This window comes from Anopheles bellator, chromosome 2, assembly GCF_943735745.2.
Source record: "Anopheles bellator chromosome 2, idAnoBellAS_SP24_06.2, whole genome shotgun sequence".
In the NCBI taxonomy this organism is placed as follows: Eukaryota; Metazoa; Arthropoda; class Insecta; order Diptera; family Culicidae; genus Anopheles; species Anopheles bellator.
The window spans coordinates 29,481,885-29,612,159 of record NC_071286.1 but is presented as its reverse complement, the minus strand read 5'-3'; the positions used below and the strand labels follow the sequence as shown (position 1 = coordinate 29,612,159).

General features: G+C 49.1%; 28 protein-coding genes across 32 annotated transcripts; 11 read left to right on the top strand and 17 right to left on the bottom strand.

Annotated features, from left to right (window-relative positions):
- Positions 1-123: 123 nt before the first annotated feature.
- On the bottom strand, positions 124-3,422 carry LOC131209267 (uncharacterized). The gene is made up of 8 exons (XM_058202292.1): positions 3,365-3,422; positions 3,141-3,273; positions 2,961-3,059; positions 2,653-2,889; positions 2,484-2,578; positions 840-2,415; positions 534-763; positions 124-463 (listed from the first exon to the last, which is right to left on the bottom strand). Exons 1-8 carry the CDS (start codon positions 3,370-3,372, stop codon positions 295-297), a joined length of 2,547 nt encoding a protein of 848 aa, XP_058058275.1. The 5' UTR covers positions 3,373-3,422; the 3' UTR covers positions 124-294.
- A 399-nt stretch (positions 3,423-3,821) lies between these two features.
- LOC131208760 (centromere/kinetochore protein zw10) lies at positions 3,822-6,129 on the top strand. Its single transcript, XM_058201641.1, has 3 exons — positions 3,822-5,403; positions 5,465-5,730; positions 5,819-6,129. The coding sequence occupies exons 1-3, from the start codon at positions 3,822-3,824 to the stop codon at positions 6,032-6,034; spliced, it is 2,064 nt and encodes a 687-aa protein (XP_058057624.1). The 3' UTR covers positions 6,035-6,129.
- LOC131208761 (phosducin-like protein) lies at positions 5,857-7,359 on the bottom strand. The gene is made up of 2 exons (XM_058201642.1): positions 7,154-7,359; positions 5,857-7,069 (listed from the first exon to the last, which is right to left on the bottom strand). The coding sequence occupies exon 2, from the start codon at positions 7,041-7,043 to the stop codon at positions 6,171-6,173; it is 873 nt and encodes a 290-aa protein (XP_058057625.1). The 5' UTR covers positions 7,044-7,069; positions 7,154-7,359; the 3' UTR covers positions 5,857-6,170.
- A 1,009-nt stretch (positions 7,360-8,368) lies between these two features.
- Positions 8,369-10,557, bottom strand: LOC131208783 (cytoplasmic phosphatidylinositol transfer protein 1). The gene is made up of 7 exons (XM_058201671.1): positions 10,308-10,557; positions 10,086-10,234; positions 9,925-10,013; positions 9,837-9,844; positions 9,680-9,751; positions 9,357-9,611; positions 8,369-9,264 (listed from the first exon to the last, which is right to left on the bottom strand). The coding sequence occupies exons 1-7, from the start codon at positions 10,356-10,358 to the stop codon at positions 9,103-9,105; spliced, it is 786 nt and encodes a 261-aa protein (XP_058057654.1). The 5' UTR covers positions 10,359-10,557; the 3' UTR covers positions 8,369-9,102.
- Positions 10,558-10,847: 290 nt separating this feature from the next.
- Positions 10,848-12,802, top strand: LOC131209032 (CAAX prenyl protease 1 homolog). Of its 2 annotated transcripts, none has more exons than XM_058202001.1 (3): positions 10,848-10,940; positions 11,006-11,125; positions 11,204-12,802. In XM_058202001.1, exons 2-3 carry the CDS (start codon positions 11,030-11,032, stop codon positions 12,461-12,463), a joined length of 1,356 nt encoding a protein of 451 aa, XP_058057984.1. In that variant the 5' UTR covers positions 10,848-10,940; positions 11,006-11,029; the 3' UTR covers positions 12,464-12,802. The 2 variants fall into 2 exon arrangements, with proteins under 2 accessions (XP_058057984.1, XP_058057985.1); XM_058202002.1 differs by having other exon boundaries at positions 10,881-10,940; positions 11,009-11,125.
- Positions 12,803-12,922: 120 nt separating this feature from the next.
- LOC131209898 (protein C1orf43 homolog) lies at positions 12,923-14,558 on the bottom strand. 2 transcript variants are annotated; one of them, XM_058203052.1, is made up of 5 exons: positions 14,248-14,558; positions 13,886-14,184; positions 13,728-13,814; positions 13,380-13,663; positions 12,923-13,060 (listed from the first exon to the last, which is right to left on the bottom strand). In XM_058203052.1, exons 1-5 carry the CDS (start codon positions 14,401-14,403, stop codon positions 13,026-13,028), a joined length of 861 nt encoding a protein of 286 aa, XP_058059035.1. In that variant the 5' UTR covers positions 14,404-14,558; the 3' UTR covers positions 12,923-13,025. The 2 variants fall into 2 exon arrangements, with proteins under 2 accessions (XP_058059035.1, XP_058059036.1); XM_058203053.1 differs by having other exon boundaries at positions 12,934-13,041.
- Positions 14,559-14,837: 279 nt separating this feature from the next.
- On the top strand, positions 14,838-21,291 carry LOC131207336 (uncharacterized). The gene is made up of 10 exons (XM_058199947.1): positions 14,838-15,085; positions 15,150-15,273; positions 15,343-16,036; positions 16,100-16,162; positions 16,248-16,513; positions 16,820-17,330; positions 17,597-17,613; positions 17,695-17,835; positions 18,775-18,813; positions 18,899-21,291. Exons 1-10 carry the CDS (start codon positions 14,838-14,840, stop codon positions 21,239-21,241), a joined length of 4,446 nt encoding a protein of 1,481 aa, XP_058055930.1. The 3' UTR covers positions 21,242-21,291.
- A 206-nt stretch (positions 21,292-21,497) lies between these two features.
- On the bottom strand, positions 21,498-22,417 carry LOC131207335 (uncharacterized). The gene is made up of 2 exons (XM_058199946.1): positions 22,019-22,417; positions 21,498-21,950 (listed from the first exon to the last, which is right to left on the bottom strand). Exons 1-2 carry the CDS (start codon positions 22,415-22,417, stop codon positions 21,498-21,500), a joined length of 852 nt encoding a protein of 283 aa, XP_058055929.1.
- Positions 22,418-22,500: 83 nt separating this feature from the next.
- On the bottom strand, positions 22,501-24,086 carry LOC131210823 (sodium channel protein Nach). Its single transcript, XM_058204116.1, has 4 exons — positions 23,027-24,086; positions 22,859-22,950; positions 22,694-22,799; positions 22,501-22,622 (listed from the first exon to the last, which is right to left on the bottom strand). The coding sequence occupies exons 1-4, from the start codon at positions 24,084-24,086 to the stop codon at positions 22,513-22,515; spliced, it is 1,368 nt and encodes a 455-aa protein (XP_058060099.1). The 3' UTR covers positions 22,501-22,512.
- Positions 24,087-27,741: 3,655 nt separating this feature from the next.
- LOC131207334 (uncharacterized) lies at positions 27,742-29,573 on the top strand. Its single transcript, XM_058199945.1, has 2 exons — positions 27,742-28,062; positions 28,125-29,573. The coding sequence occupies exons 1-2, from the start codon at positions 27,742-27,744 to the stop codon at positions 29,571-29,573; spliced, it is 1,770 nt and encodes a 589-aa protein (XP_058055928.1).
- Positions 29,574-38,256: 8,683 nt separating this feature from the next.
- Positions 38,257-54,415, top strand: LOC131209410 (synaptic vesicular amine transporter). Its single transcript, XM_058202476.1, has 9 exons — positions 38,257-38,382; positions 41,475-41,718; positions 51,666-51,809; positions 51,893-52,031; positions 52,116-52,174; positions 52,389-52,984; positions 53,050-53,246; positions 53,373-53,493; positions 54,347-54,415. The coding sequence occupies exons 2-9, from the start codon at positions 41,499-41,501 to the stop codon at positions 54,413-54,415; spliced, it is 1,545 nt and encodes a 514-aa protein (XP_058058459.1). The 5' UTR covers positions 38,257-38,382; positions 41,475-41,498.
- A 4,195-nt stretch (positions 54,416-58,610) lies between these two features.
- On the bottom strand, positions 58,611-61,427 carry LOC131209967 (polyphosphoinositide phosphatase). Its single transcript, XM_058203144.1, has 4 exons — positions 61,356-61,427; positions 59,691-61,287; positions 59,026-59,620; positions 58,611-58,960 (listed from the first exon to the last, which is right to left on the bottom strand). The coding sequence occupies exons 1-4, from the start codon at positions 61,425-61,427 to the stop codon at positions 58,651-58,653; spliced, it is 2,574 nt and encodes an 857-aa protein (XP_058059127.1). The 3' UTR covers positions 58,611-58,650.
- A 219-nt stretch (positions 61,428-61,646) lies between these two features.
- On the bottom strand, positions 61,647-62,548 carry LOC131210620 (ATP synthase subunit s, mitochondrial). Its single transcript, XM_058203895.1, has 2 exons — positions 62,504-62,548; positions 61,647-62,439 (listed from the first exon to the last, which is right to left on the bottom strand). The coding sequence occupies exon 2, from the start codon at positions 62,434-62,436 to the stop codon at positions 61,828-61,830; it is 609 nt and encodes a 202-aa protein (XP_058059878.1). The 5' UTR covers positions 62,437-62,439; positions 62,504-62,548; the 3' UTR covers positions 61,647-61,827.
- Positions 62,549-62,724: 176 nt separating this feature from the next.
- On the bottom strand, positions 62,725-66,102 carry LOC131208784 (KAT8 regulatory NSL complex subunit 3). The gene is made up of 3 exons (XM_058201672.1): positions 65,505-66,102; positions 64,618-65,445; positions 62,725-64,545 (listed from the first exon to the last, which is right to left on the bottom strand). The coding sequence occupies exons 1-3, from the start codon at positions 65,774-65,776 to the stop codon at positions 62,760-62,762; spliced, it is 2,886 nt and encodes a 961-aa protein (XP_058057655.1). The 5' UTR covers positions 65,777-66,102; the 3' UTR covers positions 62,725-62,759.
- A 373-nt stretch (positions 66,103-66,475) lies between these two features.
- LOC131209176 (DNA-directed RNA polymerase III subunit RPC4) lies at positions 66,476-68,372 on the top strand. Its single transcript, XM_058202175.1, has 4 exons — positions 66,476-66,764; positions 66,829-66,983; positions 67,060-67,248; positions 67,323-68,372. Exons 1-4 carry the CDS (start codon positions 66,529-66,531, stop codon positions 67,820-67,822), a joined length of 1,080 nt encoding a protein of 359 aa, XP_058058158.1. The 5' UTR covers positions 66,476-66,528; the 3' UTR covers positions 67,823-68,372.
- On the bottom strand, positions 67,751-68,554 carry LOC131209177 (small ribosomal subunit protein mS26). Its single transcript, XM_058202176.1, has one exon. The coding sequence runs from the start codon at positions 68,494-68,496 to the stop codon at positions 67,852-67,854; it is 645 nt and encodes a 214-aa protein (XP_058058159.1). The 5' UTR covers positions 68,497-68,554; the 3' UTR covers positions 67,751-67,851.
- A 329-nt stretch (positions 68,555-68,883) lies between these two features.
- On the top strand, positions 68,884-73,772 carry LOC131209914 (V-type proton ATPase catalytic subunit A). 2 transcript variants are annotated; one of them, XM_058203071.1, is made up of 6 exons: positions 68,884-68,922; positions 69,436-69,577; positions 70,145-70,339; positions 70,416-71,499; positions 71,563-71,959; positions 72,025-73,772. In XM_058203071.1, the coding sequence occupies exons 2-6, from the start codon at positions 69,502-69,504 to the stop codon at positions 72,115-72,117; spliced, it is 1,845 nt and encodes a 614-aa protein (XP_058059054.1). In that variant the 5' UTR covers positions 68,884-68,922; positions 69,436-69,501; the 3' UTR covers positions 72,118-73,772. The 2 variants fall into 2 exon arrangements, with proteins under 2 accessions (XP_058059054.1, XP_058059056.1); XM_058203073.1 differs by having other exon boundaries at positions 68,916-69,058.
- Positions 73,773-74,203: 431 nt separating this feature from the next.
- On the bottom strand, positions 74,204-75,257 carry LOC131210029 (complex I intermediate-associated protein 30, mitochondrial). Its single transcript, XM_058203216.1, has one exon. It carries the CDS (start codon positions 75,248-75,250, stop codon positions 74,276-74,278), a length of 975 nt encoding a protein of 324 aa, XP_058059199.1. The 5' UTR covers positions 75,251-75,257; the 3' UTR covers positions 74,204-74,275.
- Positions 75,258-75,484: 227 nt separating this feature from the next.
- LOC131209396 (ankyrin repeat domain-containing protein 27-like) lies at positions 75,485-78,535 on the bottom strand. Its single transcript, XM_058202456.1, has one exon. The coding sequence runs from the start codon at positions 78,253-78,255 to the stop codon at positions 75,550-75,552; it is 2,706 nt and encodes a 901-aa protein (XP_058058439.1). The 5' UTR covers positions 78,256-78,535; the 3' UTR covers positions 75,485-75,549.
- Positions 78,536-80,389: 1,854 nt separating this feature from the next.
- Positions 80,390-82,067, top strand: LOC131207333 (uncharacterized). The gene is made up of 3 exons (XM_058199944.1): positions 80,390-80,455; positions 80,705-80,849; positions 80,960-82,067. The coding sequence occupies exons 1-3, from the start codon at positions 80,390-80,392 to the stop codon at positions 82,054-82,056; spliced, it is 1,308 nt and encodes a 435-aa protein (XP_058055927.1). The 3' UTR covers positions 82,057-82,067.
- An 863-nt stretch (positions 82,068-82,930) lies between these two features.
- Positions 82,931-83,875, bottom strand: LOC131209116 (apolipophorin-3-like). The gene is made up of 2 exons (XM_058202105.1): positions 83,716-83,875; positions 82,931-83,633 (listed from the first exon to the last, which is right to left on the bottom strand). The coding sequence occupies exons 1-2, from the start codon at positions 83,758-83,760 to the stop codon at positions 83,097-83,099; spliced, it is 582 nt and encodes a 193-aa protein (XP_058058088.1). The 5' UTR covers positions 83,761-83,875; the 3' UTR covers positions 82,931-83,096.
- Positions 83,876-86,236: 2,361 nt separating this feature from the next.
- On the bottom strand, positions 86,237-87,243 carry LOC131211271 (uncharacterized). Its single transcript, XM_058204679.1, has 2 exons — positions 87,137-87,243; positions 86,237-86,640 (listed from the first exon to the last, which is right to left on the bottom strand). Exons 1-2 carry the CDS (start codon positions 87,200-87,202, stop codon positions 86,296-86,298), a joined length of 411 nt encoding a protein of 136 aa, XP_058060662.1. The 5' UTR covers positions 87,203-87,243; the 3' UTR covers positions 86,237-86,295.
- Positions 87,244-88,039: 796 nt separating this feature from the next.
- Positions 88,040-89,075, top strand: LOC131207332 (uncharacterized). The gene is made up of 2 exons (XM_058199943.1): positions 88,040-88,058; positions 88,144-89,075. Exons 1-2 carry the CDS (start codon positions 88,040-88,042, stop codon positions 89,073-89,075), a joined length of 951 nt encoding a protein of 316 aa, XP_058055926.1.
- A 625-nt stretch (positions 89,076-89,700) lies between these two features.
- LOC131207331 (uncharacterized) lies at positions 89,701-91,136 on the bottom strand. The gene is made up of 4 exons (XM_058199942.1): positions 91,115-91,136; positions 90,823-91,069; positions 90,600-90,748; positions 89,701-90,534 (listed from the first exon to the last, which is right to left on the bottom strand). Exons 1-4 carry the CDS (start codon positions 91,134-91,136, stop codon positions 89,726-89,728), a joined length of 1,227 nt encoding a protein of 408 aa, XP_058055925.1. The 3' UTR covers positions 89,701-89,725.
- Positions 91,137-92,076: 940 nt separating this feature from the next.
- On the bottom strand, positions 92,077-93,245 carry LOC131209558 (uncharacterized). The gene is made up of 2 exons (XM_058202650.1): positions 92,780-93,245; positions 92,077-92,705 (listed from the first exon to the last, which is right to left on the bottom strand). Exons 1-2 carry the CDS (start codon positions 93,094-93,096, stop codon positions 92,114-92,116), a joined length of 909 nt encoding a protein of 302 aa, XP_058058633.1. The 5' UTR covers positions 93,097-93,245; the 3' UTR covers positions 92,077-92,113.
- Positions 93,246-93,721: 476 nt separating this feature from the next.
- Positions 93,722-95,169, bottom strand: LOC131209557 (lanC-like protein 3 homolog). Its single transcript, XM_058202649.1, has 2 exons — positions 94,968-95,169; positions 93,722-94,894 (listed from the first exon to the last, which is right to left on the bottom strand). The coding sequence occupies exons 1-2, from the start codon at positions 95,140-95,142 to the stop codon at positions 93,813-93,815; spliced, it is 1,257 nt and encodes a 418-aa protein (XP_058058632.1). The 5' UTR covers positions 95,143-95,169; the 3' UTR covers positions 93,722-93,812.
- A 409-nt stretch (positions 95,170-95,578) lies between these two features.
- On the top strand, positions 95,579-97,616 carry LOC131212382 (golgin-84). The gene is made up of 4 exons (XM_058206225.1): positions 95,579-96,836; positions 96,899-97,073; positions 97,137-97,212; positions 97,270-97,616. The coding sequence occupies exons 1-4, from the start codon at positions 95,665-95,667 to the stop codon at positions 97,482-97,484; spliced, it is 1,638 nt and encodes a 545-aa protein (XP_058062208.1). The 5' UTR covers positions 95,579-95,664; the 3' UTR covers positions 97,485-97,616.
- A 149-nt stretch (positions 97,617-97,765) lies between these two features.
- On the top strand, positions 97,766-100,603 carry LOC131212381 (ralA-binding protein 1). 2 transcript variants are annotated; one of them, XM_058206224.1, is made up of 5 exons: positions 97,766-97,897; positions 97,975-98,107; positions 98,229-99,065; positions 99,358-99,541; positions 99,624-100,603. In XM_058206224.1, the coding sequence occupies exons 1-5, from the start codon at positions 97,804-97,806 to the stop codon at positions 100,362-100,364; spliced, it is 1,989 nt and encodes a 662-aa protein (XP_058062207.1). In that variant the 5' UTR covers positions 97,766-97,803; the 3' UTR covers positions 100,365-100,603. The 2 variants fall into 2 exon arrangements, with proteins under 2 accessions (XP_058062207.1, XP_058062206.1); XM_058206223.1 differs by having other exon boundaries at positions 98,226-99,065.
- The last annotated feature ends 29,672 nt before the right edge of the window (positions 100,604-130,275 follow it).

The window sequence follows — 130,275 nt, the reverse complement described above, 5'->3', positions numbered from 1 at the left end:
TTTTCAAAGCAACCGTCAAATTTCGGATGAATTGAACGAACCACCACCACCAAACTGCCTATTGCCAGAATCATATTTATTTCTGCTTCGCAAACGAGTAACACAGAAGAAATGGAACCCCACGGAGGTTGCGCCGTCTTTTGGGAATTCGGTGAGTAATGGATACGGTGTTTACGGTTTAGACGATTATTAAAATTTGGCCCCGTACGGAGAAGAACGCGTAGTGTCGACCGGTGATAAAGTAGTGGCATGTCTGCGGTCTGTGTCGGGTTGTTGGCACGCTAATGTAAGTTTCTACAGCAGCAACGCAAAATGGTCCCGCTCGATGCGTCGTTTGGCACATAGCGGAACCGATCCCATCACGTCCTGTGGTGGCGGCGGACCGCTCTGGGCATTCGCCGGCTGGGTATAAAAGAGCTCCCGCATTCCACACTGGTACCCGTATAGCACGGAGTCTTGCGATCTGCCAAAGGAAAGAAACGGTTATGTACCGTGCGCTATGCCGCAAGTGGAAGCCAAGAGCTTCGCATTACTTCAGTGTAACTTCCGTCACCAGATTGCTTTTGCGGAAGTAGCTGTGTAGCGATTCCGTTGTTTGCAGCTCCAGCGTACTCCATGGGCCACTCTTTTTCGCCACATCCCAGTCGGAATCGAGAGCGATCAAGCTGTAGCCCTCTGCCTTGTCGTACCCATCGACGTTAATATTCATCGCGAGCTGAATGTCGTTCTCAATCCTGAGGAACTTCGAAACACACGACTCGAACTGAAAAAAAAGAAGCAACCATTGAGGCACCGCAGTGTGCGAATGAAGCACACGCTCCAATCCGCTGGCCACTTACCAGAGTTTGCACTAAGCGCTGATTTTTGCAGTTCTTTTCCTGCATGACTAGAACCAGCGTCATGTTCTGTTGCACGCAAACGAACAGCTCCACCTTGACCAGGGCCTTTTCGTCATCATCTCGGGGGCCGGCGGTCACTTGTGATATGTCTTGTGATTTCCGGCGCTGCGGAATGTACTCCTGGGGCGAAATGGCCATATTGTAGCTGCAGCCCGGTGTCGTGTCCCAGCTCGATACGCCGCTAGACTCGGGATCATTCGCGGCCAGCACGGTGAGCTTGTTCATGAGGGGCGTAAGCTCGAGTGTGCTTTTGCGGCGGGTAAACAGTTCCTGTCCGCTACCGCTCCCGTTGGTAATGCGCTGCTGCGTGTGCGAATCATCGTTGAGGTTGAACGATTTGATCGGCAAACTGAGCGCTCGTCTATCCTTCGGAGTGGTTGCACGAAGCGGTGGGTTATCGGTCGCTTTCAACACGATGGGTTCGTTCACAGGGGAGCCTTTCCTTGGCTCGGGCTCTGTCCCCTTGTCTTCCCTGTCCTTTGATGCTTGCTCCTCTTCCTGTTCGATCAACTCGGCCAGACGTTCGTTGCGAAGTCTTTCGAAATTTTGAAACAAACTAAAAGACATTGCTCGTTTCCGTTGATCCAAAATGGGATACAGCGGGTCGGCCACCGTTTGCATAGCGTTATAGTCTTTACTAATCAACTGCCGTAGCAGCCCTTTGTTGCGCAGTTTCCGTTCCTCCACATCGTCATTCTCGGACACAGTGCTCTCATCTTGTTCCTCCGCGTCCTCACGCTCGTTCAAAGTCGCCAAAGACAGCGCGCGGATCTTGCGCGAAGTTAGCAGAGGGTTGCTGAAGGTGGCATACTTCATCGGTGCTCCGATGTTGGTTTGTTTGAAATATTTGCTCGCATTTTCACTTTCCTTCGGCTTTGCACCGTCGCCCGTAGGCGGCTCCTCCTCCAGTGCCGATGGCTTGTCTTGAGTTACGCAAATCGACATCATGTTGCGGTTTGGCACGATCTTGTTCTCAGTCAGGGGCGTCGAGCAGACGCTCGTTTTCCCGATAAAGTTCGGGAAGCTGTCGGATTCGTCAAAATTGATTGAGTTCACTCCCGAATCGATAATGTCACGCGAGGTTAGATTCTTAAACTTCAACGGCAAAAAGGTGGGCCGCGAAAGGGTGAATGACTTCTTTGGTGTCGGCTCCTGCTGCCCCTCGGCGGGTACACACTCTTCCTCCGGAATGTGGGAAAAAATTATCGACTTATCCGACTTCAGACCACCCAGTGCGCCACCGAGATCCTTTGAGGGTATGATCTTTTTCTTAACGGCAAACGGTACCGGCCCGGTGCAGGGCGCACCGATGGCGGAATTGTTGAAATAAATCGGAATGTTTCTAGTAGCCTCCACGAGCTGCACATAGTCGCGCTTGCTAATGTACGCACTGATAAGACTAACGCCGTTCGGAACGTGGAATGTTACGCTTATGGAATCGGCTATTTTAATACGATAGGGATCGGAGTAGACAAGTAGTTTCGTTAGATTGATCGGCAGCTGTGTTGCCAGTACTCTGCAATTATAAAAAAGAAGGCATATCAATGGGTGCTCTCTGTCTTGGCTTTACGCTTCACGACTCACTTGTTATGGTAAAATATAGAGCCCCCAAGAACTCCCTTGTTTTGAAGAAAACTCTGAAGAACTTGATTCGACTCCAAATACACGTTGCTTGCACACTGTCCCCGGGGGTGGAAAGCATATTTCATTACGTTTCAATAAAAGCCAAAAAGTTACAGTTAGATTTACTTACCTTTGGCAATCGGAGCGAGGGCATGTTTTGAAAAATGTTGCCATTGAACTGCAACAGCGGCAGACATGACTCCATCACGCAGAACACTTTCTCATTGAAGCCATTCTTTTGCTCCTTTTCGGCAAACACGTTGCATAGCGTGTTAAAATTGCCGTGGAACAGTTCAATCAGGCTGGACAACAAATTTGCTCGGTACTCTAGAATAGAGTTCGGGATGTTGCGGTCCGAGCCGACGGCCTGAAAGTAGCAACGTAGCAACAAAAGCAGTTAACGAGCATTTCATGGAAGAGTAATCCTTCGACACGAACCAGCATGAACCGTCCATGGGGCCGTAGAGCGAATTTGCCATTTTGCAGCGAAATGAAGCGCACGTTCGATAGAGTTTCTCCCAAAAAATGAGTGGATCCCTGTGGGGGTGAAAAGCAAGAAATGCATTAGTCTATTGCTATGTCGATGAATAGTGCCATGGTGGAAAACCAAAGCCGTACCATAAGCTGACCACACAGAGACTTTTTCTGAAGTTCCGAAACCCACATCGGATGAAAGTAAATAATCGAACCCGTCGGATCATCGTTTTCCACCTTTTTTGTGAGGTCGTACACAAAGATAATCATCGTTTCCCTGCAGTTGGTTGAACGAGGAATTCAGTTGGCGTTTTTGGCTGGTGTTTCTTAAACGATTGCGGTGAGTTTGATTCAGAAATTATACTTACTTCGACATCGTGAACAATCTTTCCTATCGCAATTCATTTGCGACCGTTCAATGCAAAAAATAACACACCCGATTTGTCTTGGAACGACTGAAAACTTGATTTGTTTTTTTCCTCGCTGGCTGTCATCTGCAAGGTCGCTCGATGGAAGATGTGAAACCATTTCTTTTTTTTTATTTCAGCTTGTCGTAAAGTATTATAATTCATTATAAGTTCGAGTGATTTTTCTACAAAAATTTTACTTGCACTTTGTTACGACTACAGCACTCAAGAAATTCACTAGATGCACCCTGTCTGCAATTAAAACATTGTGGTGCCCACCTTGATACTGTAGCAACCTTGTAGCGCCGGTTACTTTGAAGTTTGTTCGTTGTGTCCTTCGTTGACAAGATTTACGTTGGACTCAAAATTTGCCGTGCTGTGTTTCCTGCCAGAGCGTCGTTTTTAAAAGATCCCACAAATGGATAAAATTGCCCAAAAACCGTTCGAAAATGTGTCCTTCAGCGTGCCCGAGGTGCTGTCGCGCATTCGCAAAAACCAAGACGAAGTGCGCGATATTGTGAGCGCCCAGTACGCGGAATTCATGTCGAACGCCAACGACTACCGGATGCTGCTGGAGAGCGCCAAACTGCTGGAGGCGGAAATCAAAGAGCTGATCTCAACGACCAGCCAGCTAAGCGTCGAAAAGTCGAGCGCGGCCTGGAGCGACCTGTGCCAGTATCAGCGTGATCTGGAGGAAGGCGTTCGCGGGTATAAGATTGCCAAGAAGCTGCTCTCGATTCACGATCTGTTCGATGGACTGAGTCTCACGGGGAATGCGTACGAAAAGCGTGCCCACATGCTGGGCAAGATCAAGACGCTGCTGGATGAGATCGAAGATCCGGTCCTGCCGGATCTGCACTGCTACCAGAACTTGAAAGTGCGGCACGAAAGCGAGTACGCTACGCTCGTTGATGATCTGAACGGCAACTTTGACAGCCTGGTGACGATGCAGAAGCGCACATTCCAAAACACCAAATCGGTAACGATCCGCATCTGCAAGGACGAGACCGAACTGTACCAGGTGGTGGTGGCGCTGCTCAAAACTCAGCACAATTTCCGATCCGTGTGTCGGTTCCTGCTGGAGGAGGTCTTTGCACCCGTCATCGTAAAACCCGTGTCGTTGATTTGTGACGAAAAGACGGACGAACAACACGTTCTCATCCAGCTCTCGTATCAGCTGACGGTGGCGGAAGAGTTGCGCCCCGGCTACAAGACGGTGGTGTCGAATCTAACGCAAATTTTCTATAACCTCAGCAACATGAACATCGTAGTCTCGGACGACGAGTGTCTGTTCAAGGTGTTTGCCCGGCAAATGAAGAAGGAACTGTGCGATTTGCTGATCGAGCAGTGTCTGGAACGCGACATACCGGGTACGATCGAGGGAATGAAAGAATCGCCGATGATCCGTGACGTGTGCGAGTTTAATGAGTTTCTGAAAACGATCAACTTTACCGACGAGGAAAACGACAGCCGGCTGGACGAGTATGCCAATTCGATAGAATCGATCCACCACAAAAAGCTGTGCCAAAACGTGCTTGACTCGGCAGTGGAGATAATGAAGCGCGAGAGCCACGAAATGGTCCTCATTGAGGAGCATGAGTATCGGTTCGCCGGCACAACCGCCCACTTCTCAAGCTGCATGGTAACACGGACGGTGGTGGATTTGAAAAAGTTCCTGGACAAGGTGCTCACCGAGGCGGATGCGCAGGGTGAAATATCGGATCGATTGATTCAAACTATCGCCACCATCCTCGAGAGATACACGGTGGATTTGCCGATGGCAAACGAGAAATTGCTCTTTAAAATCCCACAACAGTCGGCTCTGTTCCGCAACGATTGCACCTATCTGAACTATTGGTTGCAGAAAAACGACAGCAAGCTAAAGGAGCATTGCCCGTTCGCGAGCATTTTGGAGGCACTGAAAGCGTGTGGCGAGGACATCTTCCAGCATCAGCTCAACAACCAGCGCACACAAACCATGCAGGCTTTGAATGGATTTGGTAAGACCATTTCTGTTCCACCATTACTATCATGTTCTACATTGTGCACTTTTCCCGGCAGAACTGTCCAACAATCTGGTGGAACTGGGAACGGAACATCAGCGAGCCGTTCGGCAGTGTATCCGCCAGTTTGAGCTGCTGAAAAACGTGTGGCAGACGGTTCTTCCCGATCCGGTGTACAAGCAGAGCATTTCCGGCCTGCTCGATCTGTTTCTCCGTGAGGTTATCAAAAGAATTCAGAACCTCGAAGACATAACTACCGCCATCGGCAACGGACTGGTGCTGCTCATTGACACTATGAAGGAAACATTACCGAAACTATTCAAGGTACATTTTCGGATCGCGAGAAAAGAGAGCCGTGCGTTGAAGTAGTCAGGTTTATTGTATCGATTCTATTTTATTTTTTTTGCTTCAGGAAACCAGCGATGTGCATCAGTTAGTGAAGCAGTGGCCAAAATTGCTCCAGTTGCGACAAATTCTGTGCGGCTCGCTGGTGGAAATCACTGAGCTGTGGGCCGAAGGAAAGGGCCCCCTGACCATGTGCTTCAGTGCCGAGGAAGTTAAACATTTGATCCGTGCCTTATTCCAGAACACCAAACAACGGCAGGCATGCATTGCCTCTATCGTGTGAAAAACGTAGTTTGCGTATTAACTTAGTAATAATGATGATTGGGTTGGGAAGAAAAAAAATACACAGACCCTTTGTCTTAACTTTGAATAAACATTCCGTGGTCAGTATTTAAGTAAAATGAGATCCTCCTCCGTCTTCACTGCTGCTCGACGATGGTCGGTTTGCAAGACTTGTCGTTAATGATGCCGGTTTCCACGAGGAAGCTTTCGACGTCGCTGTAGTCGAACTCGTCGCTCAGATCGTCCACTAGCTTCACAAAATTTCCAATCATCTGACCGTCCTTGTAGATGAGGAGAGCCGGCACACCGGAAGCTTTGAACAGGTTGCTCAACCCGGCATCGGTGCAGACAAACTTGCAAAACTTCACATTCCAATACTCTTTCGCAAGCTTCTGAAGAGCTTCGTTCATCTTCACGCACGGACCGTACTTTTCACGGTAGATGTGTACCACTACGGTCGTATTTTTGTTCTCCTTGTCCACGGCCTGCAGGAAATCGTCGCCCGTCTTCAAATCGATCAGCTCCCCGTACCGACCTTTCCGGTCCATCATGGCAAGCATCTCGGCCATACGCTTCCGCTGGTACTCTAGCAGGAAGTCCTCGTCCATCAGTTCACGGAACTCGGCGTCCAGCTCGCCCATCGCTTCCGCCTCCCGGTCCTCTTCCTTCGTGCGCGTCGTAATGCTAAGCTTCTTCAGTAGGCGCAACTTTTCTGCCGCATCCTGTTCGCGCCGTTCCGCCTCCAGCTGCTTAAATCGCTGCCAGTCCTGTATCACTCCCTTCGGTCCCGTATTACCGGCCGTCCCGGTCCAGTGTGTTTGATGTTGAACCGTTGGTTCGGTTGCGGGCTTGCTTTTGCTCACACGCAGCCCGGACGGTTTGGTCGCACCCGATTTTCCGGATCCGGACGCTTCGCTCGAATCGCACTCATCGTCGCCTGCCTCGTCTTCGCTGCTGCTACAGTAGTTGTGTACCTTTTCTCCCAGCAACTTATCGTCCAGCGTCGCCATTGCGCCTTAGCCGTGGGTGTGGTACGCTGTTTTAAAAGAACGTCGGTTAAACCCAATTATTCGAGGCCAATTACCAATTAACGCGCGTTCACCCGCGGGACGCGTCTTACTTGAAGGTTCAAATTGAGCAAACACTTGGCGAGCAGCGCACGAAAACACGGTGCCGTGGGTATGGTTTTAATTTCTAGCCAACCGCTACAAACGCAACTACTTAGAATACTGGAAGTTCGTGACTTTCATTCAGCTTTATCGCCAAAATGCATTGTGGACGATCAATTAACACACACGCAAACTTTGCACAGCGGCGCCTATCGTTGGCACTCGAGTCGCGAAGCAATTAAACAAACAAACAAGCAAAGCTTTCGCTCGCCACACGCCTCGGTTAAGGTTTATACACATGCGGTGAGCAACCTGTTCATGTTCGGTCCGTAGCTTGAATATTTTAGCATGCGATATCAACAAGTTAAAAGTGATGCATTAAGAGAATTATTATTGTACAAAACTGCAGCCCGCAATACTAAAGAAAATTGCCAAACAGAGAAAAATTTAATAACATTCAAACGAGTTAAACTGGTCCCATGATCTGCGAGGGTAATATTTATGACAATTTTTTGCACGGCATATACATTTCATAGGATGATTGTTTTTCTGCAGTACGAAGATGTACTTTCAGTACCTTCACTATTTTTGATTTCCGTCAATTTTAAAACGTAACCACTTTACCCGCAATCCGCGAACGTAAACGAAAATGAACGCGAGCTTTTAAGTCGGGAGCTTAAGCCTGTCGGTTCTATTTTTATGACCGAGGCCGAGGTTACGAATAACGTCGCAGTTTTCTATCGAATGTGGTGTAGCCAAGAATGCGGATAAAAAGTTTCACACCGTCTAGGAGTCAAACCATGAAGCAGCGAATTCCAAGCATAGCAACAAATACCACAATTCAAGGGGTAAGTTTTAGTTATACACAAACAGAAGCAGAAGCAAACAGATTATCGGTCTGATCGTAGCTAATCCGTTCTCTTTGCTGGCGTAGTGAATGTTCTGAAGCCGATATGGATCCTAGCAACCCCTTGCTGATTCCGTTCAGAATCGGCGCACGGAACCGGTTTTGGAAGGAACCGACCACACGGGCACAATGCTAAGGAAGCTAGCAAACATTAAAATTGTGTTTTGATGCTTGTATTCCAGGTGATTTTGAAATCTTACTCTATCTTGCCATATACACAAATATCTTTTACAATTTTACTAATGATCTTTAAACACTAAATTTAATCGTACATTGGTGAGGTTCTGTGAAACGTCGCCGAAAATGGTGAACACAATATTTGAAGCAATCAAATTTTCCAAACAGTCATTATTTGTTATTATTTTCTGTAACGACCACCTACGAACGTTACCGCAGGAGTTGCAAAATCAGGTTGAGTTCCTTCGCTCTACCCATCCGTCCGGTTTACTGACGCTTGATTCTTCACACGAGGACCACATGGAGACGAAGCTTACCTTTCCAGAGGTTGACTGCAAGAGTCCAGAACAGGTACGGGCAGCGAAACGCAACGGAGAACGTCACAGTGGCCATATTCTCACGATTTGCCTTTTTTATTGTTTTAGATGATGATTGACGAATCGCAGTCCGTGTTTAAAGTATTCGACTATTGAGAAACATACTTTCTTGGTAGAGACCGCTCGTGTCTAGTGCTTAAACAAAGGTGTTGGAAATAAAAACTAGTGTAGCTATTCGAGTGGTGACTTAGTTTGTCCATTTTCTAATCCCTGTCTCTAGTTGGATAATCTACATTAGGAAACGATTCCCGACACCACTCTGTGCCGTCGCCAGTTGGTCTGTTATCGCATGAACGAATTTAAGTACAATTCATCGATAAGCCAAACTGCAGTGGATGATATGACATCAAAAACACTAAATGGGTGTTCTCTGACGTAGCAAGCATTTCCTTTTTTTGTACGACACCCGACACCTCCTCTACTAGAACAGGGCCTGTTCTAGACTTCTAGACTACGGTACCTTTACAAAACATCATCTGGACGCCTTGAACGGCTCTTATCAGTTTTCTGTCGATGGCGGCAATGTTTGGCGTAGCTTATCGTTGGCCTCCATCTGTTTATCTTTTTCGTACATGCGTACATCGTCAATGCTCATGCCGTGCCATTCATCGATCCAAGCGAACGCCTGCCTGTGGCCAAGCAATAAAATGTCCCGGATGCACTAGAGGGGACAGAAAGTAGAGTGTAGAAGCATTAGATAGAAGTGCCTAATGGTGTTTTGGGGTCCGATTCATCAACGATTGATAATGATACCTTTTGTATGAAGTCTTCCACTCTGGTCTGCAGTCCCCACACTTCAAACGAAGCCTCCACCACCTTGTAGGAACACATCATGGGGCTGTCCGTTTCGCGCCAGCCTTCCACCAATGGACCGCGACTGGTCACTTTTGATTTGAAAAACTTTGGATCTTCCTCACGTTTGTAATGTTTTTCGGGCGGCTCCTCAAACGCAATGTCCACCGAATCCACGATCCGAGTCACAAGGGTTTCTTCCGGAAGATTCAGGCACTGTTAATTCGAAAGAATGTTAGAAAGCTTTTTCGAAGATATCGAACTTCTAATTTACTATCTCGTACATTCTCCGACGTTCCAGCGTTATCTTCAAATCTCGTCAAGATTCGTATGTGTAGTTTAGGAATAAAGGAACACTGTCGTGAAGATAGAGAGAAGCAGAGACAAAACAATCACACGTTTTATATTGGACTACTCCTTACTTTCTTCCATATAACTCACCGTGTACTCTGTGCCAGGGTTTCAATAAGAGACAAAAAAAATATGGTTAAATTGGGTACTGCCTGAGGCGCCGAAACATTGTTCTCACCTGTAACGGTGTAAGGATAGTAGTTCCAACCCTTTTCAATAATATAGAACACCTTCGGGCAGATCGCTTGGAGCCAGTAAGGAAGCCGGCTAAAGAACGAAATGTGCGGCCAGTGTGTGTGAATCACCCATTCTAAAGACTGCACTAATTGCCATCAGTACCTTGATAGATGTATCCGCTTCTCGGTGTACTGTCCTTTGCCATGGTCCGGATCGTCGCATTCTTTGTTTTCGATCACCTCAACCCCTTCTCCGTCGTCGGACTGTTCGAGGCTGTGGCGGGCGATCATATATAGTTGGCCTACTTTGTACTAAGTTATACATAAACAGGAAAAGTGGTCATTGTAAAGAATGATTCTAGAGTTCGTAAGAAACCATACTCACCTCCTCTACAGTCAGCGGCATGCATATTCGATATTCCTTGATTAGAACCATGTTTTTTGGTTGTGTTTGTTCGAGAATCGGTTACTTAATCGTACTTTAAAGCCAGTGCTTTTCACTGATTGTTTATGTTATTTGTACTTGAGTTTCAGTCATCAGGCGGCTTTAAAACTTGCAACAGAAGTAACAAGGCGCAAGAATGTTAGCGCAACACCACCAAATAGACTGCTATTAGCTCCACACTCTGTCAGCACAGAAATGTTTTCGATCGATTTTGCCTGGGATTTAATGAGTGAGGCTTTTCCCTAGCCAAGGTTTGTATAGGTGCTGCAAAGAAAAGCCGTAAGCAGGAGCTTGCCTTACTTTAATACTTTATAATTAACGTTTTCTTCTGCTCTATACGGTTATCTAAGTTTTATGCAAGAATGGATAGATATATCAATATTATTTCATTCGAATAAAATAGTTTAGAAGTTGTTAACTGTAGGTTTGGCAGCAGGTCTCGCCGGGTAATGTTTTAATGACATTTACGCTGACAGTCCAGCAAACAGGACTCGGAAAACTTCATTTGCCGGATTTGGTTACATTTGCCGCATTCGACGCTCGTCACGTTATTTCCAGCAATTGATAGAAACCGTGCGTTATGCATTATTTAAGGTGCACCATTCGTTTAGTAATAGTGTTTTCTCTTTATTTTACAGTAGTTTACGAAAACACACTTCACAATGGGGGAACTACAGACGCACGAGCTGACGCTGTATTCCATTATCCTGTTCTTGCTGTTTGAATCACTGATTGAAATTTATCTAATGCTACGACAGGTGACGCATAATGTTTTCTAACGAATCATGCCGTGTTACCGGTGTTTAGCAATATCCCGTTATTAATCCATTCCCCAGCTCCGTGTGTATCGCGAAAGCAAAACCGTCCCAAAGGAGCTGCAGCACGTGATGGACGCGGAAACATTCGAAAAGTCCCGAGTGTACGGTTTGGATAAGGCAAATTACGGAATTTTCAAAACCATCGTCTGTGATGTGGTGATTGCAATGCTGGAACTTTACTTCGGGTTCATGGCAGCGGTGTGGCTCCGGGCGGCGCAAGTGGCAGGCCGTGTCGGATTGGATCGGTCCAGCGAGATTCAGGTTGGGTGCGTCTTCATTGTGATGCTTCAAGTGATCGGTGTGCTGAAGGAGATGCCCTTCCGGATTTATAGCACATTCGTGCTCGAGGAGCGCCATGGGTTCAACAAGCAAACGGCCGGGTTTTTCGTCAAAGATCAAATTAAGGCGTTCGTCGTTTCACAGGTGCTCACTGTGCCCGTAGCCACCGCTCTCATCTATATTGTGCAGATCGGCGGAGATTACTTCTTCGTGTGGCTGTGGGCTTTCATCGGTTGCGTATCGCTCGTGCTCATCACCATCTATCCGGTTTACATTGCTCCACTGTTCGATAAGTTCCGCCCGCTGGAGGATGGTGAACTGAAAACTGGTATCCACGAGCTCGCCAGTAGTGTCAAGTTTCCGCTGGGTCAACTGTTCGTCGTGGAAGGATCAAAGCGTTCGGCTCACAGCAATGCTTATTTTACCGGCCTGTTCGGTGTAAAGCGCATCGTGCTGTTCGATACCCTTTTGCTTAACAAGGGTCTCTCTGCAGACGATGCGTCGTTAACGGAGAGCGATAAAAGCAAGGGCTGCAAAAACGAGGAGGTGCTTGCCGTCTTAGCTCATGAGCTTGGCCACTGGAAGTTGGGTCATGTTGCGAAAAACATAACCATCATGCAGGTTCAGTTGTTTTTGATTTTCCTAGTTTTCTCTCAACTGTTCACTTACGCACCACTGTACGAAGCGATTGGCCTACCGGTGGGAGAGAAACCGATCCTGATCGGATTGATGGTAATTATGATGTACGTGCTGGCGCCTTACAACACACTGATATCGTTTGCCATGACCATCGTGTCCCGCCGGTTCGAATATCAGGCCGATGCATTCGCTCAGGAGCTAGGTTATTCGAAAGATTTGGCTCAAGCACTCATCAAGCTGCAGGTGGACAATCTTGGGTTTCCGATCTACGACTGGATGTACTCCACTTGGAATCATTCCCATCCGACGCTGTTGCAGCGACTCGATCGATTGCAAACCGATGGCAAGAAGAAACGCTAAAGTAATCCAGCACGAAGAGCAGTACATTACCAATTCCTGTGCATCGTAAAGCCCCAAGCACAAAACATACTTTTCGGTTAATCCATCAGTGTTGCAGAAACCAAAGTAAGGGTGTATACGTACAAAACATCTGACCAAACAATCCTACAATAGCGCAAACATAAGATCGACCACAAATTGTTTGGAATGTTTTTGCCTATTTATCTTGCACTAGATAGGTTAGTCTAGGAGTGTTACATACCATACTGACCTGACAAGGCTCGATCGTGCAGTCCCGCGAAATGACTGCTCTCATTTTACTACAAAAATGCAAATAAATATCACTCTCGTAAACTGCTTTCGCTGTACTTAGAATCACAATTCTAAACACCATTTTCGATTGGTTTTCTTGATTGCCGCATTACGACGAAAGAAATCAAACTGATTGGTGATCTTAAGTATTAATCGTATTGTATATATTTCTCCTGTGATTCGCATTATTTGTTCATTGTTCGGAGTACCACGACGTACGTGTTCATGTTACGCTTCGATGATTGTAGAGAGCGTGACGATTTAAACCATTTCAATTTTTGAAAGACCTGCGTATGGTAAAGGTTTCTTTAGAACCAACGACCAGTGTGGTTTGTGCAAAATCAAACGCGTGAAAGAAGAGATAGTATGCAGTACCGCCAGAGGGAGAAGAAGAAAAGCAGAAAGTTAGAGATAAGTGTATTTATAGTGATAGTAGAGCGATAGTTAGCGGAAGATAAACAAAAGTTCGCACACTGCGTAATGCGCCCAACTAATACTTCAAAAACAGTAAAAGCAACCATTTAGAGACACTAAGATAGGAAAAGAAACTAATGAATGATGCGCAATGCGAGGATAATCAACATAACAAACAAGTTTAACGCGTTTGAGTAGCAGCAGTTCTAACCTGTCTCTCCGTGGTATTGAGAGATGCTGAGTATTTCGTTTTCCTCCAATTCAGGCGGTTGAAATTGCTGCTGCTGTTGTTGCTGCTGTAATTGCACGGCCAGCGACAAATTCATGCGAGTATTGCCCGTCATACTGTCCGTACCATCGCTAGCCGTGAGCCCTACTGGTGGAGGCCGCAGTCTAGACGGGTCAAGTAGTGATTGCATTTTGGACTGCTTTTTCACCGGAGTACGATTGGGAGACGATTTGCGGCTGCTCGTATAAGATTTTAAAGCTTTTGCCCTGAAGAGATAGTAACAAGATAAAATTGACGCGCAAATTCGATCGTGCGACTGCCTTCACTTACGCTTCGTTCAACTTTTTCAGCAGCCTGCGATAGGCCTGGTACTCTTCCTCACCAAACTCGTTCGGATCGTGCCGTGCATGTTCATACCTGGTTCGAATAACAGTATGCGTTAGTCAATCCATATGAAAAAAAGACCGCCGCCACTTAGATGACCTTACATATCACAGAATTGATGTACTAGTCTTTGACCAGAACCATTCAAAGGTGCGGCCAAGGTCGTGAGCAGAAAGGCTCTCAAACTGTCCCTCGGATGTCTGCTGGAGCCGTCCTGTTTCGCCACTTCACGTTCGAGCTCCTTCACATCATCGACCGCCTTCATTCGCCAGTAATATGGTGGAAGATTGGAATCTGGCTGAAGGATGTACTTTTCGTCATCCTTGTCATTCCAGATCAGCTTTGGTTCGTAGTAAATTTTCTGAATAGAGTCAAGTCTTCGCTCTATTTCTTTCTTTATCGACTGCAATGGAGGAATCTATGAACCCTAAACGCACGAAAAACCTATTCCTCGGGTCGAGTGTACCTTCTTTGCGTCGTGGCCAACAGACACATGTGGTCCTCGGCGTTGCCTAAGTGTGAACCGGACTATTTGCCGTTTCGCAAAAATGAAACACATTGTGACACCTAAAACGCCTCCGCCTATTATCAACACTATCATTACACCCGACAGCTCCTCCATGTTAGTATATTTATTGCTGACACGAGAGTAAACTAAAATAATTGCTTAGTTTAGACTGAGATGTACTTCACACATTCACCAATGGTTTTATCTTGAATCCAGAAAAATCGATGGGTTTTGCGTAAAATGGCGCACCCAAACAAAGTACATTTTGCTTTTCCTGGCAAACCAGCTCAAAAATCAATAACCATCTTTTGACAGCTGCAGATGTAAACAACAAGGTGTGCTATAACCTTTATAGCAGCTCAAACTGCTAACATTGCGGTGCTCGAAAATTGCATTTTATCCCGGGAGCAGCTGTCAGGGGAAGTAAACAACATCAGTTTACAAAACATATCGAAGGGTGAAGGTGCTCATATGTGATTTTGTGTATAAATATGAATATGAGAAAGTGACTTCGCTAAAGATTAAATGCCGGCGAAGGTGCAATCAAAATGACACCAATCAAAGCCCAGCGTCCTGTGACGAGACATAGCGCAAAAAAGGAAACCGCAGTTAATGGTGCAACGTCCGTTTCCGAAGCAAAATCAGATAGTTCAACGGAGGAACTGGTCATTGATGTTAACACTAGCAATGATTCAACGAACCAAAATAACGCACGAGCAGAAACATCCAGTGGTAGTATAGCAAAAGAAACTACATCCACAAAAAAGTCACCCGCGAAACGTCCGATACGAAAACGGTAAAGATACATGGTAAGCGTGGATTTAAAACTTGAAACCACATCCGTTTGGTACTATTTGCAGTAGGCGAATATCGCTGCCATTTGATCAAGATGATCAAGGATTCACTCAAACGTTTGAAGACTCCATTCGCAGTTCTGCGGCAAAAAACAATTTATCTCCGATGTGTGTTAAAAAGCTGCTTAAGGTAAGCTAACCACCATGGTTCAAATCAGTGCGAAGATATTGATATAACGGATACCAACAACTGTTGTAGAAATTGGTGATGAACGATCATGTTTTTGCGATAGTAAGACTGAAGGAAGAAGAAGAGCAAAGCCGGAAGGCCGCCCCGGAGGTTCAGAAAAACGACGATAACACTGAAAGTGTTGAAAAAGCGGAGCTCACTGAAAAGTCGGAGTGTGAGGACGACGACGACGACGACGAAGAAAAGGAACAGCTGCAACCAAAGCTAACGCGTCTCAAGGCAAGGCAGCTAAATAAAAAGCTACTTCCAGTGGCGCCCCTAAATGCACCGCCCCCTGATGTGGCCGCACTGATTCGGGAAGATCTTAATTCGGACGACGACGACGATGAGTACAGACCGGGGGAAGACGATGTCGTATCGGACGATGATACCAACACAACCTTTTCGGATGCGGAATCACAGCCACGAACTCCCGCTTCGATTGTCGTCGGGGCGGCCAACGACCCGGAAATGGAGCAGCCGTGCACCATGGATGGGCCATTTAAAGTACCGAAGCCACGATGCGACAGCCAGTCACAGTCCGAACAGGAACAGGAAAACATTGCCTTGCGTACTCGCTCCAAGTTCTGTCTGACCACGACAGCGATTGAGACGTTGGAGTCCACGTTCATGCCACCGGATATAACGACCGATATGTATGACCATGACTGTGATATGGACCAAGAGTGGAGAGTATTCTTGGAAGAATTTACCAAACCGTTACGTACGTGTCAAATAGTTCACATTATCGAATGATATCTTAATTTATTACTCCTCTTTTGAGCAGCCAACGATTTAGATGACGACGACGACAACGATCCGGAGTACGTGGCAGCTGACAAAATACCTTGTAAGTGATGATTCACGTTTGTGTTATGGTTTATTTTCCGACGTAGTGATAATTAATTGAAGCTTTTTCGATGGTTCGTTCACAGTGGATGCTGAAGAAATGCGTCAAGTAAAGGTCTCGAAAAAGGAACTAAATGAACTGGTGAATGAGTTGGTGCAAATGACTTCACTAGATGACGAATCGTTCTTAGATCTAGCTTTAAATGATACCATCAATGAATCGTTGACTTGTCCGCGAATAGATCGATCGGAACTATTGACCACACCCTTGCCGCCGTCGATAATAGAACAGGAAAATACTTCGACACCTTTACCATCAACTCAAGATAGTCTTCTGCCAGCGCAATCGCTGGTGTGTGCAGCTGAGCAGGAACCTTTGAAAGACTGTAACAGCCCGGCAAGGGAGCAAAACATAACAATGTTTACCCCAATCGTTGTGTCGACCCCCAATGAACCGACGACGTTCGCTGCATCTGTGTACCAACAATCACAAAGCCACGAGCAACCGTTGTGGTGCGGCGGAACAAACGTTAAGGAGACGGAAAACGGGGCAGAGTTGTGCTCGGCTCCGAATGTCAAAACTAAAGATAAGTTTTTCCTCAAATATGTAATGCCGCAAGAATCTCTACTTGGATTCGATCCCTTCAAATGGAAACAGGTGGATTATGTTGATAGAACCGTTGAAAAACGTTACTTTTTCCGGGAAGAAACTGTACCAATCGACATTCAGTTCACCGAAGACCAGATAGGCTTAACGGACTTTCAGTTCCAGCTTTTGCATCAGCAGCTTCGTGTACACGTACAGCTAACGGCGACACACTTTCTACAAACCTATGGACACCCGCAAATGTGGAAGCTGGCCAAAACCTTCAAGGGCATTCTGAATGAGCTGCACGACATTGGTAAACAGAAACCGAACATGATGCCCTCGAATCTTCCTTTGGCTGTCGAGTGCTGCCAAAGCTGGGAAGATGAGCTGGCGATCGACAATTCTAGCAACAAAGAATTGATCGACTTCTGGCATAACGAGATACGACGTAATCGTAATCCACACAAAACAGGTGACTTCCATTGGCGCGTGATGGAAAAGATAGTGAACTGTGAAGCATTCTTGTATGCGGCATATTTACCTTATAAACCGTTTCGTCCAAAGTTAAAGCCGTTCAACTGTATGACAAGAATGGAAGAATGGTGAGCAAACTAGATGGTGGTGTAAAAAGAGAAATTTGAGAAAAAATTAACTCCTGTTCTGTCTCCCACAGTTTACTAGCCTTCGGCTTGGAGTGGTTTACGAAATATGCCAAAGAAGAAGAAAAAATGTCTGGAAAGCAGATTCATTTTCAAACAATTTGTCACAGAGTGGCCACGAATATGTTTCCGGATCACCGTCCTTCGAAACTGCATAAATTTGTTATGAAAAGAAAACATGGTCCAGACAACAGTCCCGTAACGGTAAGTCAATGTTTGGAGCGTACAGTTCCATTTATTCTCTTTACCATTTCTTTTATCTTTGTTCATATGTTTCTTCTACAGTTTTTTCTTCAAAATGGTTATGCTCCTCCCTTCAAGCATGTGCTAGAAGTATTCGACTTAAACAACATCATTCCCATTGCGTTGTATCAAAAGGGAATCATCCATTACAACTGGGATCGCTATTTGTATTCGGATGAAAGGGTAAGTGTTCCATTGTCTCAACATTATATAAACTCTGGTATTAGTTTTTTATTTTTAATCTTAAGAGATCGGACAGGGTCGTATTTATCGCTGTTATTAGTTATTATTAGCACATGTTAAACGCAATTGGTCGGTAAACGGGTCACTAAAGGTAGTATTGTGATTTATTTAAATATCGTGTATGTGAACGATTTTCTTTCGCTTTTTCCCTTCTGCTCAAAGCTAACTTATGAAAACGCATTTGAAGTTACGCATCAAAGTGAATGTAAACTTGTATGATATACTTAACACAGAAAAAAACTCCACGAACGGTTTTGCTCAACGGCAATTTTTATGCTTTTTTATACAAACTTTGGTTTCCGTTTGAAGGTGGAGGGAAACACAATCTATGTTTGCTAAAACCGGGATTAGATTTGGGATGAAATGGTAGGAAATATTGTCACTTCCTTAATGTTTGTTGCAATTGATTGTATTGATTCAAAAGCGTATGCCATTGATTCTTAAATCATTAGTGTTGTCATAAGTAATTTGTCATTTCTTGTGTTTAGGTAAATTGTGCTTTAAGTCTCCATTTATTTAACCTTTATTAAAATAATACGGATTTAGCATCTAGTATGATTTGCGATTAGTTGTTCTTAGTTTTTCGCAAAACTTTTCTATTCAGCGTACAGTTCAGCGACGGGACCGCCGGGTACCGTAGAATGGCTGGCATAAGACCAAGAGGTGCCTTTGCAGTATGAATTAAATTAATTTTACGCTACTTTGAAATAAATTTCTAACATTAAACTGCTCCTGGTTCGTTAAGTTTTGCACCCCTTTTGTCTGCATTGCAACGCTCGAATCCGCAAAGCTTCGGTGGCTGCGTACCTTCTCGTGTTTTGTTTGCGTCGTGATCGAAGTTCGTAAACGTCACAACAAAACGGAAAACTGGCCGCAAAGAAAATATTTGGCTTCACTTTGTCGGGTGTTAGTAAATTGGTACTGATTTTATCACAAAACACAGTTACTGTACGCGGTTGGTAAAAGTCTAAAATTGAACATATTCTCATGGTTTATTCGACAGGCAAAATATCTGTTGCTCAAAGGAAGGAAGACGCCCAAGAGCGTTGCTCAACCAGTGCCCGCACACCAGGTGCCAGTGAACAGCGAGCCTGCGGCTGCTGAACAGTTTAAAATCAGTGTCCTTCTTCCAAACGATGTGGCAACCGCGTTAAATGTTGACGAAGTGTCCTATACAATCCCGGTGCTCGAAGAAAGTGCTGAAATTTGTGAAGAGACCCCCGAGATTGTGCTGAATACTGGTACAGAGAATGTGATGCGTAATGAAGCAGCGACGGTGACGGTTTCCACCCAACCAGAACCGTGTGAGCCAACAAATTTGGCCTATTTAACTGAATACAACGATACGGACTGCAGTGATTACTCAGAGTTCGTAACCGACGTGCCGGTGGGTTCATCAGACGAAAGTTTGGAAACTGTGCGTACATCAACAACAATCCGGCCACAGCATCGGCCGGTCAAACCAGTGCTCAACAACATTCAAAGCAACGTGTCTCGGTCGCGCACTGTCGCGAATGCGATACTTTACAGTGTTCTGAATCGAAACGTGCAGCAATTGAAGAGTGAATGCACTGCAAGGTCCCTGTCGAACGCATCCGGACCGATTCGACAGGTACACACGCATTTCTGGCTGTTGGAAGTCTACAGCAGGTTCTTAGATGATTTACGAAAAATGAGTGACAGCCTGACCGCATATCGGCACCGGTACAGAGCGCTGCAGCAGTTTCGTACCACCCAGCAGGATGGTTTGTGGCAATTCTCGTACAACCCCATCGCTGGCAGTCTGGTAGTGAGTGCTCGGCGTGTGACACGTCCCGTCCCGGGCTACTGTAGTATGGATGAAAAGGATGCCACTTTCGCGTTCAACTACTTCGAAAAGGTCGAAGAAACGTTACTAGCGGCCGGCCGGTTAGATTTGTTCGAACGGTTTGAAGAACTGATTAAAAATTTCAATGAAAACGAGCACAGACCGACGTTGCTGTATCGGCAGATCGAGGACCTGCTCAGCGTCAGCCACCCCGAGCTGGTTGATATGTTTCTAACCTTTCTTCTCCCGGCCCAAGCTGTGGAGGTGGGAAGATTCATGGAGCACTTTATCCTCACGAACATGAGCGATTTCCTGGAGAAACTGAACCTCTTCTTTGCCAAACAACCGTCGCAGGTTAAAAAAATATACGCCTGTCTGAACGAGCTTTCCAATGAGCCGAACGTCACGATGGAGCAGGTAAAACTACGGATCTTACCCCTGCTGAAAGGCAGCACGCTGCTGAGTGAGTGGTTTTTGCAGCTCTTCCCAACGGAACCACCGCCGGAAGTTCCTCTGTGTGACTACGAAACTATTACGATGAAAAAGAATCCCTTGATGGAAAACTGTGATGATGGCCTGGTGTACGAGCAGGTACCGTATGTGGAAACGGGTCCAGAGGGGCACGAACAGTCTGGGGGACCGAACAGTATACGGTACATTCAAGGAAGAATCATTCAGGGAGCCCTTCCAGTTCGGCTGTCGTTTCTGGCGAGTAACTGTGTGGTGAAAGTAGGGCCAAAAGACGGGGAAGGCAGCACGGAGCTCAAGCTGTGCGATGACGCAACGTTACGGGCCCATGCCATACGCTTGAATCCGTTATTGCACTCGACGAAGGTTACTTCTCTCGGTTCAGGTGTGGTTCACGCACCAGTGGAGGACAGCACGGATGCGAACGGAACCTGGCCCCAACACCGTGATGTACCCAGCTATAGTTTCGAGGACGTCCCGCGAGGCGATACTTCTCCGCAAAAAGCATCACCAAAGCAGCTACCAATAAAGAAGCGGTTTGTTTCTTCGAACCCGCGTCAAAGTGGCGGCAGCGAGAAGACGCCACCTTCAACAGCACAATCAAAGAAACTAGTTAACAGTACCGTAGCACCCGATTCTAGGGCACTGGCAACGGGGAAGAAATTAAAAACGCTCATCGGTGCCCCACAGCCTTTGGCAGAGAAGGTTCATATCGGGGAAGATGCGGTAAAGATCAAGGTGCGCCCATTCGATGGCCAACCATTGGGAAGTAGTACTGCAAATCCACCGGTTGGCCGAGAGCTAGCAACGGTCAGTGTGAACGGAAACGATCGGTTTCACCAACAACCGAACATTGCCGACTCCCACGTACCGAGCAAACCAGTACCTGACGTCACAAGATGGACACGGGAGGAAGATAAAATTATACTAGAAGAAATGAAGAATGGATACTCATCAGTTGCACCGTTGGTTCAACGAATCAAGCAAAAGTTGGTAGAGCGGACGAATGAGCAGATTAGAAATCGGTTCGAATTTTTACTGGAAGTGTTACGAAAGGTCAATCAAAGGTGAGCCACGTTGTGGTTCGAGTTCGTGGCCTGGTTCGAGTTGTTCGTTCGGACAAGAGTAATGTTATGACAAATAAAGTATTGAAGAAACAATGTCTGGTAGTATTGAAGAAGCAAACAAGTGTAAATAAAAGAAAAAAAATAAAAAAGGTAAATTCACATAATTTGATTTTGTGTCTTTCGTAGTACGGAAGTAACGGGAAATCTCATGAAACCGTTACTGTTGTTCCGTGCCACGTTTCTTTGCTTGAGACAGATAATTAGCTAGTGCGAGATAATCGGACAGAATTTCGAAAACCATCCTGAGGATCAATTTGGGTCGTTTCAGAGCTTTCGGCTGGAGTCCATCGCGTCAGCACTTTCTGTAGCTTCTCGATTTCGCGCTCCTGATGTTCGTAGATGTCTCGCAGTTCGTTCCACTGTTTTTCTGTTGCCCGTGCCTTTTGGAACCGTGAATCTTGGACCTCTTTTTCGCTATCGAACCGATTCATCCATCCTTCGATTTGTAGCTCAATATCGGCCAGCTTCCAGTTGTAGTACTCTTCGATTGTCGTCGTTGCGCGCAAGGCTTGTGTTTTGTCTCGCCGTTTCAAAGTTAGTTCGCTCCCAACTTGCTCAGCCTGTAGATCGATCGTGTGCCGCAGTTGTTCTTTGCGCGATGCTTCCCAGTATTGCACAAAACGATGTTTCAACATTGCATTTTGAGACTCCAGCTGTTCGATTGGATAACCCTAGGTCATTGCAACGTTACAATATTGAAATTTCAGTAACTGCATCTTACATGTAACTTTTGATTTTGCTCGTGGCATTTAAATTTGACGATCCTTAAGCCGTTTCGCAAGCGCGCCAACTCTTTAGAACGGTTCACGTATTCGAACCGATCATAATAAAGTCTCTCTTCACCGGAGCAACTGCTATCGAATTTTATTTCATCGTCGTCTAAAGATGATACCCCATCAAGGGAGCCTGAGAAGTTGTCGTTCGAGTGGGAGCGTATTTCGTTCAAAATGGTATGTAAACCGTTGCTTCTGTTCTCCAGCAACCGAGCGATGGAATATGCTCCGCTAGTGTCGTACAATTGTTCGTTTTTCGTGCACCAGCCGAGTACTTGCAACTTTCGTAAACATTCTTTAATAATCAGTTCAACAACCGTTCGGGATCTTTCGTCAAGGTCCGCCATTTTCCGATTGGCCTCGATGCTGCTTGAAGAAAACTGCTTACTTTGATGGTTTGGAACGTTACAGTTTTTGGTACTAAAACGACAGCTGACAGGTTCTATATATCTGCATACATTTTGCCTAAACGCCAGGTTAGAAAGAACACGAACTCTGCAAACGTAAGCAAACTGCATCCCAAAAAGAATCCACCCAAGCCTCCAATATAGACTGAAGAAAGACAAAGAAACCATAAGCTGAGGTGAGCTGGCGATTGCTGGCGGTGCCCGTGCGGTGCTTACCAAACACATCCGAAAGACCGAAAATAATGTCTCGTTTCAGTTGCATCTTTGGATAATCCGTCAAGCCCCACTGTAGATTCGATCCCAGAAACCATGTTCTGGAACGCTGTAAAATTAGAGTTTTGGGCTCGTTTCATCGTTCATTCCGGACTCATTTCTACGTACGTGGGCTTTCACGAAGAAATGGGAATCATCACAGTTGGGTAGACAATCGCACTCGAAATCCTTTGCCGCTGTGCGCAGTGTTATCAGTTCGTCTGCAAGGGCAGGTAAGGAACACATTTTCTTACGGTCTGTGCGGTTTGTCCCATTCCCATCCCCAGGACCCGTCACCTGATTGCTCTCCCAAGCAGCGGAGTCCCTCAAAGTCGCAAATGCGGTATCGGAAGTTCCTCTTGCCCACGGCACGGTAGAAATGGGGCACACAGCCACAGAGCTTGTTGGCCAGCTTCATACGACACTCGATACGGCAAAGGCCGTAGCTGTATACTGGACTGAACGTGAGTGGGTCACTCTCGTGACTGAAACGACACTGCCGCTGGGAAATGGACAATTCGCGAGCGTTGCGTGAGGTGAGAATTTCCTGGGCGCTCAGCTCGACCGTCGTGTAGTACAGGTCCTGGAAGCTGTAACGACGGGCCGATATGTCCGCTACTTCCATCGGCCCGTGAAAAAACACTTCGTACGCACTCTTCAGGCTGATCAGCTGCCCGTAGACTTCGCCGTCGAGCGGATGCACCGTCAGCACCTCGGTTACGTCCGAGAGATCCCAGCGGCGGGCGTGCCAATACTGGTACGAGCTGTACTCGGCAATCCGTGAGTTGACCGCCAGGCACAGGCCAAACTCGGTCACGATGGGCCGCACGGTCAGCGTACCGGCGGTACCGATGACCAGCTCCGGTTGAACGTTCCACGACAGATTGTGCAGCAGCTCCAAGTAGTCGTACCCGGGAATGGAAAACGTTTTGTACATCGGCAGCTCCAGAAACGAACTGTAAGTCACGTTGGCCAGCAGGATGACGAACTCGCGGAATTGCTCCGCGTCGTCCTCGTCGAAGCCACGCATCCGGATGTACTGAGCCAGCTTCTCGTCGTCGATGCGCCGTTGCGAGCACACGGTCAGGCTCGGAAAGCTGGTATTCCACAGGAACATGTTCCGGTCCATTGAGATGACGGTTGGCGAGTTCTGGAAGCGGTTCCAGATACGCTGCGCAAGCGCCGCCATACCGTACAGGGCGATCGAGATACAGGTGATCCAGACCACCCGCTCGAAGATGTGCAATCCACCGTGCACCAAGTACCGTGCCCCGTGGGCACCGGAGGTGTTGAGAAAGCTCAGCAGAAACCGTTTCGTGCGCTTCAGGACTCGTCGCAGAAGCCTGTACCGTGCCATGGCTGGTTCCCGAATATTGGGGACCACAAGCCAAGGGACCGTTTTTATGCCCATATCGCTTACACCACTATTGGTACTGATTAGCGGAGCTATCTGATGGGAGATTGAACCGATTCGGCCACATATCGGCCAGAGCTACTAGTCAGCCGATATGTTGCTTTTCACTCTCGTCTAATTGAATCAACGCATTACACAGCCGGCATTCGATTGTGTCGCAACCGAACCGTGCACCGGCAGTACACATTCGCTCCTGATTAATCATCGTTCCATGATGGTAAGAATTAATGAGCCTTCTCGAAGTGGCCGTTCTCGACGCGCGGAACGTATCGCGTTTATCGCTTATCGGAACCGTACACCGGCGGCTGTTAAATAATTCATCTCAGCCACTGGGCGAGCTGCTCGGCTTATCGATTCCTGGGTGCCTGGGGCTTTCAGATTTTATCCTTTCGCTGAGTTGAGCATTTTCCTTAGGGGCCTTGTTAGCGAGCTTTATCGAGTTTTTCAAAATAAATAAAAACGAGTTGTGAGATTTGTGGGATATGACTGTGCAGATATTGGAGGTCGTGTGTGAGATCTTCATAACTTTTAATACGTGCTTGTTCGCTGTACAGCACCATCAAACTGTGGTAATATCCACGGCCGATCGTGTCATCCGTGTTTCGTCAACCAGAAAGTATGAGCTAGCACATTTCGGGCTAGCCGACGTGTTGGCTTGTCGACAGGACTTTTATTATTTTCTCACTCAGTCAGCCCGGAGTTCGTACACTGGAAAGCGGAAAACTTAGGACTAGTGCGGTTTCTCTCTGCCAGTATGTTAACGATCCGGAACATCCTAACAACGGGCGTGAGGTTGTGATTGCGATTAAAACTAGTCACGGTGGTGATGTCACTGAGCGATATCGCAGACCGCGTGAAGTAGTGGAGTGGAGTTTGTATTTCTTAGTGGAGTTTGTTTTTCTGATTTCCTTTCCTTTTTTCGAAGCGAAAACTGAATCATTTCGAGGGCAATCGAAAAATAGTGTTTGCACTGGAAACGATCGACCAGCCACCGTCAGAAACCGAATCCTATGCAAACAGTCGGTACCGAAGGGAAAGCCTTTTCTTTTCGGCAAGTTGGGCTGTTTGGGCATGCATTTGTTATAAAAAGAAAAACAGGGAAGACTGACACACACGGGTCGATCCTGCCCCTAGCAAGTAAATTTAGTTGATGTTGAACATTTTAATGCATTCAGCTAAGCTTCTCCTCATTATCTAGGAAAAAAATACCTATTTTGGAAGGCACCTTGAAACGAATTTTGTAGGCATGTTCAAGATGTCAGGGATTTGAATTTTCAGCTTCTTTCTATGTGTGGCATCGCAAATTTTTGCCAATCTGGTGATCCAAATGTTATTGGTAGTCTTATACGACGCAACAGTTTGGCATTAATCTGAAATGCTAAAAATGTTACGTTACGCATCGTCTATCCCCGCAGTATCACCTTAGAAGCAAACGAAACTAAGACGTAGGAGAAGTTCTGGAAAATTTGAGCCCATTTGTAAATTAAGTGAATTGGCGCAAAATTGAATTTCAAAATGTTCGTTGTTTGGCTTGTTTGATTCCTAATTTATAAAACTCGACTGTTTGCGTTTGACAATATAGGCTGTTCTCACAAGTTCTATATTGTCACAAAAAATAATATGAATAATGTTTGGATCCGACACCACCGCAATGCTTATTTCCAATTCCAAAGCATCGCTCGTCGAGGACCGATTCTTGATCGTTGCAGTTAACAACGCGTCCCAGCGTCCCAGGATGGTTGGATTTTCGGTGTTAATCGATTTACGATCGATTCTGTCGCCATCCTGTACCGCGCGGTTCTTCTTTTCGCAAATCGCATGTATTTTTAAACCCACGCACTTAGGCGGCCAACGGTCTCTTTCGTTCGCACTCATCCATTATGGTCTCGCCCGGCCACCCAATCCTCCCCGGCCGCAGAATGCGCAAAACCCTACGCCACCCTGGCACCACGGACTGCGAAAAGGGCGTCATTATTTTATTATTGAATTCCTTCGACGATTATTAGAGGAATTCCAGCGGCAAAGGGAGAAGTTCGTGAGAAAATTAAATATCTTAACTTCATCAGCCAGCCATACGTCAGAGCGACCACACCGACCGGGAGCTGCCTCTTCAGTGTGCGTTCCAGGGAGCAGGGATGCCCCCTGGTTCCGCCCCGGGAAGCCAGTCGTCGAAGAACATTTTCTTATCTGCCTCCCCAGTGTGGCCTCGGACGCGAGTCCTCGGATCAGGACCGAGAACCCGACGACCGAGTGGCGTTGGCGCACACAATCGGATGGCAAATAGAATTTTCCCCTTTGCATTGTCCCGTGTCCTGGCTGTGCCAGGGACTCTGGCAGGGAAATGGATGGTATTTTCCCGTGCCCCGGTATCGATTGCTGTGCTCTCTGTGAACTGTGAAGAATCCGTCCGCCGGGGTGATCTCGACTAGCTGGTCCGCACCCGAAAGGGGCGACGAGTGGTCGACTAAAAATAGGTCTCCGTTTTTCGTGTGGGAAAAAAGCAGGAAAATTGTCAACCGGTATTGGCATTTTATTTTCATCATTTTGAAACGCTCTTTTCCTTTTTAACTGATGGCGATCATCTGCAGGGTCTGTCTTCAATTTTCCATGCAACACACGTGGGTGTTCCATCTCTTTAGAGCCTTTCCCTTTACTTTTTACATTTCACCAGTCCGTTTTACATTGTGCGGTAATATGGAACCCCATAGTCCCACGTGGACGTGTCAACCAACGTCCACGCGGGTCTATGGAGTTCCGAACAGGAACACTCTGTCATCGTCTGTCGTCTGGAGCGTGGCCGAAGCCTGGTGTATATTAATCTTGTCCAGTAGCTGCATAATGTATGAGCCCAACGAGAAGTGAGAACAGTGCTTTCCGGTGGCCACCGTATTATCAATTCATGGAAGAAACACGGCTCTGGATGACTCCAAAAACAAAACATAGGAACATAAAGAGACGCGAAAACCCGAGCAAACCGATTGTCCCGTGTTGCGGTTGCGTATTCCCCAACCGTAGGACTATTTGTTTTGCACCTAATGAGAAACAATCACTCCATACTCCGCGGTGGCCACGGCGGTTGTCCCGATTAGTTGCGTTCCGATCGTCAGCAGGACTCAACGGCGCCGCCCGGGCCACTCGTACGTCAATCAAAGGCGTGTTTCAGTTCGTTTGATGTGCCATTGCTGGCCGGAGGTTCGCTTCTGGTTCGGCTGTCACCTCTAGTTCCGCTGGTAAGGTTTGTGCCTCGCGATCGGAATGTACATTAAAGCCCTCGCAATCACCACGGTGCTTGTGCAAATACTCCCGGTTCCCGGTGGGAACATCGAGAACAGCTCTTACGATAATGAGCCGTCGGCATCATACCTATTTGACGACACCTTGTACGGACTGATTTCGAACTACTTCAGAGGGGCCCGAACGATACTGCTCGGCACCTACGGCGACTCGGTGGCCCTTTCGTTTCCGGCACAGGATAGTAAGCAATAGTCCTGCCGGCCGCCAATTTGTTGATCCGAGTCCTAATGACGCGCTAATAGTTTTCAGGTCGCTACAACTACCGGTGGTAACCTTTTCCCACAACGTGTCCGAGTATCAGCCGATGGAAAGCGAGCTCCTGAGGGAAACCGACAACGGCAGCATCGAAGCGGTGGAGTTCGAATCCCACTTCCTGGTGCCACCGGAGCATAGCGATATCGGAGTGGTGCTGCTGTTTGGCACGACCGGACAGTTTGTGAGCTACTGCGAGGATCTGCATCCGGTGCACGCCCAACAGCGGCACGTGCATGGCAACTACCTCGTCCATCTGGAGCAGCAGAGCTTCAGCGCGGAGAAGCTGTGCACCACTATCACGGCGCTGTGGAACTACAGTTCGATCCTGAACCTAATGCTCTCGGTCCGAACCGAATGGAGTGATCAGATGGTAGGAAGATCTGTCCGAGAATTTAGTCACCTTTTTTGACCGCCGCAAATTGAACTTTTCAGAAAATCTACTTCTACAACCCGTTCGAAGCCGTGATGGGCAAGCGGCTGGTCGAGTACAGGGCACCGGACGAAGCACCGGCACCGTTCGCTGACAGAAGGCTAAACATTTTCAACGGGATCCCGATCCGGTGTACGGTCTTTGCCCGTAATCCCTCGATGCTGACACTGGAGAGCCTCCCGGAGTCGTTTCGTAGCCTGCGGTACGTACGGGCAGTGATCAAGGCTTCGAATGGCCGAGCCGGTCTGGATGGGATGTTGATGGGTAACCTGGCCATGGCGCTCAACTTTAGTGCACGCACGATGGACGACACCGACGGGATGGAGTATGGGTATCGGCAGCCGAACGGGACGCTCGTCGGTTCGCTCGGTGATCTGGTGTACCACCGGTCGGACGTGTCGTTCAACATTCGCTTCATGAAGGACTACGACACGCACGAGATCGAGTTCCTGCACCCGATCTACACCGACCAGCTGTGCATCCTGGCGCCCAAATCGCTCGAGATCCCGCAGTGGGTGGCCATCTTCCTGTGCTTTCACCCGCTCGTGTGGGGCACGTTCGTGGTGGTCGGGTTCGCCGGTGGGTATCTCTGGTACGGACTGCGCCGCTGGGCCCTCCGGAAGGTGCGCCGCTACCGGGTGCGCGAAATGCGCGGGGACCCCGTGCCGTACTCGACGCTGGCGATCGAACTGTGGCTGGTGCTGCTCGGGGCCAGCTCCGTCCACCTGCCGGTGCGTGTCATCGAGCGTGTCCTGCTGGCAGCCTTCCTCGTGGCCAACGTCATCATCTCCGGCACGTTTCAGGGCACGCTGACGACGGCGTTCAGTACGGTCACTTTTTACCAGGACATCGACACACTGGAAGCGCTCGATCGGTCGGGGCTCCCGATCGGTACCTCGTCCCGTTCGTTGCGCGATATCTTCGGTAACGACTCGGCCAGTCCACTGTATCGATCGCTTACGGGCAAGCTGCAGATACTGAATATGTCGGCCCGCAACCGGGCGGCCTTCCAGCGTGATATCTGCTCGATCGAGCGCCGGTCGGACGTGAGCCTGATCATCAACACCGAGTACATCCGGCCGAACGGCCAGCCGATGCTGCACGTGGTCCAGGAGTGCCCGCGGGTCTATTCGCTGGCGTACATCGTGCGCCGCGGTTGGTCACTGGCTCCGCTCTTCAACGACGCCATCTACCGGTTCGTCGAGGCGGGTCTTTGCCGGAAGTGGTACGACGACACGGAGTATGCCCTGACGGTGCACCAGCGCATCCAGAGCGCCATCGAGCGCCCGGACGAGGACCCGCTGCGTAAGCTAACGATGGTCGACATGCAGACGTCGTTCTACATCGCCACGTTCGGGGTGCTCGTCAGCGTGGCCATCTTTGCGATTGAGCTGTTCCTGGGCAAAGGACCTCGCCGCCAACGAGTGCCAACTGCCAATACGCCGGGGTGAAAAGCCGGGGGCCCTTTTTCCCCATTTCCTTTGCGATCGATTTCACGCGCTCGAGTGTTTGATGTTCGAGGACGCGCCATCGCACTCGGCGCCAGTGATGCTGATGACAGCTGAATAGCGTGCTAATTTGCCTGCATAATATGCGACCCGGAACACGCAGCAACGGCATCTCTGACACATGAAGACTTGAAATTGGTCTACATCCGGTCTCCGGCTTCCCGACGTCAATTTGGAGTCTGCCGCGTCCGGCGACACTAAACGACGTTAAGGACGAAGCGCCCCGGTTCGATAGGTAAGCAGCATTCAAAACACCGGAAATCGACCCTACGAAATCCGACGAATGGAGACGAATGGAAAAAAACAACATTTTAACACCCGGAAGCATTCAATAAAGTGGAAGGTTTCGTTGAGAGATTGAATTACGCATCCCACTATCGAGATGGCCTGACGGTTCAATAATGTCACCGGCGTGAAGGAACGAAAGAAACCGAACGGAAAATCACCAAGCCCTAGCCAGCATTGAAGCGCACTGTGGGGCACGTGGCCCGCCCGGTGGGCGACCGCCAGCCATAATGTACCTAACGAGAGGGGCGACAAAAAAAACCGGAAACGCCAAGGTCGCGCCTTGTGCGCCGCGAGTGTCGTGCCGAGTGAAAGCATAATGTTCGGTGGAGGGGGCTGGGGCACCGGGCATTTATTGAATGTTCTGCCACGGATGCCCTTTCGCCGCGTGCAAAAGATGCCGATGCCGCCGTTTCCGGGAAGGGACCCTCTCCTTTCTGTTTTCGGGTCGGGTGTGCTTGATTTTCGATCCTGCCATCGACCGGAGCGTCCGGATCGTGGCGTGTATCTTGGCTTGCGGTGGCAAAAGGAAATAAGGTGCGCGTGGACACCGTCACCGTCGGACGATTGCCCTGATTGATGGCAGATCACGTGGTGTAAGCGTGCGATAGTTAGGTGTGAACCCGGCGCTTCGAGGACACGTCGCGAGACGGAGAAAAGGCGATGCGAAGCGGTTACCTGCGGGGACTGACAGTAAAAAAAAACACGGGGGGTAAAAAGGAAAAAGTTGCGAGTACCTTTTCCCCAACTTTGTGAGCGTAAAACCGGCGAGTAAGTCTGAGGTGTCCTTATTTTTATCGCCATCCCAACGCACGGACTCAATAATGAAAGTGAGCATTTTCTTTCAGACTTTCACGAACGCAACAAAAAGTCACATTTTTTCACCGTCCGTTCCGTCCGGGCTTCGAACTCCCCATTAACCTGAATCATCGACCGAAAAAGTCCAGCCCCGTAGAGGGCAGGGACAGGATTTATCTTAGTTTCGTAAGGGGAAAATACTCAAGCTGCTTTATAATCAGTCGAATTTAAACCACGTCATTAACGAAGCTGCGCACTTTATTTGATTATCTTTTCGTAATTTAATTACTACTTCTTGTGACTCGTTGACGCGGAATATTCACTCCTAGACATGAGTTTTACCTTAATGGATAAATCTATCATTCTGCTAATCAATCGGTTCGGTGTTTTCCGGTGGCCAATGAATTCGACATCGGGTTACACCACCTCGGTGGCCAAGCATACGAGAGCGTGGATCCTGGCATCGCCGACGGTGTAGCACCAGACTGCATCGCCCCGGTTCGGGTTTCGGTGGTCTCGGATATTTCAATCGTAATCGAGTACGTAAAGAGTCAATTAAATCGGTATTGATTGAATCCCGGGTCCTACCGCCACGAATCCTAGACCGCGCCGGCATTCCGTGCGTCTGACAGCTCCAAGTGGCACTTGTTGGAGGCGCCGAGATCTGGACACAAGTATGCGCCTGCCCACGCCCCGGCGGCCAGCCTGCCCGTGGCCCGCCATCGACGGAATGCTTGAGCCTCGATCGATCGCCTGCGCGTCCTGGGCTGACGGAATTGTTTCATGGGCTGGAAGATAAAAAAAATGTTTGCCCAACCCGTCCCAACATTTGTTTGTTTGAATCCTTCCATACCGGTTTTGCGTTACTTAAAGGATAATAAAAGGTTTTCATAAATGAAACAGCAATCATTCTTTGATGAATTTTTTATGGAAAAGGAGCGCACAATCATCATTATTGGAACTGTTTGCATAAATTGCAAAAGGTCCTTGCAAACGATGATGTCACCCCGTCAATCTGCCGACGCACATTTTGCTGTTTGTAGAATGATGACCTAGAATGAGCCCACCGTACCGGTTCCTGTACCGTGTTCTAAATGCATCTGAAGTGCCCACTGTTTGGCATGCCAAGGAATGCAGCCAAGGAATGCGACTGGGGGTCGAACGAGAATTTTAATGATGCTACAATTATGGCAAAAAACCGATTTAACGTTGAAAGGCGTGCAATGGTAATTGCGTCACACCGTGACTAGTTATGCATTTCAAGCGGGTCCTGTGCATGACGCTATACAAGTGTCCCATTTTGCCTTTTATTGTGGAACACATAACGAGGGGGCAAGCATTGAGTTTTCGTGGCAAAAATCTGTTGAAAACTGACAAGGCTATGACAGTAGGCTATGACATATCGTTTCCAGTACAACCGTTGATCGACTCAGGAATCATATTTTTAAACATCCTTTCTTCATTTAGCCGCGTTTTTCAGTGAAAATCCTTTGGACTCCGATGGAAAATTCGGCCGAGAAGCAGCACGGAGGACAAACCGAGCCGCACCACTATTTGTCCGTTTCGGACATCGGCTGCACCGAGGGAATCGCTCACCGAAAGTGGCGCTGACCGACAAACGCCGCGAAGTCCTGCGCCGGGAGGCGATAAATCTGTTATGCAAATTGAGTGGTAAGTGAGTAACTGATATCGCATTGTTGTAATCTGAATTTCATGGGCACATGACCGTCTGTCCGGAAGCACCCAGCACAAAAGCGGCACCGCCCATGGCGGGCACCACACCCGGAACGCAGGACTCCCATCTACTCACGCATGTGCCCCGGTTCGGGTGATGAGTCGAACAACCCGCATGATTGTTCTGTTCCGTCTCTCGTGCTCGAACCGGAAGACGACGAGGTTCTCGGCACCGGAGGACCGAGGACTTCTTGGACGAGCACCCACCGCCCCCACACACCCAGGTTCGGGATAATGTAGGCACATAAATTTTCATCACATTTCTCCGAATGGCTGGCGATAAACGGTCGGTCCACAGAAGACAATAAAATGGGCGATGGTGTCGGTCTCGGTTAGAATCGATCAGAGTCCTCAGGCACCCAGCGGCGCCGACGGTAGGTGGATCGGCATCTTAGTTCGGCAATGTTCCCGCTGCGGCCCACTAGTTGCTAGCGTCCTGGTCCGGACGGGACGTGGCTGCCACTTGTTGAAATTGTTCTGTGATTTTTTTCTCTCCCTTTCTCTGCCCGTTGCGCCACACATTCCGGTGGTGGCCGGCATGGTGGTACGGCGGAATTCGCCCTGTTGCACGCTCGACGCCAGGAGGACACTTCGCGCGCGTTAGGATGAGCTGCCGTTAAGCTCCAGCCCCTATCGAGTCCGGTCCGGTGAAATCCCGAAGCCACCGGAACCGAAGACGCGGCTTCTTCTTCGCCGGCAGCCGAAAAGGACGAGAGAAGGACGAAAGTATGGATACGCCAGGCGTGCAAAGTGTAAAGAATCCTGGGCCCGTTGGCTGGCGAACAACGGGCGATCCATCTCGCCGTCGGAAAACTGTTGAACGCACTCCGTGCGTCCTTGGCTGACCCGAAGCCAAGTTTTTCCGGCCACCGCACCATTTCCAGTGGTTGTGCCCGAAAGAGACAACCGCTGGTTGGCACGGCGAGAGTCGTCCTTACGGCAGCCCGACCGGAACTGCGAGAGAGCGGAATCCCGACGCCGACTCGTCAGGACACGAAATCAGTGTCCGCGAGGCTGCAGCGTCCGTCAGTACGCGAGTGGATCTCGTCGTGGCTGGGCATGGTTCTACGGGGTTTAGTCGACGCTCCCAAGACTGTCCACCGTGACCGAGAACCGAGCGAGGAAGGAATCTCTTCACGCACCCTTCCGGTGGGCTGACGGGAATCGGACAAGTCGCTTCTGTTCGCGGGGCATCTGTGGTCTCTGTGCGTGTCCAGCCCGGGGGTTGCGTGTGTAGCGAGTGTTCGGTGTCGGTGTCCGGCCGAGTGAGGTACGAGTGTGGGACACTTATTATTTTCAGTTATTAATATTCGCCAGTCGATAGGTTTTGTTTTTCCTTTTCCCCCAAAAAAACAACCGTGAAGGTCTGTCTAGGGGGCTACACGAAGCGTGAAAACTAGCGTAAAATTAATTTGTAATGTCAAAACGTTTACGCTTCGTGTGGCAGCAAAAATATAAAAACGAAACGTGAAACGTGTTTACGTTCGTGTTTTTGGTCCAAGAAAATAGAAATAGAAGAGAAATTAATTGATTTCTGAATTTTTTTATCTGTTTTTTCCGATTTTGTTGCTATACCAGCGAATAAAAACATAAATTATTCTCTGTTTGTAAGCAAAGCGTATGAAAAAAATAATTACGCTCGGGTTTACGCCTCGCGCGAGCCGTAAACGTTTTGACAGCGCCGCAGCAGTTTGGCATTAATCGTTAATGTCAAAATCATTACGTTACGCTTGATGTAGCCCCACAGTGTGGTCTCTTGTTCCACGGTACCCCCCCAAAAAAAAGCGCCAATTTTTGCGTCATCGCTCTGTCCAAATCCAGCTCCAGTTTGCGGGAGCCGAACTCTCGCGCGACTACACGTGTAGCAGCTACTCAGCATATTTTTGTTTTTTCGACCATTTCTCTCGCTTGCTCTCGCGCAAAAAATAAGGTACGATTCCATCTTTGCATTTCCCGGTTCCTCTTATTCGATCGCGTGCGTTCGCGGACTTCGTAAGATACGCTACGGAAGGTTGCCGACGCGAAAACTGGAATCCAAACAGAAGCGGAAAACGGGGCGCGCGACTCCCTATTCTGTTCAGATTCCGGGGCTACCTTCTCGCTGACTCCTAATTCCTAACTCCCCCCCACGAATGCCCCCTGCAGCGGTGGGCCGTTAAGATTCTGAGCCAGTGCGAACCGTTCGGGTCCAAGACCAGTGACAAGTTGCCAGACGGAAGCCAAGTGGTGCCCCGGCGAGGTGTGGGAAAGGAAAAGGCCCCACAGAAAAGGAACGCCGTCAGCCGAATCGCGACTCCCGTGGCCGTCGGTACACTACTTCCGTCGGTGTCGCTGTAACAGTGTTCCCGGAGCGAGTTGAGTTCAAAGATGAAGTGACACGGCGTGCGTTCGCTTTTCCGGTTCATTTACGTCCCTTCCCGACGGCCGCCACGCAACCGTAAGTCGTGTAAGTACCTTATTTCCGGCAGTTTTGTAAGTCTTGCAGAAAAATCACCCTTGTTTGGTCTTGTGTTGGGTAAGGCCATCGCTAATGAACTCGTTTCGTCAGTTTGTTTGCCAAAATATGGAAGAGTTATTGGAAGAGTTTTACTTTGAACCCTTGTTTGTCAAAGACTTGAGGGAAAATGAACAAATAATTTGATTAAAAAGTCCTTCCAAAGAATTAAGCATATATTTTCCTGTCAAATTCAACGCCTAAAGAAAAAAATCCTTTATTACGTTTACATTGTTTTCAATATTAAGCTTTCTTCAGTCAAAACATTTAACGAAAAAGGTGTAGAATTCTAGTGATAAAATTATATCAATATATTTGTAAATCTTCCAATTCAATGCACCGCAATGTAAAAGCAACGCTGTCAAAGAGGGCTGTGAAGAAATAGGTCCATACTCCGGAAAATCAATGTCACAAATCCCTCAATGCCGTTGACGATTTGTGGGTTAATGTTCATCGGACAGAACCATCCGGAAAGAAGGCAACAGCCCGTGTTACCATGGTTACTTTGGAGGGCTGCTGTGGTTAAATCTTTTAAGCCGCGTTAGTTTGGGTTGGGGGAAATCGGTTTCTAATTTTTCCCAGGGCTTTGTCCCAGGATGCTGTGTGCCGACCTGGCCGACTTCCGATTACCACGATGTGGCGCATTATATTGGCTAGCATAATCTTAACCGCATTTTCTTATCGTTACAACACAATTGAATCGTTATCGTTTGTTTATTGAATTGAATTGAATTGAAAGCAGCCACAAAAGATGTACGAATAAATGTGAGTTTGTTTGTTGTTTAATAAATTGTTTTCCTTTTCCAACGAAAAGGAAAATAACTGTTAACGAATGTTTAAGTTCGATCCTAAAATTGGTAAAGGATTTATGGATTTGTCAAGGATTAAATATTTATAAATATTGCAGAGAAGAATGTTCCACATAAACCTTAATTCGACTACAAAGCCTTTCTCGGTTGCTCTGGTGTTGCTCAGTCACGAAATGTTCCGTCTCGATAGCATTAAAAATAAAAATGTCTACAATTTACGGTTATGGCACAAACTCGGCATTGGTATGCCCAGTGCACTAAAAATCAAATTAGCGCTTAAACAAGTCGACATGAATCAGCGAAACAGCCAGAAACTAAGTTCCCAAGAGCGTCGGGGCACTTCTGATGCAAACCCCGACCCCGTAGTAGGTCTAGGTAAAGACGCACGGTTTTCTCCCTGACCGTGGTCTTGGGCTTCGGCTAATGTGTGGCAAATTATTGTACGTGCGTGCGTGAGAACTCCATTTTGCACCTATGCCCCAATGTCTTCATTATCTGCCCGTGTCTGTAATGTACTCTCGCACGCTCAGTAGCTATCGTGCTGGAAGATGCCTAACAACATTAATGGGCCCCCAACGAGGTATCCGGTGGCTATCACTGATCGATGCATTTTGATTTGATTCTTCACCTTCGCCAAGGTCTCTGGGCGTTAGCAGGTGACGTTGAGACTCTTTGTCTGGCCACTTGTCGAAGGATTTGGTCGTTAGCTCGTGTTTCCAGCGATCGTTGGCAAAAGCGGATCTCGAAGCACGTTACACGCCACAAATCTCAGCACGTTTGCATAAGAACGCCATTATTAAAACGCCCCACACAGACAGGTAGATTGAAGATGAGTTCGAAAAAAAAGAACCAGAACAGAGCTGGTACCAGGCTCAAGTAGGGGGATCCTCACGACGGGGGATATCCTCCCAGCCCGCACTGGCTGGTATTCAATCATATCGAACGTTTCGTAACGGCGGGTGCACCAAACCCTCACGTCAACGAGTGATCCCATCAAACCCCACAGCCAAACGCGGATAAATGCAGTATAAAAAAAGTATCTGTCAAGAAATCGCATGTTTTCGCAGATGGTCCGTTACAGACGGGTCCCCAGTAATGAGGCGAAACATAAGCAGAAAAGGGCGGTAGCGCAAAGAAGACTTCTCAGCCCATCGCGCCTGATGCTGTGTCGATAAGCGTGATCCACAGGGTCCCGAAAAAAAAACCGGGAACGTGCCTTTGGCGCAGGTCAACGCAGGAGGAGAGTCAAAAAAGCCAAACACCTAAAATTAAAGGAAACAAGATCAAACAAGAGGCAAAGAAGTAGCAGGCCCCCAAAAACAGGTTCTCCTACCCGTTGCCGGTTAGTTGGCGGTGGCCACCACAGGTATCGCATAAGCTTGGGTTCTCGAAAGAGAAATGCCGTCGGGATGTTAGAAGAAGCCTCCGGAACAGTGACGGCCAACGAAACGCATCATATAATTGAAGTCATAGCTACGAGGCATGTGGTATTTCGCTAGCAACAGGCAATTGAAGTAGGCTCTAATCGAGAGTTCCCACTACCGACGTTCTCATCAAGAGTTTACCATTTAAACTGTTATTTCTTTCGGCCTTGAAATCTTAAGCCCATTTCGAAAACATAAAATACCCGATCCGGAATCGCGCTGTGGAAGGTTGTCAAAACTGTCAAATCTTCACAGGTAGCTAGATCGCCCACAGTCAGATCCATAGGCTGAAAGGCGTTTAATTCGTAGATTGTGCACAGACCATCGATTCACGGGAGACGCACTGTGCGGCGAGAGACTTCCTGAATGTTGAACGAGAATTTTAAGCACGGGCCAAGCGTCAAACCGCCAAAACTGACTCCAGAACCAAATTCCGGAGCCCGAAAACGAAAGCGAAACAGCGCCGCGCCTCTTTTACCCTGTTTGGCTGCACACATACACGCACCGCCGGAGATGCCAGGACCCCGCCAGGAGGTCCGTTTCCCTCAAGGACCGACAGATACCCCGGTCCCGCTTGTCTCAGACAATTGTTGGCAACATGTGGTGCGTGCGTACGCGTCTTGGGATGCGCCTCACAGACACAGACTCACGGCTTTGTGTGGTTCCGTGGGCCAAGACAGGTTGAGACGGCGTTAGAGAGCGCCCGCGATAAGACGGCGCGGCTTCTCAGAAGAAATTTGTTTTGTTAGTTGTTCTTGGCGAACCGTGCGGAGAGCGTCGCATCCAGCAAAGCCGGGTGTACACCAACACCTTCGCCGCCAGGTAGCGCTCAGGTCCGCCGATCCCGGTTCTGTGCCGGTTTCAAGTGCTTAGTCTCGCGTGGATTACTCCACTTTTAATCACAACCGTAACTAGTGTTTCCCGAACTCATTAGCAGCGTTCGATTAAATTAATACCTCGGCGGACGTATCGGCGGCAGCGAAATACGGAACCCTCGCCACGTGTTGCGGGCCACCTGTGTAAACTTCCCATTTCGATCGGGCTTGTTTTTTCTTCGTTGCTTTCGCTGGTGACCGCGCCGGAGCTCAGTTGTGTGCTTAACTGATTGATGGATAGCCGCCATTGCGGCTGTGTAGGAGTGTAGTGTTGTGAATTGTGGCCCCCCGAAAGTCCGCGAACGCGAGTCCTATCTTTTCCGACTACAGAAGGTAATGTCGAAAGTCAAGAAATTCATTCACTAAACGCAGCACGGGAAACGTATCGGTCGTCCAGCTCTCTGGCCAACCTTCGACCTTGGTTCGCACTCGGGTGTTAACACCGTGTATCTTGTGGTTCCGTTGGTCCGAAAGTGAACCGTAAACAAGCGTCAAGATTTGGGCAATCTTTTTACGCCTTGAGGTGTGCCACAAAGTAAAGCATCATCACGCTTCTTCAAATAAACCAAACGTCCCGTCCCGTCCCGAAAGCCTCGCCGGGCGTTAAGTGTTGCGAAAAAAATCTTGCTCGTTGCCACCACCTGGAAGGTGATTTATGATGATTTGCCGGCGAAACTTGTTGCACTTGTCCGGGCGGGCTCGTGTGTACTTTCCCTCCCTCCCTTCGGTGCTATTTGCATCGGGATTCTGGGACGTGACGGATCGCCCACAACAAAAGGGGTTAGCAACGTGAACAATTAACGCCGATAATTGGTGTTTCGTGAAAAATCCTATTAGAAAAGGGATCCACCTTCTCGCGAACCGGAAGCGCCCGGAAAAATGGGTTCCACCAGTAGCCGACTCGAGGAACTCGTCGCCCTCTAGTGCTCGGGTTAGCGAGATCGTTTCGGTACGCTGCCGGTGCTTAATTGCCAGAAATGAGGAAGTTGGCGCAATGGAATCAGCCCGTGCCGAGTACGCCAACGAGTTGGCAGAGTTGTCGTGTACAGTTACCCCGCGCTCTGAAACACAATCTAATAACGGGCCATTTCGCCTCACCTACTGGCGGTAAGCCAACCCGTTGGCGGGACCGGTGACATTCATTGGCCACGGCCGAGCTCGATTAGCACGTGACCGCCACGGCAAACTTGCAACTTGCACTCGGTGGAGTCAGTGAGCATGTGCCGCGCTCATCAGCCGCTCAATCATCTGTTGCCACACGCCGTACGGTTCACAGTAGATCAGAATCTCTACCCCTCCAACCCGGCTGATGGCCAGTCAGCCAGCCAGAGAGAGAGAGAGAGAGAGCCCTAAGCACTGCTAAGTGGGGCCCCAGCGTCAAGGCCGTTCTGGGGGTGGGATTATGGATGCAGAGCCCTGGTTTACTGTTCAAGGAAATTTCGCACTTTGGGAAAAGTGATGCATCATGTGCCTCCTTGGCCCCTTGGACCTGTTGCTCTACGCGCTCGCGGGGGGAGGGTGGGACGAGTGCACGGTCAATGTCAGCGAAATGGCAGCGACCCCCGTGGGTAGAGTGATCTATGGAACACTTAAGAAGTGAAAACGGGCATGGGAGCTTAGCCTAATCAGATGCGGTTCAGACAGAGACGATTCCAAACTGAAGTTAAGTGCCCAGCTAGAGGACAAGGAAACTACAAAATGTAGGGTAACTTTAAATTGCATTTCGTTCGTTAGAAACACTACGACATTTTCTGCAGTTTTTTTTCGAGCGATGGTCCTTATGTCTTCATAGTCGACAACGGTCCTTGGCATGATTGGTAACTTTTAAAAGTATCGTTTGGAAGACAGTATCATTATGATTAGTATTATTTATTATTTATTATTTATTAACCAGTGTTCGCCGTCAGGCTAAACACGGAATCTTCAAATAATCCTGGTCGAGCATTTGGTTGATGATGAGGCATCACCTATTTCATTTGAAAGAACTCCCCCAAAACAAAACTTCTTTTTCTAGCACACGATTGATAGTGTTTTAATGAAATGAGACACTCTTTCTTTCAAATAATAATGGCCGAGATCGTGGTAGCGGCCCCGAATCCTTAACACGTGATAGCATTTTTAGTGATATGTTTCTTCGAGAACATCAGGTGCAATAGGTAAACAGAAGTCGGAGCTAATCCTAAATCCTGAACAACCGCTTTTATTGGAACCATGGGTGGTGCAGTGCATTAAAAATCGGTTAATACATTGTGAAAGTGTGCTTAGATGTGACGGTTTAGGTTCAGAAAATGATTCTCAAAACAAATTACGGTTCATCTCAAATGCTACAAAGTAAAAGGACATCGAGTGGACATTAACACGTTTGTGGACCCAATTTTACAAGAAAAAACACAAACGATACCTAAGGATAAGACGAATAAAGATAGAAGATGACGTATGTTGTCCATACATTGGCTCGGTGAGATGTAAGCTGTCGGTGACAAGTGGACCCTGTTTGCGGCCACCGTATCCAATTCCTGAAACTGGTCAAACACGCCCCGAAGTGCCCCGGATTAGTTGTCTGTGGGTTGTCCAAAAATAGAATGCTCCTTTCAAAAATAGCCAATCTGAACCCTTCCGGACGGTCGTACTGGTACTTAAAGCGATGGTGGTATTTGAAACGATGTAAAAAAGTGAATAATAACATAAAATATTCATTCCATCTGCATATTGCCCTACGCAATACCGGACCCGCGATGGACGCTAAGTGCCGTGGAAATTACCAATTGATTTCGAAACGGTTCACCAACGACATTAGCTGCGACATAATTTATCAGATCATTTCACTTCGCGACGAAAGTGCTTTTCGCCCAAGCCATCCTTGCGCGTCCCGGCGGACCCGTTCCTCCGCTCGCGGTGTCTTCCGCGGCGCGTGCGACGTTGGAAATAAAAGTGTCGCCTTGGGAAATCATGAAACATCGGTCGCGGAAAGATGGCTTTCCAATTGCCGTACGGCAAGTCTGTAGTAGCCTGCTGCGTAATATTGGTCGCAGCATTACGGACAACAATCCTAATCATCGTCCCGCTCCGTTCCGGTCTGCGGTTCACGAACGGACGCGAGACTCCCTGCGGAAACGTCTCACTTAACGGTATTTTTTTTGTTCACGATTTTCCTTGGAAAAAAGCAAAACATGCCCCGGGTAGCCAGCCCGGTCCCGGGAGCACTATAATCTTGGCCGACGGCTTTGATCCGTCCGCTACATTTTCCTGTTCACTAGCCAGGGCTACCGCGACGGCTGGCGCCCGCAGGTAATCCGCTTTTCATTTTCAATCTCTGTTCTCTCTTTTCCGTTTCCGGTCACGCCCCTCTCGACCATCGCCGCCGCCGCGCGAATGTAAATGGGGCCGACCAACGACGGGGCATTTTCGGCTTTCGGCTCCGGTAGCCCCCGGTGGTTGAGTAAGCTGCAATGCAAGCAACGGTCTCGGAGGGCAACGGTCAGGGACCCAACAGCAGCAGTACCGGCACCGGCACCACCAACAACCACTGCACGTCGCCGAAACTTCCGCCACCTGGCTCGTGGGCCTCGCTCAAGACCAACGTGCTAAGATGGCGCGGCTCGCGGAAACTGGTGCTCGTCATCGTCGCCATCGCACTCCTGCTCGACAATATGCTGCTGACCGTCGTTGGTAAGTAGAAATCGTCAGCAGTTATTACTTGAACAATTTCAATCACCATATTGGTGGGCTAAAGGGTATCGAAAGGATCGTGTTTAGATCACTTTCAACAAGCACTATAGAGTGTAAATTTTACGAATGTGATGTGTGTTTTGTGTGTACATATTTCTACAAATATTTATTCCGATTTTCCATGCTTTTTCATACTACAAGATTTAATCCAGGACATTCCCATATGGGTGCTTTGTGCTTTAGTGCTCCATGAAATTTAGCATTACAGAAATAGATTAGCCCGGTCATAATTAATACTTTTAATGAATTGCTGGCCGTCCCAATCCTAAGACAGATTGGCACAACAACTGCCAACTGTAATGTACACTTTCTACAAATTATAGGTCTGAACGAGACCGACCTGAACGGCTATGATCCTAACCACCTGATTGCAAGTCAGATTAATGAACCAATATTTGAGAATCCAAACCTTAACAGTCAATAGAAACAAGTCTTGCGGTGCCGGAGCTAATTCTTTTGTGAAGATTTGAAACTAGTCTCTATCATAGATTATAAATCAACAAACGATCATAAATAAATCAGAACTCAAAAAAAAATCCATAAAAATAAACAAACACACCCTCTGAATAGATGAAAGCAGCCTAATTCTCAAAATCTCTGAAAGGATAATGACAACAACATCATTGGATCGCTAGACAACTTTTTAATTAATTTAAGTGAATTCGAGAAACTTTAAAATTACTCGGCCCGAATTCTTTTCATCTCACGCGCAATAGACGCTGTCAATGGAAAATAGTTGTCCCGGTCCCTGTCACCAGAGTGTCAGTGTAGGCGGCGTGATAAAATTACAAATTCATCCATAAACCACAATCACTTCACATAAACCTTTCCCCCGCCACCGATCATTTACGCATGGATTGATAGATCGATATTGATTTCTTAAGCTCCTCTGCGCGGCCATAGCACTCTACAACAGCAGCGTCCGGGACTAGAACCGGAAACTTTTCCCATTTTTACCCATTTAACGATTTTTTTGTTCGAGCAGCGATCCACCGGCTGCCGGCTAAAGTAGCATTTAGTTAATTACACATCAGCTGCAGGAAACCATTAAGTGAAAGAGAGCGAGAGAGAGAAAGAGCGAGAGAAGGAGAGAGCAAAAATAGCGGAAATTGTCGTTGAGCGGCGGCGACGTTCGCGTAATGGTTTTCACTCCATCATGGTACTCTTGAGTGAAAATTTGCTTCCCTTGCGTTCGGAGGGATCTGCGAAATGGCTTCGCCTATCACAGTCGTCTTACAGCGAAACGCCAACGCCTACTAATAAAGTAATCAGCAGTAAAGATAAAGTCGTCCGCACGGATGACGATGAATCACTCCGCCAGCGGATTGTTTGTGGTCAGGTTTTCGTTTGAAGTAGGCCATGAAGCACAGGAGGATACAGGTCGATCGAGGAAGAGGAGTTCTCAAGTGGGCCCATTAGCGACTTTGCTAAGGTAGTGTCCCCTATAGCAATTGTTCAGATAAGAAAAGGTTGGTTCCGTATTATGGCATTACTGAATATCACCTTTGGGAATCAGTGTCTTGAAAAAAGAGAGATGTTGAATGTGACAATCGTTTTCAAGCTTCCTCGCACAAGAAATGTGGCCAATTGTGTCACTAAAAAGGCAAAGCCAAGAAAAGCCACGCTAATATTGCGAAATTTGTTTCTTTAAGGGTAATTTTCGAGCTCCTTTCATCGTCGCAAGTGCTCATCCTGCTTCATCCAGCTGCCTCCTGCTTAAGGCGTCCACCTAATCATCCACCGCGTGGGTCCGCTTTCCGCCAAGTAAAATGTCTCGCCTTCGCCTCGGAGGCACTTCGCCTGCTGCGGACCTGCCCTTTCAATCCCGAGTCCGGACCGGAAATGGCAGAACGGAACCATTTTCATGCCGGAATCGGGCCACAATCCGGTGACGGTTGCAGACGACGCGGGGTTCACTCAAATGACTTTTCACTTTGTGCGCCTCCGGCAACGTCTCGCTTTACAGTGCCGTGGCTCCTTAACACCTTCCCAGTGGCGCACGATTTATTGCCCTGCGTTTTCTCGACTGAATGTAAAATAATGGGCCACCAAATTCCACGAATCGGTTGGTGCCCGGGTCTGGGGGACGAACTGTATTACGGCGAGTAAAAAATCATCAAGTAATACTTTACCATTCCGCAAAGGATGATAATTTAACACAAAACTCTTAATGCACTAACCAAACTCGACGACGGTCGAGTGGCTTTGCTTGTTCTGGTTCTGGTACAGAGAACTGCTCAATCCTATGCACGCTGCAAACGGATCCGGTAATGGTTGCGAACGAGTTGCGAACCGGGGATAAATCATACGGAAAGAGCTACTCGCATAAAAACCAGCACCGACAGCGTGGCCAACAATGGCGCTGCGCCTCAAGTGCGGTGCCGACCAAGAAGTCCGATGTTCTTTTTTGTCGTGCCCGACACTCATTCATCTCCAACTTGTTGCATTCATCTCGCATGCAGCGGGAACGGATGTGCACGGCCGGCGAGCGGATTGGTGGCCGGAAACGGCAACCACCGGTTGAGTTCAAGGCTGCCCCGTTTCCGTCCGTGCGTCCTTTTTAGCTACAATGTGGGGCTTTATTGTTTCGAAAACACGACAATGGTAATGCGGCTGCACCGGAGTGGGTTAATAACATAATTATGCTCCCCGAAGAGTGTCAATTGACACAAAAGGGGTTTTGGAGTTTCTGGGTATCTCTCTCTCTCTCTGGGTATAGATTTTCGCTTCCATGGTGGTGTTCGCCATTCGCGCGCAATCCTAGTTATGCTGAAAAGGCGAACGCAAATGGGGCTTGCAAACCATAAAACGCAATCAATTTTACAGTTCTGTGGGGGTTGCTTGCTTCACCCGTACCAGGAGCATTTTCGTGGATAAGTCAGACCCAGCTCAACTGCTGGACACTTTTCCGGCTGCCGAGTTATCGCGCGTACCGCACAAACCGTTAATTCAACCCACGGTTCGGCAAGGGCCCCGGTGTAAGATAATCCGCCCAGATGCGGATAAAGAACCCACAACAACCCCCGCCTGAAGTACCGAAGTACCACGTATGCGCGATGACCACGATGTTGACCCTCGAGCGTGAGGCCCCGAGGCCAAATGTATCACCGACATCCATTACGGACGAGCGCCGCACTCCAGCGAGAGTCGTATTTCATGTATGCGAAACATCCGATTGCACAAAAAAAGGGGTGAACCACTGGACCGGCCGTGTTCCGTGGCCGCCCACTCGAACCCCCACTCGAGCCGGTCGGAGGGCCCCGGAGTCGAAGTTAAAAAGGGTCTGCCGGAATTTGTGGAACACCGTAAAACACGCGGCTCTGTAGGCTCGCGAACGATTACACGGATCACGGTGTATTAAATTATTTGCTGATTTTATGCAACCGGAAGTTTACGTGCTGAGAGTAAATGGGGGAAATAAAACACTGCACGTTCGATTCCGCCACTCGCCCAGGGTTCCCGGGTTATGTCCTGCCCGTTTGGCCCCTCGGTTCAACTTGAACGGCTGTGGCAGGATGAGGGTTTTTTTGTTGTTGTATATTTGAATCCATTTGAAGTCGCCCGTGACGGAAGGCTACCGCCTGCCGGTGACAGAGGACTGCCCAATCCTGATCGGGCTGATCGATACAAAGCGTTATTAATCATCCTTCGGTTTCTCTCTGGCCGCCCGTGTGTGCGTTTGATTCGAAAAATGTCACACACAGGGGCAACAGAAGTGGGTCAATTTTTGATGGAGTGCTTCCCATTCGGACCGCCAAGGTCCCTCAGCTCACCTTCGCAAACTCGCAAGCCGAACGGACACAAAACATGCTGGGATCAATTGACCCCTCGTTGATGGTTGTCGATGTTAATTTAATTTCGATTTGATGTGACAATTTGTATCCACTCTGTGAGGTGGCGATGTGTTGATCTATTTGCTTAACCATAATTACGTCTTAAACTTTTGTTTTCTGTAGAGCACCCAAATTATGGGCCCTTCGGTTTTTCTTGTTTACATTGCTGTTTCAGTCTTTGGCATTCAATTTATGTTCCTGTTTTGTATTTTATATATTGAAGTGGTTTTAGTCACGCATACCCTTTAAATTAATTAAAAATTACATTTCAGTAAATTTAAAGGATTATGTTATTTAAAAAAGAAATAACATTTGTAGAGCTTCGATTTCCGCTGAAAACGTTTTAGTTGTTCAATTATTTCGCAACAACTGAAACCCTCCCATTAGATTATCTCAAACCCTCGGTGAATGTGAAAATAACGAAAACTAAAAGACAGATCCTTGGCGATCTGTCGGCCCACCGTTCAAGCACACGGTTCACTTCCAATCGTTCCAGTTGCCAGCCGTCAGCCGCCCCACACACACTGGACGAAGGCAACATAATTTTCCGATTAGCAGCCATTACCGATTGGTTGGGTGAGAAAAAAAAAGAAAATGAGCACCACCAGTGACAATGAATCACGGCCACGCAGCCGACTTCCGTCGTTTGCCACGTGTTTATCCTTCCTGCGTGCGTGTTCCGTTCCGTTCTGGGGGGCGTGGGGACACACAAACACACACACGCTGGAACCGCTGCGGAAATGGTCAACTCGAATCGAATCCTCGAGCCGGTGCCAACTCGTTAACGTGTGGGAAAGCACCGTACTTCGACCGTACGGATGGAGTCGGGAGTCAGTGAGCTGGAAATGCGGTTTACTTAAGTTCTTCCGGTGCCGAGACCTGTCAGCGCCCTTGTGCCGTGGGTGTGTGGAAATGGAGGCGCCTAGTGGCGCGTGAGTCCTGCCGGGAGTTCTGACTCGTGGATTATACCGATAATGAGGGTAGGTCCCGCATCGCATCAGAATCGCCATTAGAATTGGAGATGCGGGCAGTGAACGGCGTTGTGAAAGATTACTTTTGGCACTCGAGAATCGGGGAGGGCAGCCCACAACAAAATTTATCAACAAGTGGCCAGCGTGCTGAAAAGAAGGCAAAAAAAAGAGTTCCAACCCTTAAAGATCCTGGCCGTTCCTGGCTTCCGGCTCACACCGTATATGTTTCAGCCGTATCGTGCTCGTTGGCACGTTTTGCTGCCTGAAAGCACTCCGTCTGGTCTGTCGAGCCCCGGTCTCCGACAGGACCGACGTCGGCAAGTAAGTAAGTTAAGCCGCACCAAGTGGCAAAAACCCACATCTCCGCTAGCAAGCAGGCGACGGCAGAAGACAGCCCCGAGATTGCGAAAAGTGTGCTCCGAATGGAAAAGCTGTGTCGTTTGGGGTGCTTTATAATGTCTTAATCACCATATAACTTCGAGGGACGTGATAATATTGCCCATTGTTCCGTTCGCCCTTTATCGCCCTGAAAGCATACGTATGTTTTGCGACGTATGAGTCCGGGAATACGGGTGCGAGTGTGATGACTAATCGGTAGGGTATCTGTCACGCAGCCATAAGTAATAAGCAAACCGACGGGAAGCTGCTCTTTTGAAGTCCGTACCGTCCGGCCCGGGAAGCGACGGCAATAGATTTACAACGGATGCAGAGGGGTTGCCTTTTTTAAATAATAACCCTGCTCTATCTACCATCCCGGTAATGGGTGGTAGTTTATCAAAGGAAATGTGTTTGCTGGCAGAGCGCATCAAAATCGGACTGTCATATGAACTGGTTTTGACGTTTCATTAAAAAGTAAACGATCGAAGCATGCCTTTGTGTGCTGATGGCAGACCGAAGATAGCCTGCGTACAGTGAAACTAAAACCCTGTCCTTAAAGGAGTTGAGGAGGCCGTAAAGTAATCCAACAACCACCAGCAGCATCCCTTCGCCAGCGTCGGAGATTATCGGTGAGGGCCATCAGTGATGTCAGTGCTCCTGGACCCGGTACTTCCCCAAAATTGGACCCAAAGTAGCACCGGCCCTGAAGCCTAGCTGGCCTGTCAACAATCGGTCCCCCAGGTTAGTGTCCTTCGGGCGTTTAAAGCGTTCTTCCACTTCTTGCGGTTATTACAGTTCGGCTCGCTCGTATTACAGTTCCGTTTGTTTTTCTGCTCTCCTCCGTTTTGGGGCCCTCGAAAGTACCACCGCAGATGACTTTGCCGTCTTGTTCGGGTTGTTACTAACTCTCGGTGGCCCCCACTTCTGCGCGCGCAATCTGTTTGACAACAAATCAAAGAGAGAGTACAAACTGGCATTTTTTCACCAGGTCGCGCGTGCGGCTCCGTAGCGATAATGACAAAGTCGGTCATCGTCAGACATACGGCCGCCGGGACCGAGCGAAAGAGGACCCTCGAAGGACTCAGTGGACTCGTTAGTGGCCCTTACGGTGTTTAAGCACGGTGCTGCGAATGCGGAACGGTGTAGTTCCCAAGTAGACGTACGCCACCGAAAGGATGTCGTCAAAACGTCACGACTCCGGTCGCTGAGCCCCTGGCGGGGCGCCGCGGCAGCGAACCGGGCACCGGAGAGGAAATCATTTATAATTTACCACAACGGTTTACCGTCATTGGTTTAATTTGGCATTGTTGTTCGGAGCGACGGAGCGATTTACGGTATGCAGACCCGGAGCAATGTCGGGCAAAGGAATGCCACAAAATGACGACGGTTGTGTGTGGGTTTCGGCTCTATTTTCCGCCGACATTGGCGACACATTCCACTGGCGTGTGGTCGAGCTGGTTGCCGAGATGCCGAGACGTTCCGGAAGATGAAGATGTAAAATGGACAGTATTGGAAAGTCGTCCAATTGAAAATGTCTTAGCTGAATGGATTCGTAGTGGTCTTGTTGAGGGTCTTGTTAATCACACAAAGTTTGCGTTAACCGACAGCATTAATAGAAACTAGTTCCGGATTTGATAAACTATATCCAACTTTATAGACCAAATCGAATATATTTTACTTGAGTGCTTGAGTAAGAAAATAGACATGTTGAGAGTTGGGACAAGATATTTAATTGACTATGTTCAACAGAAAGATGATATTCAGTGGTGTTAAAATCGTGCTATAAACTTAAAGAATTAAACTTTCCAAAGTATTTCGATAAGCTTAGCAAACGTGAGTGGTTTGTGGGAAGTTAACGTAAACATTACAACATACCATTTGCTACATTTCGAATGTAACGGAGCTGGTGCACTTTCGGTGAACCGTGCAATAATTGTGACTAATTTGCCCCACTTACTTTCAGCCTTAACTGGCCGCCGTAGAGCAACTGATAAATGAACTTGCTAGAAACCTGTGCGCTCCGCTCGAAACTGATTGCATTAATTTCGCACTGGCCCCGGCACTAGTTAGCGCTGCTCTGCCGTGGCTGATGCCGATGTTTTCCCACTATTAGATTTTCATGCTCGAGCTCGGCACCCGGAACCGGTGAAAACAAAACCCAATTATGTACCAATTTCTTGTCCAGTGGCCGGAAAACTTGCGAAGCCTTGTCCAGTGAGCTGGGACGGACCACCACGGTCACGTTCCGCAACTGCAGATGCCGTTGGAAGAATGCACAAAATCGAGCTTAATGTAGTAATGGTTTATAGAAATTAAGTTCAAAGATTGAAAGGTAAATGTACATTAACGACTGTTCAAACTAATCCCGATTCCTTGACGATTCTGGTGGTGCAAAATCAAAATAATAATGTTTTAATCACTTTATTCATACGGTCGCTTCAAGTGCTAAGTGAAATGTTGTGGTTCTGACCCGGACCTTTTAGTTGCAATTTAAATAAATAGCCCAAGTCCCCAACCAGGAGTAGGACACAAATGGCAAATAAAAACACGGCCAATAGGCCCGCAACACAACACTATACCAAGGACCAGGAGAGCTAGAGAATGGTCGCCAACACAGCAAACAATCAACAACCTGGGCGCGCCCACCATTCCCGCCCAACTCGTGTTGGTGGTGTTGCAAATTGTTATCACAGGCCCGGACAACTCTTCCGGGCCTCCGGGTTCTCCGTCCGCCCCCGGGAAAACCGGGAGTTAAACGGAAATCCCATCCCGGAAGGATGGCACGATGCTGGCCAGCCAGCCAACACCGGAGCAACAAGCTGTTAATTTCTTGTACATTAACGGCTAAACGAGTTAAACGGGTAATTTAATTGGCCGTGTGCCTGGCCGGCATGCCGTGCCACCGGGCGCACTGTCCCTGCTGAGGGGTCGAGCTGGTGTGAAAAGCAATTCTCGGAAACAAATTGTAGCTAATCCTTTTCGCTCGAAGAGTGCGCCCTTGGGTGGATTTTCGCTCGGAAACTCTCGGGCGCTTCAACACGGAAGGGTTTTTCTGCTTTAGTGAAGAGGCTCGTTTTCCCTGGCCTATTAATTACCTTTCAGAAATCGATTCGGGCCCACTATCGTTCGCGGGCCCGTGCCCGACGCTTGCACTCTGATGGGGCTACTTCAAAGATCCCGAGCGCCGTTGTTAACCTTTCCGGAAACGGGACCACGTTTTCCCCAGTGTAGGGTAAATTACGAATATTCACCCCTCCACTCCGGTTTCGTTCGCCCCTGGATCGGGGAAGTGTTGGAAAGTGTTCGTTACACCGTCTTCAGCCTTTGTCTGCTGGTGTTGCCGCCAAAGAAGGCGCTAAGGACGGTATCGGGTCCAATGAGATGCACGAATGGGTGCCGTGGCCACAACGCAGGACTCAGGGCCCTGAAAGCTTGGCTCGGCCGTAATTGAATCATCGAAATTTATTCAATTACCAAATGGTACGCCCTTTCATGTGCCGCCATCATTTCTTCGCGTTTTCCTGCACTTCATCATCGTGAGTCTGATTGTGTCTCTGATCTTAGGGTTCGGTACGGTAAGGCCATCACCGAGTCAGCATGGAGCGGTGCCGAACATAGATCTATGCCACACGAGAACGGATACGCTGATCGGTAATTGCTTTCCGGTGGGTTTGATGTGAGCTGCTAATGCCGGTCGATCGATACACTTCAAGAGCTGTAAATAACGCAAAACGCGAATTCAAATGGCTGAACTTTAGCCGAGCAAAAATATAAAATCGAAACGGATCCCGGTGTGTCCTCTGGCTAGCCTATTTATCAAGGATTCACGATGAGTAGACATATTAGCAGATTGTTTGCCGTTATTACCCATCGAGCGGAAGTTTGTAGACGATGCTACGCAAGCGACAAGGAACTGCACAATCGAAAACTAACAAACCAAATGAAGTTACCCATTTTCACATCCTCAAACTCTTCCCAAGCGGCACCGTTTGGGGCGCCATTTGGTGGCCGGTGGAGTAGGCAGCTACTTCCTGGTTGGGTCTTCTACGCCCGAGCGACGGAGATTGACAGTTTAATTTCAACTTTCATTTAAAACTAAGATAATTCAATTACTCCACTCTCTGTGCGAGCGAAAAACCACCGCATCGTTCGGCTACGTCTACGGCTTTCGGTATCGTCGTCGTCGTCGCCGTCGCTACATCAAGTTTGGTTTTGGTCGGTGATTGGTTGTCTAGTTCGTGGTTACGGCCGTTGCAGGCTGAGCGCCACGCTGATTTCGTTATCTGCCGGCAACGACACCATCCACACCAGGCGCCCAACCCAACAAGACGATGACACCGATATTTGTGCACCGGAAATGGTCCGTGGCTTCCGGGGCCGTGTGTCCTCCAGCGATTAGCGTCACGTTCCGTGCCCGACCGACGAGATGATTCACTTGTTGAGCAGAGTTTCGGACACTGTGACACGGAGCGGCCAGCAACATGAAGCACACGATGTTTTCCGTCGTAAAGCCGTGGTCCACACAAAAAGTGCTCATGTGACTTACACGGTTCGCGGTAATAAATTCCTCCATTTGCCACCATCCGGAACATCAATCTACCGATTAGTGATAGTGGACGGTGCTGCCAGCCCGGGCGTTTACGACGCCCTGTTCGTGCTGTCGTGCTACTTTTAACGATCGCTTCCGGTCCTTTGCTCCTTCCAGTGCCAATCATTCCCGAGTTTCTTTACGACATCAGACACCCGGATGCACCGTTGGCCAGCTTCCCGAAAACGCCACCGCCCACTCTGTCACCGTGCGAGAAGGAAACGACTACCCCGTACAATGGAATCGACATCACCACCCAGGGTTACGGTAGGTCCCCTCCAGAGCATCCGGAGCACCCGTTTCAGTTGTCGTTAACTACACTCTGGTTCTGCTATTATCGGTAGACAATGCCAGCTGGTACGCGGAACGGGAGGAACGGCATAAGGAGCTGGTGGAGGAAACGGTCGAGGTTGGGCTTATGTTTGCGTCGAAGGCGTTCGTTCAACTGCTGGCCAACCCTATCGTTGGACCGCTGACGCACAAGTAAGGTCGAGTGGTGACCCAAACGGTGACCGTCGCTGATCGGTTATCGGGTATTGACGTTTACGTTTTAAAATTTATTCACAGAATAGGCTACAGCATACCGATGTTTGCCGGGTTCGTCATTATGTTTATATCCACTCTGAGTAAGTACAATTTAGGGAATCATTCTTGTTGCATCTTTTTAAAGAGGGTTGGCTCTAAAGTTTGCATCGTGTCTGTGCGAATTGCATACTTTCGGGCGCCTTCGAGTGCTGGAAAGACACTGCGCCTGCAAGTATGCAATGGAAAGCAAAATATACCCTCAATCAGCTTTCGTTTAGATGTCCACCCATTAGTAACCCTTACCATTCGCTTCAGTCTTCGCATTCGGAAGAACGTACTCGGTGCTGTTTTTGGCCAGAGCGTTGCAGGGGATCGGTTCGTCCTGTTCGTCGGTGTCCGGCATGGGTATGCTTGCGGACCGGTACACGGACGACAAGGAGCGTGGTAACGCGATGGGTATCGCACTCGGTGGACTGGCCCTGGGCGTACTGATCGGTCCCCCGTTCGGTGGCATCATGTACGAGTTTGTGGGCAAATCGGCCCCCTTCCTCGTGCTGTCGGCACTCGCCCTCGGCGATGGACTGTTGCAGCTGATCATGCTGCAGCCCTCGGTCGTGATCGAAGAGTCGGACCCGCCGTCCTTGAAGGCGCTGGTGACCGATCCGTACATCATCATCGCGGCCGGAGCCATCACCTTCGCCAACATGGGCATCGCGATGCTGGAACCCTCGCTGCCGATCTGGATGATGGACAACATGGGCGCAAGCCGGTGGGAACAGGGCGTCACCTTTCTCCCCGCCTCCATTAGCTATCTGATCGGGACGAACCTGTTCGGTCCTCTGGGACACCGGATCGGGCGCTGGCTTGCCGCTCTGCTCGGGCTGGTCATCATCGGTCTCTGCTTGCTCTGCGTAAGTCGCCGTGCCTGAAGGGTTTCGTACTTTCCTCTCACCTTTCGCTGTTCCGATGGCCGCAGATTCCGATGGCCACTTCAATCAACCACCTGATCCTGCCGAATGCTGGCCTTGGCTTCGCCATCGGCATGGTGGACTCCTGCATGATGCCCGAGCTCGGTTACCTCGTGGACATTCGCCACTCGGCCGTGTACGGCAGTGTGTACGCCATCGGCGACGTAGCGTTCTGTCTGGGCTTTGCGATTGGGCCCGCTCTAAGGTAAGGCTCTCTTCAAGCTGACTGACGACGAAGGCTGCCAAGGATTGTTTGTTTATCGGTTTCCTTCAAACACGTTTCTTTCACCATGTGTGTCGCGTCAACCATCCTTGCCTCGAACCATTCCAGCGGCACCTTGGTAAACACCATCGGTTTCGAGTGGATGCTGGTGGGTATTGCGATCCTTTGCTTCGCCTACGCCCCACTGCTGACGTTCCTCCGGGCGCCACCGACCAAAGAGGAAAAGAAGGTAAGCAACGGGATCGACAACGGTGGGTTATCCCTCGAAAACGGACACTCCACGGCAACGGCGACCCCGACGAATGGGGGCCAGGTGGTGGCCAGCGTGACCGGTCAGCCCACCGTGAACGGAAAATCGGTAAACGGAAACGGTACAACAATTGAGTCGAGCCAAGAGAAAAATGTGTCCAACCCTGTGGCAGGCGAACATTGTGTGACAAAATTGTAAACTTTCTGGCGGCAAACGATCGACTCGAAATCGGAATCATTTTACTCAGAACCGCTTCCGTCTCTCTCTCTGTTTCTGGTCCTGCGCTGCGGACAATCGATTTTGTGTGCATTTAGAGTTAAAAGTCCGTAAATGCCGACAGTTTGTGTGTGCCAATGTCCTCCACTATGCGAAAGCAATCCACTAAGTATACAGCATTGCTAGGTTTAGGATAGGATTGTGGTGTTTGAGATGTAATGTTTTTAGTTTACGCTTATTTTAAGAACTCTTCCTCAACTCCCGTCAACCGTGTACGCTGTACTTTGTAAGAGGACTCTAACGTTAAACCGAATAAAAAGGGGGGGTTTTCAATTTACTTGTTTCTTTTTGATTTGCTTTGGTTCGCTTCAGCGTGAGTATGATTTCTTATAGTTTATTTATTGTTGTGTTTACTAATTAGCTTCCTATATTTTTATTGATTGCAGTTTTATTCAATTTTTCACTTTATTGAGATGTGTGGCCGGGCTTTAGGTTGATGATCTCCCAGTTTCTACTAGGATTCTTTTTCCATTTACGACGAGTATATACTTCTGCAGTATGTCTAAATATTGAAGCAACCATAATTAAAGTGTTTTACTGTTTTTTTCCACTCTAGTCACTCATTGTTGGCGAACGGTCATCGGTGCGGTACGTTACCTACCAAAACGAAGAGGACGACGAATAAGGAGCGACTCCAAAGCCCGACGACGACCACATCCACCAAACATACGTACATATAGTAAACAAAGGTATTTAAACATTAACAACAAAAAGTAATCAAAAATTGAAACAACCAAGAGATCAGGATCATTTTAGACGGCGTCATATTTGATGGCCGCAGTGTTGCACGAGACCAAAACTCGTACAACAAATTTATATAAATCATAGCACGTAAAGACCAATGGGTCAAACGTTTGTCCGCAAATGGCGCAGCTGAAAGTACTGAAACGATGATGATAGAAAACAGAAAGCAACTGTAAAAGCACAATAATTTGGCGAAACAGGTTACCGCGACTAGCACACTTGTTAAACGAAGCACAGAAATCGAATCGATGCAAAAGGATGAAAACGCGAAATTAAACCATAACCTTCAGCAGATCGCATTACTCATAAAGTATGCAAAGCGTGTGAAAAAAAAAAACAAAAAAAAACAAACTAACGATATCCACAAATCTACTCTTCAAACACCGTACACTAATCCGTAGCCGTACCAGCGAGCGCACGCGCGTGGTTCTAACTATAGAAACCGAAACATTTTAAAACACTATAATTACTCCCTGCAAAATACTAAGTCAATCGGTTCCGACCATTACTTCGAGTGGCTCCGTTTCGGATCGCGATGCGCGATCACTCCCGGTTGACGGATTTGAGCGGTGGCACTCGAAGGAATCGCCGGAATCGACCTAGTCAGCTGCAACCGAACAATCCACACGGCTTCGACGACTCGACTCGAGAAGACATCCCCGATCAACGGTTAGACGGTTTTGCGATGTGCCAAATTTTGGGCGAGATTTATCGATTCAACAAACGTAGACAGGTCAGTCAAACGTGGCCGTCGTCGTCTGTTCGATTGACCGAATCGTTCGTAGCCGCAAGGCACCACCACAAGACTTTCGGCGTGTTGGCAACGTGGTGGGTCACGAGCCCCACCCCCGGCGTATCCTGTTTGCATCCCATACGATGCCGACGGAACTAGACACTACGATGCCCGGGTGCTGGCTGTTGTTGGTATGTTGGCTGACTGTATCTATGCTTGAAAAGGAAAACAAAAAACAATATGAACCATTGTTTCACACGTGTTTCAATTTAAAGTATCTTATCGTTGCACCATTATCTACCACCTTTCGGGCGTTATGCGCGTGAACAGGGAACAGGGGCTACAGAAAAATCTGACCAAAATATGGGAAAACACTACGACGTTAATGCGCGTGTACTATTATTGCATTAGTTGATCAAACTAATTAAAATACCGAACGGATTTTTTGGGTTTCTACTGTGCGAAGAATGTAAAGGCGCTATCGAGAGATGATGGTACACTTTCCAAATGCAGTAAATCTGATCACTACTGTGTCTATGTCTAAAATAATGAAAACCAAATTAGCGTTGAAAATTTTATTGTGAAAATAATGATTAAAAACGTATATTGATTAATCGCTTTTCGGTAGAATAAATTCGTGCAAACACCAGAGACTACTCCATGCGAAACGTGAACAGGAAGCAAGAAAGTTGATAGTCTCTTTTGCAAAACTTGAATGGCTGCAAGTTTTGCTAGACACTATCATGAGTGATGGAAGGCACAGGTACTTTAAAAATCATCAATCAAATCATATGTTCTAGACACGATAAAAGTAGCTACATATATAACACTTGTAGTCAAAAGGATACCTTTTTCATGCACGAACAAGGCGTCTCCACTGGGTAGACAGGAATCCTTCCGCACACTCACCTAACACTGAACAATAGCCTCTGAAATGCCTCTAAAACTACACTCTACAAAACAAATTGTTCACGACGATGAATTGCTGACTCAATCAAAATTTAACATCATACATCGATAATGCGTTGTACAGGTTGCAGACAAGAATGCTGCCGAGAGCTTTGTGAAACAAATCTTCATTCGTTCAGCGTTCGCTTATGGTTTCACTTCCTGATGGGTGCAGTTAATTTCCGACGCTGACAGGCGCCATCTAATTAGACGAATATGTTTCAAATATCTATCGTGACGATCAGGAGAAAACAATGCTTACAGAAGACGACTACATTCGATAACCACTTTTAGAAACTAAAAGTTGCTAGCCCCAAAAACTATATGAAGCCCACACTAAAGTATGGCGCATTGCTCTTTTCATGTGCGTATGCTGTTGTTATCCGGCCTTGGTTGGCTGGCTTATCTGTTGTCGATCGTTGTGTAATCATCACCATTCTACCGTACAATGCGTGAACACTTGTGTAGAAAAAAATCGGTCCATCGAGATCCGTGTTATTGTGAGTTAGACAATAACTTTTGCTGATGTCTCTTTGAACGAGGAAAACGTTTGAACAAACCTTATCACGACTCAAGAAGAAACAATCATACACACTCTAACCCATCTCTAAAAGCTGGAATCGGTGAAGGTTCGCATTTAACTAATCACCTTTACTGCTGCTATAGTTTTCGCTACGCTACATTAATCAACCTTATGTATAGTTGTATAATATCGCTGCTGGAGAAATGAGCTTTCGATCGCCTCCATAATCCCGAAGGCTACAAGTAGGCGTACGTGACGAGGTGCTTAAGTTGAACGAATACTCGTAAGTAGTGGCAGTGGTTTCAAAGAAATCGGTTTATTTGATCTATTCTGAATTGTGACGCACGTGGGGTACCAGAGCCGGCCATTCGGCTGGATGGACCAACGTTTCACAACGACGGGGCGCAAGGGTTAAACAAACGAAACAACCAATCAAAAGGCTGGTATGGGGTCACACACACACAAACACACATTTACAAAAGTTCACATCGATCCAAAGATGTTTGAAGTATATACCTTAGAAATCAACGTAAGCTATGAAATTCGGTTGAATTTCCCTGCGTGCTGTCTCAGCACACGTGTTAATGTATTTTGAAATTTCACAGTTGCGTTCCAAATCCATTACAGCGTTAAAACATGCTTTCAGACAGCGCAACGCAAGAGCAATAAACATTACCGAAGCACCATTTGGTGTACGCAAAATTTGATGTAATCACACTTTGCGTTCGATTCTAATCTCACTGAGTTCAACCAGTACGACTCAAAATCGGTTGCGTTGCTCTGTGACCGTGTATCAGTCACGTGTGCATAAGGGAAAATTTTGTTTTTTTCTTTTGTGTTGAGACACATAACAATAAACGAAAAATAAAATAGTAATAAGAATATTTTAACTCCTTGTTGTGTAAAGACGGCTTTGGGATTATTGTGCAATCCATCTCCAAGTAGACATATTAGCGGTATAAGTAGTAAACAACAAGGTAAAGCCAAGCCAAACATATAATCTTAGAGAAGCTTGATTGTTATAGAGCATTTAAGACAGAATGATTGATACGATATATATATATATATATATATATAATTTAAGTGAACCACAAATAAAGAAGTAAAGTGTAGGCCAAACAATAAGCATATTTACAAAGCATTAGCCAAACAAGTGGTTTGATCCATTGTACTATTTGATAACCAGACTAGGAATAAAATGTATTAGAATTATGGAAAACACAAACAATCGATCGCTAGACTTAGCAACGTAATACGCTAGAGCATCGTGCAACAATAATTGCCAACACAATATACAATTTATAACTCCGTACTTGTAGCAGTATACAAATGAGTATATTATATTGTATTAAACCAATAGCTCTAGAAAATATTGAGATGAAGTTATACTGCGAGTGGACGATATTTTGCAAGCGGCCCTTAATGTGGCTCATTTTTTAACTACGTTTATAAATGTATTTCAAGCTGAGACGATAAACAGAAGATCAAGGCAAAAAGTAACAGAAAAAAAACAAATAATAATAAAAATCACTAGTTAAATGGTAGCTACTGAACGTGACCAAAAGCATTTACCAAAAACACAGGCTGCATGCTATTACTATGCTAATAATACTAATATGTACAATCAAGACGAACAAAAATGGGGAACACAGAATAAAGTTGTTGGTGACATCTAACGCTGGGCTTTGCTTTTCCACTGATTTATGATCGATCGTAATCCGAAAGCCAAACTATTGTCATATGGCAAAGATTCTTTGACCAAGTTTCTTTCAGATTACAAAGCTATTGAGCTTATTTTTATGCATGGTTTTCAACTTTAATCACAAGTATGGTGCCATCAAAATACACGTATTCAATACATAACCAGCCGATCGATGAAAAAATCGCGAATATTTTTTGGATTTTTGGCTCCTTAAGCGAACATATTCACATATTTAAGTATCACCGGGTCACACTCATAATCGGTCATTATGGTGTCCTTCAGCCGGCAATACTTTTCGTATATTGCTCTACTTGCTTCGCTGACGGTTGGAATTTCCACATCGTTTTTGATGTCCATTTTACTTGCAGAGCTACCGGCAACGATTTCGTTGTTCTGCATCGACAGCACTCCGCGGTCCGCGATTGGACCATAGCGCTTGTACTGCTGTGGCGCACCAACGGAGCGTTCCAATCCTCCTGAGACACTACACATGCGATTCATTTCCGCATACTTTTCATATCTGCAAACAAATGGCACAGATTAGTTTTAGACAGCCCGAAACGCCCAACGGCAAACCAAACATACTTTAACATGTCCGCTTTGTTTGGCATTTTTATCTCGAACCCGTAGATATCGTTCGTCATCGGAAACATAGAGCTCAGCGTGACGGGATCTTCTGCCCGGCTGCTGTTGTTACTGCTGCTTGGTGCAGTATTTCGATTGCTCTTGTCCTCCTCGTCCGTCTCGGAATAAGCGTCCGATCGTTCAGACGACGAGCTGTTGGCAGAGCTCGTCGACGACTGCCCGGTGAGCGAAGGGTTCTTTAGCCCCGTCTTCTCCTGCCGCCGGATCGGCTCGAAGGGGCTGAAATTAGACCGAAATGCTGGCACCAGGTTTCGCGACAGATGGCTCAGCTGATAGTCGATGTGCTCCTCGAACGACGTTAGCTTATAATCGTAGTGAAAGTTGGAGTAATAATCAATTATCTCGGCGTCGTTCGAGTGAATCTTGATCAGCTCCTTCACCACACGATTTTCGTCGCTAACCGCCGCCGGAAGGCACTTCATTACGAACGGGCTGACCCATTGGGTGAGTGGGATTGAAGAAATCTTTCGTATGTCATCGAACCGCGAGTTGTGTATGTAGAAGTCCGTTTCCAGATCCCATATGTGAAGGGTTTCTTCAAAAAGCAAAGACAGGGAGATTGTGAAAAGGAAAATTATGAAGCCCTGCATTCCTACTCAACTTACTGTTCACTTCCGCCTTAGAAGGAATGTAGTAGCCGAGGAACAGATTGATACTGTGCTGCTTCTCGGTGTCACTGAAGGTGTTACTGTAGTACCTACTGAGTGTCTGCATGATATCGTTTCCTTGCGAAGCCCACACTGCTGTTTTGCGATAGGTTTTTATCCGATGAACCAGCTGCGAACCGCCGTACTGAAGGGCCAACGTATCGCCATGGTCCTCGTACAGGTTTTCCAGCATCGTAATGCAATCCGACTCAAACTCCAACCGGCGCTCCTTCAGGAACCCCAAATCGTACAACTGGTGAGCCAACATGCACTTCCCAATCGCAAACTGGGCCGTATTGGTGCGGTCCAAACAGTCCACGCAATTTACGCGCACAATTCCCGTCTGCTTCTGTTTGCGCTCGTCGTCCTGGTAGAACATGCCCGTCTGTAGAATGACCGTTTCCGCTATTTTGGCCAGTTTTTCCATCGCGTTACCCTTGCCCCGGTTTTTGCGGGCCATATCGAACGCGATGTGCCTGATGCGGAACTGTGGGGGCAGAAACTGGTTCAGATAGTCGACCGTCGACTGCATCTCCTCGCTCAGCAGACACTCGTGGCGTCGTTTTTCGCGCGTTTTCACCAAATTCAGCAAGATCACCGGCGCCCCGTAGTGGAACATCAGTCGCTGATAGTGCTTACCGGCCGTTTCACCATACGGATCGGATAGATCTATGGCAATCTGTGGCTTCGGTACCATTTTGCTGACGTCCTGGGACCAGTGCGAAGGCACGGAGCCCCGTAGCTGCGTGAAACTACACATACGTCCCCCATCCAGTACGATTTGTTCCGTTTCCACCTCGTTGGCAACGTCCCCCTGAAAGTTGGCTCCACGCTTGAGGAAGCGCGTTCCGGCGAACCGTGTGCTTCGTCTGGCGATAAGACACACATACACCTGGCGACCGAAGATGCTGATACTGGACTGGCTGATGAAGCCGTGGATAATTTCCAGCATCCAGTCCTTATGCACGACGCTGCCCATCGGTTTCAGTAGGAATGCGTTCCACACGTAACGCTCCCGTGAAACGCCCCGGAAAGCGTATGTTGTCTTCTCCCCGGACCGATTCTGCCACACGAGTGGCTCGTCCTTCACGATGTTGCACCGACTGCCGACGAACTTGGGCGAAGCCAAGTTGTACTGCAGACTGTGCGTTAGATCGTAGCTGTAGCTGAAGTAGAAATTGCTGTTCAGGTCGACGTTGGTGAACATTTTCACGTACCGCTGCTCGAGAGGGTGCATCTGTTTGTTGCTGGCCGCTTCGTTCACCCGGATCATGGCGGTATCTTTGATCGTGTAGATGATGTGCTTCCCGATGAACGCACACCGAGTCCGTTTGGTGACCAGAATGAGGTAGTGGCCCTCGAGGAACTTAACGAACCCCAGCACACCGTACGCACTGATCGATCGGGTGAATGAGCGTGATTGCACAAACTTTCGAATGTCACTCTTTTCCAGCTCATTAGGATTCTCGTAGATCGTCAGATCGGGTGCACGCCGATCGATCTCCAGCACGCGAAACCGTGTCTCCTTGCTGTTGCTGCCGATCAGATACAGTTTCTGGGTGTTTATTGAAAGAGAACGGTGGTCAACCGAACAGTACCAACGACAGTCTCTACATTGCTTACCGCTTTCGTCTCAAACAAGGCCACCTTCTGTATGGAACTGATCAACGGTTGAAATGCTACTCCTTGATCCATTTTCCCTTTTTTAAAACTTGCCAGCCTTAAATTTTCTGCCAAGAACAGTTCCGAGTGCCGATGAAAACAAACGATGAAGTGCTATGAAAACTGTCATAGCAATTCATCGAAAACCATGGAAACAATCGACGAAGTCCTTGTTTGTTTTCGTTTCAACTGTTAGTAATATCATTCTTATCTATTTTTGAGAAAAGTTGAACAATCATTTCTTTTCGCTTAATACCTCTTTTCCTTTATTTTTGTTTGCAACTTTTGACAATTTCTCCACGAACTTCTTGGAAATTGCTCTTGCATCCACACACTATTATTTCTTTCTTTGATGAGTATCATCTCTTTGGGACTGTTTTGGCCCGATTTGAGTGGACCCGTTTCAAGCCTCTTCAGAGATATGAAAGTATTTTCACGGTTTCATATCGAACTGGCAGGTAGGTAGAGCCGCTTTCAAGTTTTCCTCGACCTTTTGGATGTTTTTCACATCCCCCAATTCGAACGTTGTCACCTGGCGCAGCTTCGGTAGGTGCTTCAGTTGCATTAATCCGTGATCGGTTACGTTGCCGCACTTAGAAACTTGCACCTCCTCGAGCGTGTTGGCAACGTAGCGCAGTTTGGAGAGGGCCTGATCGTCGATGTAAACGGCATTGTGGAGTACCACCTTGCGGAGGCGCGTCAATCCTTCCAGATGATCGAATCCGATGTGCATGATACCGGAATCGGTACCGTCCAGTTCCTCCATCAGCACCGGCAACGACTCCTCTGGCAGTGCGTTAAAGTGCACGTGAGTTCTGGTGTCTTTGACGAATTTCGCTCGCGCTCCATTCTTCAGCAACCACTCGGCGCATAACCGATCCGGTCCCACTTTCTTTAGTCTGGCGCGATCGACACGGTTAAACATCATGTTCACCCAGCCCCAGAACGGTCGATTGGTGGTGATAATGAGGGGTCTAATTCGCAGTGCAGCCGCCATCTCCGTTCTGCAAACCAGCCCGATGGCGGGACGCAGAGTTAGCATTATCTACAAAGTGAAGAAATCGATAGCTTCAGAATCTAATTATGCCAAAAGGATCACAAAACCATACCGTGCTCCTGATCTAGAGTTCCTTCCGGTCCCTACGGCCTCTATTGACGCAGTGAGATTGACGTTTATGAAAACAAACAAATTGTTGTGCAACTCCTTTTGACCGATCTCCCTAAAGCGCCAACGAATGATTTCTAAAATATCGATTTAATTTAAAGAAACATTTACTTGCACTTGTGATAATTAGTTTGTATTTCAAACACCTATTACATGTGATTCGCTGATTTGTAAATTATAGTGATTAACGCATCCCGGATTCACTGCTCTTTTGAGGCTTCTTTCAGGGAAGTGGTGGCCGGTGCTTCTGCGGTCGACGAAGATACGATATTTACGCGCTTAAATGTTATGTTTCGCCCCAAGAGAGTCGCAGGTGTAGCACCTGTGGGAGTTACGCTTGGTTTGATCAGTATCCTGTTAGTGCCAATCATCGGTACTTTGGTGGTAGCCGTGTCCGAAACTACCGACCGAATTTGCGTGTCTTCGATGAGTTTGGTTATAGGTTTCGTGGTATTAATGACAAACGAAGTGCTTGGTTTGACCGCTGTACCAGCACTGTTAATGATTCCCACCTTGCCAGCCGTCAGCAGCTGGCCTAGATTCTTGTGGGTAATGGTTGTCCCTATCGTACCGGCGGTCGTAGTCAATGGTTTCGTTAGGAGCACCTTGGTGTATATAACGTTGCCAGATGAGCCCGGAGTTCCCGTGGTGCTGCTGGCGGTGGACAGGTTAATTTTGGTCGCCATCGGAACAATCATGCTGCCATCGACTGCCTTCATGTTCCCCTTATTGATCACCACGATCTTATTCGTTTTGCCAACACCCGCAACCGTGGATGGTTGCAGTGTCACGAAACGATTGCCACTGAGCGGTTTAGGGGGTGAAACAATAGCATCGGACAATATGATCGGCTTCGTTGTACCGCTGACGCTTGCGGCAGACACCACCAATTTACTGGGTGACGTTTTATTCTCTGCAGCCGTCGTCACAGCCGGAGCACTGTCTGCAACAAAACCATCGTCAAACACGATCGGTAGATCGAAAATGTTCGTTCCCGTAAGATCGCTCGTGGCGGATTCATTCGCTTCGTTGGTGGTGGTGCTGATGCTGACAGCTGAAGCCGAATCTGTTTGGCCTGGTTTTTGGATGATTGTAAACTTTTTTGGGCAGAATGTAGCAGCATCGTCAGGGCTGCCACCGATGACGTTAGGAGTGCCGGAGCTTACGGAGACCACCGGTTTGGTGGAAGATTTCAACGAATAGAACTTTTGTGTTGTGCCAGCATTGGGTTTCAACTGAATGAGCTGATTCGATGCGATCAATTTTACATTCATGTTGCCAGTTGCATCGGGGGGGTGGTTGACCAGTGTGGTCGGAGCTCGCTTTAACATCGGCAGTACTATCGGGGTGCTGGCAACGCCCGAGATGACCTGTGCAGCGTTCGAATCTTGTACCTCGTACTTTACTACTTTCTCGGAAGAGTTCGAGGTTTTGTTGTTCACCGTAGCCAGGTCCGATCGTGGAGCGTTTCGATTGAACGGCTCTAACACTTTGCTGCTGCCGATCGTTTGCTTCTCGGGTGTGGACGGCAAAATGCTTTGAATGGCCATGTCCAACGCTTCTTGGGCGGTCGGTGTTGGTACAACTGTTGAACGAGCCCCTTTCGTCGCCGAGGCTTTCGATGTTCGGCTAACCGTTTTTCTCGGCTGCTTGCTGCCACCCTTGGAATCAGCCGCTGGCTTCCTTTTGCGTTGATTCGCCGTATCGTCTTCTTTACACAGACCACTGTTGACCGTTGAAACGGGACCGTTCAACTTCTGTTCGGCCGAATCGCATCCGCACTGTTTGGAGCTCGGTGGACTGAGCAAACAATTCGTAGCAAACTCCGCAATCTCATCCGCCACCATGTTGTCCACCATCGACTGAGTTACGCCCTCGATTTTGCGCTTCGTTTTCGACACACGAAGACATTCGTCGGCCGACCCAACGACCACCAGTGACGTTTGAGCGACCATGCGATCCCGCAACATCTCTATCTCTTCTTGGCTGTGGAAAAACAGAACTTTGCGTTACACTTTGCACCACAATTTGGCGCCCAATAAACCTCTACCGGCTTACCTGGAACGCGCAGAATTTTGACCGATGACGAAAAGAACCGGCGAAGTAATTTCGCAAATGTGATCGCAGGGCGCTCCGCGGGATCCGTTGTAAGTGTTGTAGGAGAATCCCAAACAAACCACACCACTCACGGCCTCGATCAGCCCAATCTGTATGGCGTGGGCCGCCCCTGCATTGAAGCCCACCAGTATGATGGGCCGGTTAGGAGCGGGTTTCCGTATTTCTTGTATCTTTTCTCGAGTGTCCGCCACCATCTTTTCCGCCAGGTACTGTAGCGTTTGCTTCGAAGTCGCACTATCGACCGTGGGCCCCGGAATCGGTATAACGGATGCCATGGTAGAGAACAAGTTGTACCACTTTTGCATACGAGCAGAAGGTTGCGCGTAATACGGGGCCGAAGGTACCACGATGATGTACGGCTGGCCGGGAAGTTTACGGTTTTTGTTCGCCACAATCGGTTCCCAGGGTTTCTTCAGGATGGGCCCCAGCAGCTCCTGACCGACGTTGTTCTGCGGGTGACAGAACACCATCTTGTTCACCAAATCGGGCAACTTTGCCTGCAACGTTTGTAGAAGGTCTACGTAGATGGCCAGATAGCTCGGGGGAAGGTTTTCCATCAGTAAACTGTGCAGCCACTGCGTTAAGCGGGTTTCCCACGACACACTGGCAAGTGCCTGGCGCAACCGGCTGACCGATTTGTCGATCACCGTGCGTCTATGCACCGGTTCGTGTTGCTTGTCCGTGTTAGTCAACCGTGCCAGCCGGTCCATATCGAGAAGGCGTGCGACGCGACCGAAAAGCTTAAACTGCTGCACGGACCATCCGAACCTGGAACAGGAAGCAAACGCTTTTATTAAACCGCTCTCAATGTAACTTGCGTCTCATACTTGTTAACTTTTTCTTCCCAATCATCCTCGTCGGTGGCGGACTTTCGGGTCACGTTGATGATGTTTTCACTCTCTTGCATCGCTTTTCTGGCGTTTTCCTCATTGTACGACGGTATCGGCGGATTGTACGATTCTTCCAGATCGATACGCTCATCTTGCGAATGGACGTGACACGACGGACACTGTGGTGGCCGGTGAATCATCAGTGCCCGCGTTGTCGACGTTTGGTTGCTCTCCGGGAGCCGGAACTCGCGCATGTAGCTGTGCTCCATTGTCGAAGGTTGCTTCGCAGGTGCAATCGAAACTATACGTGGAATTTGTCATCCACCGTGGATTGAAACCGCGAAACTTCACCGCCTCGAAGGAGTTTAATGGCCCTTAATGAAGAACTCCCGTATTAACTAACTGCCGCGCGGAGTATGCAGATATTGCGTCATGTGAGTAGCGTAAACAAAGTCACCTTTCGCGGTCTTATATTTTGTTCCCAACAAGCCTGCTCTCACAGCTAAATCAAAGTAGGCTGGAAAGCAAGGCAACAACTTTTCGCAAAAACGGATGCTAGTGAAGGAACGAAAAAGCCTTTTTGTTCCAATTTGTGCTATTTTACCACAATCCTTTCAGCGACGCACTTTACGCAGCATTTTCAGCACGAAAAATGCCTTGACGGCGTCATTTATCGTGTGACAGTCCGACAAAACAGTGCTGCCAGCTGATTTGAACTCCGACAATACGTTTTCTCAATAAAAATTTACAATTATTTATTTGATGAATAAATAATTGGGGCTATTGAGGAGTACTTAATTTAAATGTTCACCAAATTAATTACCCTTCAGTTTTGTGTTGTTAACCGTGAGCTTAAATGGTAACGAAACAATTTTCATGTGACGTTAACCTTTTCTGGCCACCCTGCAGCGTTTGTTTTGATCGACGCACATGCACATTGCAGTTCATTTTACTCGTAGTGCGGAAAGTTGTGATATTTTCTCCAATATAGTACTAGCCGAGTTTCTTTGATCTCTCTAAAATGGATCCAACAGCACGAATCAAACAAGAGCCCGGTTTAAAAACAGATTACCACGTAAATAACGGCGACTTGTTAGCAAACTCCACCCCAGCTTTGGGAGGATCGCCAAACACAAAACGTCTCGGATCGTTTTCATCTCCACGAGATTTAACGCTCACAAATGGACGACCGATGAAACCGCCGGACAATAAGAAAATGTATAAACCCAACCTAGTTGTGGCGCGAAACAGAAACACGTAAGTTCCTTCACATTGTCGTATTGAGCTTTCCGCACTCACTGGACATCGTTTTAATTCGCAGAGATGTGAAGACAGCTTCGGGACCGAAAGTAACAATGAAAACCGATCGGAATAAAAACGATAGAAACACCAAACACAAGAAAGCTCTGCTCGTTCAAACGTCGGGCATTTTCTCTGATGGTATGGCGAAACAGAAAGGTCGTTTTGCAAAATATGGTGCGTACGTGATGCGATGCAAGCCCTTTCGTTTCTCGACATGTGTACCAACCGTGAGCTGCCTTCTCTCTTACAGATCGGTCAAGTTCTTCGAAAGAACCAGGCGAATCGATGAAAAAACCGGTCTATGTTCGAGCCAACACGAAAGTGGATTTAGAAGAGGAGCAAAGGTTTATGAAAAATTTATGTGATCTCGACAACGAGATTGATGAGTTGGACCAGAAATTGGAGCAAGATTTGAAACTACCTGTTAAGTTGGAAAACGGTAAGAACACACGGAGAAATGTTACCGAGATCGTCGAGATGTCGTTTGCATATGTGTTATTCATCTCGTTTCAGCCGATTACAAAATAAGGCCTGCGGAAGTGAAACTAGAGCCTTTGGTCGAACGAAGCTCGGATCCGCTCAACATATTGGAATCCCTCAAGACAGGCCCAGAACAGGAAACGAACATTTTCCTTTTACAGCTGCCCGACGCTCTGCCTGGAAAATGTGATACTGCAGAGAAACGATTGGCAAGTGGCAGCAGCGACGAGAAACTGGACCCCGCCGTACCAACGGCCGCCGCCGAAACTGAACCAAGGCACTGCACAGTCCGAGACTTGGAAGAAGGTTGCATCGGTAAGATAATAAGGTACCGCTCGGGAAAAACCAAACTGATGCTGGGGGAGATTATGTTCGATATTAGCGTCGGAATGGATACCGGATTCCTTCAGGAGCTGGTGTCGATCAACACGAATCAGTCGGAACGGAGCGGGAATATAATCAACCTCAGCACCATCAAAGCCAAGCTGAACGCATCCCCAGATTGGGAATATTTATTTAAGAATTCTACATGAAATACACGATGCTGAACCGTTGGCCTTCTTTAGTCGGCTTTGTTGGTCTCTGTGGCTGACGTATCGCCATGGCGATGAATGTTACCGTCACGATCTAGAGCGAAATTGTAGCTGGTCGGTTGCACCAGGGCCAGTTCGATGGCTTTATCAATATTCTCACTGGTGATGAATGTTTTCGACTGTTCCTTCTCGGCACGGACCAGTTGCTCAACCTTTTCCCTCTTATCCGCTTCCCGGTGCTCTTTGGCGACCAACCGCTCCAAAATGTATTCCTTCCGAGCTGCTCGTTCCACCGCTAACCGCTCGTCACGTACCGCCGCCGTTTGTCGGTTCCATTCATCGTTCCGCTGCAGCGCTTCCTGCCATTCGGCTTCCTCTTCTTCCGGCGTTTGCAGCACCATACCGGCGCGACTGACCAGTTTCGATGCTTCCACTTCGTCTCGCAGAAAACTCCGCACGGCTTTCATCTGAGTGCGGTAGGTATTGTGCAACCGTTTCAATTCATTCACCTCTTCGGCGATCTGCTTTTTGCGCTCCGGAACACGGAACAGCTTGCTCTTGGCTGTACCAAGCCAACGTGGTTTCCGCCGGAAGCGCACGGTTGTGTACTGGAACAGCGCTAGCGAACGCGGTTTGGTGAAAATACCGGAAAATGCTGCCACTATGCTGGCCATTGCTAGATTTCTATCGCACCGAACCAATGTTAAACAGAACACATTGCGCGGATCCTACTTTGATTGGATAACAATGTTGTGACAGCAAACCGCGTTCCGCCAAGAGTTCTAGAGGTTATTAACAAACAATCGCACAACACTTATAAAAAACATCAACAAGCATTGATCTGCCCGGAATTTATTATTTTAATTGCAAAGATTCTTTCGTACTCTATTCAACCATTTCTAGAACTTCTTCCCAATTATTGCAATAACAAGCAGTCGTAACAACCTTGAATAACGTTTCAAATCCTGTGAGATGGTGTGAGTGTGACATGCGTGCGTTGTATATGCTTGCGGGTGTAGAGGAAATTTTTCCCAGTCTTGTGATACCATTTTGCACCTTCGCTCAGTCAGTTGCATTGCATTTCCACGCTCGAAGACTGCGTAAGTGGGTTTCGCTGGAGGATCTCGGGTTCAGAGTTGGTTTTTTGGAACAAATAACAACCTCCTACGTTGCTCTTTGCAGTTACTTAAACGTAGTGCACCGTGAGTCCAAAAAAGATCAGCAAACCAGTGTGGGGTAGGTGTCGCCGAAACCGTGGTGGCTTTCTATCGATTTGCAAACTTCTCGCCCCATCTCCGTAACGTGCTTAAGAAGTAGTATCCTCTAATTTAGGGTCTTTTCTGGTCTCGCGCGGTTAAACTACGCTCAATCGAAGTATCTTCCACCATCCCGTGACCCGCGGCACGAAGCATTCCATTGTACTTTTGAGTCTGATTAAAACACGCAGGTCACATGACCACCGGACGGTGCCACCGTTCGTTGTTTATTGCGCTTGCAAATTGCGACACCAGACCTATGCTCAGCTGATCTTTTTTGGGGCCGCTAATGGGCTTTACGTTTTCAGCTTCTTCCTTGCCGGCACTGATTAGGATTTGTTTTTCTCATTTCCACAGAACTTCACAAGAAGCCAGCGGAAAGGGTATCGACAGAAAGTCCGTCACGAAAGCACGAGATACAAAATGTCGAATCTGAAGAAAATCAGCGATGAGGATCGCGAATCCAAATTCGGATACGTTTTCGCCGTATCTGGTCCTGGTAAGTGGGCGGCATTGGCTGTGAAAATTTGCTCCGTTCCATTCCGTTATTCGCACGAAGAAAAGCGACGGGCCAAAGATTATCATTTTCCTCCCAAGATCTGTCATTGCAAGTAGCTGCGAGTCACATGACGTGTGAAGTGATGGTGCATGTGTGCGTGAATTGGAACCGATTCATGTGATGCCAGGCAATTTCGTTAAGCAAACGCAGAATCGCAATGGATGTTCGATGTTTTGTTTTTCCATTTAAAAAATCTTGAAGGTATTTAGAAAGTGCTCACGTTCAATCGATTGAGCCGTCCAAAGTTTGGTGTACAAAGCACGTCCACGGACGGTAACGGATTTATTATGTAATAGCGCCTAGGTTTGAATGGTTTGATATCTGATTTTGGTCAGATGACACTCTGTTTTCGAAAGCAAACAGGTGATCAAACCACTTTCCACAATGTGGCGCAAAATGTATGTATTTTTTATTGTGAAATTCATGGTTAATTATGTGTAGAAAATGAATGCAAATTAGCTCATCGTAGTTCTCATGTGTACATTAATAATCCGTTTCCTTTCCTAGTCGTGACGGCGGAACGCATGTCGGGATCGGCTATGTACGAGCTGGTACGTGTCGGATACTACGAGCTGGTCGGTGAGATCATCCGTCTAGAGGGCGATATGGCCACCATTCAGGTGTACGAGGAAACATCTGGCGTCACCGTGGGCGATCCAGTCCTGCGAACGGGCAAACCCCTTTCGGTCGAGCTCGGTCCAGGTTTGTCTCAAATCAAAGCCGTTAGCTGCGTATTCCAAGGGTGCTATTAATTTGCTTGCTTGCTTCTGTTATTAAGGTATCATGGGCAGCATTTTTGACGGTATCCAGCGTCCGTTGAAGGACATCAACGAAATGACCAGCTCTATCTACATTCCCAAGGGTGTCAACGTGCCGTGCCTGTCGCGCACGCAAAGCTGGAGCTTCAATCCGCTGAACGTGAAGGTGGGATCGCACATCACCGGTGGAGATCTGTATGGGCTGGTGCATGAAAATACGCTCGTCAAGCACAAACTGATGGTACCGCCAAAGGCCAAGGGTACGGTGAAGTACATCGCACCGCCCGGCAACTACACCGTCGACGATGTGATCCTTGAGACGGAGTTTGACGGTGAAAGCAGCAAATTCACCATGTTGCAGGTGTGGCCAGTGCGTCAGCCACGCCCGGTAACCGAGAAGCTTCCCGCCAATCACCCGCTGCTGACTGGACAGCGTGTGCTGGACTCGCTGTTCCCTTGCGTCCAGGGTGGAACCACCGCTATCCCCGGTGCGTTCGGTTGCGGCAAGACTGTCATCTCGCAGTCGCTTTCCAAGTACTCTAACTCGGACGTCATCGTGTACGTCGGTTGCGGAGAGCGTGGTAATGAGATGTCTGAGGTACTGCGTGATTTCCCGGAACTGTCGGTCGAGATTGACGGTGTCACGGAGTCCATCATGAAGCGTACTGCGCTGGTAGCCAACACATCCAACATGCCTGTCGCCGCCCGTGAAGCTTCCATCTACACCGGTATCACGCTGTCCGAGTACTTCCGTGACATGGGTTACAACGTGTCGATGATGGCCGATTCCACCTCTCGTTGGGCCGAAGCGTTGCGAGAAATTTCTGGCCGTCTCGCCGAAATGCCGGCCGATTCTGGCTACCCGGCTTATCTGGGTGCCCGTTTGGCTTCCTTCTACGAGCGCGCTGGCCGCGTCAAGTGTTTGGGCAACCCGGAGCGTGAAGGATCCGTGTCAATTGTCGGTGCCGTATCACCGCCCGGTGGTGATTTCTCCGATCCCGTCACTTCCGCCACGCTCGGTATCGTGCAGGTGTTCTGGGGTTTGGACAAAAAGCTGGCCCAGCGTAAGCACTTCCCGTCGATCAATTGGTTGATTTCTTACAGGTTGGTAGCAACATGATGAGCGTACCTTGTCCATTGCTTGACTCTACCTTTGCTTTCCCACAGCAAGTACATGCGAGCGTTGGACGATTTCTACGACAAGAACTTCCAGGAGTTTGTGCCACTGCGTACCAAGGTTAAGGAGATCCTGCAGGAGGAGGAAGATCTGTCCGAAATCGTGCAGCTGGTCGGTAAGGCGTCGCTGGCCGAAACCGACAAGATTACGCTCGAGGTCGCCAAGCTGCTGAAGGACGATTTCCTGCAACAAAACTCGTACTCGGCGTACGATCGGTTCTGCCCCTTCTACAAGACGGTCGGTATGCTGAAGAACATGATTGGCTTCTACGATATGGCGCGCCACGCCGTTGAAACGACCGCACAGTCCGAGAATAAGATCACCTGGAACGTGATCCGTGACGCGATGGGCAACATTCTGTACCAGCTATCGTCGATGAAGTTCAAGGTACGCTTCCAGCGACGGCAGGGGATGATGTTTGGTTGTAACTTTGATTTCGATTGCTTTTGTAGGACCCAGTGAAAGACGGTGAACCGAAGATCAAGTCAGATTTCGATCAGCTGTACGAGGACATGCAGCAGGCGTTCCGTAATCTAGAGGATTAAGGCCTTTGTTTGGTTTAGTCTCGCGGAACTAGAACCTGTTAGTGTGCCAGCGGCAGAAGGTGTACTATTATATCGTAAGATTACTCTGTGTCGCATTACCTGGGGTCACGGGTTGGTGCCCTGTCTCGTGGGGAGGGTCACCAGCGTACATAGTAAAAACAAAATGCAAGATTCGCTAAACACACACAAACGACAAGTATTCCACAGAGGTAGTAGTAGCAGATTTCACGCAGCGTGAGCATACAAATGTTACATGTGAAATGAATAGTTAAAACATCAAAAGGCAACAAACACGCAACACACAGACCATACACACGTGTCTTTTCGGAAATCCGTAGCGTGAACACAGATTTTGATTCGGCGGCTCGACGCTGAGGGCGGCATACATTCGAAAAGTATCGTACATCCCGGCGCCCAAAGGCCATCGGTAAATGTGATCTCTCTATCTCTCTGTCTATCTCTAGAGTGAGTTTTTGAAATGGCTGAAGCATCGAACCATCTAATAACATTCAGCAAAACGTGGTCTACAATGCGTGATCGAATGAACTTATGGTGCGCATTAAAAAAAGGGGGTATCAAATCAACATCAAACGACAAATTAACGTTTCTCGGGTGATAGAGAGAAAGAGAGAGAGAGAGAGAGAGCGAGCAAACAGTTAAGAAGAACCAGAAAACGTAGGGACACTGCTTTCGAAGACAGCGAGCGTCGCAAAACGTACAATAAGGAGAGCCAACTTATGTTGCTATACATTGTTTTTTTTCTTGTTTTATCATCTTTATTATACTGTAGAAAATGCGAATACCCGCTGAAGCGGGGCATTAGTCGGTTTAATAACTGAAAAGAATATATATATATTTAAATAGTGCTGAGGTCTGCCTATTTGAACACATAGAAGAATCCTTGGTGTTACGCGGCCCGGTGTCTGGTGGGGCGATGGCGTACGATGTAGAAAACTTAAAAGCGTATAACAACAAACAATTTAAAGAACACACAAACGAAATCAATATTTTACATTAGAATTTAAGCACAGCCTCTCGGTAGGAGAAACAAGAGCATGGTGCGCCTCAAGTTGTTAACTATGTGCTAATTAATACTATTATTGTATCATAATCAAACACTGTCACCGCTAACCTTGCCTCGGCGACGTACAAGGTTTAGTTTGTGTCCATTTTCCCTCAGTTAACCGTTGGTTGAAATCGTTGTTTCTTTGCTTGTTACCCTCAGTTGGTCCGTTCGTTTCTGCCAACATTATCGCAGTTAATCGCCGATGAGGGCACTTTTGTTTTTTCATTTTTATTGTTGCTTGTTTATTGGTTTAAAATCGACTTTCCATTTTACTGTGAGGCGGCAATCGAATTGTCTAGCAGATTGTAAGACATTTCTGTTTATTTGTCAAATTGATTCCAAACTTTTGCATGCGGCTACCCCAAAATTGGTGGTCAAATTTCGTTTGGAAGTAACGTGGCCACAAGAAACAAAGATTGTGGGGTGTCCCGGTGTTGTGTCTAGGCATGCATTCTATCCCCATCTAGCTGTGGTCCGTATTGCAAACGATCGTCCAAGTGGTAAGAGCTGTTCAGGTGCAAACAAATGTACTACTTACTCGTAAGATGAATTACGGAAATAAAGAGAAATCTTCGGAAAATTACATTCCCAAAACCCAAAATTTTGTTCTCTTCGTACGTTCGTCACTTTCTCAAGCAACTTCATGAACTCCGTGCATCGTGTTTCCGGGTGCTTGTGATAAGAGGTATTATCATTTTACGTCCACAATGCACCGTGGACAGAAACAGGAGAAAACAAATAATTGCAAGCGTTCGGATGTTGATTAGGTTGGAAGCTTTAAACGGAACATCATTGTTGCTATCTGAAAGTAAAGCATCACTTATCTTTAAGTCACACACGAGATAGTTTAAGATGACTTTATGTTATTTTGGAAACCGACCCGTCGCATAGAGAATCCATCCATTTGAAAGCAAGAAAGGAATCGGTGCTATGCTTGAGCTTCCAGAAGCATGATCGGCTGGCGACAAGGGATTCGGCTGGCGTACTATAAAACACAAAACACAATAGTTTTCTTTTGACCATGATTCAACCTATTACTATATTGCTACCTAACATGTTAACAAAGCCTTAACAAACATATCTTCCACAGTACTACGTGGCGACGATGTACTTGGGCTGCTTGTACATCTCATACGCAAACTCCTCCTGGTGTGACGGATCAAACTCTACGCCAATGTAGTCGATCTCAAGCCGGAACTCGCCCTCCTGGTCTCCGCGGGCCCCCACTGAAAAGCCAACGTTCGTGATGCGATTCAGTGGCACCGGCCCTTGGCTGTCCTGTACGCGTCCCTTCGAACCGAGGAAAAATTTCGAGAATGGTATCTTCGTCACCTGCCAGTGAGGTCCGCCTCTCGTGTACAGAACGTAATGGTAAATGTCATTCCACAGGATGTCGTAGTACCCTTCCGCACTGAGATTGATCAGGTAAGAGCGGCCGTCACCACGCACCTTTAGCACGAGTGTATTGTACTGACCCCAGTCGTAGAATGACTCCCGTTTAAAGGATTTCCGTACGCGGTGGCTCTTAATGTTCGCATAGCCGGCCCGTTTGATTCGCCCGTCGATGGGAACGCGTGATTCGAGGGTACCGTGAAACAGCCCATAGCCGGCGGCACTCTGCTCGAAACGGGCTCGCGAATAACCTTCGCCATGATCGTGATCCGTCGTAACGACCCATCGCTCTCGATCCTGCTGCTGCTCGAACGCAAACACGACATCGGTTTCGCCCGGCCGGAATACCATGAGCGGATCGCTCTCTAGCCGTGCTTTCCACTCCTCCGCATAAAGCGCTAGCTCTTGTCGTAACTCCTTCAGCCCATTCCGGATTAGTTCGGTCGTAGGAACGGATGGCTCGCGCGACTGGTAGCCGCCCTTACGGTCCCGTTCCCAAAACAGACCATTCGCCAGCACATTCGGCCGCACCAGGGATCGAGTGCGTTCGTGTAACAGCGCCGTCGAGTGCTCGGCACTAAGAAGCGTGTGATATTTGGCGGTGGTCGGATGGGAGGACAATATCCGGATGCTGTAATCACCGACGGTGAGCAGTTTTCGCCTGAAAGTAAACATACCTACGCTGGTTTGTTTATTTCCTATCACCTTCCACGGAACAGTTTCAAGCCCGGCTGTCAGTTAGTGACAGAAGTGACAGCTCCACTTAAAAAAACTAACGTCGGTTTCGTAGCAATTCGTTTGTTGCCGTGCGAACAAAAATGTATCCAAGTGGCCAAGAGCATTACCGTAACGTTTACCGTGAAAATCGCGCATCATAAAACGAATGGTAAGAATCGCATTGTAATTTTTTTTTATTATTACTTCTACACGTAACCCAAATATTTACAAATCATTATTCACACAACGCTCGCGACCTAGCGCTGTTCGAGCAAGTTGATAACGTTAAAGTACAGACTGTTCTTCGCTATGTCGATGGGCCGTTGGCCCTGCAGATTTCGAATAGTGCGGTCAGCATTCGCATCTAGCAGCATCTGTACCAATTGCAGGTTGTTTTGCTCCACGGCGTAGTGCAGCGGTGTGTCCCCGCGGCTATCCTTTAGGTCCACTATGTCCGCCGGCGGGTAGCGGGAGAGAAGCATCCGAACGATTCGTAACCGGCGCTCGCGGGTCGCCAGATGGAGTGCGGTTGCCCCCGACTTTAGTCGGACGGTCGGGTTTACCTCCTCAGCCAACAGCACCCGCACCATGTCCACGTTACCGTGCACGGCGGCCACATGCAGAGCCGTGTACCCTTCCCCGTTGACCGCATTCAAATTCCAGCGTGGCTTCGGGCGCTGTTCGATGGGTTTGGCCGGTGAGCTAAATGGTTTGCGCCACAGGCTGTAGAACTCGGACGACTTCCTCACGCACTGGTTGCAGGTGCACAACGGATGGCACAGTTTCCGGCTGTCGGCATAGTCGTCTATCGTGCTGTGGTTCCGGTAGTCCGATAGCGGTATCACTCCTTCCGCTGCCGCCGGTACATCCCCGCCGTCCAGTCCGAGGTAGGCACAGGCCAGTTTCGTGTCCTGCGCTGCGATCGCCTCCAGTGCCTTCTCGATGCGTTTCATCTCCTCGATTGTGCGCTGCTCGCGCACATCCTCAGCCAGATCGTCGCCCCGTTCGAACGGATCCGGAGTGTACGTTGACTGGCGCATCGATGGTTTAAAACCGTTGGCCGGGGGGTGACCGGCGCGTCGCTGAGCTCGCAACGCATCAACCAACAGCCTTCCGATACGCACGTTGTGGGCATACTTGAGCGGTGAGGCGCCCAGCTTGTTGACCGCCTCAACGTTGGCCGAGTACTCGAGCAGAGTTTCGACGATGTCCAGAAAGCCCCACCGGGCGGCGTAGTGGAGCGGCGTATGGCCCAGCTCGGTGGCCGCGTTCACGTCGACGTAAATGCGCATGTGCTCGGAAAAGTACAGCAACGCCTTCACACATCCGCTGTGGCCATTAAGACACGCCAAATGGAGCGATGTGTGCCGATCGGTGCTGGTGCTGTTAATGTTGATTCCGGCGTGTAGCAGCAGTAGCAGCAGATTCTGATGACCGTTCGCTGCCGCGTAATGCAGCGCGGTCCAGTTCTTCGCGTCGAGTGCGTTCACGTTCGGTTGCAGCGACAGGATGAGCGTGAGCAGCTTCGCGTTGCCCAAGATAGCCGCCAGGTGGAGCGCCGACTGGCCCCGCTGGTTCTGGTCGTCGATCGACGGCAGATAGTAGTAGCCGGCCTCGGTCGGCCCGGTGCACAGCAGCGCCTGGCTGTTGGTGACATCTTGCAGCAGCTCCACGATCCGCGTTTCGTCATCGCTGTGCATCAGCGCGAGCAGGTGGCTCAGAAAGTCGTCCGCGTTACGAAACGCCCGCTCCGCGGTCAGCGAATGTTCGCGGCTCGGCTCAAGACTGAGGCCGAGCCGCTGGGTTCGCGCAATGCTACCGCAGCTAATGTACACGATGGCCGCCTCGAGGGTCGCTATCAGAAAGCCGTACTCGCCCGACTCGATCCGCTGCTCCCGGAACACGTTGTTGAACTGGAACTCCTTCAGGAACGTGATCGTCATCATCCAGTGCGTGAGGCCCGACTTCAGGATGAGAAAGATGAACAGCGGCACCAGATTGTCCATCGTCAGCGTGTCGTCGCCATTGCCCGCGCCCTTCGTCAGCACCTCCATGACCCGCTGCAGACACGCGATCTTATCGATCACCGTGCGGGCGTGATCGATCTTGGCGAGCTCCTTTTTCGCCAGCGGAATCAGCTCACCGTGTCGCTTCGCCACCTCAAACTCCGCGCACTGCACATCGCCCAGGTTGCGCAGCGTTTTGTTGAAACCCTCGGCCTGCTCCATCCGGCAAACGTCGATCACGTTCTTCACGTGATCGTACAGCTTGTCCATCACGTACGTTTCGATCGCCACCTTCACGTTGCCCCGAAGCACCATATCCCGCTGGCAGCGGTCCTTCAGCTTCCGGTTCTGCAGTATCAGCTCCAGACACTCGACGTAGATCATCTTGATCGCCGCTTTCTGCTCCTCGAACTGCCACCGGCCCATGTCGCCGTTGGCACGCACAAACCCCGACACCTTCGCGTCCATCCGGCCAAAGATGTCCTTCTTTTTCGCCGCCGTCCGTATAAACTCGACCGCCTCCGTGAGGCTGCCGATGCCGAGGAATCGTCCCAGCGACAGGTCATCCTCCGCGTACGTACCGTACTTTTTCATATCATGTAACGGGCGCTCGACGCACCACACTTTGTACTTCAGCCCGTCGCGGTAGAAGATCTCCTCGAACAGTATCCGCACACTCAGCCCGTTCGCGAACACGAGCGACCGCTCGTCCAGCTTCAGCTGCTGGAAATTGAGGTTGAAGAAGTGCGTCTCCGGGAGCTCCTCGTTCGGCACGAGGACGTGGGCCAGTGCAAACTCCTGATCCACCAGGCACTGGTCGCTGAACGAGCCGACACGCGGCACACAGATGATCCATCCCTCGACGGTGGCCGTCTCGACGATGCTAAAGTGATCGCTGAGCAGCCGCACGTAGTACCCGTTCGCGGAAATATCTTCATCGTACTGTACCACATCCATATCGCGATCGTGCGCCGAACTAGCAGCCAACGCCACGAACTAAGGGAAACGATTTCACCATCCCCGCCACTCCGTGCGTGCGCAACTCCCCTGTTCCGCTGTTCCTGGATGTAGTGTCTTTTCGAACTCCTGGAGCACCTCAAAGTGAACTTTCAGAACGGTCTGACTGTGACTTCCGTTCGATTCGCTTCGGATTCAACTGATACTTTTCTTCACTCGCTAGTCCGGCATCACGGCCGTTCTGTCGTCACTTTCCATTCACTTTTCGTGGCCCCCTGGCCACTGGCAACTAACCATCTGCCCGCAACCAACTGCTCGCGGCGACCGTGTGCGCCGTGCGTAACCTTCGCGGTGAAACTGAGCACTCGGAGTGAAGAGTTGAGGGCCCAACAACCACCGGGCGGTCCTGTGGCGGCGGTCCGGTTTATGGTGGTTCCGCGAGCGAGCACGCGCGCGCGCACCACCACCACCACGGCGACGACGATCCGGTGCCCCTCAAGTCGGTCGGCCGCTCGGATTTCGTCGTCACGCCGCGTTCGTGGGGCTTCTTCACTGGCTGGCTGGCTGGTTGTCGCGGCGGGGCTTATAAAACCGTGTCCAAATATCAGCGACAACACCAGAAGTGAAACACGGTCCGTTGGACCGCGGTGTAGCGTAGCCGACACGGCAGTCGGCGAATTGCAACCCGTCTGAAGGGGGTGGTGGCCAATCAAGAAGCAACACGCCTTCCATCTCTCTCTCTCTCTCTGTCTGGAGATTGCGGCCCCGATTCCACCCTGGTTCAGACGATGCGCCTAATGCCGTGCTGGCGTGGCTTTGGGCGTTGAATAATTTCTTGAGTAAGATCATGCATGCTGATGCGGCCGATTATGATTACCGATTCGCCATTCGGGTGCATTCCGCCGCCGCGATTGCTTGTGTTGGTAGCGTGTGCGTTTCTCTTGATTTATCGTCCGATCGTCCGAGAGAGTCCGACTGGGGAAAAGTGTTCCAAATTCTCTCTCATCGACCCAGCAATAGGCATTGCGCCTGCAGGCATGCAGCCATGGCGTGGTGCATCCAGCAAACCAGCGATCGTGAGGATAAGAACACAAACCAGCGATCGTGCGATTTCGGCTCTGCTGACGGCTCTGCTGATCAGCACGTTGCCCTCTTAACGATGCCCAAACAGAGGAAGAAGATGCTCTTATCGCGCCAACCAAATATTAGTTCAAAGCGCTCCCTGGTCCCTAATCTGTGAACGACGTTTGTTGAAAGCGACCAACAAGCGGAAGCTGATGGCTAATTACAGCCAGCCTCGAGTGACACTATCATCTACTAGTTGGGATTCAATTAACTGACCGTCTAATCGCTAATTGCTGAAGATCTTCGTTGCTTGGAAGGACCACCGTTAGAACAATTGACACATAGTGGTCATGACCACCTCAACGCGTTTCCCTTTCGTGCTAGAACTACCGCAGCCTGATACGGTTGGATGGTTTCACGTCCATTCAATTGAGCTCATGAACACGTCGGCGGTCCCTTGAGAGCGGTGAGCCGTTACCGATCACTTACCGGGTAGGAAGTGCTTTAAAACGAGTGAATGAGCGTAGTTTCATAAATGAGGCGCTATGTAAAACATGCATTAAGAGGGGGCACATTTTGATGGTTGGTATAATTCTGCAGGCCGCCAAGGTCTCTGAACCGTCCCTTTCCTTGAGTACGATATGCCTTCGAAGAGAAATCTAACAGTCGGGCAATTTCAATTCGTAATATCTCTGTCGTAGCGAAGCATTAAATTCGGCCACTAACGTTGAGGCACTCCATCCTCAAAAAACGATCCCGATCGCACCGTTCCGGTTCGCAGAACTTTTACTTCTGCTGCTTTCTACGAAGAAATAACAAAATTTCACTCCCCCCGAGCGGGTAACGGTGGCTTACTGCCGCGACAGGCAGCGCCAGGTTTACTAACAACTTTTACCTAGAATGCACTACCTAGGCTTGGCCACCCGCGGGTGCTTGGATTGTTTGTTTGGGCGTCTTTTTGCAGAATAGTACTACAGTCGGGGTGCACACTTCCGCCAACATTCCATGTGGTGGGCCCGCCGGGGCAAACGAACTGGCCACCGAAGGACGGCCACCAGCAGCGGCAATCATGTGCTGGAGACCGCCACAAATGGCCACCCTGCTGCTAGTGCTGGCGATCGCCTGGATTCTGTCGGTAAGCAATTGAGTGAGGCCGCCCAAAAAAAACCAATTTAAGCCGATGATTGGAGCTAATCAACGGCCCGGCGGAAGCTCCGTGCAGTGCTCCGATTCCGTGTGTTGTCGCCAGTGACATAACAAGACCCAGTGATAACCCCGTTCAGTCCGTTACATAATCCTGGCGGAGCACAGGAGCACCGTTTTAATTGCCATCTTTTCTTTTTCTTGGTTTCGTTGTGTGAACTTGTGAACCGCCGTGCCGTAGCTGCTGGCCGTGCAATCAGATGCTCGGTTTCTAGAGATCGGCAAACGGCCACCCGGAACGGGCGTGGGGATCGTGGCGAGTGACGAGACGGATCCCGGATTCCTGCATCTCGACCCTGCCCTGTCGTCCGATTCGGTCGAAAGAGGCAAGTTTTTCAGGCTGCATCCTGCCGAATGATAAGCGGTCTAATCGGCCCCGGGGTTCCTGGTTTATTTCCATTTCCTGTCCATCCAACGGCATCGGGTACGTGTGCAGCGAGTGAGATGATTTCGGTGAAACTGTTTAATCAGTACCACGCGAGATCGTTCGATCATGCCGCCACCGACCAGCGGCTGGATGACACTGAACCGTTGCTCGTCGACCATCGGCCGGCCGTGGATTATGAAACCGTGAACCAGCTAGATGCGGACGATGGTGGGGCCCGCCAAGGTCCAGCTTACTCCGTGGACCCCGGTGACACCGATGCGATGGATATGAAGGAGAATGTTATCGATAACGATTATTCGGCCTCCATCGCTCCGATCGCCGAACAGCTGGACGATTGGAGCGAACCGGCCACTGAACCGGCTGAGCAGACGGTTACCGATCCGTATAGACCGACGGTGGCGACGGAGGCGACGGCGGCGGCGACGGCAACTATGACGACCCTCACCACAACGACTACCAGCACGATCACGACGGTGCGTAAGATTCGTCGGAAGATCCGCCGAAAGCTGTCGGTGGTCAGTCCGAGCACCACGACCCCGGCAGCGACCACCTCTACGTCGACAGCGAAATCGACCACCGCGCGGCGTACGGTCCGATCGACGGAACCGCCGCTGACCACGACGATGGCCGCACGAGAATCGCAGCTTCCCAAACTGGACATAACCAAGCTGAACCTTCAGCACCTGGAAGATGAGTTTCTGTCCTACCCATCGCTCGCCGGCACGGTGTCCCGGGTGCGTCCGCGCAGCATCAAGGCTGCCCCGGAAATGGACAATAGTCCTCCGCCGCCGTCGTGTGGTTGCCAGCATAGGAAGCGAGCGGCCCCACGGCACAGCTACTCGTACGAGGACGATGGCGATGGCGAGCAGGACTACGGCGATTACGATTACGTTAATGATTTGCGAAGTCGAACGCCGAAGGGGGGCGCGGTGCTGTTCCCGGTCATGTCGCGTCTGCTGGCCCCGGTCGCGCCGGACGAACACGTGGAGAGCAGCGTCGAGCGGGCCGAGAAGGTACACGGCGCGCTGGAGCGCCTGATGGGAATCGTGACGATCTTTTCCCACGTCGACGAGTTCATACAAAAGAAAACGAAACAATCGATAAGACGGTTGGCGCGGCTGTACGAAAGTGAGGAGCTCTACTAGTTGCCCGCGATGCGCCCGCGTGTAATGTGTAAATAAATGTTTATTTTTGCTGTAAATACTAAATGGGAGCGCCAGCAGAGGTGAATCGAGATGCTCCCGGTCCCAGGAGCCCCGCGAACGAGTGTCAATGAGCAGTGACGCACTCTGTACAGGCACGCAACAGCGTTTAAATTCAAAAGTATTTGAGAGCGATGCGTCATTCGAACTCGAATCCGTGGCTCCGCGGCTGACTAACGCTTATTAGCATCTGCTGTAACGGATAATGTAAGATTAGATATTTACACACCCGTCTACGGAGCGAACAATGAGGAACCTTTAACGAGTGGCCACTCAGTGCTGGTCTGCGATCAGGTCATAAGGTGCATTGCGATGCATGAACGAGGAACGAGGAAATGGACGAACGAGGTCCCATCAGCTGGCTGACCCTTGGACCGGTTTCGCAAATACTGTTGCCCAATTGAAGAGCACTTTACGACAAACGCATTATCTCGCTCTCTATTGTCGGTTCCTTATCACGTGCAGTGCCATTAGCGATGCCTCGCTTGGTTCAGGACCACTGTTTCCTCCCCTGAACGGTGACCCCGCCAATAAGCCTCGCCGAGGGCACCGTCTAAATGGGCAACGTCGTTAGAATGTGAATCACTTACGCAAGCAGAACAACCTTCGGGGCTCCTGGTCGCTGCAGCTGCACTACTGCACTGGTGTAGAGTTCCCTCCAAAAATTGGCCAACGAGTGAGCTTACATTGCCAAAAAAAAGCTCGTTACGCGTGGCGTGATAAGCGTTTAATCGGCCGGGTCGCTGATGTCAGCATCATGGAGTTAGCACTTTGCCGTCCGAACACTACTAGAAAAGTGGCACCGTGGCGCAAAAAGTATGTAGACAATTTACGGGGGTTTTATTAACCTTTAATGGCGAACATAGCCACAGGAACGCATCGTTGGATAGCGCTCCTTTAAAGAGCGATAGAACTCAAACGTAACAAAGGCCGCACTTCACTTCACCGGGCAGGAAATCCGGGCCGTGTTTTCCGGCGCGGGTCTAATTCTTTGGCTTCAGCTCGTCGACCGTCTTGGTGAGCGTTTCGAAGGTCGAATCGTAGATCTGCTTCAGCGCCTTCTGGAGCTCCTCCGTCGGTGCCCGCGTGTCCTGCTTCAGCTTCTCGACCGTCTTCTGTGCCTCGGCGACCAGCGACTGCAGGTTGGTCTGCACCTGCTGCTGGTACTCCTTCGCCTTCTGGGCCACCTCCGGGTGCTGCTGCGACAGGGTGGCCGTCGTTTCGGCCAGCTTCGTGTTCAGGTCCTTCACGATCGGATCGAACACGTCCGTGTGCTTCTTCAGCTCCTGGTCGATGGTGCCCTGCACGCTCTTTAGCCGCTCGACGTACTGGTTGGTGTTTTTCTGGATCGTCTGCACAACCTCCTCGTCGGACTGGAACCCGAGCGACTTCAGGACGCTCTGGCGCGTCTCATCGAACGCCACCTGTATCTTGCCGCCCACCTCCAGCAGGTTGTCCAGGAACGACTTCTCACCCGTCGGTGTGGCGGGCGCGTCACGGCGCACGAGACCGAAGGTTCCCTGAAGAAGGAACGGAAGCGGATCGGAAATTGTAAAGTACAGGCCACGCACCCGGCACCTAGGGAGGGCCCCTGCAACACACCTGAACGACGCACAGGGCAAGGATAAGGTACACTAGCTTAGCCATCGCTGGGTGAGGTATTCGAGGCACACGGCACACGTTTGAACGCTTGAAAGTCACTGTGGGAAGTGCTCCGACAGAATTCTAACCACCAACTGAAGCATCGGTTCGATCCGCGGTGCCGTTTTTATACTCCCCACCACACCGGTTGCGCCACCTGCGTACGTGTGCGGGTGTGTATTTGTTGTTGTGGCCCGTGATCGCCGTGGCGCCAATTTCGAAGGTCTCGACGCGAAACAGGAACTCGAGCCGGCTATCGAGGACCGCCGGGTCGCCGGTGTCTGCTGCTGATAGGACGTCTTGGAGGCCGCCAAGATGGACCGTGATTCCCGCAGACGTCCGTGTCCGTCTTGATAGTCTCTCAATTCAAACGGAAGAGCAAAGGGCGAAAGAAATTTCCACCGCCGCGGCGATGCACCAGGCCGATGTGGTGTTGTTAACCTTGGCACAGCCACAAATATTGACGCTAATCCGTCGTTAATTTTAATCACATCTACAGCCGAGAGCCGAGCCGAACGGTTCACGCTTATCATAATATTTTGATTCTAATTATCGCCCGGGCCTGCGCAGGGACTGTTCTTGAATTCTAGCGTCCAGCGCTTCACAAATCGGTCGGTATGGTGGTGAATTCCATCGTGGCGCTCTCGGTGGAGATTATTCTTGCCAAATGCAGCGAACTGGCATAGGAATGCCGGGCACGTTCTTGCCATCGCACGCGTGTGCGTTTCACGAAACGATCGGAATGAGAATAGAAACCACGAGCTGGAGAGTCGATCTGTGCGTGACATAATATTGAGAAAAAAACATTTCAAACCACGTACCGGACCGGCGCGTGACTATTTCTGACGGCACTCATAATGCGGTTGAGTATTATGCAAATCCCATGTTTGAATTTTTGAATCCCCAGTCTTTCAAAATTGCGAACCAGTCATTGCGCCTTTGGTTATGCTTTGAAATATTTCAACGCCGCCCGCTTTGTTTTGAATTTATTTCTCTCGCCCGATTTTAATGCGCATTTTTCGTATCGACCGTGATCTTCACGAACGAAGGGCGTAAACCTTCAAAGTGACCGCAAAAGAGGTGATCGAAACGGTTTCGGAATGTTCATTGTTCAGCGAAACAGTAATGAGTTAAACGTTAATGTGGTTTATTTGTTTGCTCCATTTTTTTTTCTTCGAACCCGAAAACAGCAGCCTAATGAAAGTGATACAACTAAACGGCCCCAGGTTACTCTTTGTTGAGGACCTCGGACGTCTTCTTCGAGATGCTGTCGCCAAACTCGCTGGCTTTAGTCTTTATCAGATCTCCGAACTCCGTCAGCTTGTTCAGGAACATCTACACGGGACGGGAAAGCGATTAGGTGTTAGCATTTAAGGGAAGGCAACACCTTTCGGCTGATGTGCTCCTTACATCGATATTTTCCTTGGTCAGCGTTTCACTGACTTTGGTCTTCAGGGACTCCACGCCCTCCTCGATGGTGTCACGGCGCAATCGTGCCGCTAGGGTCAACTGTGCGAAATGGAAAGAAAGTCAAACTTTTAGTTTCAAATTTGCGCCAAGGTCACGGGGAGCGTGCAACGTGTTCCGTCGGCGGTGCTATCGGTGCATGTAATTTAACTCGCGGCCCGGCGCACTTGTACCGATTGCATGCATTAAATCGCGTGACCAAGCACAAACTACACACCCCAGCACACCATTCACGCCTTCACGCTATTAGTTTCTATGGATACGCCGCTAACCTGGATGATGCAGAAGACCACAATGAAGATCAGTCCCAGCTTGGCCATGGTTTTGGAGCTCGAGGCGCACAGCAACTTTTGAGAGCAGCACCGTCCAAGAACTTGCGATCCGACCCCGATCAGTTATCGCGCACGAATGTTAAAAGTCGTCGCACTTGAGCTGATGTTTTATTAACTGCCCGGCCGCGTGCGCCCGATGCGGTCATGAGTGGCGATCGCGTCCGTTCCGTTCGATCACTTGGCTTGGTGTAAGTGTGCATGTTCATTCCCATCAAATTTGTCCGCCTCCCAGTCCCCAGTCCCAGTCCCAGTTATCAGCCCGGCGCGTACACGAACCTTAATCAGCCTTAAAGCCTCCTCTCCACAACATGATGTAGTTCGGTCGGCTACCTATCGATAGGGAATGACGCCCCAGAACACCGTTGTTCGGGTTGCGCCTTGTTTGATATACATAAAGTACAGCATAAAAATTTAGCTGGGATACGCTGTACGATTTATTGGTTCCCCTTTTTGTACCGCAACTCGTTAACGTTAGCGTATAATTTTTGATGTCAAAAAAGATCAATCAATTTATCGATCAATGTTCAACGCCCATCACGAATCTAATTTGCATTCATTGCGCCCACCCGGCACTGTTGCCGTGCCCTGTTGACCACAACAAAAAGAAGGAAAAAAACCTGGCCCATAATGGACTTCAATTGGAATTCAATGTCAATGACAGCGGCGGTCAGCGAGTGCTCCAGTTTCAAGCGGAGTTGTTGAAGTTGATTATGTTTTCCTTCCGCCAGCAAATTGACCACCATCAGGCCACCTCTTCAGTGTCGTCGTCGTCGTCGTCGTCGTCTAGCGAATGTTGCGCCAGGGCGTGTTGGACCCGCGCTCGCTGTACTTCTTGGCGGGCTTGGCTTTCGAGCAATTGCAGCACACTCAGCACTACGCCGTAGAATCGTTGCGAGTTCGCCGTCGTCGTGGTCGGTGGACGTTTATGGCGGTAGCCGGGGCGCTGGAAACCGTTCCCATCGTCGTGGGGCATCTTTTCCGATGAAACCGGAGCTACATCCGGCAGCGTTTCGCTCGATTCGAGCGACAGTGCCAACAGTGGCTTCTCAGCGCGGCCACTTAATATGTTGCCTCGAAAAAGGGGTGACTGCACACACGACCGAGACAGAGAGAGGGAGAAAGAAAGAGAGTGAAAAACAATGGACAATGATGGAGTATCCCTTAAGCTTAGTAACTAAAATAGAGCGGCCGACAAATGAAGTGAAGATGCACCCCGTAATGTAATCGAAGCCAAGCGCACCAAAAACCAATCGCCGAAGCCCAGAAGCAGTTGCACCGCGAACTAGCAAAATGGTGGCCCCTTACTGTACCGGAAGTGCGGCCGCAGTGCTCCCGTGACGCCTTGACCTTTTCTTCGGCACAATCTGGATGGAGTCTAGAATTCGAAGTATTATCTCGACCAAGGGCGATCGAGCGGCGCTACTCGAGGCTGCTCGGCTCCGGAGGTCAGGCGCCGTGATACTAGCTTTGTCGATAAGAGGATGCTAATTTCGGGGGTTTTCACCATTTCGAACACGGCACCGAGCAACGGAAACGGTACAGATAAGTTACGGAGCACGTGGTTACTGCGGTTGTTGACTTACACACGTCGCTGGGAGGGCAATGCTGGCCAGGATACCAAGAAGCCCAGCGATGAGCAGCAACTTCATCTCTTATCACAGAGCGCGTAACTCAAACTCAAGATCCGTGCATCATCCCAGGCAGATTGCGCGTAACTGGTGGGTTGCGGTTTGCCCGAGAATTGTGCGCCGAGCATTGGCCAGTCCTCGGTGACCGCGGACTGCAGTCGGCCTACAATGTGCCTACATTGGCAGAAGTTACCGTGAAAACATACGCCGCGTAGTACGAGGCCATAGGGCGTATAAGCATGTTAAAAGGGTTTACGGGTGGGCACCCGAAGACTACAATCTGACTCGGTGAAGCGCGGTTTGTCCACTGCAACCGATCGATGACGCGGCTAGAAGCGAGCCTATCATCATCATCCCGCGCTAAGCAACACGGTCAAGGTTGGGCCAATTGTCGGCTTTATCATTGGCATCAGATCACTGGTTCCCGAATTCTCGAACCTCATTTTTTGTATTGGACTTCCAGAACTAAATAGTAGAAAATGGAAAACTAAAAACACTATCATGTTTCACCTGGGCAGCCTAGGTCCGCTTGTTGCGAGTTCGTTGAAGGGCACACACGACTCCCAGCCCCCCCAGCAGCAACTTGGAAGAAAGTCACGTAAACCAGCTAGACTGCTGGCCTTTGGGAGTGAAAATAAAAATAAATCTAGCCACGGGCGCTTCCTTGACGGAGCTTTCGGGTCGGCCAGGGAGTTACAACAAAAACTCGGTATTTACCCCAAGAATGCGACAACATTCGCCACCCGGACCGGTGCCGGTGACTAAGTATGAAAGCGAACCCGATCCGCGAATCAGTACTGTGAGCTGAACCATGGGCGCTGTTGTGCGAATTGGGAGCCTCGTTGTGGGTCTGGTCCTATGCTTTCTGCCGTCGAAGGTAAGTGGTGGCCCATAACGCAAGAGCCATTTCTGTGTGACGAGAGAAACTGACGTTGCGTTTCCGAAGGCCCTCTGTTCCTCAGAATCCGTCGAGTACGGGCACGATCATGGCGAACCTTCGCAGCATGTGATGCACATCCGGAAGCTGGCCGATGGGGACAATCTGAAGATCGAGCTGGAACCGGTGTGGTTCCATCTGGAATCCGGCGAGCAATGGCCACCGGCGGCCGAAACGCAGCAAGTGAAACGGCAGGCCGCAAAGGACAGCAGACGGCCGTACAAGGTGTTCACCAATGTCGAAAAGCTGCAACAACATGCGCAGAAACAATCGCTCAGACCGACGACTGGCAATGCTGACGCGTTGTTGATGCAACAGTTTTGGCACAGGGACGAAGCGGCCGATCAGCAGCCGTCCGAGTCGAAACAGGTGTCGTCCTTCGAAGAGCAGCTGGATGATACCGAGCTGCCGGCCTGCTTCCGGAAGTACTTGAATGAAATGACCGATCGAAATCAGGAAAGCGTGCGCAAGCTGATGCGCTGCCTAGCGCAACGGGCCGACCGTCGAGATCAGAACGAGCCGCGCCGGTCCAGACGGTACCAGTCGTCCTACGTCGGTGGCGATCAGGACACCGGGAGCCGTGATCGTAAGATGAATGTCGAGGCAAAAGTGATGCGCAAAAGCACCGACCGGGACGGGGCATCTTCCAGCGAGCTCGTGGGCGACGATCTCTTGTTTCAAAAACAGTACATCCGATCGGACAGTGATGACGGCGGCCAGGTGTTTGAGGTTGCCGAGCAGGGGCAAGAAAGTGAAAACACTTCACAGCTGTTCGATAACACCAGCGAACGGGGATCGGATGTAGATTCGTCCGACGATGCGGATCAGAAACAAAGCGTTCACGAGCCAAGCGGCGGCCGAGTACCGTATCGACGGTTACCAACAAACTACAACACTAAGTGGCGGTACCCAAGCTCGGAGGAGCTAGACGACGACAGTAGTTGCGAAGATCTGTAGGGAATTGGTAGGGTGGCGAAGTGTGAAATAAATTATTTAATGTTCCATTAAGTTAAACCCATGAGACACTGCGTGTTGGTTCAACCGATCGCTCACGTGTGCTTCTCACACTCGTCCTAATGTAAGCCCTCGAACGATCGTCATCACTAGAAAAAAGGCAGCAAACCGTAACTGAACTCGCGATGGTACTCATGATAATTATACGACTAGTGTATTTGACGATCTCGATAATTTTGAAACAATAAAATATAATTGGATTCCCAAGAACAACGAGTGAGAACTCGTTTAGAAGATATGGTAGAAATGGTTCTTTATTTTCAAAGTCCTCATGCTACAGTGCTGGTCACATCATGGTGGCCACGTCTTTGGCCGTGTCACGAGTCATTTCTACTGGATCGTCGTCGTCGTCGTTTCAATCCGTCGGTCATGTCATGTTACGCATTTAGCTACAGTCGAATATGTACAGAAAGTAAAACATTAGTATGTGGCATAGCATAAATAAATACTCCTTAAACATAGAACATAGTTAGAGTGTAGTCAGTCTAGAAATTCGCATTCGAACTATGCCAACCTGGCACAACCAACTTGAGAGCCTGAAGATCTCATACACAATTCCACGGCAGTGATCGTAACCGGAACGCACCAGCCGACTAGGTTCGATCGCGTACACGGTTCGCGCGCGGTCCCTGGCCAGTCTTCCGGTCCACCTTTCGGCCCATTATATGCAGTCCCTTCGACGCGATCCGGTTCAGCTTGGGCGGCTGGTACACACCCTCGATCGGTTGGATGTCGTACTGCTGCAGACCGTCACCCTTCGGGACGACGGTGCGCGTGCCGTACTTCAGCGGAAGGGTGAAGTTTTTCTTGTGCTTCTGCTGGTAAATGTCGTAGAACAGAATGGTCAAATTGCCGATGATTTCGTTCGTCGTGGGGCTAAAAGTGGAGACCGGCAGTGCGTCCATATGCTTCTTGATCTGCTCGTAAGTGATCGGCCGTGCCGAATCACCGATGTACACCGGTTCTTCCACCTGCGGCCGGGGCCGGGCGACCTTCGGTTTAACTGTGGCTCCCACCAACTCGTCGGCGGTACCATTCGGCTGTTGGTTCGACGGAAAGCAGTGGCAAATGAACCCTTCAGCGTGCGGTGCTGTCATCGGTGGGTCACGGTGTTTTCGCTTTGATCGTGGACCGTTCACTAGACGATTCAGGTATGGATTCCTCCCGCGGAAAGGGTGCTTCTCTGGAGTCGGTTGCGGACTTAGAAACAACCGTACCGTATTTGGCTCCTGTGAGGTTCCATCGGACTTTGCGGGCAGCTGACTTAAGATGCTTCGCTTGAGACGCTGGATCCGGTTACGATCACTACCACCTTCCTGCGGTGAGGCACTTGGCCGGGTAATATTAGTTAGATCCTCGTTATGAACATACCGTCGACGTTGACTGCATCCGCACTGACACTCTGCGGAAGGGACAAAATTAGTAAGCTTAACAAACCACTCCATCGAATCCCGAATTCGAACGAACCTCGGCTAGGATGGTCGGCATGGGCACTCAGCTTGACGGTGCGACACTTCTTATCGCGCTTCACTTCCATCACTTCAAAGTCAAGCTTCTCGTACTCTTCCTCTTCACAGTCAGACGGTTCCTCGACGTCGAAGTGGTGCCGGTAGAACCTGCAGAGACGGATAGGTTGACGTTACGACGTTACGTTACAGCCATCCGGTATCGGAGCACTCGCAATCCTTACTTCTTGCAACCGGGATTGGGTAAAACCTCGACGCCCGCGTCTAGCCGCTCGAACGACTCCTTGTAGTTCTCGGTGACCTTCTCAACGCTGTACTTGTGGTGGTACACTTTTCTGCAACTTGGATCCTTTGGGGCCTCAACATCGAAGTTGTGGCTACATTTTGGACACTCGTCGCAACACTTTTCCTTGGGAAATCCCTTCGATTTGGCGCCATCCGCAAGGGCACACACCGTTAGAACTAGCCCGACTACAAAAACGATCACACGAAACCACTTCATTGCAAGTCCCTTACTGCAGCTGCGCGCAGTGGTCATTACTTTCGGCTCGGACTTGAGCAGTAGTTTTGATGGCCAGTGTTCTCCAACCTGGCTCCACTCCACTGACGGAAGGCACACAAAAGATGGGAAGCATTGCCCAACCCGGAGAACCGCTCGATGCGATGGGAGTTATGTAAAACGCAGAGGTCACGTACTGTCGGGCGAGCCCGCATCGGCCACGATTGCGCAAAGTAAGAAAACATTGCTGGTAGAGAAAGGTGAATGTTGTTAAATTGCCGCGGCACTGTTTACACTTGGCGCCCAGCACAGTGGTCCGATTGCATTCCGGCTTTCCAGGTACTCCTTAGTCCGCGCGGCGCACGGTCGCGATAGGCATGCTGCTGATATTTTAGAGACTTTGAGCTTCATTCGTCTCTAAATACAACACGTAAAAATGGGCGTGCGTGTGGCAGGTGTAAATTAAGATTACCTCACAATCTTGCCAAGATGCTGCCCGAGTCTCCTTTTGGCCAACAGAACGTGCAAAAAGGCAGTTCAACGTTTGGTACGTGACGCGCTGCAAGCCATCGACGACATAAGTATAATAATAATTTCAAAGCTTATCTTTTTCCTTATAGTATTGTAATGCGAAAATTTATGGAGTTAAACTGTTCAATTCAGGTTATTTTCATAGCCATAGGTCATTGTAGTACGTTTTATTGACTTAATGGAATGGGACAACAACATGGGACGAATGATACAGATAACAGCAACATTTCTTTGTTAAATTATTATAGAAATGTTCATGATTTCTTAATGCTCAATGTTATCTAATGTGGTTTCGCAAGCAACAGTAGTACAGCTCGCCTTGAACGATTAAATAAAGCAACAAAGTTTTACATAAATTACATGCTTTATTGTTTTCTGTAGCCTATGTACAAAAATGCGTTCGCACAGTACCATACGACGACTATGCGTTTATCACAACTGAAACCCCCTAATGTTTTGTTCCCTTTCAAGACTCAGCCTCCCGTTTAGACCACCAGCGATGGTTCCGGGTCATCTGATGAGCGAGCGGAGCGTCCGCACTTGTTCAAAGGATACTCGTACTCGTCCGAACCATCGTACCGTTCGTAGCTGTCGTATGTGTCCAGACAGCCGCACTTCTTCTTCGGCTTCAGACACTTGGAGCAGTGCTTCTTGGGCTTCTTTTCGGGCGAATCCTCCTCCTCCCTGGTGGTGTCGACCTCTTCCTCGGTGCTCTGGTCATCGGTACACTCGTCGCACACTGGCCCGTCTTGGCGCAAGACTTCAAACTTGGGCTCCTTGAACTCGACCTTGCCGTAACAGATGTCACCGTAGCTTTCCTCCTTCGGATTGCACGGTGCGCCTTCCGTTTCTTCCGACGAGTACACGCGGTAGTGCACGCGCTTCCGCTTCGGTGGCTTCAGCTCGAGCACGTGGAGATTGGTTTTGAAGAGGCGTTCCTCGCGCAGGGCCTCCTGCTTCGGCGGTGGCGGCGGTTTGACGGGACGCCCGTGCACGAGCAGGTCCGTTTCGGGGATGTTCTTCTTGTTCGCATACTCCATCGCCAGCTGGCGGCTGATGAGATCGGCAGGATATTTGCTGCAAAAAGGGGAATCGACAATCAATAACTGGTGGCCAGTGTTGACCCTAGTGAGTTAAAGCAACAAGCTTACCGGACAGGTTGTTCGTGGTTTTCGAAGCCACACTCGCAGGATCGAGATTTGGCAAACTTCGGCTCCACGTGATCGCAGGCCGAGGGACGGATGCGGAACTCCTGCTCGCACGAGCACACGTCCGGTTTCGGTTTCAGCTCAAGCGGTTTGGTGACGTTACATTTTTTCTTCTTAAAAAACGGAAACGGCTGCGGATCGGGTCCCCGGGCGATCTCCCGTTGGCAGTCGCACTCGTTGCGATTACACGCGTTGCACTTCCTCGCTTCCGTTAGGGCAAGGGCCGCCAGGACGAACACTAACGCTAGCAGCAATCTCATGATGCGTATGCCTCTACTGCCCGGTCTGAACTTGACCGTGAAAAAGACTGACGGAACCGAACGGGTATATGGAACGTTTTATACCTTCCGCAACCGCGGCCGGCAGCCACAGCTAAAATAACCACGCGCCATAGCGCCACGTTCGTTTGTTGTTGCTTTCCAGGGACACATACCACTACGAGCCGATTGGTTGTGGGGCTTTTTCCGCGACTTACACCGCACACACGGTAGGCACAGACAAGTTCAACGGTGGTTTCCGCAACGACGTGCCGCCAGTACATTACATGACCCGCGAGGGGGATCTGCGTGACGTTCATTGCACCAGGTTCCGGAGTGGCGCATGAAGCCGGAGTGCCAGAAAAAGTTGATATCTTTCGTCACGGAATTACAGCGAACCGCCCGTAGGTCATTGTGATCTTTACCGCGCATGCTTTCGCGTTCCACCAATGCGATTGCGAGGGCAAGCGCGGTAATAGTAACAGACAGTTTACTTTATTTTTTAAACAAGGTTTGTCGTAGTCGAGAGTTGCGAATTCAACGCTCAACAACAAATACGAGAAATGCGAGAGCATGAAAACAGCATTTCTGGTTGAAACGTTGTTCTAAAGTTTGTTATGAATCTCGTAATATGGTGTTGCATGTGAATACGTTGTTTTCAAAGTTTGTCGAGCGATTTACACTCATTGCATGTACTTTTAAAGTTTTCAGTTTATTCATCATTGGGCATTTACTTTGCTTTCGAATACATCCATAAATGGGAAACTGGCAGTGGTTGGATCTAAAATATCAACCAGGAAACAAACCGTCCCGGACAATCCTTCGTAGAGACTGTAAGGGCGATCGGGGGCCAGCACTCGGGCGGAGAAAGTGCTTGTGGTCAAGAATTCGGCAAACTTTTGAGCTCGGTACAAATACCTCCGTTCGCCGGTCAATCTGTACATCAACAAGAAGGCATACCCATTCCCAGCGACACCGTGACAAATGCCCGGCCCTTTGCGTAGCAACCCACGGGCCCAGATAATATTGGCGCACTTGCGGCAACCTTCTAAATATCGTTCTTCTTTGAATGTGAGATACGCTTTGGCCAGAAGGTAAATTGCCCCGGAAGCTCCGTGACACCAATGTACCAGCATCCTGTCCGAATCGGCCCTGGTAGGCAAGTTACCATCGCCGCGTTGTAAAGACAACACGTAGTCGATCGAGTTTTTGATGGTGGCTACTTTGGCAGAATAGACGTTTTTAAATTTACCATCCTCCGACGCAAGGAACCATCGGGATTCGAGCAGGGCATGCAAAATGGCACAAACGCCGTGGGCGGCACCAAGATACTCTTTGTCGTGGTACGCATACATCAGCGGAGAAGCGGAGCGCTGCTTAGAAGCATACTCGCGACCGCGTCTCATAATGATCTCGCACACTTTCTCCACATCCTCGTTGGCTATCGGTTTCGGTCGGACTACTTGATTCAACCAATAAGCGCCGTGAAGATAACCCGCCCGGCCTACCAACACTTCGTCATCGCAGTTGTCGTCTGTCGTGCAGATGCGAAAACCTTCTAAAAATTGTTCGATATCCTTAGCAGCGTCCTGTTTGTTGCCTCGCGCGTCGGAAATGACCGCCGAAACAGCGGCTATCCCAGCGTTACCGCACAGAAATGCTACAGTGCGCTTGCTAGACTGTCCTTTCCCTGTGGCTATTGTCTTCGCTAGGTCAATGTACATCGCGGCATGATCCAAACACGGGTAGAGGTTTGCCGTTGCAGGCGACCGGGACAACTTCCAGAACATAAATGCCGTACCTGGTTGATAACGATGTCACAACGAGTAATATGCTTAGAAAGAACAAGGAAACAATAAACTGAGACTACGTACCGGCGGCCCCAACATACAGATCATCTCGTTGTGTCTCTTGTTTCTTGCTCAATATCATATCCACATAAGTTTTTATCAGTTTCAGCACAGTTTCTTTGGAAACAATGTTACTATTTCCGTGCACATTTTCATTGTAATCACAAAAAGGGTTTGGAAAGCAACGTTCTTCGGACATTGTGAATTTGGCGACTTCCGTGCGGACCGTATTCACAAGAACATAAACAAACTCGGACCAACGATAACATAGCGATCTGTCGGCAACGAAGTGTTTGCGTTGCGGAATTAGAAATTTGTAAACACGTTTGACATTTCGTTTTAATATTTTAGCTGCCACACGAAGCGTAAGCGATTTGACATTAGAAATTAATTTTACTCTAGTTTTCACGCCTCATGTAGCCCCCCAGATAGACGAATTGTTTGTTTTAATTATATTATATAATGTTTAATTTATTATTTGCAAATTAATAGAATGCATTTCTGAGAATACGCAATATAATATTGGTAGAGAGCAGATGAATTTAATCCGAAACAGTCTAACTAGCAGCACTGCTGTCATATGGTTCTCTGGAATGTTTCGATTGTTTACGTGTTTTTCTTCGACACAACGCAAACGCAGTTCTTTTGGTTAAACGTTGTGCTCTATTTGGATATTTAGAAAGCATCTGAACCCGCAGATCTTTCAACAAGAGTCACGCAAATGTCGTGGCTCCAAGATTTGGCCGGTAAGGCGGAGAATATTCTCACAAAAATCGACCAGAATGCAGCGACAGTGCTACAGAATCGCCCTGATGATGTGGACGGCACCCCGCTCTTGGAAGTCAGTGTGACGAGTGAAGGCCCCGTACAAACCACTATCAAACCAAGGAGCACCACGAAAACCTCGCACCTCAATGTACGGTCACCGAAAAAACTGGCCAAGCCTGTGGCGTACGAAAGAAACAATGAACCGGACGCGGACACTTTATCATCCAAATCCGAAAGGCAAAACTTTTCCGAGACTTCATCCAGGCGCAGTTCGATCAACTCGAAAAAGGAAGGAACCGTTATTGACATGAGCACGGTAGTGGCCACCAATCCTAACCCTGCCGGTCATGAGTTCAGTTATTGCATCGAAAAAGAGCTCGCTGCCACGAAAATTATTCTTGCCGAGGTCAGGTCCGAGAGAGACGAACTCAAAACCGATCTAGACAGTGCCATGTCGCAGCTCAGCAATGGAGAAACGGAGGCCAAGCTGGTGGAACTGGAGTCACTCTGTGAAAGCTTGGTAGAGGAAAAGAACGATTTATCCGGCAAACTTCTCAACATGGAAGAGGCTAATAGTAAATACGTAAAATCCATTTCCGAACTGGAGTCTACCGTGGCGAAGCATTTGCAAAACGAACAGGAACTGCACGCGAGACTGGAAACAGCGAAGCTTGAAGCTGAAAATGCAATGTCCGAACTGCAACAGTATCGTGTGCGGGCTCACGCAACGTTGCAGCTGAAGGAGAAGACCATTGAGCAGCTAAAAGAACAAATTACCAGCGCCAGCATCGATGGAGTTTCGAACGTTAGTAATACCGAACAAATACTGCAGATTGAGCTAGAGCAAACGAGGCAAGAAAAGATGAACTTAACGGAGGAGCTCAACAGTCTCCAGGAGCGCTTGAAGCAACGCGAAGGGCAATTTATGGCTTCAGAAGAACGGCTAAAGACAACGGTGTACAATCTGGAGCAAAATACTCAAAAACTGCAGCAGCAGCTCACACTCGAGGGTGACAGATTTCTGCAGCTGGAAGATGACTTTAAAATCAAACAAAACGAGCTTTCAACGAGCAGGAATGAGCTAGTGAAACAGAGGACCATGTTCGCGTCTCGCCTATATGAAAAGTAGGTCAATTTGTGAATTATATGAAAAGAAGACGCATTATCGTTTTTTCCAACACTTGAAGGGATGCAGAGCTACAAAAACTACATAGCAAAATGCAGAAACGTCCATCGAGTCCATCCACTGATCTGGAAGATCGTCTGGTGTCGCTAACTCAATCGTTAGTTCAAAAGCAAACGACACTGGAAACGATCACGGCAGAAAGGAACGCTCTGCGATTGCAGCTGGAAAAATTGGAAGTAAGTTTGAACGAACGCGAACTATTCTTAAAATAATAATTGTTTTTTTCCGCCATGCTCTAGAACCAGTACCGGAGCACTGCATCCCAAGTGAGGCAACAGCGAGCGGTCTATTTGAATAGCAACGTAACCGATGATGGTAATGTCCGGTATATCTTATCGCCTGTAACACATCAGTAAACTGTTTTCTTTGCAGCCAAATCACAGGTTCCCAATTTTATGGCGGAAAATCCTTTCGACAACAACGTTGCACGCAGGATGAAGCGTGCATATTCGTCCCTCGATTCGGTTGGCATTAGATTGGGCGTGTTCCTGCGCCGTTACCCTCTCATCCGCATTCTGGTTATTGTGTACGTAGTTATTCTACACCTTTGGGTTATGTTTGTGCTGTTATCATCGACACCCACTTAGGGAAAGTTCTAAAAGAATGTGTGAATGTGAAAGAATAGCAAATTATGATTTTATTCCATTCGTCGGCATTTAATGCCATACAACTTACCCTTACATTGCCACATACATAATAAATCAGCACTTCTGAAAAATGGGAAAAACGAATTCAATTGGTTTTCCTTATCGTCCTTTTGTTTCTCTCCCGAGCGGCGTAATCGATTGCGCCACCATCTTGACAGCGGTGTAATGCTGCCAACTGTCAACTGTCGCAGCTGGTGGAGAAAAATAAACATCAACAAATCACCGCAGTTGGCGATCAATTACGGTGAAAAGTGTTGCTATGGATTTCGACAGCCCGGACTGCGTGGAAAAAGATTTTCCCGGATTGTACGCCTCGGAGGCCGGTGGGAAAAGCAAGAAAGATGAAAAGGATTGTGCGTGTGTCTCCCGGGGCCTCGGTGGAACGCTTCACAGTTTCATTTGTGTGTTTCTTTTCCGATGCATTCAACAGTTAGTGACGCCGACCCGGAGAAGGTCAGCAAAAAGGAGCTTCTCATTGGCCGGCGGAAGGATAAGAAGGAAAAGAAAACCGCTTACGCCACCTTAGAGGGGGAAAGCTCACCGGAAGAGGACCTCGAAACAAAGTAAGCTGCCCGACCGGACGTATGTGGTGTGCATGTGCATTCGTCATTGCTCAGTCGCAATAGCAGTGGCCCAGTGCAGGCGCGTAATGTGGAGTAAATCGATGTTTCTCTTTGGCAGGAGCCCTTCGAAGACGAAAAAATCGAAAACATTCAAGTTCCCATCGAAAAGCAAGGAGAAACGGGAAAAGTCGCGTGAAAAAGAAAAACCGGAACCGTCGAAGCTGGACGACGTCGGGAAAACGCCGGACAGGGCCGAAAAGGACAAGGAAAAGGAGAAGAAAAAAGACAAGGAGAAAAAGGAAAAAGAGAAGAAGGAAAAGTCGAAAGACAAGAAAGACAAGAAGCTGAAGCAGGGCAGCGTCAGCGAGGAGGTGCTGGAGCTCGGCGACGCTCAGCCGATCTTTGGAGTGTCGCTTGGGTTGGCCAACGAGCGCAGCCGGTGCCACGATGGGGTGAGCTTACCGCTCGTCGTGCGGGACTGTATCGATTACCTGCAGGAACACGGACTGCAGAGCGACCAAATCTATAAGGTCGAAGCCGTCAAGACCAAGCTCCAGCAGCTGAAGCGAACCTACAACAACCGCGAGGGCAGCTGCGTTGGCGAGATGGACGTGCCGATTGCGTGCGGTTTGCTTAAAATGTTCCTGCGCGAGCTTCCCGAGCCGATACTCACCACCGACCTGTCGTCGCGCTTCGAGGAGGTCGCCTCCCATTCGCAGGTTTCCCAGCAGGAGCAGGAACTGGTGTCGCTGGTGGAGCAGCTACCCAGCTGCAACCGGACGCTGCTCGCGTGGATGTTCATGCACGTCGATGCCGTGACGCAGAACGAAGACTACACCAAAATGAATGCTCAAAACATTGCGATGCTGCTCAGTCCCACGCTGCAAATGTCGCACCGTCTGTTCGTGGCGATCCTTTGTTACTGCAGCACCCTGTTCGCTGACACCACGTTGCACAAGTGAGTAACGCTTCTATATCTGCAGCGCTCAGATCACAGATTCCGTCAGATAAAAACGTACATTGAAGTGCAAACAAACGAGTAAGATAAGCAACGATCGCCGTACGGTCGCTTGTCGGATGGGCCAGTTTCACTCCTTTAAACGTTCCATCAACCTCCGACGAAACGCACACAAGCTGGCCCAGTTAGATGATGAGAAAAATGCGCTTTAAATCCGTTTCAAAGTTTCTGTTAAAGTAATTCGTGTCCTCTTTTCTCTTTCATTAACTTTAACTACTATCCTACCTTACAGGTATGTGCCACCAATAACGGCCTCCAGCCCAAACTTGCCCGAAACACCGGAAGAAATATCGACCGAATTGAGAAAGCAGGAGAGCCTATTGGCCCAAATTCACGCCGAAATGAATGCGGGCTTTGTAACGAAGAAGCGCGAGGAACAGCTGTGGGAAGTGCAGCGTATCATTACGCAACTGAAGGTACGTATGCCGCGCGTTTACACAGTTTGTTGTTTCACGTGCCACCTTTTTCCCCCCGGTTTTTTGTCTCCGTCTCCGGCAGCGCAAACTGCGAACGTTTGAGAAGAAATCCGATTGCCTACAGAAAAGTCTGGACGACACCGTCGTCGATGGAGACACTTCGATCGACTTGAACCTGCAGAAGGGTAAATTTTCGTGCTCAGACGACGAGTCGTCCATCAAAACGGTAACGGCCCTTTCGACCGAGTCGGCCACAAACACGGAAACGAAGAATACACCCCAGGAGACACCGGATCAAACGGAGCGCACCGTGGAGCGCAAGAAATCGGTCACCGATTCGCCGGACACTGCCGTGAGCATGGAGTCGGCGCCGGCACCGGCAGCAGTAGCAGCAGTGGCCGCGCCACCGCCACCCGTGGAAGTGCCAAAAGTGAGCGACAAAATAACGGTGACGGACAACGGGTTCCTTCTGCTGCCCCAGAATCATCCCGAGTACCTCACGTTGATACGGTTGCAATTGGAAAACCAAGAGCTGGTGAACTGGAAGTCGCAACTGCAGGCACGCATCCAGGCCGAGCGGAACGAGATCGTGAAGATGAGCAAACTGCTCACCACGGATGGTGGTAGCGTGCACGGGACGGGGGGACACTTTGATGCCTCGATAACGTCGACCGAGGACTACGACCGGCTGGTGGCACACTACGAGAAGGAAAACGCGCTCCTGGAACAGAAGCGTCAGATGCTGGCGAAAGAAATTTTCGAAGAAAACAAGAACCTCATCCAAATGCAAGTAGATCTGGCGCTGAATCGGTACAAGGTTTAGACCCCAAACGACGTCCTTTGCTCCGTGCGCTCTTGATATGCTCTCTATCGAATTTCAGTTCATTTAAGGCCAAAGTTTGCGCTCAAAGTAGCATTATTGATGATCACCCACTCTCTTATCTGGCGTCGGGGCATTGATAAGGGAAGAGAATTTATTAGTGTTCACTTCAAGCTAGTCCCAGGTTACTGCTGCAATCCTCTTCGAGTTGAACCTTGGCGGATGGTGTATAGATGATTAAACTGATACAGTACGTTGAAATAAATGTTTAAATTTTAACCTGCTGCTGCTTCCATTCGAAAACGAAAGACTCAACTTCCGCTGAACCAGAGAACCAACGTGTACTACCGCCATGGCCAGTTGCTATGCCAGATGTGTGTGCTTGAGCGTGTCCGCGCGAGTGTCCGCCCGAAGATCCATCCGCTGAACGGTGAGTGTGAGTGTAAAGAAATATCTTCGCAAACAGCATTTGCACGATGCAAAAAAAAAAATCGGAACTCGACACAAATTGTGCGCGCGCACAAAATAAAAATTGTTTGAAATATACCTATGTGGATGAGAGATGGATAAATAGAATACGGCGTGTTATGTAGGGACGCCCCGTAACGGGAGCACAGGAGCAGCGCCGCTTCATCCGCCGGTCCGCCCAATTTCAAACTACAGTGCGGTTCGAAAAAGCGCCAACATTGTGTCACTACAACGTACGCTTCTCCAACAAACCAAACACACCTCGCAAAGATATTGTTTATAAAGAGTTGTAGTTTTTGTGAAACGTTTCAGTTCGCCGCGTTCATGCTGCGGACACACGCAAGTCATGCTGTTGCTAATGGCGTACATAAGCAACACTCATCAAATCGGCCACAAATCCGGCCGGATTGTGTGTGCGTGAGTGCAGTGCGTTACCCTATTGGAAAAGCGCACTTATTGGCTTCGTTCGGTTCCCGTTGTGTAGCCGCCGGTGGCGGGGTGGCCGCGTGGCCGCCCAGCGAGGGTGTGTTGCGTACGCCGCGTGAACAGGCGAAGGATACGCCGGAGAGATTGCAGACTTCGATACGCGAACAACGCCATCCGCCACTCGCGCGAATGCACTCACCGATGCATGACCTCGGCCGGCGGGCCAGTGGCGGAGCCGTAGTAGCCCCGTCGCGCGGAAAGGATTCCGGCAGGAGCCGAATTCGCAAGGCCGCGACAGTGCACGTGTGTGCGTGCGTGCGTGAGTGGCCGTGCCAAGAACTGGGGGCCAGAAAGGGAAAGCGCCCACCGAAGGAAGCGAAACAAATGAACGAACGAACGGCCAAAAAAAAATCCATCCACCAACACACGCTCACGACGTTCGGGGTCTTATCCTGCTTCCTTCGTGGCACGACGCGGGCGGGAAGACCATCTGTGCGTAGTCGCCATCTCGCTTACGCCTACACCGAGCACGCGGCCGTGTCCCGTTGTAATGCTCTCTCGCCGCCTGTCGGTGAGTTTTTCGGCACCAATTTTGGTCCCCTCTTTTTTTTTGTTTGGTTTCGATCGGCTTTTGGCCAACGCACTCCCAACGCGCTCGGGGAGGGTTTCGGGCGCGCACTCTGGCCAGTTGGCGGTTAGTCTGTAAAAAAGTCGCGTCCGAAGCGGTAGCCTCCGGAACGGCGCGTGTCTAGAGCCCGGCTACCCCCGGCAAACATTCCACAAAACACAAGACACGGGTTTTTGCTTATCGCACCGATACCTTAACCACCTCCTAAAACTAGAGCAACGCCGCCGCACCCTGGCGTTGGGGCCGTTTGAGCGCGCGCGGTATCCGGACGAACAGGACCCCGGACACCCGGACCGACGAGATGATGGACGAAAGTGTCGAAAGTGATTAGTCAGGCCTGTGTTCGTGTGTTGTGAAGTTCACCGTGCTGCTGTAAGTTTCCGCGACGGAGATGTCCCGATGTCACAGACCACCACCCTGCTCCGGATCCCGGAAGTTACAGATCCATTACCGCGCGCGACGTGATGTGTTCGGTTCGGTTCGGAAATCGAAGAGTCGATTGTGGAAAATGCTACACTCGGGTGGCCAAATACTTTGCCCGGTGGGCTGTGCCGTCGTCGACGCGGCGGGCTTGCATGTGTGCCGCGTGTGAAAGCTGGCGCCCCCGTGTGGGCCGGAAAATTTGTGGTTCACCTGCCCTGGGGTTTGCGGGTTCGCCTTCGCTTCGTTCCGTTTTTGCTGCCACCTTAAGGCGCACACATATACGGGGGAAAAAGTCACTTCAGCGTTATTTTATTTCTTCTCCGCTAGTCTGTCCGATCCTTCGGGTATGGCAAGCTACACCCGGAGGTGCGGCAATCGGAATCGTTTTCAAATACAGTCCGCCGCGCGAGGTTTTTTTGTGTGTCGGTTCCTTCCCCGATTGGGGTCCTTCTTTCGCTCGCGCATTGTTGTTGTGTGTCCCATGTTGTAACTAGTTTTTTGATTTATGACATTCCCCACGTCCATTTTTCGGGCCCGGTGGGGGGAGGGCGACGGTCGTGCCAAGGGGCGTCCTGTGCCGCGTGGCTCACCTTCTTTTTTCGTCCATCGAAGAAGAGCGATTTTTATTTTTGCTCCATTTTAGGGTCCCACCGTATTACTGCCATCCGCGCGCTCGAACGCGGGCATAAAATTATACATTTCGTAAAGTCATAAATATCGATTCAACATCGCCACCGAAAAGGGTAAAAGTTTAGAGAAGAAAAAAGGATCCCGCGCAAACCTTTTGCGGATGGCTCTAAAACGGGCTTTCGGGACGGGATATGCCAGTGGATTGATTGAATTGTGTGGAGGCAACGGGAAAGAGTATTCCGGACAATGAGTAAATTTCTATTTTTTGGCAATATTCAACCACTGAGTGTGGCAACTGAACCACTGTTGCCCTAATCGATTTACCGCATTTCTCACCCCTTCGGAACTGTGATCCGTCAGCCGCGTACCGTGGCCAAGCGAATGTATCCTATTGTACCAGCCACAGATTGCCACGTAACAACACATGCAAAAGAAAATTATTGTGATACAGAAAAAAAGAAGAAGCGTAACGATAGTCGTGTGAAAGCGCGGCCACCACAACTCTGCTCGACTACCTCCGCAACTACCTCACTGAAGAAACCTAGCAGTACAATCCGGATGTGGGGCGAGCCTCGTGAACGTTAACAGGTAAGGACTGTCGGAGTTTACATTCCCATTTTAAACTGCCCTCAATTGATGGAAGAACTAAATTTTAACGGGTTGAGACCCCCGAAGTCTGAGAAAATTACAAACTTCCACGTTCGCCATAGGCAGTGACGCTCCGCATCGTTATCCTGCAACGGATCTGCTCAGTCGCGCGGTCAGCGGCGCTGTCCCTTGCTTTCCGATCCCCTACCTAATTGCTGCGGCACTTTTGAGAAAACTGAGCCACCTCGAGTCCTGCGAGTCAATTATCAAAACGGTGCCGTACCGTGCAGCACCGGAGGGTTAGCCATGCGAAGGCCATTGAACTTTAGGGAACTATTTAACAGCCGTTCACGGACTCGGAGTTGCCACAATATTCGACACTTCGCTTCAGTGGGTAGTCCGAGCTCCGAGACAAACGCATCAATTGGGGATTTTTTGGAGGAAAATTATACGCCATTACGTGATCCTTGCTTCAAACTGTATCCTGTTCCGAATGGTCCAACCTGGCTGGCGGTTTCATTCAAGTGGCGTTTGTCTGAAATGAGCACACCATTCGCGTCACCATTTCCCAGCGCAAGGCCAACGCCGGGTTGGGTGCTATCACAGCCCGCCGTGTTATGTACGCGGTTATGTTACGGTCGCTTATCGGATACCTGGTCACCCTCGGCCCAAGCGCGTCCCAAGCGCCGCTCCGGTGTCGGTGCGCAATTTTTCGCATTTTCATCTCATATCCTGCCGCTCCGACCGCAGAAGGATGAGGCCACCCTCTTCCCGGTCGCTGTCGCTGCCCGCCGTTGGCACAAGCGGCTCTTATCAACGTTTCTGATCGGATCATCAATAAATAAATATTAATAATTTTCTTCCAATTTATTTTACTTTTTTCTGGCTGCGTGAAATTAGGAAATAGAAAAGCCCTTCGCCTGTCCCGTGTCCCGTTGCCGGGCCTGGGTCGGTCGGGGTCGAGGCCGAGTAATTCGTGTCCTGTATTTGCGTTCGCGTCCGGTTCCCCTCTCGCCCGGTAATAGGGAGCCGGGTTGTCGGTTGTCGGTGATTTGCTGTCCATTCTGCCGTCCAAGCGCCCACACGTGTGTGGGTGTTTCGTTGTCCTTTGACCGTTTTTTGTGTGTGTTGTGTGCGGTTGCCTTCTTCACTTCTTCGGCCGCCCCCTTGGCATCACCTTCTGAAGAGCGTCTCCGATATCGGCTCGGTGGTGCCGGCAGCGAATCGCAACATTTCCAGAGAAGGACCTTCCGTGTCACTCTCAACCATCCGTCCGGTGGGTCCGATTGTATGATTTCCTTTTTCGGGACGACCGCTGATGGGGACGATGATGATGTATGCCCGATTGTGTCGTCCTTCGCCGCGCGCTTCCCTCAGCCCGCGGGGCCCCATTGCGCTCCTGGCAATGACGGCGAGCTTTCCGTGCATTATTATTACACGACGACGACGACGACGATGTGGCCGCCAGGGGTGGATTATTTGCGTCTAACTAGATATCGAGAGGTTCCTCTAGGGGCCCCGCTGAATGTGTGTGATAGATGTCCTCCTTCTCTGCCGGGCTCTCTGTCTGTCTGCTGTAGAGTTGTCCCTTCTCCGAGGTCGAGATCCGGTCCGGGAGGCCCACAGTCCAAACACCTTGCCGTTGACTTTGACAAAGAAATGACCAAGAAATGATGGCATGCGAACACACACGGTCACGGAGCAAGAGAAATAATAATAATATGTGTCCACCCACGGCGGCCGCCCCACGTGCGGGTGGCCGAATTTCAGGAAATTTTCACCACACAACAGGAAATTTATCTCGAACGCAGGACTCGGTCGGGAACCAGGGGGGGGGGGGGGGGGGGGGGGGGGGGCTTTGAGTTGTGCAACTGGCAGGAAGTGGTGGTCAGCGCCGACGGACGCGGGGTTCGTGGAAAAGAAAAACCAAATCCTGGCCCAGAAGAAGCCAAAAAACGACGCCTCGGGCGCAGAATGCGGAAAAAATGTATCAAATCGACATACACATTGAATAAATGAGAAGAAAATTGTATTGAAATGGGAGCGAATTGAAAGGAGCGAGGTTGTCGATGTGGTCTGCGGCCGATGGTTGGCCGTCGGTCAACATGACACGGCCCACCACCCCGGGTCGGGGATGTTACTTGGCCGCGGCGCACACATTGAATTATGTGTTGGTCCAAAAGGACACGGGTGGTTCGCGTGGTGGCCCCAAACGGGTCAGTGGCTATATTTGAATTAAATTGGATCGCTTCTTTGGTAAAGTACAGGAAGGAAGGAAGGTATAGATTGTACAATTAATAGACTTTTGCAATGAAGTCCTTCAATCATTATTGGAATGTTGGAAGGTTTCTTTCTTAATATTTTTGACAAATTCGAATTTTGAGCATTTAAAGGATTGACAATTGATTACTTTAAGTCTTCATTGAGACTGCATAGCACAGACCTAGGGCAATTAAATTGGCCTATGGTCGGTTCAGAATGGACAAGACTGCGGTCAACTCAACTAAGCTCCCTGGCCGCTCCAATCTGACTAGCTTTTCCCAGCATGGACACAGGTTTTACTTTCTGTGATCAGCCATCATCCAATAACTTTAAGCAGGCTACGATTCACACTTGTGCGAATTACTAGCTACTAAATTTGTTCTAAATTGTGCAAGTTTAGTACAAAATGAATAATGTTTTCCATTACTTTAAAAAATATGGCATTATTCGTACTGTTTTTGTTGTGAACCGTTAAATGAATGTGACTGGAAAGTGGAACCTCATTTCAGCAATATTATATCCATTAACATTTGGCAGTTACATTGCTCATGTATTCCCGCATCGAATATCCTGCGGCGCAGCACCATGTCACTCGTGACTCTGCTCTGACTATTTCCCGAAACCGGACGAAAAGGACTGGTCATCAACACACGCTCTCTCCCGTCGCCGCATCTCGATCCGCGCTCCGTTTTTCCCGGGAACTGTTTGTCTCGCAGCTTCCGTCCCGTCCGCCCCATCGCTCAGATTTCGCATAACTCACCGAAAGACGATACTAAAAACAAATCCTCATTAGCGCCGTGGGCCTCCACGGGCTCGCCATTCGCGCTCTTCGGGAAGCCTATCTCTCAACCATCGCCGCCGCCACCGTCTTCTTCGTCTTAAAAGCCGAAAACTTTGACAAAGTGCCGAGTGGCCGGGGCTGAGTCGAGGGGAGGGAAAACTGAAAAGAAACGAAACTGTCCCGTGAATCTCTCGTGGTGGCCGCAGAACGCAAAAACTGGCCGACAGCCGAGACCGGCCATTCGTTTCCGTTCCGGTTGCGATGTGGACTCCTTCCCTCTTCTTCTCACTCCGGGCGCGCGAGTTTCCTCGGCCGCGGCACCCCCTCAGCCACCCCGCGAGGCCGGGCCGAGAAAAATTAACGTTCGAGGGCGCGCAAATAATTTTCCCCTCTCTACTTGTATGTACAATTTTCGCTCATCACTTTTTCAGCAGACCGTCCGACCTCCGCTTTCGCTCTCGCTCTTCATCTTCTTCCCTCGTTCTTGGTTGCTCCAGTTTTCGCCGCCATCGCGCCCCGGGGGCAGCGCCGGAGATGGATCGTGCGCCGTCCTTGTGCTTCGGCGTAAAAGGATATGGGCTGTAGTTTTTGTTGTGTGTTGGAAGGACCGCCGAAAAAGCGGCGCTGGCGGGGAGCGTTAATGACGGGGCGCGAGGGAGAGCGCCACACGCCGTCCGCCCGTCACCGAGCGCAGCACCACATGCGCCAGGACCTCTCATATATGCAGTTGGGCGCTCCGCTTCGATTATGTGCTGTCATAATTTTTTAACGAATTTCCACCACCAATACACATACACGCCGCGGCACATACGTGTATGTGTGAACGTGAAATAGTTTCTCACTTTGCGATAAACTTTTGAACGGTCTCTAAGCCCCCCACGAAAAGGCTACGCATGAGGCAATAGGGAAGGCTCGGGAAGAAACTGGACATTTCGGGGCATAAAGTTTGACGTAAAGCTCACGCGGAAGTTTTGCGCTGGATCGATGTGCGAATTTTTTTTAAATAATCGCTGCGAATCGCACTACATTGATCACTGTTTGATCCTTTAACACATATTGTGGCCAAGAAATATCGGGAATTCACTTATAAGTTTGGTTGTTCTTTCAAATCTGTGTCATCACCATTGAAATAATCCCTGCTCTACGCATCGATCGCTACAGTTGTTCCAATTTTGAAACGGTCCGAAACACGAAACATTTGACCGTAAAAGTTTTCCACCGATCGGCTTTTTGAGTTTAGCGATTAGCACGTGGAAACAGTCACGTGGTGCTAAATCAGGCGAATACCCGGTTGTTTTGGGTCACAGTAGTATTCCTTCCTGTCAAAACTACCTCGCAACAGTGAATGTGCCTTTCGTACCAACCCGTGACCAGAGTTAGAGTAATGCACGGCACTGTTACTTTGATGGTTCGTTCGAGTGTTTGAAATACAACGGCCCGAAACTGTTTAAGGTTAACGTGTTCCACTAAGAATTCCAGTCTTTTGCCGGATCTCGTACATAGGGCTCTCGTAGTATGGGATGCCCTATTTCGGACAGGAAAAAAAAAATCAGCAGCCAGCATCGACGCGAAACTAAAATTCGTAAGACGAAATTAATAACGCCGTGCGAACGCCGCGGAACCGAATAAAACTAATGCGCGGAAAAAGCGTGAAAGAAAAGGAAGGAAGAGCACAGGAAAACCCAGCCGATCCCAGCCTTGGGAAGAAGATAAATTCATCAGGGAATGCTGACGTGCGTGCTTGACCCACTACGCGAGAGTGACAGAGAGCCAGAGAGCCAGAGAGCCAGAGAGAGTGCGAGAGAGAAGGCCTCGGAAAACTCATCTCATCGCGTCTGCCAGAAGCTCCTTCCGCTCCCCAGCATCTGCGGTAGACGACGTGTCGTGGTGTTGGTGAGCGACGGAAAAGAAGCAAACCACTACCACCGCCAGCAAGAAGATGAAAAACATCATTGAAGAAAGGAAGTGCGGGATGCGAGATGAGAGCGTCCGCGCTGGTCAGCGAGAGCCGAATCCGGGAGAGCAATGGACTCCTCCTCACACCGCCGCCTTTTTCCCGAGAAAAATGTAAAAATGAGAAAAGTTTTTACTTTCCATTCGCCTCTGTGTTAGTGCCCCAACACACATACTCGGGCGCACGGAGAACGGTCACCGTCATAAATCGCTGCTCTCATGTGCCCCGAACGCGTGTGTGCGTGGTGGTCAAGCAATTGCAGCGCCGTCTGAAGGTCCTTTTTCGTGGGGGGGGGGGAGCGAAGTGGCTTGGTCCGGTGGGTGGTGAGGTGTGATGTAATGACCGCGTTTGCCAACTATCTCGCCGTGTGAGGGGCGCACTCGAGCTCGAGAGAGAGAGAGAGAGAGAGAAGACAACAACCATCATCCGAGGAGGCTGATTCCTTTTTTTCTTTTGTCCCTTCCCGATACTGTTGTTGTTGTTGTTGTTGGCCCCTTTTTTCCAATTTTCCAACTTTCTGGCCAACAGCTTCCGGTTGGTGGTGGCGGCGGCTCCAGTTTCCAACGTGGTGGTGGCCAGAGGCCGTGAAGTGAGGAGCATAGCTCTGAGCCTACTCTGCTCGTGTGCATGTGTGCTCCATGGATTTCCCCGAGTTTTCGTGGCCAAAGGTGGTGGCCGGAACGGAGAGCCGGATCCGATTGAAATGTTGAATTTGTATGCAATCGTCTTCGTCGGAGAGTGAGCGAGAGCGAGCGAGAACGGTGAACACGCGGATGAGTTATGAGCGTGTCCTTTTCACCGCCTGCTCGCTCTCTTTCGCTCCACCACCTTTCGCTGGTGAGCTGTCTCACTCACGCACCGTCTCACTGAGTCGCGGTGAGATGGACGGCACATTCTTTCTCGCTCTTGCGCCGAACGCTACGAAAACTTTCGTCCTGAGCCGAGTGGCCGGCCAGGAGCCGCGGGGCAAGGACTTAACGGGGGCCCTGTGTCTGTGTACATACTTTCACTTTTTATTTCTGTTTCATTCCCCAGCCCGCCCGGCCGTCCGTCCTTCGGGGGCCGCAATTTTGAACAAACCCCACACACATTCGGACACACGGATCACCCTGTGTGTGAGTGGGAGAGAGAGAGAGACAGAGCGACAGCCCGTGTGGTCAGCGTCGGGTTCCGGGGACTGATTTTCACTTTCGCTTTCGCCGACCGACGGGTGGAAAGTTGGCCCACTCAGTTGGGCTCTTGTTATTGTTGTTGCTTTCTTTGCCATTCGTCACGGAATGCCCTGTGTATGTGTGTGTTGGTAAAGGGCGGACGAAGAAAGGATCTGCGGCCGCAGCACCGTATGTACTTCGGTCGCTCGATTTTCCTTATCGGTGCCCCGTTTTCCTGGTCCTGGTCGTCGTCCTCGGTGCGTCCGTGTGTGTGAGTGGGTGGTAGTGGGTGGTAGTGGATGGCCGTTTTATGTGTCTCTCGGTTAGTAGCGTTTTACCTAGTGACCACTGGGCGCGAGAGACGCGAAAGAAAAACGCTGGCCAATTCTCAACTTCTCAACATCGACGCAGAACGCAGAACGCGATGATGATGGCGATGACGATGACGGTGTGCTGCACAGGACGAAATTTTATAACTTTCCCTTGAAAACGTAGAAACTGGCCGACTGAGCAGACGCGCGCGCGAACTTTAAATGGGGAATTTTTATCGATATTTTTAAAGCGAAAACCGAGCTCGGCCCCATCGCCCGAAGGAGATTCGGGTCGGGTCGGTGGGTTTCGTCATCACGGCGCCATTAAAGCCGACTTTAGACCGGGCTGTTTCCGGTTTCCGGGTTTTCGCCGAAAATAGGGCGGCACTTTAAAGGCATCACCAGTTGCGCACCTCGACCTCCGGGCGACCGCTTGCTGTGGCCATCGGCTTTAAACTCCACGTGGCCGGCGGCATGAATATTTAAATAGGACGAGCCGTTTTAAACGGCAATTTTCGACGGCTCCACGTTGTTTGCTTTTGTTTTGGTCGTTGGTCATCAACCGATTAACCGGGCACCGGGCGCCGGAAGATAGGGAATGTATATTCATAACGCACGATAAGCACGCACGGGTGTGACAGGAAAATGCGCCCGTGCGCGGTGCTGCGTGTCAGTTTAAAATAAGTTCCGTCGGGCGGCGAGAAGCAGGAACTGCCCGTTTCCGGTATGATGTCAAAATGGGACCCGCTCTAGGCGTTCCGGTGAGTGTTTGGTGGTTTTATGAGCGCGCCACCGAGCGTGGCCACGATTTGGAACGGATCGGAGAATAGGGTTAGCGTCCTTCTAGACTTTTGCCATTCTTTGCTTTCGTTTTGCGTTGAAATTGTTAGAAAATGCCGATTAAGTTGTGCTACGTCTCATCGATCAATCGTTTGCTCGGTGGACTCGAAGCAACTGACGTACAGTGCGGCTACTATGTTTCGCTACCTGACGGCAAGAAAATGAGCCGAGACCGTGCATCGTTTGCCAAAGTAACCTCCGCCTATCTATTCAAGTCACTTCTCCAGCTCATGGCTTACAGTTTTGCCATGGTAACGTGCGCGCCTTCGAATGGTGTCAACGTCCTTAACGATGCCTCAAAAGTATCACGTCCTAAGTCGACTTTAGAGTATGGGGATAGGACGATACGTCGCAAGATGTTGCATCAAATAAACGGCGGACGACTGACGTCATTTCTTGTCACGGTCGTTCCGCGGTCAAAGTCGTTTCAATAGTGCCGATTGCTCGGTTACCCAACATGCAGCAAAACTTGTATTGGGTCATTATTGGGCCATTACTTACCAATTTGAAAATGAAGTCACTTGGTTCATCAGTTCAGCTGCATCCTTTGAAATGGCTTTAAAATTCATAATTTACGGAAAAGTTCATTGGATCCCAACCTTACAAGTGATGGTAAATGTTAGACGGATGGTTCCATTTGTTCCTGAGCCATAGCAGCGAAATGTTGGATGACAGTCGTGCGTTAAGTATTTTTTTCGTAATGTTGTACGCCAAACAAAGGACATTTCTGAAGAGACAATTTCTGACTCATGAATCACATTTTCGTGATAATTTCGTCCCAAACTCGAACCAGGTTGTTCTGTAATCAGTCGGCTGACTTAGCACCATGGGACTTCTGCCTTTTCGCTGAACTCAAGAGGCCGCTCCGTGGACACATGTTTCGAAAGAGGGCCGATCGGACCGTTTGGAAAATGGGATCATAGAGTAGGGATTTGCACAAACTCTAGCAGGTGTCAAACATTTGTGCTTGTGATGAATTTTAAGCAAATTCTCGACAAATTTCACCCTCAGTATATTGATGGAAGGATCTTCAGTTTGCCAAAATTTTAATTAATATAACAAAAATTTAAAAAATTACATAATAAAAATTTAAAATGTTATACGATCTCTTGTATTTGTTATTGATGTTTACTTCAGTTCCAATTCATTCGATGGCCTTCCCAATCGTTGGACACCCTTTATCAGCATCCAACAATTCTCGGTGCTCTTCTAAAAAGTAGTTAGGTGTCGCCAAAAAGTATAAACTTCAACTAACTTCTTCTTTTCTGGCAATTACTACAGCCGAGAGGTCTTGGGTTTGCACCAGAGACAATGTTAATGTCTGTTGCTTACTGTAACGTTGCACTTTTACGACCGAGGAGCACCAATCCCCTGTCAAGACAGTTTCTGGAATCGAACCTATGCCAGCCACGCAACAACGACGTGCATTATCGGCTACTCTATCAACTAACTATCGTCGCAGTTAACATATAAACATCATCTAACTCTTTTAATACCATTTTATAGTTAGCTTCGATCGCCAGCCCCGTCACGTATTTGCCGCACCGTCACACCTCGACTCAACTTCAATTGTCCACTAATTTTATCGATCACCACCACGAGGCTCCGTCCGGTCCATTTGGCGTTTCTGGCGACAGATTGTGCGTACCAAATGTACCTCCGGGCGGGGCCACCACACCGTGCCATTGTAAATGGGCACTCACGTGTCATAAATTATATCTGCCGTATGCTGACCCGGTGTTGGGCCCTGGGCGAGGTTTATAGGCGCTCCTATAAAGTCGGCATCCTGCCATCCTCTGCGCGATGGTAAATTTAAATAAATCCACCAATCCTAAATCGGACCTGAACGGCTCCGAAACTACTCCCAGAAGGGGTTGTTGCCTCGAGGCACCCGAGGCTTCAACTATTTTAATGATCCTCGGGGTGTGTTTTTTTTTACTCGTTTTCCTCTCTAAAACATGTTGCGGGAACGGCATGGAAGAAAAAAACAGACCGAAGCGCATAAACTAATCGTAAAAAAAAAGTCCTCAACCCGAGCCGGAAAAACGCAGGGCCCGGTGTTTCGGTGTGGTCGGGAATGGTGGCGGGGTCCACTCGGACTACAGCGAAATCGCGTGCTCACAATTATTACGCCCCTAATGCCCCACGCCCCATGCTGGCCATGCTCTTTAAAACCGAAGCAGAGCGTTTAGGATATTTTTCATTTATGATATTTTCATTGCACGCCTCGGACCGGGTCAGACCGGGTCGGAGCGGGTCGGGCCGGACCGTGCCGGCTGGTCACAGGCGCGGTGACGGCGGTGACGGCGGTGACGGCGGTGACGGCGGTGACGGCGATTAGGCTGATGATTATGGTTACGGCGGCCGTAAGGGTGGAGCTGAGCGAGTCCGCGCGCGCGCGCGCTCCTGGCCACCGAAAGGGTGTATTATCAGCCGTTCGCTTTTCCGACCCCGCTCTGGCAGTATCCTGTCATTAGGCGACGGCGTCGCTCGACGCGGACTGACCTCTCTGACCACGGCCGATCGTCCCCCGGTCGTTAGTCCGGTGGTCCGGTGGCGTTGGGGTGTAATTTTTTAGACAAAAAGGAAATAAATTCCACCACACCCAGGTCCGCGGCCGACGATTTTCACCACCATCTCTCTCTTTTTCTCTCGCTCCCTCTCTATCTCGCACTCTGCAAAGTGGTGATTTTGAACTCGGTGCCCGGTTCCGCCTCGAAGGAGTTATGGCGAACACAACATTCCGTCGAGGCCGTAATCGGATCCGAGGAGCACCGGGGAAGAACGGGCTCCCGGGGCAGCCTTTAATCAAGAAAAGTGCGTTGAAAGATATTTTTGAGGACGAACGCACCAGAGAGAGAAAGTGTCCCTGCCTCGTGGCCCCCTTGGGGGCGAACTACGCTACGTTTTCTTTCCCTAATTTCGTCGTTTCGATTTATTTTTCCACACTTTGCTTACTTTCCCTTTTTTCCATTATGACGACACCACTCTGCCTCTCTCTCTCGACCTGGTGGAAGTTCATTTTTCTGATTTTCACATTATTTATACAGTGCAGACTCGGGCTCCCGGGCCGGACTCCGGTGAGCTGGAGCAGATTCCCGATATGCGTGTAATCTCCGGAATGGTCATACCACCGGGCGGACCAATTTCATTACCTGGCTGCAATCTTATGCTGTGGCCGAAAGCCGGGGAGCCGAAAGCCGAGAGCAGCAGCATCGGCGAAGATGGCGAAAAATGAAATCAATCAATAGTTTATTACGTTACCGGGGTTGGTCCTGCACTTTCGGAATCCACTGCGACCCGGACGACGGCCGCTAAGCTCGGGACGCATTACCACCGGCGGACCCGTAAGCCCCTCCATCCTGCTATCCGTCCGTCCGTCCGTCCGGTGATTCCTTGCCGCTCGTACGTCATGTTCTTTTGCACCCGCTTTTCTGCTATGCTATTTGCAACAGTGTTGACCGGGGACCAGAGACCACTGGACTGCACTACGCTGGCCGTCCTCATATGCTTTGCACGTTTCGTTTATTAGTTTTGTCCGTTCGCACCACGGAAAGCCTGGGGACCGGGGACCCCGTCATTGAAACCGAAACGCGGGGCAGGCAATACTTTTCGGGGCCGCACGAAGAGCAGCTCCCCTCGTCATTACGTTGCGAAGCTAAACCTCTGAAATTGGGTACGGAATGTAGAATCCTTTTCTTGCAAAACACAGCATTTTTCATTCACCGATTATGTGAGGCAAATTGAGTTGCTCAATCTTGTGCTGTTGGATCCGAAAACTGGTGTGCCGAAATTACTATTTTGCTGTGAAAAGACTCGCTCACTATTCGGTGGGACTATTTGACAACCGAATCATAAATCCACCTAATTTGAAGTTATGATTCCGTATGTGGAACTATGATCTTGTCTATTTCCACTGATGAATTGATTGAATTGAGTTCTCATGACATGATCAGCCCACCGGAGCCTGGCGATGCACGATAGTCGTCCAGCTTCGCCAGTTTTGAATAAAGTCCATATCTCAGATGCTTATCTAATATCACTGGGCTTGAAAAGGTTCTGTATAACCCCAACTTCGACCGTCTCTCCACACCAGCCGTAGGCGGAATAGTTTCTTCAGGCTTTAGACCTACTGGCTAATCTTTGGCCAAGTGGCTTAGATAGATCAAGCCGACTTTCGGCCTCCCACTTTTGATCTAGTCCAATGTTTTATATTTGAATTAAGTCGTTCATCTGGTTTCAGAAGTGCACAGAGTAATTCCGTATTTGCTCTGGCCTAACGTTACCAAAAATGTGTAACCTTCGTTGAATTGATGTTGAAAAAATATGTTAAATAGTGTGATAGAAAATTACATTACACTCAAGTCGAGAGAGCACCGGAGATTCGTATTCCGAGCACCGCTGGCAACGCTGCAAGTGGCGAACGTATTTCATGATTAGGAATTTATTTCGCCCGTTGCAATCTAAATTTAGCGGTTCCGGTTCCTCTCCATCCGGTATGTCCGGTCGGGGCCGGCCTCCCGACAGGTCCTTCCCATTGTAATCGTCCTTTGCATCGCCGTGCTACGTAACACCGCCGAAGGTAAGCATCGGCCCCAAATGCCTCCATTATGGCTGGGCCGGGCTGGACCGGGCCGGGCTGGACCGGGCCGGATGATGCTGTGCGTTGCGCTGTGCATATCTTTCCCCTTGCACAATAGACGGTGGCGGTGAGCGATCTCTCTTTCTCTCTCGCGCGCTCTCTCGCTCTCTCTCGGGTTCCGGTGCCGGAACGAGAAGGCGTTTCGGCGCCGTGTTCGGCTTGTTGCAAAATAATTTTGCTAATCTGATCACGTATCGATATAAGGTTCATTACTATGTTTCTGATTTTTTATTTCTTCGCAACCGAAGAGGAGCGCATCCGTTACCCCGCTTCCGGGCTGGGGCTATTTGTTGCCTTCTTTCGTTCCTTGGCGTGTAGTGGCGTGGCAATGGATTGTTCGGCTCAATCCATAAACTCGCTGTTGAGCTCACCGAACCGAGTGTTGCCTTGTGGAAACCCGAACGAAGCTTCTGTGGCCCCGTCGAACTGGCCGGAGGTCAGAGGTTGGATGGAAACTTTAATCGCTGCCGATCCGACGGCTAGCCTCACTGACGGTTGGTTGCGATGATAACGGACGAAAATGACGAAAGTATGCCCCGGACTCACGACGGCACCGGACAACGAATGCTGGCCGTGCCAAAGTGCACCACCCAACCACCCACACACGCGTGTGTGAGGGGGATTTTCCTGCCGTCGTCGTTGGCCACACAGAATCCAATCAACACCCCGAGCCCAACAGGCCAAAAGCCAAACCAATGATAAATAAGCGTTCGACAAACACACATCCCGACGGTTCCCCGATGCTGTGTAAATGAAAAGCGACACGGCCGCTGTAGAGGGAAAATGAGGGCGGCGGCGGCGGTGGCGACGGTGGCGACGCCGTCGGCAACGGCGTCGTGGGCGAATATTTTTTCGGCTTGAATTTCCTATGTACAATAAATACAATATTTTTAATTAATTATAACTTCTCGCATGTGTCTTTGTGTGTGTGTGGCAGTGCGCTCTCTCTCTCTCTCTCTCTCTCGTGCCCGTGGCCGTGTGTGCGCGCGTCTTTATGTGCCGCTCCACATCCTGGGCCTGGGCCCAGCATCTTCGGGTCGGGCCTTTTTCTTCGACACAAACTGCCACCTCACGCCCAACTCACGGCCACCGGAGGATGTGTGTAGAGCGTGCACACACACCCACACACGCGGGGGCGCACACGTGTCTGTGTACGCTTCCTTCCCTGCTGGTCCACCCGGTCCCGGCCCACCCGGATCTCGAGGCTACCCGTGGGGGAGGGACCGCCCCACGGACCGTGGTTCATATTTTTGGTGGAAAAATATAAATTCTCGCCCAGCCCAGGACGGGGCCGAGGCCAGGGCTGGGCCGTTAATGTTTATTTTTGCCTTTGCATTTTCCTTTTCCCACTGCCCGCCGTTTGGGTCTTCTTCTTCGGTCGCTAAAATCCGTGTCTGTATGTGTCGGTGTGCCGATCGCTCTCATTTCCCGGTTCCGGACCGCTTTCGCTTTCGGTGTTTCGCTCGAACCAGTTTCTGTCCTTTTCTGTGGTCCCTTTCGGGCGTCGGACTCATTTACTGGGGACGATGGGCAAAAAGTTGTGACGAAAAGCTTCGCTCGGTCCAGGAGGAGTACTGCCTGCCACTAGTTCCGCTTTCATTATGCTGACTGGCTGGGTGGGCTGGCGGCCGGGATGGGCAGGATGCGGCTCGGGTGGTCGTCGTGTGTTCGCACGTCATCTTCAATTTTCACCACCCTCTTCTATCCGGGTTTTTTTCCTTTCTTTCTACGCCTTGACTTCGATTTGGGGCCCTTCGCCATCGGCCGCCCGTTACCGTCCTGCGAGGGGCGCTTTGTTGCGTCTCGGGATCCGATTTTCATTTTCATCGAATCGTAAAATGCCCGCGAAGGCGAAGGGGACCCAGACAATGTGAATAAATTCGCGACGCTGGCGACAGTTTTCGGCTTCGGAAAGTTTGCATCATAAAATGTCACGTCGGGCGCATGCTGTTTACATGCTTATGATGGATTATTTACATTCGTTTTGCAATTTGAGTGCTTTCGGTCAAAGGATTGTAAAACAGGGGGCCATTACCGCGCTCCATTTCCATCCATTATGTTGTCATGTCACGCGGGCTGGGCCTGTCTGTCATTGCTGCAATCAAAATGTTAAACAAAGTTCACTATAAATTCAGGATAATTAAGAAAACGTTAAATTTAAATTTTAAATATAAGTTTGCGGATCGCGGATTGCCTTTGACGTGCAGATGCAAATAATGGTTTGGGGAATATTTCGAAATTTGTTATGTGTGTGGCGAACCCAGCAACAACAACTGGAAAAGGATCTTTTTAACATGCTATGTTGGCACTGTAATGTTAAGGTTAACGTATCATTCATCGATTTAGTGTACTTTACCTTTGATAAAACATTACTTTATATTTATTGTACTTTTAGAATAATTTTGATTATTCAGCATTACTACCACCAAGCGGTAGTGGTTCTCTGCCAAATCTTCCTTGCCATTAACTAGGCCTTTAAGGTATGGAAGCGATTCCTAACCCAACGATGTATCTGGTGTCCTGTTTGTCGTTGAAAAGGAGCCAACATTTATGCTGAATTGTCCAATGTACACAAACAAACCATCTAGAATAGACACTAGGTATGAAATGTTTTGTGGGCCTTCGAACCTATTGCATAACAACACTTCATAATTATCAGCTAACTGTATCAACTCTTCTATCCTCTTCTCAACTCTTCGCTCGTTGCTCGATGTCCTTGAAAATTGGCCTTTCGAACATTAGAAGACTTTAGTACAGCTTCGATAAGCATAAAATTAGTAAAATTGGCCGAACCCTAGTGCAGTTTGCTGCTTGAAAACTTCGAGACCATCCTTGAGCCTTACAGCGTCTTCTTTGAATCATGAACAAAAGGATAGCTTTAAAGACATTAAAGTTGAACATTGTTCTATGATGTTTTGGATTGCATTCTACATTTTTTGTTTTATTGTTTTGAAGAAAATTACAAATTTGCTTCCCACAAAATAGAAAAGTTTTCACTACTAACCCACTTAGTCGAAATCCGCTCCATGTGCCCTGACAGACCAGAGACCACAGTCCGGTCTTCGGTGGCCAGCAGTTCCACTGAGCAGTTCAACAAACGGCGGCAACGTAAGAACGGTGCAAATGGAAAGTGAAAATTAATCCAACTTTTCTGGCCGAGGCTTTCTTCATCTGGTGGCTTAACGCCCGGCTGGATGTAACTTTTATCCGTAGGTCAGTCAGAAAGAAGCCGCCAGGTCCCGCAAGGCCGGTGCGCTGTTCTGGGCTGGCCGGACACCATCTTCTCTTTCGAGGGCGCCATCGCCGACTCCGAAAAATGAGGAAAACAACGAATCCCCGCTCCGTTAAGTCCTGTTAGTGGAGAATAAAACACGGGCCCTACGATTTCCTGCGTGAGAGAGAGAGAGAGAGAGAGAGCTAAACACCGGGCGAAAGGGAAGAAAGAAGGCCCTCCAAACTCCAGGTGAAGGAGCGTAATGGCCGCTGGCCGGCCACTACTGTACATTAAATTAATATTTATGTAATTTCTTATGAGGCTCTTATGTGTTTAGCTTAATGCGCGGCGTACCCATTCCCGGCCAACATAAAACTGAATGTGAGCTGTCTAATGCAAATCAGTTGTGTGTCGGTCCGGCCGGCTGTACGTGTGCATCGGCCGCCGAAGGGTCGACGGCGGGCGCCGGGATTCCTCAATCAGGTGCGATGTTGTAGAAGGTGGTGGATCCTTACGAGGAGGCGCACGGAGCCAGAAATTAACGTTCCCGGGAACCGAAATGGAGAACCACGTTAATTGAGTAGTGAAAGTTTAGATTTATAATTATCACCAAATCACTTCTGCCCGCCAAGGGCCAGTGCTGGCTAGTCGGGGCTGTCGGAACTTTCCGGACTACAACAGGATCGATGGTGGCCCCATAAGCGGCCGTTGCTTAATTGCTAATTTACAATTATTTCTCTCTCGCACTCACTACTCGGCGGGATCAATCGAAGGTTTCGACCAAAAGGCAAATAAAAAAAAACACACCAACCCATACTTTACAACCGCCGACGTAAGGTTGCCGACGTCCGGCGAGTTCACTGTCAGGCGTGGACCTAACGGAGGTTGCCCGGCGCTGGTGCGTGTTTTGCATGAATTTATGTATTATTTTAACATTTTAATGAGTGGGTTCGCTTTCGGCAGCGGAATTACCGTGGCCACGATACGATCTCGGGAATCGGGGTTTTGAAAAGTATCCAGGACCGAGCGGGACCCCGATGTGGACCGAGTGACCGAAGAACTAAATACAAACGGCCCACCGCTCGAAAGCTGTCACGAAATGAAAAGTTTATTAAAGTAATTAAATGTTTGTGACTTGGTCGTCGGCTCCGTCGTCAGCATGCAACTATGAATATTTATGGACGGAATGGTTACAGCATGCACCATTCGGTGTTCCGTTTTTGCTTTGACATAACATTAGTATTCATGAATTTTTCTTTGCATAATCGCAAAATAGAGCATAAAATGAAACGTTGGAATTCGATGATAATTAAAGTTTAAGTTTCCATTTTTCGGCGCTGCGCCATTGCCGCAGGTCGGTGAAAGAATGAAAGTATCCAAGACGTAGCATCAATTTGCCACAAGATTACATAGTACAATAAATAAATGTGATAGCATCCATTACTCGATAAGGGAATAGAATATTTTTGAATTTGGTCCGGACTTCTTTGACGCAGACTAACCAATCTAACAACCCGAAGCCGTTGCCATATCGAAACGATCAAGTTCCGGTTTCGCATTGTTCTCCACTGTTATCCTTTGGCCGACCGAACGATTGGTTGGTATGCTGCGCACCCCAACGGATTCCTCCCCGGGGGTTTGTTGAAATATTTTCTAAACTGAAAAAACATTTCATCAAAATTATTCATCTCTTGCCCATCGCTGGAGCCTTCCTTCTCAGGGCTCGGCAATTTGTTCTTCGCCCTGCGAGCGGTTTTTCTCGTGCCGCATATTAAACAGGCATCACTGTGGCGCAGTGTGGGGCAGTGCAACAGCACGTTGGGGGTTGGGGGGTGGGCAGGGGCTTGCGAGTACGAACATATCAATACCACGCCACGGTATTTGCTGTGCGATGATGATAATGATAAGCGCAAGATAGTGACATTTTCATACATAAATTTATGCTCACGCTCGAGACTGGAGCCGGCGAGCTGGAGGACCCCATGTTTGTACTCCTGCCGCTGACATGTGTCCTCTTGGGCCCCTGCCACACACCGCGCTGGATGAAGGCGCTTCACGGTCCCTGATTTATTTGCCCTGCGTTCGACGACGATGCTAACATTCGTCTTCGCGGCTTTCGGCGTAATTCCCCGTGGTTGCCAATCTGGTTCCATTTATCTTGCTTTTTCAACTGTAATTCATCATACAGCTTCGGGGCAGCCTCTTCCAGCTCGGAGACACCAAATCTCACCAAGCCAGGCTGTGTCTGTTTTGCTTACGCCGTCGAAAGCCGTTAGGGTTGCGGTCCGATCAACTGTTGCAAAAGTGTAGAGTACGGCAGCTGGTACTGCGGTTGACGGTGGTCACAGACCACAGACCACAGTAGGTTGATTAATCCTAAACCATACCACTTAACCCAACGACTAGCCATTAAACCACGGAAATAATGCAATATTGAGGTTCAGTATTAATACAGCTTATTAATGCATCTATTGAACAGAACTTGATTTATTTCAATTTTAACTTATTTATAAACTATGATATCAAAACGCGCATTACTGTAGCACTCGTTTATATCTCTTTTTCATATTGTCTGTTTACCGCTTTCTCTCTAATTTACTTATTTACTTGTTTCTTTTATACTCCACAACTCCGTATTAATTGTTTCTTTTACTATCGTTTTGATATTAAATAAATTATCTTCTTTTACCTCAAGACTTTTTCTTTAATTTGTAACTGTTAAAATTTTCATTTAAGATTATCAAGTCTATGTGACGCTTATCAAATCTTTCTACACGACCTTTTCAACAACCTGCCAAGGCACGTTACAACCACGCTCGGAATGGAGCAAACTGTTGCTTCAGCTTTATGCTCGGCTCTCCCTCGAAGATGAGTCCCTCCCTCGCGCGTCCGACCCTCCTTCGCACCGGCTAAAGCTTTAAAAAGGGCCACATAAAATAAAACGCGGGGAAATTATTTTAAAACGCCCATCGAATGATGTCGGCAACCTGTTGCCAGTCGGTCGCGTCCCCGAACGGCTGCGGATGGCTGCGAAAATCTCGCCCCGCCGCGGAGAGCAAGGACAGCCGACAGTGAGAGAAGCTGGTTGGCTAGCGAAATGGCGGCCTGGGGGGGGGGGGTTTCCGGGCCGGGGCGCTGGACGAACCGAGGTGATGGCGAATGAAAATTTGCCCGACCCGAGACGTCGAGGGTCGAGCCGGGATTTTGTTCCACTTTTTTAAGTTTGCAACCCACCGCCGTCGTCGTCGGTGGGTGGGTGGAGGTGGCGAAGGTTGAGATGGGTTTATTGTTGTTCCGGTCCCGCGCCCCCGGCACCGTGCCGCGGGAGACTGTAAACTGAGCAAGGGATGAAATTTCAAGGGCAAGGCTATCCGAGCCGAAAAGGGGTTTTAATGTCTGCCGACGGGGCGCGCATCTGCTCGGGATGATGTCGCCTGTTGTGACCTAATTTAAAGCGACTAGACGTCGGTTTCGTTGACCTTGGCCGGCTCCCTTTAGGTGGTGTTTTAAGCGATGATGACCCTATGATAATTAAAAGCGATTATCTTAGCGATTATTCTCGTGGCTTTTTTGGAAAATTTTCTTGCATTTTCCATTCCTCTTTTTACATTTGTTTTTGGTTTTGGTCATCGCTTTTAAATAATATTTAAAACCTTTTTTTATAATAAGTTTAGGGTTTAGTTTATTAACATTGTGCTTTCATCCTTCAATCGGTTTTCAATCGATTTTCAAGTGGAAAACCTGAATATTTAATTTTAAATAATTTCGCCCAAATTAATTTAACTCAACGCTGAACGAAACGTTTTTCAAATCTTTAAAAGGTCCCTCAGGACACACGGTTAGCCCGAAATTTTTCAATTTTAATGTATGATAGAACGAGACGGCCGGATCCGGACAAATTTGACGCTTGCGTCCTTACGCAGGACGAACATTCTGCTCGCAGGTTGTGCCCAATGAATACAACTACCGACGCACCAATACCGAGACAGACGGCTCGTGAGTTTCCCAAAGGACACGACTTTCACTTTACGCTCTCTCTCTCTCTCGCTGCCACCAGTACAGAGACTTTCACTTTTATTTTCGGCGGCACTCATCACCCCGTGGAAAACCGATTTTCCTCCGATTCCGATGCAAACAAAAACAAACCACCACTCCCGGCCAGCCAACGGTGCCGAGCCGTCGCAGGCGTCCGACCGGCCGGCTACTTATGCCGAGAGCGCGCGCGTCACGAACGAGGAAAATGAGTGACCCCGGCGTGGCGTTCGGCTGAGTGCCGCTCGGCGGTTTCACGAAGAAAAGTGCTGTCCGATCGACGGGGAAATTGCTTTCTCCATTTTCCCCTGGCTGGCTGACGTGTGAAAGGGGAGTGAAATTGGCAAACGTAAAAATCCGGTCGGGCTTTGCAGGCTACGCGAATCGTGAAAATCGGGCACGCACTTGCGGAAAAACTAAGCACCGGACATAAACTCGTTTTGTTGAACAAATTTAAACCGTTTCGTTTTCGATTTTCCTTCCGGACAAAGGCTCGTGATGGGTGTTCGCTTACACTGTTGTCAATGAAAACTAGATTGTTTCAACTGAACTAGATTTAAAACATACGAACAGTAACAGCAGTTTGATGAATAAATAACATCATTTCTTTAGTTATCTATTTATTTTTTTTGTTTATTTTTTATCTGTTCTTTTTTTATTTATTTATTTGAATTTAAGGAAATAAGAATGAAGAACTTTCACAACGAACCCGACAATGGTTCGAAAAGTTACATAAAGAAAAAGCATGGCCATAAACCGGGTACATGCCACAGACAGAAACGGACGGGCAAATGTGTACGTCACAAGTGGGTTTGTTCCTTGGAGAAACACAATTATACGAGGTCAGCCGACTGTGGCCGTCCATCATCGTCGCCTAGCAGCTTCCGATGCTCTTCCTGGCTCGAGCGTTCCTTCGAGCGTTTAACGATGCCGGTTGCCATCGTTACCCCACCGAACCAACCGAAGTGAGATGTTCTTCCACCAACCCGCCTGGGCCCGAGCAATCTGACTCAAGAATGGCGGCTAGCCGGGGGCCCGGGACGAACGGCCAAACGGCTTCCCGGCCAACGGTCCTGCCGGTCGGCGGCCATCTTGCCGGGTGGCCATCCCCTGTCGAGTTCACCGCTTCCATCGAACAACGTATTTTTTGCGTTTTCGAAAGAATTGAGACCGGTCATTCCGACGTGGACCGGCCGGGTGGGAACCCGGAGGGGGCGTGGGCTCAATTCCAGGTTCACTTATTAAAGTTTTCTTTCCCTCCCGACCCGACCATCAGCCGCACATGTGAGAGAGGCGCACATAAAGGCAATGGATCGCCGGGTGTACATCATGCCGCAGGACATGCACGCGTGCCCTGCGTAGGATGGCCTACCGCCCGGGCAACGTAGAATTAGGAAGCGGCCACATAGATTCTCGGAAGTGCCCTGTATGTGTGCTTCGAGACAAGTGAGGTGTCTATTGTCCGCCGGAGCCACTGCTTCATTTCACTCGTTTCTTTGTTGCAGAAAGGATACGTAGAGCGGCGTTCCTGTTAAAAGTAGGGCCAGTGGAAATGACTTCGAACCGGTGCCTCCGGATCAATTGAAGGCCCACCCGGTGCATGGGGGGAACTTGGGCGGTGTCGGGTGGTGTATCCTTGCCAAACATTGGGCCCTCGGTGTCCGACCGGCCCGACGTGGAACGACGTGTTTGTTTGCCGAGCGTCCGTTGGAGGGGCACGATGGGCCAGGACAGAAGGGAAAACTCTTTCCCACCACCTTGTTGGCCACCCCGCGAGCCACCCCAGACCACCGCCTTCCCAGGCGTGTTAATTTAGAGAGGTTTTGATAACGAAACTTTGGCACTTTGGCTTGGTCGTTGCCTCGTAAAATCGGCAGCTCGCTCGGCGCACGGCACGAAAGCACGCACAGAATGCAACAGATGCGCTCAATGGCCGGTTTCTTCACCATAAGCACTATATGCTGGCCGGCATCCGTTTTTTTAACTATTACACACCAAAATCTGTGATGGTTAGAGTTAGTTCAAAAAATGTTCAGGTAATGAGTCCCAAAAAATATTTAATTTACCGTCAGCGATTATTTATGTTTAACATAATTGCAATAAGAAATGAATACAATTATTGAACTAATATGTCATTCCAAAGAGATATGCTAAAATTATGCTAACCAGTGACAAATGAATAATTGAACGATTTATATGGTTATAGAGATTTTACTTTGCAATGATTTGCATAACTTAAGTTCGGTGCCATTTAATACATTACTTTCTTCAGCTTTACTATGCACGATAAACATTAATCAAGGGTTTTGCTCTTTGCAACATAGTTTTAAATGCGGGCCTTCTGTTTACTGCGCCACCGTACGTTTTACGATTTTCTATTAACATCTGCACCGTCACTCTCCGAACGACCCCCGAGTGGCGGTGACTTATGGTGTTTGAACTCGAACTAAGCCAAAGCCTTGCCGCGTAGCATAACAACCTTACACTAATGAAGCCTCAACATATCCGCCAGCGCAATGCATATTCATTCGCAGCCGTCCTCCTTCACTTTTATGTTCAACCACCCAATGGCCTGTCGGGAGTGAACGGGGTAGATACCCGTGTAACGGTGAGTTCATAATTTTTTGAACGAATCAACTACCAAAGTAATGTCGCCAAAAACAAAAAAAAACCGACCGCCCACCAAAAGTGCTCCGTAATAAAATTAACCCCAAATGGGGCACTGACCACCAGCGGTGCCGCTGCGATTTTTCAGTGAGGTGAGAAAGACTGTCATAAAATTAGCCACCCACCGGCCGTGGGTCTGTGGTGAGGGGTGGGGATTTGGCCCATTGGCAGATTAGCAGGTCCGTCGTCCTGGGGTCCACTCCGCGGGTGTACTCGCGGACCTCATAAACCGACACCACAGCGACCGAAGACAGAACGCCGCGGTGTCGCATTGCTGCGGCCAAAGGGCTTCGGAACTTGTGTAGGGCTTGGGGCGCAGTGCCCGAGGGCAACAATGCTGGGTGTTGCAATGAACCGAACCGGCGAAGCAATAGAATTTAAGCAGTGCGGGTGCTCACTGCTGCTCATCCAGTTCTGCCGGAGATCCTTCGGTACACAGATTCTTTAGGTATACGAGGGTGGTCTGAAAAGTTTCCGAAATCAGCATGGTACCACTGGAAAATAAAAGTTAGTAAATTTGGCTCTGTAAATCTTCTACCATCATTTAGCAATGTGAATTTTTCGGCACATTGAATTTAAACGTAACCGTATGAGCTTGGAAGACGATGAATGTTTCGGGACGTCCGAATACTGCAACTACCAGAGAAAATATCGCCAAAGTTCACCAAACGGTACTGGAGGACCACAGAATTAAGTGGTGGACACGTAAAATAGTTAGTTTGTCACATTTGAAACCAAAATTTGGACCTGATAAAGCTGTCAGTGCGTTGCCATCACGTTGCTCGGCGGTTGCCATGGCGAAAATCCATCACTAATTACGGTTTGCATTGCTTGACTTATTCGTCAGATCTAGCGACGTCTTGTCAAACGACGACGCAATCACTGTTCGTGAATAATATATTTTGAAGAGAAAAAGTGTTACTTATCCGAAAATTTACAAGGTGAGTATACTGAAAAATAAAAACAAAATTCAGAAAAAGGCTTCCCATCCTTGTCGTTTCGGAAACTTTTCCAACCTCCCTCGTAGTGTATGTGAGTGTTGTGTCTCCCCGCCCGGGCCTGTTCCCGTCCGGGCGGGCGATTTGTATGCGGTAAAAATTTATTGTCAAAAGTCAGTCAACCTTCCGCCGCCGCCGCCGCCGGGTGACCGCCGGGCTGGATTTTTATATGGAGCTATTTTTATTTAAATTTGATAGTTTCCTTCCATAACTATCAATTTATTCAAACGAAGCGGCGCCGGCCCCTTCGGACCTCCGGGGGCGCCCCCGGACCACCCGACCCCACGTAATGAATGCATTAAAATATAACTTTATTATAATGTCGGCGGTTGCCCCGCGGAACTGTGGTGCTTCTTTTTCGGGGTTGGTTTTTTTTTTGGATCATCGTCGGCCCCGGCCTCGACATACTACTCTGTTTGGAGCCACTCCGTCGGACTTGGAGCCTTGGCCCGCCCGGAGGGCCGGGATTGACGTTTGTCAATTATTTTGTTTATGTCCGAATAGTCGTCGGCTTTTTTGTCGGGTTTCTTCTCCAGCACTTCGCGGCAAGTACCGGGAATTGATTCTACAACCCGGTGCTTATTTTTTCTTCTTCGTTTTATATCTTTGTTAGTGGGCCGGGTGCTGGCTGCCAGCTACAAAGAGAATGAGGCGAAGAAAATCCGTTTTGGTTTGATCAGCGCAGCCCGGCATTTATTCTGCCGCACTGTACAGTAATAAATATTTATACTTCACTGGCACACTACCTCTCGGAGCCCGATCCGACTATTGCCACTGTACTTAGATTCTTAGTTTTACATTTTTTTTTGTGTGGCGCGATCGAGGTCCTTCTCGTGGAAACGCCCAAAGGTGGGTTGTAACCGGTGTGGAACCCCCGGTCTGGGTGCCCTGGGTCTGGGACGATTATCCTGCTTAGGGATCCAATAAATTTCGGCACATGCAATCGCGGACGGAGCCCGACGAATGGTACACCCGGTCCGTCGTCCTTCAAATGCGCGGCGGTCGTTGCGAAAAGAAACTTTTCTTCTCCCTCTGAATTCTTAATAATTCTACAAAAGACACCGGGGACGCAGTGTCCGGCATTGTAAGACTTCCGTCCGCCCGCATAAGCCCCGAGTGTCCTCGATACGGTCCTTTGGACCGATCCAGCGGTTGCTCACATAACCTCGCGCACGTTACATGAATTACAGCGACCTTCCGAGGCTTTAAATCGCTGGCGTATCACGCGTGAAGACACTGCGGCTAAGTACCTTCCTAAGCCGCGAAATGACTGCAAAGTGTGTGGGCTGATGGCCGTTACGAGGTCCACTAATCCGGTAGCTCCGGACATTGATTTTTGGTGCGACACACGAGTACGATAAAATGAAAAATGTTGAAAACATAACACGCAGCATAGTTCTGTAGCACAGAAGCTAGGCTTTCAATTGCATTAATTGTCAACAGCAAATGGTACATTTTAATGGAATCACCCAACATTTGGGCCGCCATCGTTCGCCATCATAACACCGTGTTACGACGATGGTGGTGGCCATTGAATGGTGTCGTCCCTAAATCGATCGAAGCCGGTGCTGGATGCTGGCTGCTTTTCGGTAACACTCTGATTAGCCCTCTTTTTTTTTTGTTCAGACCGACGCCATGTTGGGCAGTGAAAAACGGTGAAAAAGTCCGTCGAAAATAGGGAACGGAGAATTAACATACGAGCAGGACGCCGCCGTCGGGATACAACAACTCAACAGTTTCCAATCAATCGCGGGCCGATTCTCATAGGGGTGCATTGGAAAACCTGGGCCCCGATCGTCGGACAATGCAATCCGGACCGAAAATAGGAGCGAAAATCGGAATAGATTTTTACAGAGGCCGGGTCCACGGGTATGCATAATGTGCAACGTGCATTCGGCACCGTCGTGGCCGTCCTTTTTATGGTGTACACGCTCTCATTACCCGATGTGTGACACGCGTCCCTAATGTGCGGTGCCCATCGCTTCTTCGGACCGACCCACAGCATCCGGCGGACCCGAAAGGTTTTAATGGGACGCTTTTCTTTCCCTCTCGCGCTCGCGCTCTCTCTCTCTCTTTTTTTCGAAAAATCGCATCCATCGTCAGGGGACGGAAGCTACGTTTTCGGCCGGGGTTTGGGCCGGGAGACGATTTTTTTCCAAAATTTCCCAAAAACCGAGACAGCGCGTGCCGGGTTGCACCGTGTACCGGAAAAGGACACCCGATCGGGACGGACGCTGTTGCTGTTACTATTTTGAAAATCGAACCGATCGGGACATCGATTTCCAAAAAAGCTTCCTCAGTACCGATCGGGATGTTGCGTGTTGCGCTGTGGCCAGCGCCTGAGCGCAGCGTTTTTTGAGTGAGAAGCTCGAGTTTCCAGTTTGTTTCGGATTCGAGAACGTGTAAACAAAAACCGGTACCCCTGAGGTGAGCATAACAATTTATTTTGTTTTCCCTTCCCTTGGCAAGTGTTTATCCTAGTTTGATTGGAAATTTGCAACGCATCTAAAGTGTTCCGCGTACGTGTTGTGTCAAATTATTGTTAACAAATTGTTGTCTGTACTGAGAAAGTAACTACAATTTTAAACTTAAAAAAGTTTCCCGCTAAACAATCGGAGGCCGACGTAGGATTAGCTTTCTAGTCTTGCCACATGATAAAATGGAGAAAATGAACAAACAACATCTCCATTGTTGTGGACCATTGATCGTATATCCCTTCGCAACGGGAGCAATTTTGCGAAAACACCAGGAAAAACCTGAACCAGAGGCCCAAGAAAACATTCCAGTACCAGTCGGTCGAGCGGAAACAAAATCCAACCCGAAACTTACGCCCTTTAGCGACGGAAGATGAAACCTAACACTTAGACAGCGATCGTGACGGTATTCGGTGTGTTTGCGTGTGTGTTTTTTCTTGCTGTTGGCCCAACCCAACTTATTCGCCAAAAAGGAAGATAAAAAAATCTATCAAACCGATATGTAGATTCGCACGATTTGTCTCCTTCCGGTCCAGCGACTTTGCCACGGATAGCGAACCCCAAGAAACAGCCACCCGAATTCGTGTATATGTGTCTTCATTTTTATGGAGCACGATGTTTTTAAATTCAGGAAATGTTTTTGCATTGTTTCACCCGCTGTGAAATCGAGAGAGAGAGAGCAGCAGGAGATTGGAAAACCCGACCGACGCCGAAGTGGGTGAAGGATGGCCCTTTCCGCCGTGGAAAGGCCCGGGAACCCGGGGGGCTGTTTTATATTCTTGCCAAAGTTTTATTTCACTTTGTAAAACTGTTTTGGCGCACGTTTTGCCCGTTCCAGGCGTTGTTTTTGAATATTCTAATGCTGCTGTGTGCCCGAAGATGTGGCGCACTGACCGGCGACAGACCGTCGCCTGGCCCGGGTTGGTGATTTGTTGGCCCCCTCCGCCGTCGGCTTCTTTATAACGGGCACAACATTTGTTTATGCTAAACACATGCATTACAATGTTGCGCCGTGTGCGATCCTTACTTCGGCTTCCTTCGGTTTTCAGTTCCCTTTTTGAATGTTTGCCAATTTTTAAATCTCAATTTTAATCACCTTTGGAGCAAAAATGAGCGAGCAACTGTTGCATCTGCTGTATGCACCCTTCGAATCCGTCAATCATTTCCAATGCACTCCCGTCCCGTCATCTGTCGCCTATTATCGGGCCTTCCTTTCTGCTACCGATTCTTCGATCGCCAGTCCGCAGGTCCTGTCGTCGGTCATCCCTTACGGCAGCATTTGAATCTCCGCTCGTTGATTTATGTTGGTCACCTTCAAAGCAAACACTCGAAAGCCAATGGCTGGCCCGGCCGGCCGGCCTAGACGGGTATTGATTTTGAGTTTTAATCCCCTTGCGCTCTGGACTTTCGGGCGCTTTCCAAAAT

Bases quoted from the DNA above. Each gene is read 5' to 3' on its own strand.
- LOC131209032 (XM_058202001.1), top strand. From the start codon at position 11,030: ATGGGGGAACTACAGACGCACGAGCTGACGCTGTATTCCATTATCCTG. The intron at 11,126-11,203 runs GTGACGCATAAT...TCCATTCCCCAG, and splicing joins TTTATCTAATGCTACGACAG to CTCCGTGTGTATCGCGAAAG.
- LOC131207331 (XM_058199942.1), bottom strand. From the start codon at position 91,136: ATGACCACTGCGCGCAGCTGCA. The intron at 91,070-91,114 runs GTAAGGGACTTG...TCGTTTTTGTAG, and splicing joins GACCACTGCGCGCAGCTGCA to TCGGGCTAGTTCTAACGGTG. The intron at 90,749-90,822 runs GTAAGGATTGCG...CCGTCTCTGCAG, and splicing joins CCCAATCCCGGTTGCAAGAA to GTTCTACCGGCACCACTTCG.
- LOC131209967 (XM_058203144.1), bottom strand. From the start codon at position 61,427: ATGGATCAAGGAGTAGCATTTCAACCGTTGATCAGTTCCATACAGAAG. The intron at 61,288-61,355 runs GTAAGCAATGTA...ATAAACACCCAG, and splicing joins CCTTGTTTGAGACGAAAGCG to AAACTGTATCTGATCGGCAG. The intron at 58,961-59,025 runs GTATGTTTGGTT...ATTTGTTTGCAG, and splicing joins AACAAAGCGGACATGTTAAA to ATATGAAAAGTATGCGGAAA.
- LOC131209410 (XM_058202476.1), top strand. From the start codon at position 41,499: ATGCAAGCAACGGTCTCGGAGGGCAACGGTCAGGGACCCAACAGCAGC. The intron at 41,719-51,665 runs GTAAGTAGAAAT...TGCTCCTTCCAG, and splicing joins TATGCTGCTGACCGTCGTTG to TGCCAATCATTCCCGAGTTT. The intron at 52,985-53,049 runs GTAAGTCGCCGT...CGATGGCCGCAG, and splicing joins TCGGTCTCTGCTTGCTCTGC to ATTCCGATGGCCACTTCAAT.
- LOC131209558 (XM_058202650.1), bottom strand. From the start codon at position 93,096: ATGAGATTGCTGCTAGCGTTAGTGTTCGTCCTGGCGGCCCTTGCCCTA. The intron at 92,706-92,779 runs GTAAGCTTGTTG...CCCTTTTTGCAG, and splicing joins AACCACGAACAACCTGTCCG to CAAATATCCTGCCGATCTCA.
- LOC131209396 (XM_058202456.1), bottom strand. From the start codon at position 78,255: ATGGATGTGGTACAGTACGATGAAGATATTTCCGCGAACGGGTACTAC.
- LOC131209914 (XM_058203071.1), top strand. From the start codon at position 69,502: ATGTCGAATCTGAAGAAAATCAGCGATGAGGATCGCGAATCCAAATTC. The intron at 69,578-70,144 runs GTAAGTGGGCGG...TTCCTTTCCTAG, and splicing joins TTTCGCCGTATCTGGTCCTG to TCGTGACGGCGGAACGCATG. The intron at 70,340-70,415 runs GTTTGTCTCAAA...TCTGTTATTAAG, and splicing joins TTCGGTCGAGCTCGGTCCAG to GTATCATGGGCAGCATTTTT.
- LOC131209116 (XM_058202105.1), bottom strand. From the start codon at position 83,760: ATGGCTAAGCTAGTGTACCTTATCCTTGCCCTGTGCGTCGTTCAG. The intron at 83,634-83,715 runs GTGTGTTGCAGG...TTCCTTCTTCAG, and splicing joins TTGCCCTGTGCGTCGTTCAG to GGAACCTTCGGTCTCGTGCG.
- LOC131210029 (XM_058203216.1), bottom strand. From the start codon at position 75,250: ATGTTTACTTTCAGGCGAAAACTGCTCACCGTCGGTGATTACAGCATC.
- LOC131210620 (XM_058203895.1), bottom strand. From the start codon at position 62,436: ATGCTAACTCTGCGTCCCGCCATCGGGCTGGTTTGCAGAACGGAGATG.
- LOC131208783 (XM_058201671.1), bottom strand. From the start codon at position 10,358: ATGGTTCTAATCAAGGAATATCGAATATGCATGCCGCTGACTGTAGAG. The intron at 10,014-10,085 runs GTACTGATGGCA...TTCGTTCTTTAG, and splicing joins AAGCGGATACATCTATCAAG to CCGGCTTCCTTACTGGCTCC. The intron at 9,612-9,679 runs GTACGAGATAGT...TCGAATTAACAG, and splicing joins ACGCTGGAACGTCGGAGAAT to TGCCTGAATCTTCCGGAAGA.
- LOC131209898 (XM_058203052.1), bottom strand. From the start codon at position 14,403: ATGGAGGAGCTGTCGGGTGTAATGATAGTGTTGATAATAGGCGGAGGC. The intron at 14,185-14,247 runs GTACACTCGACC...CCTCCATTGCAG, and splicing joins TTGGCCACGACGCAAAGAAG to TCGATAAAGAAAGAAATAGA. The intron at 13,815-13,885 runs GTAAGGTCATCT...TATTCGAACCAG, and splicing joins GTACATCAATTCTGTGATAT to GTATGAACATGCACGGCACG.
- LOC131209267 (XM_058202292.1), bottom strand. The intron at 3,060-3,140 runs GTACGGCTTTGG...TCACCCCCACAG, and splicing joins CTCTGTGTGGTCAGCTTATG to GGATCCACTCATTTTTTGGG. The intron at 464-533 runs GTAATGCGAAGC...TTCCTTTGGCAG, and splicing joins GTGACGGAAGTTACACTGAA to ATCGCAAGACTCCGTGCTAT.
- LOC131207333 (XM_058199944.1), top strand. From the start codon at position 80,390: ATGTGCTGGAGACCGCCACAAATGGCCACCCTGCTGCTAGTGCTGGCG. The intron at 80,456-80,704 runs GTAAGCAATTGA...GCCGTGCCGTAG, and splicing joins CGATCGCCTGGATTCTGTCG to CTGCTGGCCGTGCAATCAGA. The intron at 80,850-80,959 runs GCAAGTTTTTCA...GTACGTGTGCAG, and splicing joins GTCCGATTCGGTCGAAAGAG to CGAGTGAGATGATTTCGGTG.
- LOC131210823 (XM_058204116.1), bottom strand. From the start codon at position 24,086: ATGGCACGGTACAGGCTTCTGCGACGAGTCCTGAAGCGCACGAAACGG. The intron at 22,800-22,858 runs GTACGTAGAAAT...CTAATTTTACAG, and splicing joins ATTTCTTCGTGAAAGCCCAC to CGTTCCAGAACATGGTTTCT. The intron at 22,623-22,693 runs GTAAGCACCGCA...GTCTTTCTTCAG, and splicing joins CGGTCTTTCGGATGTGTTTG to TCTATATTGGAGGCTTGGGT.
- LOC131207336 (XM_058199947.1), top strand. From the start codon at position 14,838: ATGACACCAATCAAAGCCCAGCGTCCTGTGACGAGACATAGCGCAAAA. The intron at 15,274-15,342 runs GTAAGCTAACCA...CAACTGTTGTAG, and splicing joins GTGTTAAAAAGCTGCTTAAG to AAATTGGTGATGAACGATCA. The intron at 16,037-16,099 runs GTACGTGTCAAA...TCTTTTGAGCAG, and splicing joins AGAATTTACCAAACCGTTAC to CCAACGATTTAGATGACGAC.
- LOC131208761 (XM_058201642.1), bottom strand. From the start codon at position 7,043: ATGGCGACGCTGGACGATAAGTTGCTGGGAGAAAAGGTACACAACTAC.
- LOC131207335 (XM_058199946.1), bottom strand. From the start codon at position 22,417: ATGGCGGACCTTGACGAAAGATCCCGAACGGTTGTTGAACTGATTATT. The intron at 21,951-22,018 runs GTAAGATGCAGT...CCAATCGAACAG, and splicing joins AGCAAAATCAAAAGTTACAT to CTGGAGTCTCAAAATGCAAT.
- LOC131212382 (XM_058206225.1), top strand. From the start codon at position 95,665: ATGTCGTGGCTCCAAGATTTGGCCGGTAAGGCGGAGAATATTCTCACA. The intron at 96,837-96,898 runs GTAGGTCAATTT...CAACACTTGAAG, and splicing joins GCGTCTCGCCTATATGAAAA to GGATGCAGAGCTACAAAAAC. The intron at 97,074-97,136 runs GTAAGTTTGAAC...GCCATGCTCTAG, and splicing joins TGCAGCTGGAAAAATTGGAA to AACCAGTACCGGAGCACTGC.
- LOC131208784 (XM_058201672.1), bottom strand. From the start codon at position 65,776: ATGGAGCACAGCTACATGCGCGAGTTCCGGCTCCCGGAGAGCAACCAA. The intron at 65,446-65,504 runs GTATGAGACGCA...TTCCTGTTCCAG, and splicing joins TGGGAAGAAAAAGTTAACAA to GTTCGGATGGTCCGTGCAGC. The intron at 64,546-64,617 runs GTAAGCCGGTAG...GTTTTTCCACAG, and splicing joins CAAAATTCTGCGCGTTCCAG to CCAAGAAGAGATAGAGATGT.
- LOC131208760 (XM_058201641.1), top strand. From the start codon at position 3,822: ATGGATAAAATTGCCCAAAAACCGTTCGAAAATGTGTCCTTCAGCGTG. The intron at 5,404-5,464 runs GTAAGACCATTT...TTTTCCCGGCAG, and splicing joins GCAGGCTTTGAATGGATTTG to AACTGTCCAACAATCTGGTG. The intron at 5,731-5,818 runs GTACATTTTCGG...TTTTTGCTTCAG, and splicing joins CATTACCGAAACTATTCAAG to GAAACCAGCGATGTGCATCA.
- LOC131209176 (XM_058202175.1), top strand. From the start codon at position 66,529: ATGGATCCAACAGCACGAATCAAACAAGAGCCCGGTTTAAAAACAGAT. The intron at 66,765-66,828 runs GTAAGTTCCTTC...TTTAATTCGCAG, and splicing joins GTGGCGCGAAACAGAAACAC to AGATGTGAAGACAGCTTCGG. The intron at 66,984-67,059 runs GTGCGTACGTGA...TCTCTCTTACAG, and splicing joins AGGTCGTTTTGCAAAATATG to ATCGGTCAAGTTCTTCGAAA.
- LOC131209557 (XM_058202649.1), bottom strand. From the start codon at position 95,142: ATGTCCGAAGAACGTTGCTTTCCAAACCCTTTTTGTGATTACAATGAA. The intron at 94,895-94,967 runs GTACGTAGTCTC...GTTATCAACCAG, and splicing joins TCTGTATGTTGGGGCCGCCG to GTACGGCATTTATGTTCTGG.
- LOC131209177 (XM_058202176.1), bottom strand. From the start codon at position 68,496: ATGGCCAGCATAGTGGCAGCATTTTCCGGTATTTTCACCAAACCGCGT.
- LOC131212381 (XM_058206223.1), top strand. From the start codon at position 97,804: ATGGATTTCGACAGCCCGGACTGCGTGGAAAAAGATTTTCCCGGATTG. The intron at 99,066-99,357 runs GTGAGTAACGCT...CCTACCTTACAG, and splicing joins GCTGACACCACGTTGCACAA to GTATGTGCCACCAATAACGG. The intron at 99,542-99,623 runs GTACGTATGCCG...CGTCTCCGGCAG, and splicing joins GTATCATTACGCAACTGAAG to CGCAAACTGCGAACGTTTGA.
- LOC131211271 (XM_058204679.1), bottom strand. From the start codon at position 87,202: ATGAAGTTGCTGCTCATCGCTGGGCTTCTTGGTATCCTGGCCAGCATT. The intron at 86,641-87,136 runs GTAAGTCAACAA...TCGTGTGTGCAG, and splicing joins TTGCCCTCCCAGCGACGTGT to TCACCCCTTTTTCGAGGCAA.
- LOC131207334 (XM_058199945.1), top strand. From the start codon at position 27,742: ATGGAAAGCGAGCTCCTGAGGGAAACCGACAACGGCAGCATCGAAGCG. The intron at 28,063-28,124 runs GTAGGAAGATCT...TGAACTTTTCAG, and splicing joins CCGAATGGAGTGATCAGATG to AAAATCTACTTCTACAACCC.